The sequence below is a fragment of the Calliphora vicina genome, chromosome 5, assembly GCF_958450345.1.
Source record: "Calliphora vicina chromosome 5, idCalVici1.1, whole genome shotgun sequence".
In the NCBI taxonomy this organism is placed as follows: domain Eukaryota; kingdom Metazoa; phylum Arthropoda; class Insecta; order Diptera; family Calliphoridae; genus Calliphora; species Calliphora vicina.
In genome coordinates, this window is record NC_088784.1 from 49769947 (window position 1) to 49914125 (window position 144179).

Below are 144179 nucleotides of genomic sequence, written 5' to 3' on the forward strand. Positions count from 1 at the left end.
TGCCGCTTGACGCCAGACCAAAATCCTCGGCATATGCCACGAGTTCTTCCCTTCTCTGACTGTACACCCAGTTGATCTTCACCATCCTGCTCACTTGTTTCTGTCTTTGATACTCCTTGATATCTGTGTTTTCTTCTTGTTAGGTCCCTGCTCGGGCGCCAGTTGTAACGATTTTATTCCGGGGTATACTCAGCCTTTTCCTGGTCCGTTACAAAAAAAATATGACACGTTGTTTTGTATGTTTTCTTTCTGTAATAATTTTTATTTTATTCTCAAAATATTAGTTTTATTTGACATACATGAAATGTATGTGTTTATTTCTCGAGTTCTCCTTCGCCAGCAACTTCATTTCTTCTTATAGCTCCTACGGCTCGGCTCGGCTGTTGTTGTTTTCTCGCTCGGCTGTCGTTGTAACACTCGTTCCTCGATGATTTGTAACCTCCAATGACTCCTTAGCCCTTGCTTTACACTCGTTCTGGTCCCGCTGTCTTTGTTGACCTTCTCGTTAACAGCCTGTGTCGTGTTGGAGAACCACTAGCAGGATGCCAATAAGTGTTTCACGTCTAGCTATTGATGGATTACTAGCTACAGAAGAAATAACTAGCTACAGACACACACTGAAATACTCTCGATTGTGTTCGATAACCACTTCTGAGGTATTTCGTATTTACCCAGTCCAATGTTGTGTTAGATAACCACTAGTTGGAAATGTGTAGGTTCTATTCTACAACGTATAAAAATTCAAGTCGTGTTAGGTAACCACTAATGAATCTTTGTACTTCTCACTAATTTCACTCCGTGTTAGAAAACCACTCGGTGAAATGTCTACTTTATAATTTTAATTTGAATTTTAATTTTTACTTTTATTAATATTTATTATTGATCTTACCCTTTATGCCGATGAGCTCGAACTGACTTACTAGTCCTTGTTCTGTTGCCCTTTATATACAAAAATTGTAATCCTGATCCCCACTAACACCTACAGCTTCTTTTGTTTTTTTCTGTAATTTTAAATACATCTTCCAATGTATTTTGTTCCTAGTTGTTTACAATTTAAGTGATCATTGCTGTTATTGTAGCTGGTTACTTGTTTGTGACTCTGTGTTGTTGTTGGTTGTTTATTTCAACTTAAATTCATGTCCGTTATGTACAGTGCAGTACAAAAGTTTTCGACCATTATAGCATTTTTATGTATGATAAAAAAAAATTAAATATTTTTTTTCTTTGGACAGTGCAGTGTGTTACTCAGTTTACTTATATATTTTGGAATTTACAGTGCGCAACAAAAGTAATCATACAAAAACTAATAAAATTGTGTGGTGTTGTGTTTTTCAGTACAATTTTGAAACTAACAGGGTGGGACAAAGTTTGTCTCACAAGACTTGTCGTCACAGTATCTACCGAGGTATATATTTGGATATTCAGTTGTTAATAACTTACACAGTTTTTATCAACTTTGAAATTGCTTTCAAGAATCCAATGAATTGAAAAAAATCGCTACAGGCCAACGTATTGTTGCTCTTTTGGTTGGATATTGAGACTCATGTTTTTCCCGTATCAACACCTCCTTTAGTTTTATTGTAAAATTGGATGACTTCAGACTTCTGTTTTTTACCCGAAATATACGAATCGCGATGCATAGGTGGCTGTAAAATTACTTCTTATAATATGTATTAGATATTTTGATACAAAAAATTAGTATATAAATAAAAATTCTAACACAAATTGAATGTATAAAGTCATTATCTACCCAGGTAGATACCATGAGTTCACGTAAAAAACTGTCTTCATGAAAGCGAAGGTTAAATGACAGATAATTCTCGCAAAGTCAAGATACAGAAACACTTGTGCGAGAAAAAGCATACTTTGTTTCATTTAACACTGTGTTTGTTCAATCGTTTCATGCGGAAAGTTTTCCGATTCGAGAAATACAGAAACGGGCTACAGACTTACTTTACGACTGATTTGTTTTTTTAATTGTCTATAGCGGTGCCACCTGTCTATATTTTTTTGTATATTGTATGAAAACATTTTCTACATTTGAGGTGGCACCCAGTTAAAGTCGGTAAATAGGTTTCATAGTTGTATTTAATAGTTATTCAGTCTTTGTTTACTGTTATTGAGGTTATGTTTTCAGTTTGCCAGTTTTAAAAAAGAAACCGATTTTACAATAACAAATCTACACGTGATACACATACAACAACACAAAATTTCTCACCACACAAGAAAAAATTTTTGTTTTGATAAAACAGCTGTTACGGTTTGTCAGACGCCCGTGAACAAACAACCAGAGAAAACAAACCGAATACAGCTGACTATTTTTTGTTACTGTCGACACCTTGGCGCATATTCAGAAATCATAACTAAAGTCGGAACTAGTAAAACAGAAACTAAAAAATAGTCCATAGATAGTTGTAGATCTTATTCACAATTCATAACTAGCTTAGTTACTGCTTTGACATATAGAGAAAACAAAATATCGATAATATTTTGATCGATATATACTGTAATTAATTAAAAGACTTATAAAGCTATTAAGAGACTATTTTTGTTCTCTAAAAATACATAAAAAATTTATAGTTATAGGCCCATAATCATAGTCAAACACTAAACAAATTTAAAATAAAAACCCGCTTTATATTATTTCCCAACTATAGTCAAAATTAAAGTATGTTTTAAATTGAACCGACTTTAACTGGGTGTCACCTCAAATGTAGAAAATGTTTTCATACAATATACAACACAACGAAATACAGACAAGTGGCACCGCTGAACAGCTGACATAGAAAATTAAAACAAAAACCAAAAAAGGTAAGCAATAAAAGTAACCGGGACAATTAAAGAAAAAAAGTTTTTTGTGGTGGAAAAATGGAAAAGATAAGATTAATATCATAATTACGATATTTTGGTACTAATTTTATTGATAACTGTTCAATAATTGCAAAATCTCTACCAATATCTTGTAACTTAAACATTTTTTACTTTGTGACGAACTTTTTTACTCGGCGAAGAACAGCTGATGCTGTTGTTAAACGAGTTAAAAACAACTTCAGCTAGTTTTATATTGTTACGAAATTGTACTTGAATTCAAATATAACGATTTTAAGGGCTGATTTAAAAGTAGCATAATGCTTTCAAATTCGAATATTCAGTTAAAGAACATTGTAGAAAGTACACCACAGATGGCGTATGATCTAGAATATTCGAACTTTGACAGTTAAAGAGCTTTCTAGATGGTAATGCAGTGTTATAAATAGTGGCAGAGGTTGCAGTCGTGAGTGAGTTGATCAGAGACGCTTTTCGAAGAAACATCATCTAAGTGCCTTAAAGTGTGTTGTGTTTTTTTCAAATAAATTCGTGTACATTATAAATTGCGTCTGTAATTCTGAGAATTTATAAACGTGTATAAGAAAACATTGAGTGGCTATTTCATTCTGTTGTTGTTGTACATTTTTAATAAATAAAGAGTTGTTACAATTTTTAAACTACTAAACGGCTTTTATTTGCAATCAAAAGTATCCGGTTTATTTAAAGGAAATAAACCAGCGTTTTGAAAAGGTTAAAACGTAACAATATTTATACCATGTTCACAAGATGGCATTATTCGTCATTCACGTTTTTCGCCATACAAAATTTCAAGTGCGAATTACCTTGTTCGTACGTAATTCAGTTTGAATTACCTTATGAATTACGAACGAATGACTGTCATCTCTAATTTTTATCGATTATTTATGTATCAAAATCAGCTGTCCAAACAAAAATGTCAAAACAAAACAAAATAAAGAAAAAGATTTTTGTATTAAATAAATAAATTAAAAGAAATAAAAAGTCTGATTAAAGTTAAAGCCACGCAGCTCTGCCATTCTTTCTAATGAAAATAATAATTAAATTATATTTGTTTAATTAATAATGCTACAATTTTATGTTTTTACTTATCTTTTTTATCCATTGCCAAATTACAAATTTAAAATTCGCACCAAACAAACAAAATAAACAAAAAAAAAAAAACAAAACAAGAAGAAGAAATAAATAAATGTCAAACTGAATTACGAATGTTGTCGTGCAAACAGGTTGATTCGCAATCGTAATTCAAAACGCGAATTAAGTAATTCAGGCTGCAGTGGAAACATGACATTAGAGTCGACTTCAGCGTCAGAAGTATACTTTAACTTGTCTATGATAGACCTAAAGTCCACTCTTAAGTAAAGTCGAGTTTAATTCTCTTAAAATGTACTTTATTTTTGACTATGATTATGGGCCATAGTTTGTATTTAAATCAATTAAAATAAGGGTATGTAGAATGAAATTTTTCAATAGAATGTTGTTGGCAAAAAAAAAACACATCTCTAGATTATTTTCTTTTTGTATACATGTATTAAAATGAAATCAATCAGCTGTTTTTTTGAATGTTTAGTAGTTGGCATTTAGTTTATTTAGTGCTGAATGTAACCAATTGTGAATAACTTAAATAGGTACTTAAAAAGTCAACACTTGGTGATCGTTTATGAATATGCGCCCTTATTATTTGTTTTGTTGTGAATATAAAAAAAATAATTTGTTATTGTAATAGTTTGTTAAAATGTCTAAATGAAGTTTGTTGCATATGAACAAACCGCAACATAACCCTAAAATAAACTAATCATTAAAAAATTGCAATAATCTGATATATACAGAAAAAAAATTGCCAAATTTATACAAGACAATGGGCATTATATCGGGAAACAGAAATGATAAGTGGACACTCATAGCAATCGAATGGCATAGTAACTTATTTTAGAAAAACTTAAACGTAGGGGGTAGGCCCATTCAAACTTTGATGCCACAATTATATAAGGCATTGGGCATCATATCTGGGAACGGGAACGATAAGTGAACACTCATAGGAATCGAATGGTATAAAAACTTATTTTGGAAAAACTTGAACGTGGGGGCACAAAGTGTACAGAGGCGACACGGCAAAAAAAATATATTTGTCTCTTTCGCTCGAAACAATTCCAACTGGTTTGGTTTTGTGCTTATTATATAGTTGTTTGTTTTAACGCACTGTCTGTATTAAACCGCAAATTTGTTTTCTCTTTCTATCGAAACAAATTTTCAGAGTGAAGCCAGTTTTTGACACATCCCAGAGGAGTAAATTATTTAATTTTTGAAGGGAATTATTTCACTGGGAGCTATTTCACGGTACAGTTTACGTATGATAGAGTTGCTCATATGAGAACTCATAAACAACTCTCTCTATTTTGTTAGAGAATAAGATTTACAAAGAAAGAAAATAGAATTGGTGAATGTACTCAATGTGTATTACTCATCTACATACACACAACTAAACTTTTGTTTTCTTTTTATTATGCTATTATACAGTCAGCGTCTAAAGAAAGTGTACAACTTGTTTTTACATTTAAAACATTTTATTTACATATTAAAAAACTATTTTTTCTCCAGTTCTAGTATATTTAACAAAACATTTAATTGTTCTCTTCCAATATATAAACAAAAAACTAAACTAGTTCAACTGCAACAAAAACAGTAACAACAAAACCAAAAATACTCCATTTTTAACGCGTCAAAAGAAAGTGTACAGTTTAGGGAAATTAGAAGAAAAAACGTGTTTAGTATTTTATTTGACATCTTTTGGGTTTTAAAACAGTTTCAAGCCTCCTTGGCATTGTTTCTACCAATTTTGATGTCACCGATGTTGGGATGTTGAACCACTCTTCCTGCAGGATTTCGTGTAGAGAGTCATTGCTGGTAATATTTCATTTTCTGATCTGTCTGTCCAAATGCTACCACAGATGTTCAATGGGATTAATGTTCGGTGACTGTGGGAGTTGTTCCAGTTGTTTCGGTGTATGATACAACAACCATTCTTTAACAAGTTAAGAAGTATGCATCGGATAGTTGTCCTGTTGGAAGATCCAGGTTCGGTCTAGATTTAATTTTCTAATGATGGGTTCCATATTTTCTATAAGAATGTTTAGGTAATCGGTTTTGCTCATCAAACTATCAATAAATATGAGTTTTCCCATGCCACTTGCCGCCATACACCCCCACACCATCACCTAACCACCACCATGCTTTACGGTGGATAGTACATTTTTTGGTCGAACTCTTGATTTTTGCTTCTCCAAATTTAACTCCTTTTTTTACTTCCGAAAATCTCAAACTTGCTTTCGTCCGTAAACAGCACATTATTCCAAAACTATTTTCTTGGTTTTTATACCTGTTTGCGAATTCTCGAAGTCGCTCTTTATTTCGTTTGGAAATGTGGGGTTATTCTCTCGGAACTCCACCATATAGAACATTTGGGTGTAGCGCTCGGCGAACCGTACTGTTACTAACTCTCACTCCAGACGAATCTGTTAATTCTTCGCATAATTTTACTGCACTTACTGTGAATACTTTCTTCACTGCTCTCACAATCTATCGTATTTCAAGGTTGTTAAGGCGTTTTGGTGTTCCGGCACGTTGCTGATCTTCTAAAATTCAAAATTTTTTTGTTTGTCTATAATTTTTTTTTACAGTATTATGGCTTCTTCCTATTATAGAGGAGATTTCACGTGACGATTTGCCTTCATTTTTAAATTTTATGACTTACTTTCTTGTTTCAATTGCAGTTTGTTTTCCCATTTTGGTTTTAGAGTTCTCGCGATCAAACAAGAAAAGCTACTATCTTAAACTCTCATGAGACTAGCAGCAAGATCCACAAAAAATTATAATCTAGGCAAAAATAAAGAATAACAATATATTTTTTTATGTAGCTAGAAAAATCTTATTGCTATTCTAAATGTGTACACTTTTTTCTGGCGCGTTAAAAATGGAGTATTTTTGGTTTTGTTGCTACTGTTTTTGTTGCAGTTGAAATAGTTTAGTTTTTTGTTTATATATTGAAAGAGAACAATTAAGTGTTTTGTTAAATATACTAGAACTGGAGAAAAAATTGTAATAAAACGTTTTAAATGTAAAAAGAAGTTGTACACTTTCTTTTGACGCTGACTGTATATGTACATGATTTCATGAAACATTAACAAAATACATGGGTTTTTGCTTATATCTCGGCCATTTGTGAACCAATTTTCTCGATTTTAAATAGCAACCGAGCCGGAAGAATTCCGGAGATTTTGATGTATCAATCATGTTTGTAAGTTATTTAGGGGATTTGGAAAGTTGATTTACACACAGACGGACATGGCTATATCGACTCCGCTATCTATAAAGATCCAGAATATATATACTTTATGGGCTCGCAAATGAAATATGTAGAAATTGCAAACGGAATGACAAACTTATATATACCCTTGCCACTCATGGTGAAGAGTATAAAAATGAAATTTCAAAAAATTAAAGAAATAAAATGTACACATACGTTCAAAACAAAAAGCTTTTTTTTGAGCTTGCCACTTTTGGAGAAGGGTATAAAAATATTGCCACAATTATATAAGACCTTGGGCATCATATCTGGGAACGGGAACGATAAGTGGACACTCATAGGAATCGAATGGCATATATAGAATGTTTGGAAAAACTTGAACGTATGGAGTAACGTGAACAAAACAACGAGAACAAATCGGTGTAAACAAAACAACCTGTAGCCCGTTTCTGTATTTCTCGAATCGAAAAACTTTTCGTATGAAACGATTGAATTGCAACAAAAACAGTGTAAAATGAAACAAGATATGTTTTTTCTCGCACAAGTGTTTCTGTATCTTCAGTTTGCGAGAATTATCTGTCATTTAAATAATTTTCCAGCAATTATTGGAAGGATGTGAGAAAAACTGTTTCTGTAACAATATTTTACGAAAAGTTTCTCACAAGAACTGTCAAAACAAGTCATATTTGAAAATGGTGTGAGAAAAACAAAATTCTAAAAAATATAGATATTTTTAACTTCGTATGTATAAATATGGAACCCAAATCAGCCGAAAATGTAAGTAGCACAGAGTTTGAAGAGCCACACTTTACTTTTTGTTTTATATTTAAATGATGACAATAAATAAAACACAATTGTTATATTTTGGCATTTTAAATTTTTTTAGCCTTTCACTGTTTAGGGTTTACTATAATTTTTTCTTTCGTTGACGTTTGTCTTGCATTTGACACTTAATTACTGGAAATATTCCAGTAAGAACATAATTTGTGTTGTCTGTTTTCGCATTCAAATACAGAAACACTTTTTTCTCGCACATCGAGAAACGATGGAATTTTTTGTTTCACACTTCATGTGAGAAGTTTTCCGATGCGAGAAATACGAAAACGAGCTACTGGAAATAAAAGAAATAAACCTGAAAGAGCTGATTATACGTATGTTGTACAAAACAACTTAAATTGTTGTGGGGCTAATAAACACTCTTTATATTTGTTTTGTAAAAGTTTGTTGGTTTGTAACAAACCGCAGTGGTGACAATTTCTGTATATTTGTTATTGTAAAAGTTTGTTTGCTTGAAAGCTTTTAACAAACCGCAACATAACCTTGAAATAAACAAAAAAATTAACAAACAATGAATGACAAATAATAAATTTTAAATGCATTTACAAAAATTATGTCAAGAGATACGTACCACATAGTTAAATAGGAACGTAAATAGGATGTTCATGGGTAGAGTCTAGGGCTATGCAAATATTAATTTAGAAACAAATTGCCAAATTTATATAAGACAATGGGCATCGTACCGGGAAACAGAAACGGGATATACTCATTCGTAGGAATCGAATGCCATATTAACTTAATTTTGAAAAACTTTTAATTAAGAGGTAGGTCCATTCTAACTTTAATGTCCAAAACCATTTTTCATAAGTTTAATTCAGAAAAATATTTGCTAAAATTATATAAAGCAATGGGCATCATAACAACATACTCCATTCCCACGACAGCCGGTTCTACGCACCGGAATGACCCGAGCTCACTCGGCCAAGGGCTGTCAACCCAGCAACAACAACTTTACAATTTTTAATCACGGAGCTGCACCTTCCGGCATTGCTGCTCCGCATCCTACTGGTCCGTGCCGGAATTGAAGTAAATCCCGGACCATGGTTCTGCACGGTTTGCCAGAACCGACTGCACCACATGTCAACACAATTAAGGTGCAACTCTTGTTTGGGCTGGTGTCACCTTAGGAATTGTTCCGGACTAAATCATGAAAGGGAGTGGTCGGAGAATTACGTTGCCCCATGCTGCCAGCGACGTAGTTCATCGGCGTCTTCGGCATCATCGTCGTCATCCTACGCCACACCTCCACCCTCCCCACCGCAATCACAACAACAGCAGCAAATACAACAACAGCAGCAGCAACAACCATCGCCGCTCACACCATCGATTGCAGTCCGTAGACCTGGGGTGATATCCATATTGCAGTTCAACTGCAATGGCCTCCAAGGGAAAATATCTGAGATAACTAGATTTGTGCGCCAACACAACATCGTGGTCGCTGCGGTCCAGGAGACAAAACTTACGAGTAATTCCAGTCTGCAAAGTTGCAACGGATACAACGTTCTCCGAAAAGACCGCACCAGAGGCAACGGTGGAGGCATCGCGTTTATTATACACAATACCGTGCAGTATAGGGCTCTTTCTCTCGATCTGAATTCTAGAGACCAATATCTTGAAGTTCAGGGTATTGCGGTCAGATCGGGAGATACGGAGTTGGAGCTCTATAATGTCTACATTCCGCCAGTAGCCAGTTGTCCAACAGGCTACCATCCCGACATTAGGACCTTACTAGATGGTGATACTCGTTTGGTCCTAGGGGATTTTAACGCTCACCATCAGCTCTGGCACTCAAGTCTTGGGGAAGACCAGAGAGGAGCGTCACTGGCGGAACAGATTGACGAATCCACCTTGTGCGCAAACTACACGATCTTCCAGTCTCGGACACACCACAACTTTACACGCCAACTGAAGTTGCAGAAGCCATCAACACAGCTAAGCCTTCAAAAGCAATAGGACCTGATGGGATATCCATGCTGATGCTAAAACACCTAGGCGAGCGGGGAGTCGAGTACCTGACAATGGTTTTTAATCTGTCAGTGAGGAGCTTAACAATACCCGATGTCTGGAAAATGGGTCGAGTGATCCCATTGCTAAAACCTGGGAAAATCGCGAGTGAGGGACAATCGTACAGGCCGATTTCCCTCCTGTCACCTGTAGCGAAGACACTCGAAGCTCTTTTCCTCCCCCAGCTGACCCGTCAACTACCAGCTGCTCGTCACCAGCATGGATTCCGTAAAATGCACAGTACCACCACAGCATTATCCGCCATAGTCACTCAGATCTCACAGGGCTTAAACCAGCAGAGGCCTTGTGAACGAACTATCCTAGTGGCACTTGACCTGTCGAAAGCCTTCGACACTGTCAGTCACGCCACACTCTTCCAGGACATCCTGCAGTCCACAATGCCCAACAACACGAAGAGATGGATAGTGAACTATCTGAGTGGCAGGCAGTCGTTCGTGGAGTTTAGAGACAAATGCTCAAAACCCCGTAGAGTTAAACAAGGAGTCCCTCAGGGCGGGGTCCTGTCGCCGCTCCTGTTTAACTTCTACCTCTCTAAACTCCCAGTGCCCCCACAGGGCGTAGAGATAATCTCGTATGCGGACGACTGTACTATATTGGCAACAGGTCACAACGTTGATGAGCTTTGCGGTATGGTAAATGGTTATCTCAATGAAATCCACAATTTCTTCACTGCACGTAACCTGCAGTTATCACCAACGAAGTCATCAGCAACACTCTTCACCACCTGGACGAAGGAGGTAAAACTGAATTTAGGCATCATGGTCGACGGCGTACAAATTCCGACAGTGAACCACCCGAAAATCTTGGGTGTCACTTTTGATAGCCTTTTTACCTCCTCAGCACACGCCACTGCAATCACGCATAAACTGCGAAATAGGAACAAGGTCCTCAAAGCACTAGCCGGCAGTACTTGGGGTATGGACAAAGAAACCTTGATTGCTACCTACAAAACGATTGGCCGGTCAGTGGTCAACTATGCTGCTCCAGTGTGGTCGCCTTCGTTGAGTGATACCCAGTGGAGAAATATTCAAAGCTGTCAAAACGCAGCCTTAAGGACCGTCACAGGCTGCCTTCAAATAACCTCCGAACACCACCTTCACGAGGAAACCAAGGTTCTACCGGTCAAGGAACACAACGTCATGTTGACGCAACAGTTCCTTCTGGGATGTCATCGGAGGAGTCATCCAAACTTCAACATCACACAGTTGGAATCTCCCCCGAGGCATGTCAGACAGGACCTTCGGAAATACGAGGAGAACATACAGAGGTATGTGCAGGATCCATTTGATCGCCGCTCGTATATGACAGCTTTGAACGACATTCACAGAGACGCCATCAATTCCGCGGTAGCAGGATACCGTATGAATATTGGAGGTCGCCCACCACCAATAGCAGACGCCGAGAAGGTTCTGCCGCGTGGAACAAGAGTCGTTCTGGCACAACTTAGATCAGGATGGAGCAACAGGCTTAATGCCTTTTGGTCTCGCATAGACCGTGCCGTCCTTAACTTATGCCCAGCATGTGGTCAGGGTCCTCATGACACCCTCCACATATTTAACTGTTCAGCCAACCCTACTTCACTCAGTCCAATGGATTTATGGACTCATCCTGTTGAAGTAGCTCAATTTCTTGGACTTGAACAACATGCAGAACCACCAGAACATCCAGATTGATTATTGTAAATTGTTCATGCTGCTACTACAACAACATAACAACATACTCAGCTGTTTCCGGTTTATTTTTATTATTTCTAGATTGTTTTGTTCACGCCGAATAAATGTTCGGGTTGTTTTTTTTACGCGCGTATTATTTGTCACTAGGTGGGTTTATTACAAACCAACTAATTATTATTATTATATATATTATTATAACAAATATACAGTGTTATATTCTTCACACAACAAATAAACTTGTTGCGTATTACATCAACATTCATATAATTATCAGTTTCCGTCATATTTGCTTTTATTTCCACTTTGTATTGTTCCGCCGATAACAAATTTTATGTTTTATATTCACCACAACAATACAATTAATATAGCATAACATCTACAACGAAAAACAGTCAGCTGTTTATGGTTAAATTTCTCCTTTTTGTTTTGTTCACGCTCGTATAATTCCTTTAAATGGTAGTTTTTTATGTGATAATGACTTTTGATGTCAGACATAAATGTTTGATGAAATGTTCTGACAACTTTGTTCGCTACGTGTGGTACACATGCCATCACCAAGTAAAATTTATATGTAATTAATACTTCAACATAAGTTGACATGGTTGTTACTACGTTTATACACACGGCTTATTCGCAAATAAAAATATTGGAATTAGAACCAAGTAAGAGTGCTATATTCAGCTATGCCGAATCTTATATACCCTTCACCTTTGTTGTGGATGCATTATTTCAGCGTACAGCATCCTAAATTTATCAAGAACACAAAAAACAACAACAACGCCAAACGAAACAAACACCAATAGAAAAAACAAAATACGCAAGCCAATGAAACCAACACACATCCAAACATACGTTTAATTGTATAAAAAACAACAACGCCAAAAGAAACAAAATACGATTTGTTGCTTTTTTGTCAAAAAACCAACACACAACCAAACAAACGTTTAGTTGTATAAAAAACAACAACAACGCCAAAAGAAACAAAACACAAAAAAAAACAATATACGCAAAGCATGCACATCCAAAAACATACGTTTTGTTGCTTTTTTGTCAAAGCATGCAATACATTGTGTTTTTTGATGAAATTTTCAGAGGTTGTCTCGGATTTTTGCTCATATCTCCGTTATTTATGGACGGATTTTGCTGATTTTAAATAGCAAAATTCTCGAAAGTATGTCTGACAGAATTGTTGAAGATTTGGATCCCGGAGATATCTGGGGCCTTCAGAAAATTGATTTCAACAGACAGACGGACATGGCTTAATCGACTCCGCTATCTATAAGGATCCAGAATATATATACTTTATAGGGTCGGAAATGAAAAATGTAGAAATTACAAACGGAATGACAAACTTATATATACCCTTCTCACGAAGGTGAAGGGTATAAAAATTCCCGCATAAACAGTGACTTAATTTTTTATTTGCGAATAGCTAACTCACGAAAACAATTCCTGATTAACGACACTATCTATATATATAAAAGAGTAACGTTACTGACTGACTAATTCATCATCGCACATCACCCAAACGGCTGACAGGGCTGTCAGATGTGGCGATTTCTCGCCAAGCGTGGCGATTTTTCATTGCCTTTGGCGACCAAAATTTCCAATTGGCGACATGGCGATTTTTTGGCGATTTACAGACTAGTTGGCGATTTATTTGGCGATTTCTTAACAATTTATTTGATCATGTATGCTACCTGCATTCATGATCAAATAGTTTCAACAATATTAACTTGTTCTTCTAAAATGTTTATAATGGAAATATTGATAACTTAATATGATCATTAAAATTGGCTATTTGTTTGCCGAATTCTTTTCTGCCATTGGAATCTATCGAAATGTTTCGTAATTCAAAATTCATCAACAGTATTTTTCAATCCAAAGGTATCTGCAGGTAAAATATGAATTGCAATGGTCAAAGCTAGGATATATCAATTGGACTCAGATCTTTAAAGGTGAAATTCCAACAAAATTTGTTAGATTTTTGGCCACAAGTTTACAATTATTGAGATGCGTGCGGAACATTTCATTTTTAAGAACTTAGCATTGGCCGTTCTTAATATGTTAATTTTACCAACCAGCAACGCTTGCGTAGAAAGGGAATTTCAATATAAACTTATTTCCCACAGATAAAATGTTAAAAAAGTTTAATTCTAATACAATGTATACTTTTGATATCAATTTAATATACATAACGAATGCACTAAATTTAAACCGAAAAAATTAAGTTTATACTACACAGAGAAATCATATTCGTGATAGCAACCGAATTTGTTGCCAATCGAATGATTCGGTTGCCCACATAGAATTTTTCAGTTTTATCAACAGAAATTCAGTTCATAAAGAAGAATTTCGGTTGAGGCAACCAAACTTTAGTTATACCTTCCAACATTTTATAGGTACTACTGTATGATAGAATCATTCGATTGGCAACAAATTCGGTTGCTATCACGAATCTGTTTTCTCTGTGTACATACATAAAATTAGTATGTATGTATTTAACAATAAAGAACTCCAAAATTTTTTTTGGCGATATTTGGCGATTTTTCTTTTAGCTTTTGGCGATGGAGGTAAAAAAAATCTGCCAACCCTGACGGCTGAAGCTAGAATCTTGAAATTTTAACTGTGGCTTCCTCCCTCCCCAAAACGATCCGATAAGAAGGAATTTTTGGAAATTCGAACGTTTAGGGGGTAAAAACGGGTAAATTCGGTAACCTTATATCTTCAAAACTAATAAAGATACAAAAAAACTTAAAACCGAATGTTATACCATGTTCACACGACGGCATTATTCGTCATTCACGCTCTCATTCGTCATTCAACCACCAATTACGAACTGAATTACATGATTCGCCATACAAAATTTCAAGTGCGAATTACCTTGTTCGTACGTAATTCAGTTTGAAATACCTTATGAATTACGAACGAATGACTGTCATCTCTAATTTTTATCGATTATTTATGTATCAAAATCAGCTGTCCAAACAAAAATGTCAAAACAAAATAAAGAAAAAGATTTTTGTATTAAATAAATAAATTAAAAGAAATAAAAAGTCTGATTAAAGTTAAATTCATTTGTAGAAGTAGCAGCTCTGCCATTCTTTCAGCCCACACCTCTAATAAAGCCCGCTCGCTGCCCTGGTCCCACTTGCTTGCACTTTTCTTTTTTCTAATAATGAAAATAATAATTAAATTATATTTATCTAATTAATAATGCTACAATTTTATTTGCCAAATTACAAATTCGCACCAAACAAACAAAATAAACAAAAAAACAAAACGTGTAAACAGAAGAAAAAAACAAGAAGAAGAAATAAATAAATGTCAAACTGAATTACGAATGTTGTCGTGTAAACAGGTTGATTCGCAATCGTAATTCAAAACGCGAATTAAGTAATTCAGACTGCCGTGGAAACATGGCATTACTCCATTTAGAAAATAAGCTGACAGGTGTTTCGTACTTTTTCGAAATTCGAACCTTTTAGGGGAGAAAACGGGTAAAAACTATATTTTGGTACATTTTTGGCACCCTATGTATCTTTTAAACCAATAAACATACAAACAAAAAATATAAGTTTGGTACTTTTTGGAAATTCGAACCCTTAAGGGATAAAAATTGTGTTTATTTTTGGTACTTTTTCATAAAATATGTTTTTCTATAATAGACATACGAATATTTTGTTATGATCTCCCACCACGATACAGAAATTTATTTGAAAAAAATTTTACCAAAGCAATGGGGATGAAAAAAGTACCAAAAAGGGGATAAAATCAGGAAAATACATTTTATTTGAAATTATTAAGCCAATTTTGATAATTTTTTTAACATTGGTTCCTGGATTCATACAAAAATTAACTAACAGGGTGTTATTTGGTACTCGAGTGCCAGGGTGTATATTGGGTCAAATCCGGGTAAACAGTTTGGTACTTTTTTTAAAGCATATTTTTTCTTGGGCACATTAACACAGATTTTAATATTTTGAGACATGTCTATAGCATAAACAATTTTAGCAAAATGGAATATTTTTAAAATTCGAACTTGAGGGGTGTTCGAGGAAGAAAAGGGAAATTGGTACTTTTCTCCTAATGGTACTTTTTTTAATATTTTAAATTATTTCACTTATCGACATTAAAGTAAACTGATTTGTATCTGAGTGAAGTTTGTGTTATGCATAGGGTAGAATATTTAGGTACCAAAATGTGAGAACTGAACTATAGGTACTTTTTTATTCACCTAATGGTACTTTTTGAATTTTATATGACAATGGACTTAGAAACATGAAATTAAGCATATATGGTCCTAAGTGGGTGTGAATTTTAGGGGTAGACTTTTTGGTACTTTTTCTTTAATCCTTTTTGTAATTTCTTCACCAATGAACCTAGAAACATGAAATAAAGCTTACATGGGCCCGAGTGGGTTGGAATCCACACGTGGCTGCTTTTTGGTACTTTTTCTATATTATAATGGTACTTTTTTTAATTTTCTATAACAATGGACTTAGAAACATGAAGTTAAGCATACACGGTCCTAAGTCAGTGAGAAGTCTAGGGGGAGATTTTTGGTACTTTTTCTTTAATCGAATGGTACTTTTTGTAATTTCTTCACCAATGAACCTAGAAACATGAAATAAAGCTTACATGGGCCAGAGTGGGTGGGCTTTTACAAGTGACTGCTTTTTGGTACTTTTTCTATATTATAATGGTACTTTTTGAATTTTCTATAATAATGAACCTAGAACCATGATATTAAGCATATATGGTCCTAAGTGAGTGAGAATTCTAGGGATAGACTTTTTGGTACTTTTTCTTTATTCGAATGGTACTTTTTGTAATTTCTTCACCAATTAACCTAAAACCATGAAATTAGGCTTATATGGGAGTGAGTGGGAAACCACAAGTGGGGGCTTTTTGGTACTTTTTATATATTCTAATGGTACTTTTTGAATTTTCTGTAATAATGGACATAGAAATATGAAATTAGGCGTCTATGCTCCCAAGTGAGTGAAAATTCAAGGCCATACTTCTTGGTACTTTTTCTTTGTTCTCATATGTACTTTTGTGAATTTACTATAATAATGGATAATAATAGCGTTTCCAAAAAACAGAAGAATTTCAAAACCGCGGTTTGGTTTTTTTTGGGTTTTGTGATAATTTTTAAATATTAATTGTTATAGAAACAAAATTAGTTGATAATATAGGAAAGTTTAAAATTCAAACTTGACGGGTTATGGTTTAGTGAATGCGAATTCAAAAGTGATAATCAATGGTACTATTTGTTTATTGCAATGGTACTTTTTGAATATTTTATAATAATAAACCTAAAAATTTAAAATTAGGCACACATGATTCTGAATGAAAGGTGACTTTAGTGGTAACTTTCTTTTGCATTTTCTATAATAATGGACCCAAAAATATGAAATTAGATATTTACAATTAGATTCACAAAGGGAGACTTAGTCCCCATCCATACTGTGAAACATTTGCTGCAAAACATTTGAGTTTGTTGATGAAAGGGGAAAGAGGAATGGAAAAGGGTACTCTGTTTCATGTACATGAAGTTTTTGTTGAGTATGTCATTTATTCGTTCATATTCGTTCTGTACAGAAATGTCAAAAACTGAAAAGCAAAAACTTCACTGTGTGGACACGAATGTAGTTTCAAAGGAGAATTTAAAAATGTTTTGCAGCAAATGTTTCACAGTGTGGACCGGGACTTAATAGTACTATTTCATTTTCTAATTGGGGTGGCGAAGCGCACCGGGTCAGCTAGTTTGCAAATAAGATTTTAAACATTGCCATATGTTTTAATGTTGTTAGTTTATTAAGACGCTTTTTAACTATTTCATTGCATTTTTTATTAATTTCATTGCAAGACAAACAAGAACTTTTATTTTCATTTTTGTATTTAAAAAATGTATCATATTTTAATCAATAATAGAGCTTACTTTAATGACAACTGAACTGACAGCTTAAAGGGGGGTCAGACGGCATGTATTGCTTGTGTTTTGTGCCATGTATTGGGACATTTTTCCATATGTAAACATATACATACCGTGTGATCCATATGAAACTTTGTGTATGTAAAATACATGTGTATTACTCGTGACATTTTTGGCAATTAGAGCATGTTCTATTTTTGTGTGTATAACAGAGTTGTATTTTGAAATACAACACTGTGTGAGTGCAAAATAAAAAAAACAAAACAAAAAAGAGTAAAGAAAAATCATAACAAAATTAATTTCATTGCATTAAATATATATATTGTGATTTAAAAATGTTTTAAATAAATATATATATATTATTAAGTAGAAATTTATAACCGATTATGGCCAATAAGCTAGGTTGTTGAAAATAATAATTAAATAAAAAAAAAAAAAAAAATATATTGTTAAAAACAACAAACATATAAACTAATAGAGGTTATGTCACATGCAATTACATATGTACGTTTGAACGTGGAAATTATGAATCATATGTATAACGTGAATTTTGACATACACATGGAATTCCATATGTATCGAATACATGTCCCAATACACAAGCAATACATGTCGTCTGACCCCCCTATTATAGGGGGGTCAGACATATGTAATTGCATGTGACATAACCTTTATTAGTTTATATGTTTGTTGTTTTTAACAATATATATATATATATCCCTATGTCTCCACGTAGCAATATTTATTGCTGCAATTGTCAAATTTGATTGCGTCAATGAAATTTGCGAGTGTCAGTTCAGTTGTCATTAATGTAAAATTTCTTCTTTCTATGATTCGGTGCGATTAATTTATACATATTTAATTTATTTAAGTACCAAAAGTAAAAAATCAAAGAAATTAGTGAAAAAAATCATGCAATACAAAATATAAGCAAAATACACTAAAGTTTTTCATAGAACTTCTCGCGTTGAAAATTTTGTATTTGTGACGAACGTTTTCTCCACCTAAAGCAATCAGCAATCACTCTGCTGTTGTTCTGCCGACGTTATTGCTTGAGCTTAGCAATAAATATTGCTACGTGGAGACATGGGGTATGGTAATTTGCCGTCTACATTCGCAAATTTCATTGACGCAATCAAATTTGACAATTGCTGCAATAAATATTGCTAAGCGGAGACCACAAAGTATACAGAGGCGTCACGAGACAGAAAATAATATAATTCTATATTTGTTTCATTTTTAGTAACTGCCCTTTTCATTTTGTTTTAGTCTTAATTTTCTGCCGCAATAATTCAATTTCTTTCCGATTTAGTTTGATGCAATCATTTATTTTTGTAATATTTCACTTTTAATTGCCATTGTACATGTGGAGTTTTATTTTGCAAATGTAAAAAACAACCAAGAATTTTGTTTCATTTAAATTTACACGTAAACAATACACACATTTTTATAATTTTTCATTTTAAAAAATTTTGTGCCACAGACTACAATAAAATTGTCTAACAAATTTATTTGTTTGTTTTGTTCACATTTCTTTGTCTACCAAATTCGTGTTGTATATAGCGTTTTGCTTTAACACATCACTGATATTGTAGTACAAAATATATTGCTATCTCTTTTTATGAGAACTGCCCTAACATCTGATTTGGCGTTTTTTAAACGTCAAATTTGACACTTCTGTATATTCTGTGGCGGAGACATAGGGTAATATGTTAAACACGTTCAAACATCGCCAAAATTCCGATATTATGACAAATTATCTGGCAACCTTAGTTATGACTGAGGTTATGTATTTTCTGGAAAATTCAATCAAATCAATTTACTAAGTAGTACAAGTTACATTTTTATTAGCTTAAAACGTTTTTAATATTTTTATTTAAATGGCGAAGTGGGGTGAAGGTGATCCTCGTTGGATTGTTGAGGAGCGTCCAGATGCTACAAACGTTAATAACTGGCATTGGACAGAGAAAAATGCTACTCCATGGTCGAAGGATAGATTTCATCATCTATTTAAAAATTTAACGATAGGTACGATATACTTTTTATAATAAAAAAACTATAACTATATATTTTTTTTATGAAATAGATGATAAAAATATAAGTTGCACAATTGAATCGGTAGAGAAATGCTCTGGTGAAGCCACTGCAAATAATCGAAAAGGAAAGCTTATATTTTTCTACGAATGGGATCTTCTTCTTAAATGGAAAGGTTGTTTGTTAAACCCAAATTCATCTTTACATACAGGAAAAATTTCAATACCTAACTTGTCGGAGGAAAACGATTTAAATGATATTGAAATAACTGTTACTATTGATGAATCTAATGATACGTCGGAAAATTTAAAACAGTTTATGTACAATGTTGGAAGGGAAAAAATTCGACATATATTGGGCGTTTACATTACTGAGCTCAAAGAAGAATATTCTAAAAATTTAATTTTGCCTAAAAAAGATAATGTGGCTACAATTAAGTATAGAGAATTTGCAAATTTAAATCAATATGAACCACAAAAATCGGAAATAAGTTCAGTTTCATCATTAGGATGTAAATTAGATGTTTGCACAATATCAATTGAAGAAGATTTCCAGTGCTGTGCTAATGATTTATATAATGTACTAACAAAATCCTCAATGGTAGCAGCATTCACAAGATCAGATGCAAAAGTTGACGCAAGTAGAGGTGGCCAGTAAGTATATTTGTTGCATTTGCGTTTATTTTTTATTTATTTATAATGGGCCGATTATGGATGTCAACCGAACTTCAGTTCCTTTGTCAGTTGCCTAAATGGTCTCTCTCCAGTTGGTATACTGAACGAGAACCCAGACATCGATCCTGACCCACATATGCTGCCACAATTTTACTCCAAAATAATGCCTGGCTCCTATAGGGGCTAAAAGAAAAAATATATAATATCAAGATCTCAGCTCACTCCGTTTTGATTAATATAAGTTCAACAAATGTACCTGAACAACCGTATTATATCAAGTATTTTATATTGTAATCCTGTGATATCTACACTCATTGTCTAGTCGACATTTTGAATTCTGTAGCCAAACTTTATTTTTGTAACAGATTTTTGTTATCTCGTTTAAAGTGTTATATTTTTTATTTTGTTTTATTTATTTGTCAGACTCTTTTGCACTGTCTTCAAAAGTAAAAGGTGGCGAGCAAACTTTGTTCTCTTATACAGCCCAATTATGAATACAAAATTCCGCGGGAGTTTTTTCCCATTGAATTTGAATAGGAATAATGAATAATTTTTATTCATAATTGGGCTGATAATTTTATGTTACTAACATATTCCCTTAGGGCACTGCTACACGTTCATTATATATTGTGATATTTGGATCGCGATCCATTGTAATGGATCACGCAAAATTTGGTTATTCTGCGATTTGGATCGCGATCCATCAATACTGCATGCTACACGTTCGATAAATATCGCGATACTGGATCGCAGTCAATATATATTGAACGTGTAGCAGTGCCCTTAAAAAAAGAAAATTAGCAAGTAGCATTTTTTAATAAAACACCGTATAATAGAATAAGACAACAATAGTTCTATGTTATATATTCATATCATTTAGTTAAGTAAACACATGTTATCGAAAAAGAAAATGTCTCAATAAAAAAATTTACTTACTTGCCTAAATGGTATTACAGATGGCAACTGACAGCATCATTTTCTGTTGCCAAATGGCAACCAGAAATTTGTGGTTGCCTTCTGGCAACGCAACTGAAGTTCGGTTGCCATCCATAATCGACACATAAGTTATCTTAAATTTAAAAAATTAGGATAACTTATTACTTACTTTCATATACAAATAGTGAATATTTTTACAAATACAGCCTAATTATGAATAAAAAATTCCACGGGAGTTTGTTCCCCGGGATTTTTTTCCCATTGAATTTGAATAAGAAAAATGAGAAAAGGGAAAAAACTCCCGGGGAATTTTTATTCATAATTGGGCTGATAATAAATTTATAAATATAAAGTCATACTTATAAGAAGGATATACAAAATTCAATAGCCTTCATTTTAACACGGGCATGTCCTTGTCTCTTTTTGATTACAATGGGACTGTCTAATAGCTGGTCCAAAGTAGGCAACGCATTGCATTAGCTTCACATACTCAGTTACCTTACTAGCATTGTAACTGGAGGGTTACTCTCTATTGCGATGCGAAGGCAATTTCCATGCGAAAGGTAAATGCGTTAGTCCCCTTTTACAATGCAGAAATTGAATGGCAGACAGACGAAGTTTTTTGGCGAGGAGTTGAAGAGGTAGAGTGTGTTTTACACAGGTTTAGGTTAGTTCAAAAGAGAATGTGAAAAATGTCTGCCTTTCAATTTCTGCATTGTAAATGGGGACTTAAGAATACAATTTTGTACTAAGTATCGTCTACGCAAACGCTCTCGCAAAAAGAAGCAATACTGGCACCACAAAATAAACAATAGCGGAGAATGACAAAATGAAATGTCAAAACTTGTAAATAAAGACATTTTAAACTAATTTTTTGTGCGATGCGAAAACGCAATAAAGGGTACCAATTGTACCATTTTTCTTTCGCATCGCAATAGAGAGTAACCCCCCTGGTTACTTGATCAGCTACTTGACTAGTTATTTTAAACGTGCATGTCCTAAGCAGGTGGTCAATTGACCCTTTTGATTACAATGTGACTATCTGATAGCTGATCGGAAGTAGTCAATGCTTCTGGTTGGTAAAATAAAGTGCAATACAAAAAAGTTTCAAGTGTGTAATAAAACACGTCCATTGACTTTCGCTTTCAATTTTATATTTGGTCAATTCACAAGGGGTCTTATCATGTCATATTGTCATAATGTCCTAATATTTCACAATGGTTTTTATTGTTTTTCAAGCAAAAAATGTCCTAATATAATACTACTCTGTATGCTATGTTTATGGTGTTATCGTAACCTACCAGCGGAGACCTGCGCCGAATGCCTAAGAGTCGGTTAAGCCGAGCTGTCGAGTCGAGATATATTAGGACATTATTACAATATGACTGATAAGAGACCTTGTGAATTGACCAATTATTTCATCTTGTTACAATTTGGTAATTATCAACTTTGATATTCGTTAAGTTACATGTATAAACATAAAATAATCAAAATAACATTAACAATACATGAGTTAAAATGAGGCAGATATATTTACATAGAACAATCCAGAAAAACACATAAAAAATAAAAACCGTTATCCCAAATTTCTATAATAGGTACACTGCAAATAAGTTAATAGTGCAATACACCGTAACCATAGCACATCCTATACAAATATGTATAGACCATAATGTACAATACAATTTATAAACATTTTGCAAACGTTTGCGAAATGTGCTTGTTTGTTTTCATACTCTGAAATAAACTATTAATGTTATTAAGTTGGAAAGGAAAATAATTCCTAAACTCTTTACTTTGTAAAACATATGTAAATTCTATAAATATTATTTAAAATAAACAAAAAAAAAATTAATGTTATCTATATTTAGATTCAACCTTTATGGAGGGCAGGTACATGGATATTTCGAGGAACTCGTGCCAGAAAAAAAAATTAGGCTAAGATGGCGTTTAAAATCATGGCCCTCAGAACATTATTCAAATGTAGTGATAGAATTGGAAGAAATGGTGAGTATATTAATTATTATTTAAATTTATTACTAGTGTTTGTACGTGAAATAGAAAAGAAATAAAACTCAGTGTTTTTATTTTGTTTATATTAAATAATTTTCTTTATTAAATATTACCTTTGATGTGTGAAATGGGTTGTAGATACCTTAGCGATCAAGCTACGATTAGAATTTTTATATGCAAAACAAAGTGGCGAACAATGCTTAAGAAAGTACAGTTAACGGTTTTAATCGTTATAATTTAGGAAAAAATATCCCCACCCAAGTGTGAACAAAAGGGAAAATACCAGTGCATAGTGGTGGCAGTTATATAGAAGAGAGCGTCTTGAAACTTCTACAGTATATTCCTGCCGATAAGAAAATTAATTTGACAAAAAGTGTGCGTGGTCACTTTCACTTAACGCCCACTTTTTATCTATATATATAAAAGTGAATGTGTGTTTGCTGGTTTGAAGACTATAGACGGCTAACCGGCTGCCCGATTTGCTTGAAATTTGTACAGCAGAGAAACAAGCCGAAGTAAAATGATCGGCGGCGGCGGCGGAGTATATTATGGTCGGCGGCGGCGGCTTAAACAAGAAAGTAACGGCGGCGGCTTAAATGTCGGCTAAAATTTGCAAATAATATATATAATAGTAAATTTCTCATATATTTAGAAAATGATCTGATCATTATGGGTATCATTGAATAGGGCTTCAAAATACCTTTTATATGATTTATAATATGGTACTCTTTATTAACATTGTGAACCAAAAATTCCTTTTTGAATTTATATATATATTTCAGTACTTCAGAAAATTTTGATATACAGAAAAAGTGATTTTAGCGATGCCGGTGTTCGATACACCCCAGAATTATGAAGTCCATTCGCCCGGCAGAAGGACGGCAATACATAAAATATGAATATAAACAGAAAAAAAAAATTATGAAAATTTAAACTTTAACTGGGACCTTGATTTGTTCCAAATTTTCAATGTGTGATTATTCTAAAAATAATGCTTTAATGCATTTTAAAAGAAAATTATTATTTTTTTTTCTAAAACACTGGAAAAATATTTTTTCTAAAAACAAGTAAGATAGCTATATATTCGGCTGTGCCGAATCTTATATACTCTTCACCAAATTATACTTCAAAATAAAAATTTTAAATATTTTTAGGTAAACAAAATTTTGTTTACAAATTTTTTTTTAATTTTTTGGGAACAAATTTTTCTGATTGATATTAAAATTTTAAAAACTTTTTTTTTAAATTTTAAATTTTTTTTTTTTAAATTTAATTTTTTTTTTTCAATTTTTTATGGTGAAAAAAAATCGGGTTAAAAAATATTTTTTCCGATTTTCACGTCATTGCAATGGTCTTTGAAATATCTATCATTAGATATCCATATTGTCTATATTAATCTTAGTAATCCAGATATAGGTCAAAAATCGAGGTTTTTCTTGTTTTTTCCTCATATCTCAACCATTTGTGGACCGATTTTGCTGATTTTAAATAGGAAACTTCTTGAAAGCATGTCTGACAGAATTATTGAAGATTTGGATCCCTAAGATATCTGGGGTTTTCAGAAAATTTATTTCAATAGACAGACTGACGGACATGGCTTAATCGACTCCGATATCAATAAGGATCCAGAATATATATACTTTATAGGGTCGGAAAATTATATTGTAGAAATTACAAACGGAATGATAAACTTATGTATATATAACCTTCTCACGAACGTGAAGGGTATAAAAATACACATGTGTAAATAAAACATTGCTGCACACATAAATGGTTTCAGCGGCGCAGATGATAATCGGCGGCTTTCCTTGAGCCGGCTCAGCTTTTAAGCCGATTGAAGTCGGCGGCGGCGTGGTATTGAAAAATTTGCCAGCGGCGGCTAGCCGCCGATTTTCAGCCGATCGGCTTGGTTCTCTGTTGTACAGTATGTTCCTGTATGTCTGGAAGGAACTTCACTTCATGATATTAAGCTAATTTTTGTCATTCGGCTTCTGTAGCTGGTTTGAGATATTCGTCCCACTACACTTGATCTTGCCAAACCCGCTGAATTGCTTGAAATTTGTACAGTATGTTCCTGTATGTCTGGAAGGAACTATATGTTACGTTTTGTTTTGAAATGTCAATTGGGTGTGGTACTTCCAATACAAAGTTAATTTTAAAAATCAGATATCTAGGAAACTATAATAGCTATAGTCCTCAAATTTTATACGAGCAATTCCACCGTTTGAGGCAAAAATAGGAGTAGTAGCCACAGGGCTACTACTCCGTTTTAGGACAAGAATGGGCGGACTATAAATAGTGCGAGTGGCACCTCCCATACAAGCTAAATACTAAAATTCAGATCTATCTGTATAATTGTAATATGTAAAGAATTAAAACTTTGTGCGAATTACTTATTTAGGTCAAAAATGAGAAAAATAGTGGGCGTGGCACCTCCCATAGTTATTACAATTTATATATAGGGGAAGCTATAGCAGCTATCAATATTAATATTTAGGACATAAATTCTTTACGTTGCGTGTTCGCGAGTGGGAAACACCACATACTTATAGGTCTATGTATCAGATGGAAAAACCAAAAATATTGTATATCCTAAGGCATTAGAACAACAAATAATTAATACAAAATATTATATACTAAACATTAAATACAACATTAAATATTCACCCTTATTCTACTTGGCGTCGTCGACATCGTCGTCAATATTGAGTCAAAAAATGGTATGTGGTTCTCCGAAATCGATAACAATTGATAACTTCTGACAGAATTTTATACTTTTATAAGTCGGGTTAAAGTACAAAACGCTGTCGAAAGTTACCAATTGTTATTGATATCGGCGTAACATATACCATTTTTTGACTCAATATTGACGACGATGTCGACGACGCCAAGTAGAATAAGGGTGATTTTTTTGTTCTAAACTTTTCTATTTTATTGCTACTCACATTAAGATTAGAAAATATGAAATAAATAATGTATGTACTTTTTATTACTGTTTATGCGTGTAAAGAAAATAAAACAAGTAGAAGTCTTTTGTCTTTTATATTTCAAATAAATTTAATTTATTTATATTACCTTGTGTAGAATTTACAAATTTTTAGTGTGTCACAATGAAAGGGCAATCAACGATTAGATTTTAAACACTTAACATAAAAAGTGGCGAACAATGTTGCAAAAAGATACCGTTAACGGTTTTACTCGTTAGAATCTATAGAAATATCCCCACCCAAGGGTGTAAAATAGGGAGTATAATAGATCCTAACAAGTAATATGAACTCAAGTAAAAATACACGTATAAAAAAAAATCTAAATAAAACATTGCCGGCCACCTTGCAACAACAAAGTATGTTGCAACAGTTATATTAAACTTAAAGGTAATACTAATAAAATAAATTATAAATTAAATTAACATATGTATATAGGTTTTTATTTATTCAATTTTATTTTTATTTTTTCAAATACAAATTGGTCATAAGACCAGGCCAGACCAGCTGGTAAAAAGGTCCCATAGAGCAAGATCTATGGGATGTAGTTTTACGCAGACTACATACTGCACCCAAAGTGGATATGGTTTTGATCAGACCATGAACTGGTCCCCTTAAAGAGGAGATTGGCCAGAAATGACACATCCAAAAATGGTATATTGTGCCATTGGAAGTCCCGGGTTCGAATATATGCTGCCTTTCATAATTTGAGAAGCTACTTCGGGTCCTATTACAAGGGCGACCTTTCCAGAAACGTTAAAACTAGGATCTGCCAATTGCAGACCCTCAAAATGCATCTTCACCGTATCCGAAACCGATTCTACTGGCGTATTTATGCCGTTCATTTGTGTACTTTTACGGTCAAATCTATCGTTTGCGACGAATCGTGAATGGAACTAATCCGAATACGACACATTCTGTCTTTGTCGACTGTAGAAAGATTTTAGATTTGCAACTAAACTGGAGCAAATGTAGCTCATGTTACAGCTCAAATCCAAAGCTGCCCGTACAGGAATATTCCTGTTGGACAATTGCAAAATAACCTTTGCAGTTGGTGAAAAAGACACAATGTGTCGTATTGACAACGATGTAGATGTAGTGCTAGGTACGGAGGGAAGACGATTTTCTGTTCTAGTAACGTTTTTGTTGGCATTATTTGACGCATGAAGCATCGAATGGTGTTTGCCCTTGCACTTTTTACATCGACCCGAGCTCTTGCAATCACGTGAAATATGTTGCGCCGAAAGGCACCGCGAACAATAATGGTGAAGAAGAACCATTCTTATTCTATTCTCAAATGTCATGTGTTTAAAAGCACGATACGATGACAATTGATGTTTACGATTACAAATTTTGCAATTCGCGACTACCCGTTGGGTATTGCTAGTCGACGTATTCGAACCCGAGGCTTCAACGACACCTGACATTTCATTAGGATTTGACGGTGTTTGGACTTCAGGAGCCGTTACCACTGTAGAAACAGAGGTATTAAATATTGTAGTATTTTCAGGAGCCGATCCTCCAACAGGCGTTGAGGTATTTATATCCGTAGATATAGGGACTACAGGAGCCGGTACCACAACGGAAGTTCGGGTCTTTTCCATGTCGTCAGCAGTAGAGACGTCAGCCGTGGTTGTAGTTTGTTAGTCACTTTGGCATTAAGCACGGCTGCATCTACCTCCATTGCTTCCTCATAATCTTCAAGTAAAGCGTCCTCAAAGAAATTGTTTAAAGAGATCATGATTCTAGGAAACAATGAAAGTTAGCAAATTTCGAATTTAAAGGTTTAACTGGCCAGAACGACCAGCTTAGTAATTAGTCGCTTTACCACACCATTTTCAGTACGTATGTCCGCAACGCGTACATGACTATCACTTTCCGGATAAGTTTTAACGACTCGTCCTAATTTCCAAGAAGTCGGTGACAATTGTTCGTTTCTAATGACTACTAAGTCACCTATAGCGATCTCTTGTTCCGGCCATTTCCACTTATATCTTTTATGTAAGTTCTTTAAATATTCTTCCTTCCATCGTCGACAGAAGTGATGGGTTAGCGCTTTTACTTTTCGATATCGATTTACCAAACTTAGAGGGGATTCGTAGATAGAAGGTTCCGGGGGAGCTAAGATGGGCGAGCCAATCAAAAAATGGCCCGGAGTAAGAGCTACTGTCTCATTAGGATTGTCGCTCATGGGGCAAAGCGGCCTCGAATTGAGATAAGCTTCAATTCTCGCGAGGACCATCGATAATTCCTCAAATGTGTATTTTACAGACTGGGCTTCTTTTCGAAAATGATGTTTAAAACTTCGAACTCCAGCTTCCCATAAGCCTCCCATGTGAGGAGCTCCGGCTGGAATAAATCGCCATGACAGTCCATTAATACCAAAAGTGGAACACATCTGAGCGCGACTTTCTAATAAAAATGTATTAAAATCCCTTTCTAGCTCACGAGAAGCTCCAACAAAGTTTGTACCGTTATCGGAAAACATGGTAATTGGAGAACCTCGCCTCGATATAAATCGATTAAAAGCGGCTAAGAATTTATCCGTTGATAAATCTGAACTTACTTCCAAATGAATGGCTTTTGTTGAAAAACAAACAAAAAATTTGACCCGACCTACCACTTAAATTTTTCATGTCAAAAGGCCCTGCGAAGTCAACTCCAGTTGTCGCAAATGGTCGGCTTATCTGTATTTTACATACTAGGTTGGCGACAAAGGTTGCCCATGAGCAAGGGTCTTTTTTCAACCAAGCTAGGACGATTATAGAATCGGTCCAACAATAAATTTGACATAACGGGATATCAATTTCATATAATAATGATTTTAAAAGATCCACCGCAAGAACTGCACCACAAAGTTCAAGACGTGGTAGTGAAATCGACTTTATGGGAGCTACTTTTGTTTTACTTGTCAGCAAATGGGTAAAAATTTCGCCATCAGGTGCTTCAATTCGTGCGTAAATTACCGCTGCATATGCCTTTTCCGTACCTATTTTAGAATTAGGTACATAATGAACCCATCTAGGAATTTGAATTTGATTCACTACATGATATGAAGAAGCAAATTTTTGCCATTCGGCTTCTGTAACTGGTTTGAGAGATTCGTCCCACTACACTTGATCTTGCCAAACCCTCTGCATTACCATCTTAGCGACAATAATGACTGATCCTAACCAACCAACAGGGTCAAATAACCTCGCAATGATAGACAACATATTGACCATCAGAATCTCGACGAGTAGTTTTCCTAAAATTTTCCTCACTCATACGATCATGTGCGGACATAATTTTACGTTTTGGCGGTTCCTCTATTTCCCAAAACCTAAGAAAAATACGGTTTAAGTTATCCTCTTTGCGGAAATAAATCTGCTCCTAAAAGTAGATCAACTGGTCTGCAATCGAAGAATTGAGAATCTGCCAAACGTATATTAGGCAAATCTTTGCGAAGATCATTTGATATAATGAAAGAAGGTAAATTACCAGATATGGTTGGTAGAACAAGGGCTATTGTACTCAAAACAATTGAAGAATCCTAGGGCGTGCCAATATAAATGGAACTCGATTTCCTTGCTGTTACAGAAATCGCTTGGTTGATACCAGAAATTTTGGCATTCGTCAAATGCGCAGACATTTTCAAACGATTCTGTACCCGTTCGGAGATAAACGAAGTTTCCGAAGCAGGGTCAATAAGAGCACGAACTGGGTATGTCATACCCTGATGATGAATATTCACCATCGCAGTTCCTAACAATACTGTCTGGTTTTGTGATATGTGAAACGCCTGTCAATTATGAGGTGCAGAAGGGCTAAAACCGCTATTACTAGCTGTTTGGAAAGATTCTATAGGTCTAGAGTGAGTAGGTTGTGATATAGCACTAGTACCTACGCTCGAAGAAGAAGGTCTAGAACTTCCACTTGAATCTTCTGAAGGCTCATTTCTATGTAATAAAGTGTGGTGCCTCTTCTTGCAAATAGAACAACTATGAATACTTTTACACTCTTTCACTTGATGTGTTCGTGATAAACAATTAATACACCAATTATGTTTCTTTACTGTCGAAAATCTGTCCATTGCAGAAAGCTTTTTAAATCTTTTACAATCACGCAGAAAATGGCTTTGATTCTTGCAAAGACTACAAGAATGCGAACTTTTGAACTACTGATTTTTTCGTTTGTGGTACTTCCCTAATGTCGCGTAGACACTCTAAAGTCTGAATTCATTCCGTTAGAAATGCATCCAGATCTTTCCAAACAGACAACACGAATTTGTCTTTTATGCTCTGTTCATAAGGTAACAGTGCAATCGGGAAGTCGTTGAATACACATGAAAACAATCATCGGATCCCAATTTTCTGTTGACACTAGGGTATTCAAACGATTAACCGTTAATCGGTTAACCGATTAATTTTTGTCGGTTAACTGTTCGAATAATTCAAAAATGCCGATTTTCAAATAACAAATAAACCGATTAATTTGTGTCGGTTAACCGGTTAACCGATTAACCGAAATTTCTCATTTTTGCAGTTTAACATATTTTTTTTTGATTTATTTTTCCGTTTTAATTTAAATGCAAATGTCAAAGTAAAATTTCATATTTTTTCGAACATCCAAGAAACATGTTTAGAGAGTATAACAACTGACATATTTAATTTGCATGTATTTGACGGATGAGAACATGATAATAGACGAAACTGGAAACACTACTGAAACGAGTCATTTACCAGAACTTATCGAAATTAGTAAAAGTATTAAAAATCTAAAAAAATTCAAAAAGGACTCCAATGGTGAAATCAATTTTCTGAAGACCCCAGATATCTTCGGGATCCAAATACTCAATAATTCTGTCAGACATGCTTTCAAGAAGTTCCCTATTTAAAATCAGCAAAATCGGTCCACAAATGGCTGAGATATGAGGAAACAAATTAGGACAACCTCGATTTTTGACATATATCTGTATTACTAAGTCATTAATATAGACAATATGGATATCTAATGATAGATATCCCAAAGACCTTTGCAACGACGGATATAAGACCATAGTAAGTTGGATCTACAATGGGTCAAAATCGGTAAAAAATATTTTTTAACCCGAATTTTTTTTTCACCAAAAAATTTAAAAACAAAATTTTTTTTCTAAAATTTTAGAAAAAATTAAAAAACGACTTATATACACTACACCAAATTTTACTTCAAAATACAAATTTTAAATATTTTTAGGTAAACAAAATTTTTTTTTCCAAAGTCGTTTTTTTAATTTTTTTAAATTAATAAGATTCGGCACAGCCGAGTATAGCTCTTTTACTTGTTTTCTATGTTTTTGTTCGTTTTATACCGATAAATCTATACCCCGATTAATTATTTGCTCGATTAACCGATTAACCGATTAAAACAGAAACCCGATTAATTGAATACCCTAGTTGACACCTTATAAATCGATAATGCCGAAAGACAACTGTTTATGCCCCTTTGTATCGTCTTGAGACCTACAGAAGATTCCTTATCTAAAATAGGGAAATTGAAAAGTATCTTTAGTTGGTTGTTAATCAACAATCGAGGATTTTCATAAGCAGCCCTAAAGTTGCTCCATGCCATGTCAAAGCCTAGATTAGAGAGCGGATATTTAGAAACTATGTCCTTTGCATCGCCACTAGTCTTTCGTATAAGATTGCACATTTGTTCTATGTTGCTAAGACGTGAATTATTTACATACAAAGCGGTAAACAAATCCCTAAACGATGGCCAAGACAGATATTCACCATCAAACGTCTCAACATCACATGGCGGTACTACCAAATTGTGATGCGATTCAGAATTAGAATTCATTACCGGTGAGTCACTTGTCTTTTGAGTCTGTTCATAGTCATGTAAACGTTCCCTAATTTTCGATAAACAATTCACAAACGCAGTATAAGTCGACTGGTACTTCGCTGAAGTAACGTCAATATCATCGGGCTCTGCTGTGTCCGAAGTAGACAAAAAGTCTAAACATTTTTGATAAGTCAACTTAACTGTGTCCATTAAAGTTTTTAATTCATCATTATGAAGCTATAATGTGAAAACCGTATGAACGTCTTCTTTTATGTCATTGAAATAAGCCTGAAAGCTTATAAGAGCATCAGAAGCTCTAATAAATCTATCAAGTTCTGATACGGACATTATATTTTATTTAAAGTGGTTAAATGAAACAAATTTAATAAAACCGATTGATTAACAAATTTTTAACTTTTTTAAAATTGATGCGATTTAATAGTACAAAAATTTTCTAAATGCACAAAAAAAATTTAATTTTATTTATTTAAAGTTAAATTTGTTACGAATTTTATAAAAAATGCAGCGAAAAAGGGTTTAAATAGTGTAAACAAACGAAGTATTAGTCAAACTGACCGACCGTAGGGTGACAATTTGCAAACGAAGAAGAAGCAAATAATATATATGTATAAAGTATATATGTATATACAATGTACACCAAACACAATGTTATATTTCTTCTATATACATGTTTACACTATTTTGCACTTAACTTGTAAATTAAATTACACAACAAATTTTAATTATTATTTTCACTGCCCGATTTATTTATTAAATTTATTTTTAATCACTTTAACAAATTTTTATTTTATTTTTATTGTCCGTCTGCGTAAACAAAAGAACAGTCGATAAATTTTGCACTAAAGAAAAAGGGCACAAAACAAGTGCCAAAATTGTACTGTATAATAAACTGGTGTTGGTAATGCGATCAATCAAATTGATCAATTGAAGAAAAATAAAGTGAAGTTAATTTAAATTAACTTCACTTTATTTTTCTTCACACCTTTAGCACTTCTTTTTTTTAAATGTATTCATTTACGCACCTTGTTTTTTATTTTTCAAAAATTAAAAAATTGATGAAGACGTTGGTGGTGTCCAAAAAAATGGCGATCCTTTTAAGTAAAAGAAACAAATATAATTATTCCAAGTGCTCACAATGTTTTGCCAAGAAATCCGGCTCGAGTGGACCAAATGTTAATGCGTGTAAAGAAAATAAAACAAGTAGAAGTTTTTTGTCTTTTATATTTCTAATAAATTTAATTTATTTATATTACCTTGTGTAGAATTTAGAAATTTTTAGTGTGTCACACTGAAAGGGCAATCAACGATTAGATTTTAAAAACTTAACATAAAAAGTGGCGAACAATGTTGCAAAAAGATACCGTTAATGGTTTTACTCGTTAGAATTTATAGAAATATACCCACCCAAGGGTGTAAAATAGGGAGTATAATAGATCCTAACAAGTAATATTAACTCGAGTAAAAATACACGTATAAACAAATCTAAATTAAACAATTACATTAGAAACTAATTTTAGATAGTTGGACGTTTCCTTTATAATAAATTAAAAAGATATGTAATATGTAAATAAACAAATTAATAGAAATATAAATAATAAATGTTCAATAATAAAAAATTACACAGCACAGAACATAGTACTGAAACTTATAGAGTAACTTCGGGTAATGTGGACTACCGTTTTTTCTAAATTTTGGCCACAATATATATGGATATTAAAAAAGTTGTGAAGCAATAAATTAAAATAAATATAAATTTTTGCAGTTGAAAATTTGTTCCGTCAAAGGATAAAAAATGTATGTGAAAATGTTGTAAGGAACCCAAAAACCAGCATTAAAAAAATTGGAGGGTTATATGGACCACTATATGAGGGTAATGTGGACTCGTATTTAATACATAAAATTCATGAACCAGCTAATCATGAATGAATTTCATTTCAATATATTTTTATTAATACAAACTAAAAAGTCGCGTTCTTGGCTTAGATAGATTGCTTACAAAGTACATAGTTATTGTCGGGTAATATGGACCAGTAGTACATAATCAAGTAATTTAAGTGGTACACATTAAACGAACTTGGGTTACAGTGGTAAAAAAATTATTTTTACCTAATAATCTAAATGTGCTTAAATTCTTACCAAATATATGCAAAACTACGTGTCCACTTTAACTACATATATAAAACAACCAAACATTAAATTCTACCAAGTAACTGTACCAAATTTTGATTCTTACTTGAGCCGAAAAAAATGTTGAGCACGCGCATTAATTTCAATACAAGAATAAAAAGCCAACATATCAATTACTCATGAAAGCAAATGTGCAATTGTCGTTTCAAACAAATTGTAAAATGTACGACAACTCAGTTTTATCATACCTTCAATAGTTTCTGAAAAAAGACACTGGTCCACATTAGACGCATAGTCCACAATACCATAAGTTACTCTATTAATTCATTAATAACAGAAAAAACAAAATTATCCATAAAATAAGATAAAACATTTTTTAAGTAAATTCTGTAAATATTTATGATTAATCTGAATCACTAAGAGCTAGTTTCTTACTTGTCAGTTAAACTCAGCTTAACACGCTGTTATATTAATCCTGAAACATATTTTGCCGGAATTTAACCAATGATTGTGTTTCTCACTAGTGGATTAATTTTGTTAGCATTGCCATACTTTTCAGTCAAATCACATGTTTATTCTTCAAATTTTTTCATATAAATATGGCAATATTATACATTTTATAAGAAAAAGCAACCGCGTTACATAAATTTTTTTGTAAATTTTAACTTTCTAAAAGAAAAAGTATATAAAATGTATATTAAAAATTATATTGATGTTAATAAAGCAAATAAAAACAAAGAGCTGCTGTGCTGAATTGTTTATTTTATTTTCCATCTGTTTGTGCTTTGGCATTTTATACTTAGGTTTAACTCACCAATGATGCTCAGTTAAACCTAGATTATATAGCATATAAACAATAAGTGAGAAACACAATTTTTAGTTTAATTTAGGTTTAAGCGAAGAATGTAGATTATCTCTATCCCAGAAACTAGCTCTAAATAATTTAAATAATTTAAATGAATCAATAAAATAATTTAAAAATCGCATAAAACGAGACCGAGTGTATATCACATTAGAACGATAATTACATACAAATTTCGATACTTTCACATTAAAAATGCTAAAATAATTATTTAATGGCAACATTTTTGAGAAAACAGAAAAAGTGTTCTCCATGAAAACATTTATCGTAACTTTTCAACCAATTTTTGTAACTTCAGCCCTGCAGCAAAATAAAGTACAACGTGAAAATGAAGTACCAATTTTTTAGTACTTTAAATGCATTATGTGTAATTTATTACCACCTAAAAAATCCTAGATCCTTTTGAAATAGACTCTGGAAACGCGAAAGATGTAAGTATCCCAGCATAAACTTAACTTACTTAGTAAGCCAGCAAGTAATATTGGAGCAAAGGCATAACTACTTATTATTTGACTGAAACACTACTTACCTTTGTTCGAGATTTTTAAAAAATTCATGGGTCAAGCTTACAAATGCACTTACAATCAGTTAAGAAATATTTAGTAAATTCACAACAAGAATATGTAGCTAAAAAAAAACACAAAAAATATTGCCTTGTGTGGGAATCGAACAGTCACATTATTTGCTTGTGTTTGATAGTCAAGCTGCTAACTCACTGCTCCATGTACGAGTTATTTTATTGTAAGTTAACAATAGTTTTAACATCAACATATAAATGAATATTATATGAGCAAAAAAATTAATGTCTGACAGGTGGCGAACCACTAACCTCCCATTTTCCAGTCAAACACACTAGATAGCTGTGCTAAATGCAAAAGTTCATTACCAACCTGTATAAAAATAAGTACTTATTCTAGTAAATAAAATAATGTGCTGGGTAACCACCACTCATTACAAAATAATGCACGACAGCCGGTTATACGCACCGGAATGACCCGAGTTCACTCGGCCAAGGGCTGTCAACTCAGCAAACACTACTGCTACAACAACAAAAACAAAATAATGCATGAAATAACTAGTTGTCATTACCAGGGTTTAAAATTAGTTAAACGTTTTTTACAATTGACTACCGACTGCGCAATAAATATGAATCGTTTTCATATTAATGTGCACAAATACTGAAAATATACAAACTATAAACCAATGCCATATATGCACAAGCTTCATGGTAGAAATATTTGTCGCAGTTTTTCCAAAAATATTTTGCCTTACACAATATTTTACGTTGCAGCTAGAAGACAAAATGAAAAATTTTCATTTTTAAAACTTTTGCTGCCTAAATATATGTATATTTTTGGTTAGCAAAAACAAATGAAATTGCTTGTGTATAATATACAAAAAATTACTACAAAAACATCATACATGCAAACAAATTGCAGCGTGAAAACCATAAACTGCAAACGATATGCGCAGTGAAAAATTCAAACAATGAAAATATGGAAGATGCTAAAAGTAGACTGCCAAACCATACGAAGTTGAAAAATGTAAAATACGAAATTGTGCAAAGTTAAAAATGTTTAAAGCGAAAATGTTTATTTTTAAAATATTTCCGCCGCATATATGGTTTTGTTTTGCCGCATATAGTCATTGAGTAGAAAAATGTGAAAAAAACTATGAAGTTGATTTGGGTGTACAAAATAAAAAATTGTATTGAAATGTGTGTTAATAAAGAATTTTAGTGCAATAAAATAGAAGTTTTATTTTTTGAGGTATGTAATTGTATGTATTGTGAAAGACAAATTAAATTAAATAAGATTCTGGACAAAGGATAGCTAGCGGAGGATATTATTATTGAATTTTTTGATTGATTGGCTTTTTTAATACGAATTCAAATGTATTCATGCTGGTGGTAATAGGAGTCCAGAAAAATTAGTAAGAAAAAAAATAATTTTGTATGTAAAGCGGTTAAAAAAGGATATATAATGCAACAACAAGATGTGACAACAACAGCCAAATACCATAAATAACAGGATCATTCATTTTATGAATAAAATCTATCATAATAAAGTGTTGTACATTCAAATGTTTCCTTTCGTAAAATTTGTAACAGGAGAACAAACAAAAAAATAAGCAGCATAGAAAATAATTGTGGAAGAACAATTTTATGTGTAAGATATAATGCAAAAAAGGCACAGGTATAAGTACAACAGGAGCAAAAGGAAATTAACTGCAACAACATCAATTTATACACACAAGTAGGTAATTATGATATAAAATTGCTGTATGTGTGTACATACAACAACAATTTATGCAAAAATCATAAACAAATACATAAATAGGTTCAATCGTGATCGTGAGTGATTTTGTAGCAGGAGAAAAAAGGATAAAGAGGAATGATAGAAAATTTAAGCATCAACAAAAGAAAGGAAAAGAGTTAAAAAGGGATAGAAAATGCAACAACCAGATTATGGAAGGACACATGCATGAAAGCAAGAATAATTTATCACTACAAATGAATACAAAGAGGTTATAAATAACAGGAGATACGAAATTTAAGAAAGTTCCTGAAAATATAATTCTGCAATGAAGAAAATTTTACTGTATACAAATATCAAGTGAGAGCGTAAATGATCGACTTTGTTTGTATTTTTAAATGCTCATTCATATGTATCCATTCGTAGTATTTCTAACAGGAGAACAAAAAAACAAATAAGCAACAGAGAACAAATTATGCAACGAAGGCACAACACATTTTTTACGTAGGCACGAGTGCAGCAGGAGAAAAAGGAAATACAACAACAACTACTTAACTACTACCTCAAGTAATTTTGAAATGCTACTGTTGTATGTGTGTCCTCTAGCTGCATAAAGCAACAACAACACATTCAAAAAATAGGAACAAATACAAAGCAAAGGAATTTCTAGACATGTGGTGGAGTACCGTTGCAATTAATTGCATTTTGTTGTTTCTTTACTGTTAATGTAGAAAATTAAAAAGTCAACAACAACTTGTGCAACCTGAAATGCAAATGAGTATGATTGGCTGAGCGTTTGTAACAGGAGTAAAATAAAAAAAGTATAGAATGCTAAAAAAAATATGTATTGTGAAGGATAGGAATGCAGTGAAAGTACATTCAAGAAGGTTATGAGCAAAGGATAGCGGATGATATTATTATTGCATTGTTTGTGTAGAACTGATTATTGTTGAATACCGTTACAGATCATTTTTTATTACGCATTTTGGTTTATTTTTAGATCGAGGAATTTTTGTCATGTGCACTGAGTTGTTGTTTTTTGTAAAGGATTTTTGTGCGTATTTGTTTTTTATTATTTGTACACTTGTCATTGTGTCCGTTATTTTTTTCGCGAATATTTGTAATATTGATGTAATGAATAAATAATTGAGTAGGAGTATAAAAGGCAGCCTCGAGCATAGTTCGAGTATATTTGTGTAATAGATGTAGTGAAGTTCACATGTAAGAAGTTTTAGACATTGATTTTTTTACCAACAACGATAAAAGTATTTTTTTATTTAATAAACATTTTGACAAAGAAAAAACCGTAAAAATTATAAACTTTTAGTGAAACAATTATGGAAGATATGAACAATTATTTCGATATCAGTGCTGTGTCTGATAAAGTTTTATGTAAAATATGCAAGAAAACTTTAAGTAATGTCAGAAAATATAATTTAAAATCGCATTTAAAAAACATACATAAATTAGAAGTAGCAAAAAATGTGAATAAATCCAATAAAAAAAACAAGCTTGTTAAATCAAAAATTGAAATCAATAAAATTGAAATAATAAGATCATATATTGGTTTAGTTACTGAAAATGGTTTGCCGTTCGATGTATTAAATAGTGAAAACATGCGAAATATTCTTAAACCAATTTCCACAGTTTTAAAAAATAATGACGAAAAAATGTTTTCTTTAAACGCTGACAACGCAAAAAAATTATTGTCTGAAGTAGTTGAGAAACTTCGTCATCTTATAAAAAATGAATTATCGAACAAATTATTTTCAATAAAAATAGACAGTGCAACAAGATTAGACAGAAATATCTTCGGCATAAGTTTGCAATACTGCAAAGACGGAAACATCATTTCCATAATAATTGGAATGATTGAACTGAAAGGATTTGGCTCAACCAAATCCAAAAATTTGGCACTTGAAATAATAAAAACATTAAGCAAGTACAGTTTAAATTTGCAGCAAGTAATTGCTGTCACATCAGACAATGGAGCCAACATGCTAAAAACAACATCATTATTGTCTCAATGCCTTTCAAAATATGAAGATGACAGTTTGGATAATGACGACTACCAAAGGGTTTTGGATGAAATGGGAAATGATAATGACATAAATTTAGGAGAAATAACCGTATGCAGATGCGCCGCGCACTCAGCACAGTTGGTAGCAATAGATGTCATAAAAAATTCAAACATCAAAGACTTTGTACTGCAGTGCAGAAACTTCACAAAATTTTTAAGAAAATCAGCAAATGGATTTCGTTATTTATTTGATTTAAATCAAATACGTGTCCCCCAACTCGATTGTCCAACACGCTGGGGTTCTACGTTTAGGATGATAAACGATTTAAAAACTTCAAAACCATTTATTGAGAATCAAGAAATTGCAACAAATAATATGCCAGATGAATTTTTTGACGTCTCCGAACAATTTTGGAAAAAAGTAGATGACTTTTTAATAGTTTTTCGTCCAATTAATGACATATTAACAACATTTCAAAAGGAGAGTCTTAATTACAGCGATTTTTATGCTAATTGGCTTAAATGTAAATTGTTAATAAAACAAATTGTGGCAAAATCTACTGAAAATAGCTTTTCCAAAATGCTTGGAGATTTAACTATTCAATTTATAGAAAAACGATCTGATACCTTGCTTAAAAATGAAATATTAATATCATGTCTATATTTTGATCCTCGGTTCCAACATACCTTATGCCACGACAAAAAACAAATAGCCATAAATTACATTAAAAATTTATGGGATAGATTTGTTTCATTAAATAAAGATTTTATAAGCAATCAAACTAATGTTTTAGATGAAAGCAACGCCGTTGAAGAGGATGACATACTAACAGCATTTTTAAGGCAGGATACAATAGAAGAAAGTGAGATGAATATATATACCAAAATTGAAAGACTTACGTTACCATTTTTGAAAAGTAATTCATGTGTTTTAAAATATTGGAGGGAGAGAAGATCAATGGATGAAGAACTATATATATTATCGAATATTATTTTCGGTGTTCCTCCCACACAGGTAAATTTTAAAATTATATTATTTTCTTTATACTTACATGTAATATAAATACAGATACATAAATAAATAACTAAAATTTTTTTTAAAAATCTTTCGAAAAAGGATGAAATTATAAATGTACACACAATGTACATAACATCATTTTTTAATATATTTGTGTTACAGGTTACAATAGAAAGAGCTTTTTCATCATTAAGAGTTATACTAAGTGAATCCAGAAATCGACTAAGTCCCGAAACACTTGAAAATATATTGCTTGTAAAATTGAATCCAGCCCTTTTAGATGAATCGATAGAAGAATTAAATTGTCTTGAGTGAAGCTACATACAACATATCATGCGATGTTTTAGTCGTTTTCACATATTATAGACCTTATTCATTAACAAGTTTCAATCATATATTTATCAGATTTAAATTAGTTCTGATAATTTCTTAATTGAATCAAGTGTTCATGTGCTCAAAAACAATATTTTCTACTAAATTTTGAGTATTGAATTAGAATTTGGGTAATTGAATATTAAATTTTCGTTATTGGTTGAACTTTAATAAAAAAGGTTATTGAAAATACAGTTTTCGCAATTAAAATCACTTTTATGTGTTTTCAGATATGAAAAATTTATTTTGAATGTTTTTATTTATTAAGGCCCTAATTTTGTAAATCACGTCACCAAAGTGATTTAAAACAAATTTTTACAATTTTTGAAATTTTGTTTTTGCTTTCCACATAAATATAAATATCTCTTTGGTGACGTGATTTACAAAATTAGGGCCTAAAGCTCTACCAATAACGAAAACAATCAATTATTCAAATTATCAAATGCAATACTTAAAATTTTGTAGAAAATATTAGAAAATTTATTTTTTGTACACATGAATACTTGATTCAATTGGAAATTATTAGAACTAGTTGAATATATGATAAATATTTGAATTGAATTGTTTTTTCTGTATATTCATTTAATTTATTATTTAGTTTAATTTTTATTAAATGTAAATATAATCTTTAGAATTAAGATATTAAACCAAATATAATATTTTTTAGTTTTACTGAATTTATTAAAGAATATGTACATATTATGAATTAGAATAAATGAATTACTTTGAATTATGAATTATTGATTTTATCATATCGTTTTTATTTTATTTGTTAGTTAATGCTCCGATCACCAAACAATTTTTTTTGATTTTTTACTTTTTCTATGTTATAAATGTAATCAAATTTTATATAAATATCAAGGCGTTTTGGTTTTTTGAAATAAATTAAAAAAACAATTTATAAAATAATCATTAATTCTTATGATAGCACTTGTTTTAGGGGGGTGAGACGAAATAGGTTAATTTTCCTGCTTTATTATCCAAATATGAGCAAACATTGTTAATCTAAAGATATCTAAAGGAAATGTTTTTTTATAAGGAATCCGCATTTGAAGGTCCAAGGCTGCATTATTACTTTTAATATTATTTGTATTAATTTATTAATCTCAAATCAATAAATTGAAAGTTTTCAACAAAATCTACATACAGTGTATCACAAAACTATTTACTTAGGATTTTTTTGATAAATTAGTTTTTCATTCATACATAGAATTTAAAAAAAAGAACATATTATTTGTGTGTAATTGATAAAATAGGAAAAATTTAACAATATTCGCTTTTGTTTAGTTGTTCTTGCATTTTATCATTTCTGAGAAAATTGAAAAAAATACCCAAAAACTCAAATTAACTGGAATTTTAAAAAAGCCTGCAAAAAAAACATGCAAAGTAATAAAATGCAACAACAACTAAATAAAAATGTATATTGTTAAAATAGTTTTGGGATTTTCCAATTTTATATAACATCTATAACCCAGGTCAACAGCATAAAAAGGCTTGAATAACCCCTATATAAATTTGATGCACCATGGCTATGTATGTACAAAAATGGTAAAATTTTTCAATTCTATAAAGAGATTTTTTAAAACTATAAATTTTGTTAGACGTTTCTCCACATAGATAATGATAACTCAAAAAGGGTTAGTTATTATTATAATAAACTTTGAAAAGTTGAGATTTGCATAGCCTTTAATATCCGCTTATATATTGTGTTTCAATCGGCTCAGTAGTTTTGAAGTTATAATAATAAATTGAAGCAAAAAATATATTTTTTACGTGACAAGAGCTATTTTTTGGTTTTTAAACAAATTATGAAAAATCGAAAACGAATGAAATTGTTCAGATTTATTGCTTTATCGCAAAGCCTCATGTAATAGGAACAAAATGAGATATTGGTTATAAAAATTTGAGGATTCTTTCGAATTTATTTACAATTAAGTGAATTCATTTTCACAAAATGTTAGTTTTTTGTTTGATAAACATAAAATAGAGTAGTAGTTGTTCATCTTTTATTTTTTTATCAATTTTGATGCCTGGTGTTATCATTTGCAAAAAAAATGTAATGAATGAAAAACTAATTTCACCTAAAAATGCGTTTTTTGTTACACTGTACATAAACATACATATGTATAAAATAGCATTCTTTCTAGAAGCATTTATTTTTCTAGACCACAAGAATTTCAGTTCTTCAGTATACGAGTATCCTAAAACAATAGAATTTGGAACAAAATTTGTACAAGTGTACAAAAAAATACCGTTTATTTTAATAAAAAACAAATACGCACAAAAATCCTTTACAAAAAACAACAACTCAGTGCACATGACAAAAATTCCTCGATCTAAAAATAAACCAAAATGCGTAATAAAAAATGATCTGTAACGGTATTCAACAATAATCAGTTCTACACAAACAATGCAATAATAATATCATCCGCTATCCTTTGCTCATAACCTTCTTGAATGTACTTTCACTGCATTCCTATCCTTCACAATACATATTTTTTTTAGCATTCTATACTTTTTTTATTTTACTCCTGTTACAAACGCTCAGCCAATCATACTCATTTGCATTTCAGGTTGCACAAGTTGTTGTTGACTTTTTAATTTTCTACATTAACAGTAAAGAAACAACAAAATGCAATTAATTGCAACGGTACTCCACCACATGTCTAGAAATTCCTTTGCTTTGTATTTGTTCCTATTTTTTGAATGTGTTGTTGTTGCTTTATGCAGCTAGAGGACACACATACAACAGTAGCATTTCAAAATTACTTGAGGTAGTAGTTAAGTAGTTGTTGTTGTATTTCCTTTTTCTCCTGCTGCACTCGTGCCTACGTAAAAAATGTGTTGTGCCTTCGTTGCATAATTTGTTCTCTGTTGCTTATTTGTTTTTTTGTTCTCCTGTTAGAAATACTACGAATGGATACATATGAATGAGCATTTAAAAATACAAACAAAGTCGATCATTTACGCTCTCACTTGATATTTGTATACAGTAAAATTTTCTTCATTGCAGAATTATATTTTCAGGAACTTTCTTAAATTTCGTATCTCCTGTTATTTATAACCTCTTTGTATTCATTTGTAGTGATAAATTATTCTTGCTTTCATGCATGTGTCCTTCCATAATCTGGTTGTTGCATTTTCTATCCCTTTTTAACTCTTTTCCTTTCTTTTGTTGATGCTTAAATTTTCTATCATTCCTCTTTATCCTTTTTTCTCCTGCTACAAAATCACTCACGATCACGATTGAACCTATTTATGTATTTGTTTATGATTTTTGCATAAATTGTTGTTGTATGTACACACATACAGCAATTTTATATCATCCCAGCGGGAAAAAATGATAGGACTTCAGTTTGTAGGCCTTCTAAAAGGCATACTTACACATTCTAAAAGATCCGATACTCATTCCACACTGCCTGCTCTTAGAAGGTGTTCATGAAGGCCTATGAATCCCCTTCTAATAACAAGTGGTTAAATAAAAATAGTCTACATCAAAAAATAAAATACTCTGCATCTCTTTGATTAACTCTCTTTACAAAATTTACAACAATAAATTGCTTGATGTGGCTTCTTATTTACTTTTGTTGCTTTTAAGTATGTAATCAGAAATTATCATGTTTCAAAAAATTAAACAAACAACTTCATATTAATTCTTATTTTTATTTTAGATCTTCTAATAAGACTTTATAAATAGGTCTTCCATTGTAGACGTTCTATAAAACTTGAAAATGTACAACTTTTCATAGGCCGTCCTTTGATGCCTTATTCTAATGCTGTTTTTCTCTTTTAGGCACTTTATTAGGCCTCTCATGTAGCCCTTCCATAAGACTTTGCAGTAGTCCTACCTTTCTAGGCATTCCATATGACATTCCTCTACAGGCCTTTCATTATATCAGTAATAACAGGTTTTTGTACAGGCATAAGACCATATAGCAGCCCTTCGAATAGCCCTTCCAAAGTAGACCTACTAATAGCCCTTCCAAAGTAGACCTTCTAATAGCTCTTCCAAATTAGGCCTTCTAGAAGCCCTTGCAAAGTAGGCCTTCTAGTAGCCCTTCCTAAGTAGGCCTTCTCTCAGCCCTCTAACAGCAGCGAGTGTGCAAGGCCTTGGCTCGCAATGACACGCCGTGTAAAATTGAAATGATTTTGCAATGCGGCTAGAAGTCCTTGTGTCTGCAAAAGAAGGCCTTTAGGAAGGCCTCTTTACAGCATCTTTTTCCCGCTGGGATAATTACCTACTTGTGTGTATAAATTGATGTTGTTGCAGTTAATTTCCTTTTGCTCCTGTTGTACTTATACCTGTGCCTTTTTTGCATTATATCTTACACATAAAATTGTTCTTCCACAATTATTTTCTATGCTGCTTATTTTTTTGTTTGTTCTCCTGTTACAAATTTTACGAAAGGAAACATTTGAATGTACAACACTTTATTATGATAGATTTTATTCATAAAATGAATGATCCTGTTATTTATGGTATTTGGCTGTTGTTGTCACATCTTGTTGTTGCATTATATATCCTTTTTTAACCGCTTTACATACAAAATTATTTTTTTTCTTACTAATTTTTCTGGACTCCTATTACCACCAGCATGAATACATTTGAATTCGTATTAAAAAAGCCAATCAATCAAAAAATTCAATAATAATATCCTCCGCTAGCTATCCTTTGTCCAGAATCTTATTTAATTTAATTTGTCTTTCACAATACATACAATTACATACCTCAAAAAATAAAACTTCTATTTTATTGCACTAAAATTCTTTATTAACACACATTTCAATACAATTTTTTATTTTGTACACCCAAATCAACTTCATAGTTTTTTTCACATTTTTCTACTCAATGACTATATGCGGCAAAACAAAACCATATATGCGGCGGAAATATTTTAAAAATAAACATTTTCGCTTTAAACATTTTTAACTTTGCACAATTTCGTATTTTACATTTTTCAACTTCGTATGGTTTGGCAGTCTACTTTTAGCATCTTCCATATTTTCATTGTTTGAATTTTTCACTGCGCATATCGTTTGCAGTTTATGGTTTTCACGCTGCAATTTGTATGCATGTATGATGTTTTTGTAGTAATTTTTTGTATATTATACACAAGCAATTTCATTTGTTTTTGCTAACCAAAAATATACATATATTTAGGCAGCAAAAGTTTTAAAAATGAAAATTTTTCATTTTGTCTTCTAGCTGCAACGTAAAATATTGTGTAAGGCAAAATATTTTTGGAAAAACTGCGACAAATATTTCTACCATGAAGCTTGTGCATATATGGAATTCGTAAATAGTATTTATATTTTTAGTATGTATACAATGAAATATTATCTTGTTAAATATTTGTTGCAGTTTTCATGTAAAATTATGATTTTTTTTGCAATTTTTTGACTAATATAGTAGTAATTTTAAACTCTGGTCATTACAAAAATTCACAACATTTTTGCTGGGATGTTTGACTTTAAAATTCAATATTTTTCATAAATTTTTGGTGAAAAAAATATATCTGATTCCAGACATATAAAATATAGTTTTGGAATCTGCTAGTCCCAGGCTACTCCCACTCTGGTGGTGACCCGATTTATGTCTTCTCTAAATTACCGAAAAATTCTCTTGAAAATTCCATATTTTCCATAGATTTTTGGAGAAAAAAATTTAAAAAAAATATATAATCAATTTTTTTTTAATTATAATTCCATGTTTTTTTATTGATTTGTTTCCATAAAATTCCAAAAATTTATAATATTTATTGAAAAAACAAATTATTACCGATATAAAAAATAGGTTAGCAGTGTGTGGAACGTATTTAACATAAGTGTGGGACGAATTTATCCCTTTCCTTTCCAATTATTATGGTTTGCCGATAGGGTTGCCAGATTCAAATTCGCAAAAAGCTGGACATTGGGGTCTAAAAAGCTGGACAAATAAAAAAAAAACGATATTAAAAAAATACTGAGGAAATGTTAATTTTGGTTTTTGTGTAAATAATTTTTATTAAAATATATTTTTATCCATTGTAATCAATATATATTTGTATTACACGGTGCTACAGAGAGTTGTTGAGTACATTACAAATTGTGTCAACAACTTTTTCGAAAAAAACTTTTGCAAATTTAAACCGATTTTAACATGCAATAGGTGTGTTTGCGTACTTTCCAGTAAAAAATATCCAGTAACTTTATTTTAGAAAGCAAAAATAAATTGCTCTCAATCTGAAAAATTACAAAAAAAGTACGCGAACACCAATTTGTAAAAATAAGTTGTATTTTATTATTTATTTATTTATTATTATGTGTTTATTTTTAATATTTATTTGTTTACACTTTATCTTATTACTTAAAGAGGTTAGCAATAAATATATTCCTTTTCTACTTAAACATTTTGTTTTGTTGTAATATTGATAATAAGTTTATGTGTTAATTGTTTTGGAGGAAAAAATTTAAAAAACCTTTTGAATCAATTTCTATGTACTGGAATTCTGAGTGTTCACATCTTCTGATAAAGTTTTCTGTTAAATAATTCAATTTAACATTGATGGTAGGAAAATCAGCGAGTGTGTGGAGTCTACGCGTTGAATAGTGCCAAGGAAGTTTAAAAATCATTTTTAAAAGCTTGTTTTGTGCCACTTGGAGCTTTTTCCTGTGGCAATTTGCTGACGTAGACCAGACAGGTGTGCAATAAAACATTATGGGGTGGAAAATGGATTTAATTAAAATTTTTTTGTTTTCAATTGAAAGATCGGATTTTCTGTTTATTAATGGGTATAACATATGTGTGACCCTGTTAATTTTGTCCACAATATACGAAATGTGGTTTTTAAAATTGAATTTTGTATCAAGAATAACACCTAGATACTTAACATTTTCTTCCCAATTGATGTTGTGGTTTTGGAACTGCAATGGATTTTGGGGTGTAAAGCAGGGCTTACGTTTCCTCGTAAAGTATATGGCTTTTGTTTTTTCCGGATTTATTAAAATTTTCCATTTTGTAAAATATTTATTTATTTCAACTAAGGCTAGTTCCAGGTTGTGTTTTTTATTTACAGCATATAAGTCGGAGCTTAGGATAGAAGTATCATCTGCAAAAATTGTTGTTGTGCAATAGGGAAACGACGGTATATCGGCTATGTAAATGTTATATAAAACTGGCGATAAACAGGAACCTTGGGGGCATCCAGCATTTATATGAACCTCACGTGAATTTGTTTTTCCTATATAAACACGAAAAGATCTATTAGAAAACTTAATATGATTTTGATTATTTCGTGTGGGAAATTAAACGATTTTAACTTGTATATAAGGCCATTATGCCATACAGAGTCAAAGGCTGATTTAATGTCAAGAAGAACCATTCCTGTTGATTTTCCATTTTCGAAATCATTTTTAACTAGTTTTTTAATTTTAAGTAATGGTTGGGATGTATTGTGTTGTCTTCTAAAACCAAATTGGTTAGTAGGAAAAATATTATGTGAATCAACAAAGTTCAATATTTTCTCTTTAATTATCTTTTCCAATATTTTGCTGGTTGTTGGTAATAGACTAATAGGTCTGTAAGACCCCGGAGCTTCAGCAGGTTTGTTTGGTTTAGGTATTGCTATTGTTTTAGACTTTTTCCATTGTTTTGGAAAGTAGCATAGCTTTAAGCATGCATTAAATATATTTGTAATATATTTGATTCCTTTTTTTGGCAGATTTTTTAAACATCTGTTATTAATTTCATCTATACCAGGTGATTTTTTATTTTTCAACATTTTAATAAAATTGGAAGTATTTTCGGCAGATATATAATAACTCTGGGATATGTTATTTATTTCAGTGTGTCTTATACTATTTACGGCATTATTAACATCAAATATAGTTTCGTCATCACTAAGATGGTTTGAAAAATTGTTGTTTAAATAAAACGTGTCTGCTAATATATTGCATTTTTCCTCTAGTGTACTGTATATTCTAGAATTTTCTTTAAGCAAAGGAATATTTTTGTGTTTTCTTTTTAATATATTCCAGAACGGCGCAGAATATTTATCTAACGTAGAAAGCATGCTATTCCATGATTTGTTATTATATTTAATAATTTCATTTGTGATAACCTTGTTTAGCCGAGTCATTTATATCCCTATATCTTTTCCAATTTCTTCTATAGATGTTTCGATATTGGATTAAAATTTTTATATCGTTTGGCAATTTCTTGTCAGGTATAAATTTTTTACTTTTTGGTACACTATGATCTATTGCTGCAGATATTGTGTTGTTGAAATGCATGATATAATCATCAATTTCAGAAGTACTTAATACTTCTGTAAAGTTTGGTTGAAGAGGTAGATTTCTATTTATGTGTCGAGCATATTTAGTCCAATTTGCTTTATTAAAATTATATGTTGTATTTTCAATTAAATTAAGACTCAAATTTATATTTCTCACTACTGGGAGGTGGTCGGAGCTTAGGTCGTTTATCACCTTTATTGTGGATATTATTTGTGGGTTATTTGTTATGAAAAAGTCTAACGTAGATGGTCGCCTTCTTGGATCAGCTGGTATATATGTACTTTCATTGGGATAGACGATTTCCAGATGATTTGGTTGAATTTTTTCATAAAGGATATTACCCCAACAATTATTTTTATGACATCCCCAAAAACGATTTCTGCAATTAAGATCACCTCCAATAATATATTTACTGTTTACATTTGTTAACATACGCAGGTCAGAAATAAACATTTGTTTACTATTAGAGTTTACCCTTAAACCACCAGGGAAATAACATGAGTATAGATGTAAGAATTCATTTCCAAATAAGATTTTAACTCCTATATGCTCAATTAGTTTTGTGTTTTTAAGTGGTAATAACTCATGTGGTATATTTTTCTTTATCAGCAAAGCTACTCCGCCTCCTCTACCTTGTTTACGGTCATATCTGTAGCAGTTAAAGTTGTTGTGTCTAATAGATATTTTATCATTTAGCCAAGTTTCACAAAGAAGACAGATATCAATATTGTTTTTGTTTATGAACTGAAAAAGTTCAACCTTTTTTAAACGAACACCACGAGCATTCCATAGAGCCATTTTCAATACATTGTTGTTCATCGTGAGAGAAATTTGAATGCGAGACTAGTTATTACCTCAAATTGGTCAGCTCGAGACTTACATTTGCTCAAATTGTTAATGAGCTCAACAGTTAATGTTTTTAATTCCTCCAGAGAAAAAAGATTTTCATTATTATTCTGGGTTGATGGTAACGTATTTCCCCAGGGATTTGGGTTGGTCGTTACATTCTGATTTAATGTATTTGGGAAATTAGTAGTATATTCTGTGCTACTATTATTTAAATAATTACTTACAGGTCTGGAAACCCTTCTTGGCGGAGAGCGCTGCTTAACTCCAATATATGTTGCTCTGTTTGGACATTCTGGTGACATAGCCTTATGGGAACCTTTACAGTTTGCGCATTGAATGACATTTGATTTGCATTCCGTAGTCCTGTGGTTACCGGCACAATTTGCACAGTAGGTTTTGACGTTGCACCTGCTAGAACCGTGGCCAAACATCTGGCAATTGTAGCATTGTGTTATTTTAGATCTGTTTGGTTTCTGGTACTCCCACCTGACTTTTATATAATTAATTGAGCAATAATTTTGTCTCAATTCTTTCAATGAAATTGATTTCCTCTCAAAATAAACAATAAAAATTACAATTTCACCTCTATTTTCTTTTTCTCTGGTGACAATTTTGACATCTGTACATTTTAAGCCTTTAGCAAGGAGATAATTTTTAATTACAGCTGGGTCGCATTTATCCAATCCTAAAAGTACAGCTTTGAAAGGTTTCTCATTTTTATTAGCATACGTAAAGAATTCAAAATCACAATTTTGTTTCAAAGATTTACAAAAAATATCATAATCAGTTTTCTTTGAGCAGAAAACTTTCAATCGAATAATCGGTTATTTTTAATATTCTCATCAATTCGTGTACTTGCTCTATTTTACACTTCAATATGGTTAGAGGTGGTATTTTTTCTTTAGCAACATCATCGATAACAATATCATCATCGTCATCAATTGTTTGTAGGGGAGCATAATAATTTTGATTTCCAACTCTCTGAGAAGAGGTTGGTTTATTTGTTTTACTCATTTTGCTCAGCCTTAGGTAGGCAGTAACATCTTCATCACAACACGCTCGTTTAGTAATTTTGTATTAATTTGTTATTGTTTGAAACAATGCAAATGTAACTGTTTTTTTATAAAAATAAGAAAAACACTTTGTAAATTTGTAAACACAACTTAACACCACAAGTGCACAAGTGATAATGATATTTTATTATAAATCAATTCAAAACGTTTGTATTGTGTTATTTTACATCTTTACTTTGCAAACTTGTAAATTGTATTAATTTTCCACTCTTTAGTTTTGTTTATATTTGCAACCATATGTTTTAAACATATTTTTATGTTGAGATTTTTACTGGACAAAAAATGTCCAGTAAAAATATCATGTTCTCTATCTATGAACTGTCACTTTTAACACTCTCTTGCTCTCTCGTTACAAGTTTTTAAAAGTAAACGAACAGAATCCAGTAACTTCCAGTGATAATTTGTACAAATTATCAAGTACGCGAACACTACAAATGTCTCGTTTTTTTCTATATACAATTTTCTTAAAAGGTTTTCATAGAAAATACATTTTATTCATAATTTTTATGAAAGCTTAAGTCATTGCCTTTCCATAACCATAACTGTTTTTTTTTGTTCTAAAAATGTGTGAGTTAGAGGTACTAAAGAACTACGACCTATCGTAAAACAGTTTTTTCAAAATAACTCAAAATTTTGAGGGTGTTTCAAAATCTTTGAAAACGGGGGTCTACAACCCCCACTTTCAAGTTTTTACAAAAAGTGTTTTTTTTAGCAGTTATTTAAACATTTAGAATCACAATAAAATATTTAAATTTCATTCCTAAAAATTTATTGAACTATGCTTAAATTTGTTCGGTTCAGTCCGTTATATACATATTTATATTCGCCCTTATTCTACTTGGCGTCGTCGACATTGTCGTCAATATTGAGTCAAAAAATGGTATGTGTTTCTCCGAAAACGATAACAATTGGTAACTTTTGACAGAATTTTATACTTTTATAAGTCGGGTTAAAGTACAAAACGCTGTCAAAAGTTACCAATTGTTATCGATCATTCTTTCACTACCACTTGATGTGTAAAGACGTGATTTACTGTGTTTCTTTAAAATTCAATACTAACAAGTTTACGGTTACTTCTTCTGTGATTTAACAACAACTAAATTGAAATATAAAATTTTTAAAAAAAAAACAAAATTAAACGTAAAAGAGTTGATGATGTTGTTGCCTCTTCTAGGCAGAACATGAATAAAAAACAAATAACAAACGGTTCTCAGAGAACTGACAACCATAACTATTATACACCTCTACAAACAATCGATGATGGCGATATTGAGGATGAAGTTATCGTTGAAACAGCTGTTAAGGTTAAGGTACCACCAATAACAATATTAAAATGTAAAACTGAACAATTACATGAAATGTGTAGAATAATGGAAGTAAAAGAATATTCTATACGTAAAATATCTATTGGCCTCAAACTTTTTTGCGAAAATAAGAATGATTTTGATAAAGTTCGTGTGGCATTAACAAACAATTTCAAGTTAGAACATTTTACATATGCCTCTAAAAATGAAAAGCCGTATAAAGCGATTTTACTTGGTTTAGATAAAACCGATCCATCTATCATTAAAAATCGTCTCACTAGTCTGGGTCTAAAGTGTACTGACGTTAAAATTGTCACTAAAACCAGAGATAATAATGAACAAGTCATTTTTATAGTATATTTCGAAAGAAAATCAATAACTTTAAAGGAGTTGAGACAAAATTACTCCTCCATAAATTACATTAAAGTTAGATGGGAATACCAAAAACCCAATAAAGCTAAAGTAACACAATGCTATAACTGCCAAATGTTTGGACACGGTTCTAGCAGATGTATGGTCAAAACATTTTGTGCCCATTGCGCTGGTAATCATAAAACAGCCGATTGTAATGCATCTTTCGAGAAGTGTGCAAACTGTAATGGAGCCCATAAAGCTATGTCCCCCGATTGCCATAGTAGGGTATCTTATAATAAAATTAGACAAAGGTCTCAACCAAATCGCGCCAGACAAAATACTCAAAACCATAACAATAACACAAACTACAGTGCTAACTTTCCCAATTCATTAAATCAAAATGAATTGCCAAATTCATCTAATATGAGATATAGCCAAAATGTTAATCAAACTACAAATCATGAAAATCTTTTTTTCTTTTGAGGAATTAAAAAATCTAACATTGGAACTAATTTCTAATTTAAGAAAATGTAACTCGCGTGAACAACAGTTCGAAGTTGTAACAAGCCTCGCTTATAAATTTTTATATCCATCAACACAAATATTCGTATAATACAATGGAACGCACGTAGCATTCGAAATAAAAGAGATGAATTTTTCCAATTTCTGATTAAAACTAATGTCGACATCTGCCTTATTTGTGAAACCTGGCTAAATGATAAAATCTCAATAAAACAGCAAAATTAATACTGCTACAGAAATTATCGTCAAGAAGGCATTGGTGGAGGTTTAGCAATATTTATCAAAAAGAACATTCGTCACGAATTAATACACCCTATAAACACATCTTTAATTGAAAATATTGGTATTAGAGTGTATACTACCAACGATTTCATTGATATTTACTCGTGCTACTTTCCTGGCGGACCTACATACACTAGTGTCCATATGACTAGGAAGATCATTCACATACATTATAAAAAGAAGAGGCCCCAAAACAGAGCCCTGTGGAACTCCAGATATTAAGGGAAGTGAGTCAGAATAAACGCCATCAATATCAACAAATTGACTTCTGCCAGACAAGTATGAATAAATCAACACACAGGCAGATCTAGAAAAATTGAAGATGTCAATTAGTTTCCTAACCATAATATTATAACTGATAGAATTAAAAGCCTTCGCCAAATCAAGTGAAACCAAAGAAGACAAGTAATCCTTATTAAAGTTATCTCGTACAGAATCAGTCAAACTCAACAACAATGAGGTAGTATTATGCCCACTACGAAATGCATACTGAGAAGGAGAAAGATACGTATGAACATATGATAGAATCTGATTTTTGAGAATATGCTCAACGACCTTAGAAATGGCAGGTAGAATGGAAATAGGTCTCAAGTCGTCCAAACTTCTAACGATTCCGGACTTAGGAATCGGAACGACACGGGCAGATTTGCAATCAGAGGGAAAAACTGATGAAGTTAATATCGAATTTATGTGAAAAATGAAGAAGTCGGAAATATAAGGAAAAATAGTTTTAAGAAAGGTAATTGGAATTCCATCTGTACCAATAGATTTCGATCTTATCTTACAAATTGCCAACAAAAGTTCATCCTCTGTCACACACCTAAAGGAAAACGAGCCACAAGCATTATCAAAATCAACATTGCAATACAAGTCAGCACGAGCAACATTTACAAAATGGGCATTAATATCATCAACATCATATTCACACTGAAACTCATTATCACCAGTAAAACCATTTCCCTTCAAAAACTTCCACATAGCACGCGAGTCCAATCCAGAAAACAATTTAGTAAAATATTTTCTTCTCTCCTTCCGTATAACAGTTTTTGCTCTGTTACGATATCGGCAATATACTTTCCAGTCTCCATCAGACCTAGATCGCAAAAATGTTGAATAGGCTATATCCCTAAGAGACGTAGCTAAAACAATGTTATTAGACTTCATCCAATTGTCAACCTTTTGCGAACAATCGGAACAAACTCGAACAACGATCCAATAAGAGAACTTAAAAGAGACCACTGAAAATCCACATCACCGGAACCAAAAAAAGAAATAGTGTCAAACTCAAATAAAAATGAAAGCAAACCATCCCAATCAATATTGTTGTAATCCCTATATTCAAAATATTGTGAGAATGATCCTGACTTAATGCTAAACATAGCATAAATTAAAGCATGATGCGAAATAAAAGGGCATTGTATCTGGTTAGAAAAACTTATCATGGACCTATCACTTACCAACCAGAAATCTAATAAAGAAGTGGAACGATGAGCAATATCAAAAAAGTAGGTAAAGAATTATGAAATATAGACAAATTGCATCGTAAACACATTGATCTCAACTGACTAGCCCTCTAAACATTAAATAGATTACAATTAAAGTAACCAACAACAATGATATTGGAGTATTTGAGAAACAAATCAAAGTGAGATTCTTCAAAGGAAGCAAGGTCTCCATTCGGCAAGTAAACAACACCAAACAAGGTTTTAACACCAAAATTTATGAATTCGATAAAAAGAGACTCACAAAAACCAGGTTCAGAAACCTTTAGAATAATCTTATGTCCCAGAGTATTAGACACATAAATAGCTACACCACCTCCACGTGAATATAATCTATCATTCCTGACCAAAGAATACCTAGGTATACTAAGAGATCGACTAGTAATATGTGGTTTTAACCAGGTCTCCGAAATTGCAATCAACTCGAAGTTCCCATCGACAACATTCTTAAACTCATCAAACTTAGAAGAATTTGTGCAAGGGGTAACACTCTGACAATTTATATGTGCGACTTTCAATAGACCAGTAAACTTTTGCAACGACAATTTAATGGAAGAGCCACTACTTACAATTGGACCGATGTTATCATTACTTATAGGCAAAAGTAAAAATATGCAAAAATACGAATCAAAAACATTCAATATATTCTATATATACAGCTATCAAAAGCAATAAAATGAGATCAGAAAAATACACTTGCTTATTTTAAATAGGAACAAAATGAATCACAATGTTGAAGTACTAAAAAATATATGTATATGAAAGAAATAGTGTTAAAAAATAAGGCTTAACGACAAAAAAAAACTTGCCTAAATAGTTAGCAAAAATATTAGTGTTTATAAACCGGTTAACCGAAAAACCGGGTTTTCTTCCAAATCTCGGTTTTTTGCGAACCGGTTAATTTAAAATGTTGATTTTCGGTTAACCGGTTTATCCGGTTTTTATCACTCGGTTAACCGGTTTTTAAAATTTGGGACTAAAATTGATAAATCTCACGTTTTTGTGCATTTTTAATATTCATTGTATACACATTATTGGTCTGATTTGAAACCTAAACTGCTGATTTACAATACAAAACTCTTTAGATTAATATTTTTAAGAATTACAATGATTCTAAATAATAGAGGACGATGAGTTTACTTAAAAACTTTTTTGCACATAATGAAACTATTAAAAATTAAAATTAAATTCCGCATAATTCTATAAGTTTAGGCTAAATCTTACTAATGATTCATTAAAAACTTAGTGATGATCTTACCAAACGTTAAATTGAATTCGATGTACATACCTTCCTTCAATAAATTTGACTTCATTAGTGTATTTTGTTCTTAAAATTTTAATTTATTAATCACTTCGTTAGCTTTTCAGAAATATTACAGGAGAGACAAAAAACGTTCTAAAATTCATTATTTGAAATATTTATGAAATCTGATAATGGAGTTTTTTATAATAACAAATAATCACAGCTAAGTGGAAGTGCGTTTACATCTTATAGGTCCTCTTTTGGGACTTGGAACATTTTGTCTTTCATATCAGAAAGTAGAGGTGAAAATAAATTTCAAAGTTATCAAATATTAAATTAAAAAAGTGATTTACATTTTTTGGTTGAAATTTAATGAATAAACCAATAATTAAAACAAGTATTTTATATTTAGTAACATATTTATAATCATTTCCATTTGACTGAGATAATAATTTTGAAATTTTTACAAAATAAATGGACTTACCACTTTTGTATATTTATAGTTATTTAATATTAACCATTCCTGACTACTAAAAATTAAAAAATTTAAAGCTGTATATACTTTTTTGTACATTTTATGTTTTTTACACATATGACGGTTAACCGGTTTAACCGGTTTTTTCGATGTCGGTTAACCGAAAAACCGGTTTTTTTAAAAAGGCCATTTTTCGGTTAACCGACAAACCGGTTTTTTAAAAAGTCGGTTTTTTATAAACACTAAAAAATATTCAGAAAAATGTCATTAAGACTGATTTTTTATAAACACTAAAAAATATTCAGAAAAATGTCATTAAGACTGATTTTTAAACACAACAAAATAAAAATAGAAAATATTTATAAAGTTGAACTAAAGTTGTTGTTACACAAGGCCGCACATTCACTAATGTCGTGGATGACATCCTTACCATTACTCAATGTAAGTTTAGCTTTAACTTTATCAGTATTCAGTATTTTGTACTTGGTAATAGTTTTTTGTTTCTTCAATTTACGGCATAGGGCATTTAAATTTGATGCAGCAGGAGAATAATGGTCATTTAAATAAACTCTACTGCTAATATCTCCGCCCATAACATCAGAAAGTTTCAGCGATCTTGTCTTAAAATACTCCTCCCGCATTGAAACATTGAATTTCACCAAAATAAGTTTTTGATTGTTCATGTAGCAATCTTGGTAGACGTCTTGTATTGAGATATTGATACCAAAAAATGAGCAAAGCGATGTAACATTAGACATAAGGTCATCTAGGCCAGACGGCATTCCACTCAGAACAATGTCGCCACGATTGAGTCCGCGATGTAGGATGTCGTTTTCCATTTCCAGCTCAGCAATTTTTGTAGATGTCGAAGAATCGATAGAATTTATCTGTTTGCTACATGCAATGATGTCAGATTTCATTTCCTTGACACAAGTCGATACTTCATTCTTGAAATCTGCTAGAAGTTGGGCCATAGTAGTCTTGAATGAATCACGGTCCTCCTGGTTAGCCTTAACAAAATCATTGAAACTGTTGCTCAAAGCGCGAACTTCCTCTCTGATAGAGCCACCATCATTCGAACAACGCGAATCAGTGCAAGCAACACAAGTAAATGAAAACGATTCAGGTTTCTCACTAAACAATACAAGATGTTTTTCAGAAACCTTGGCACAAGTCAGATGAAGCCACAGATTGCATTGGCTGCACATAATACTGCCTTTGGATTTACCAACAGCAACATTGCAGACTCCACACTTAACACTTTTAGTGGCAGGCATCTTAAATTAATATCTGCAACAACTAATCAATAGGCAACCAACAGAAAATAATAAAATGGCAGAATTTTATTCAGCCACACAGCAAAGAGCACCAACAGCAACAGTTCAATACATTTTTGGATGGTGTAAAATTTAATAACAGAAGGGTAAATCAGGAATACTCCAATGTTTTGGTGATCAGGTTAGTTTAAAAAATCAAAACACCACAAAAGTAATTTTAATTAGTTAGTAGTTAAGTGTAAATTTAATAAAAAAAATGACAGCTGATTTAGAAACTCGTTTACACAGGCATAGCGTTGCCAGATTCATCATTGCCATTACTATAACATCTTTTTTAATTATCGCCACTAATTCTCTAAAACTTCAAAATCGTAGGGTGTATTTAGACTTTTTTCCTTGACTGTATTTCTTAACATTGAATATGCAATAAATATTTTTTTTCATTTCCATTTATTTATTGTGTCTTCATTAATTAATGTACTAACAATAAGTATTTCTGTGGTCGTTTGGAAAAACTAGGTAACTCCAATTTTTGGGAAAATTGAGATAACACCAAAAATAGAAAGTACGTTTCATTTACCATCACTCTGTCAGATCGAAATTTTGATATAGTCTCTCATTTAAAAGTTATTTTTATGTAAAAATTTGCTAACACCATGCTTTTTTTGCAAAAACAAGGCAACTCCATATTTTCTTAAAAAACTGAAAAATTAGAAGTTTAAAACGACGTACTGTGGCTCATATCTCAATTTCATCGGCCAAAAGTCCAACTTTTTGTTAACTCCATTTCAAAAATTTTAATGCCATTCAATAGTAAACGCATTGAAACTAAGGTATCCAAAAACTTAGATAAAAAGTCAAATATTTTATGTCATTTTATAAAAAATGTGATTTTTGTAAATTTGATCACAAGTAAATTATCATTACTCGCATACTATTATTGATAATTGGATGATTTTTTTTGTTATATTGGTAGGATAATAGTCTTTAAGAACTGGTATGATTTGTCACTGTACCATTTATACCTGATGTGTTATTAATTTTTTTCTCAGGTGCTATATTTTAGTCAAATTTTAATTTCAGTGGAATAAAAATGCTTAGGGTCAAAAGGGGTTAAACAAGTTTTACTACCAAGAGAAAGGCATATACATATATACTTGTTGACCTGTTTGTTGAACACTTTTTTCATTTGAATGAAATTACTCCCAATTGCGCAAAGTACAAGTCGCAATTTTGAAGATATTGCGATTTAATTCGGTACATACATGTTTTTCGGCCCGAGGACGAAGCCTATTGAAAATGACTGAAATCGGTCCATTTTTTCACCTAGCACACATACAAATGTTCTCCTGAAATTATACTTTATCGGTCGTAAGTGGTTAAGTTATATAGTTAAGTCAGCGTCTAAAGAAAGTGTACAACTTGTTTTTACATTTAAAACATTTTGTTTACATATTAAAAAACTATTTGTTCTCCAGTTCTAGTATATTTAACAAAACATTTAATTGTTCTCTTGCAATATATAAACAAAAAACTAAACTAGTTCAACTGCAACAAAAACAGTAACAACAAAACCAAAAATACTCCATTTTTAACGCGTCAAAAGAAAGTGTACAGTTTAGGGAAATTAGAAGAAAAAACGTTTAGTATTTTATTTGACATCTTTTGGGTTTTAAAACAGTTTCAAGCCTCCTTGGCATTGTTTCTACCAATTTTGATGTCACCGATGTTGGGATGTTGAACCACTCTTCCTGCAGGATTTCGAGTACAGAGTCATTGCTGGTAATATTTCATTTTCTGATCTGTCTGTCCAAATGCTACCACAGATGTTCAATGGGATTAATGTTCGGTGACTGTGGGGGTTGTTCTAGTTGTTTCGGTGTATGATACAACAACCATTCTTTAACAAGTTAAGAAGTATGCTTCGGATAGTTGTCCTGTTGGAAGATCCAGGTTCGGTCTAGATTTAATTTTCTAATGATGGGTTCCATATTTTCTATAAGAATGTTTAGGTAATCGGTTTTGCTCATCAAACTATCAATAAATATGAGTTTTCCCATGCCACTTGCCGCCATACACCCCTACACCATCACCTAACCACCACCATGCTTTACATTTTTTGGTCGAACTCTTGATTTTTGCTTCTCCAAATTTTACTCCTTTTTTTACTTCCGAAAATCTCAAACTTGCTTTCGTCCGTAAACAGCACATTATTCCAAAACAATTTTCTTGGTTTTTATACCTGTTTGCGAATTCTCGAAGTCGCTCTTTATTTCGTTTGGAAATGTGGGGTTATTCTCTCGGAACTCCACCATATAGAGCATTTGGGTGTAGCGCTCGGCGAACCGTACTGTTACTAACTCTCACTCCAGACGAATCTGTTAATTCTTCGCATAATTTTACTGCACTTACTGTGAATACTTTCTTCACTGCTCTCACAATCGATCGTATTTCAAGGTTGTTAAGGCGTTTTGGTGTTCCGGCACGTTGCTGATCTTCTAAAATTCAAAATTTTTTGTTTGTCTATAATTTTTTTTACAGTATTATGGCTTCTTCCTATTATAGAGAAGATTTCACGTGACGATTTGCCTTCATTTTTAAATTTTATGACTTACTTTCTTGTTTCAATTGCAGTTTGTTTTCCCATTTTGGTTTTAAAGTTCTCGCGATCAAACAAGAAAAGCTACTATCTTAAAATCTCATGAGACTAGCAGCAAGATCCACAAAAAATTATAATCTAGGCAAAAATAAAGAATAACAATATATTTTTTTATGTAGCTAGAAAAATCTTATTGCAATTCTAAATGTGTACACTTTTTTCTGACGCGTTAAAAATGGAGTATTTTTGGTTTTGTTGTTACTGTTTTTGTTGCAGTTGAAATAGTTTAGTTTTTTGTTTATATATTGCAAGAGAACAATTAAGTGTTTTGTTAAATATATTAGAACTGGAGAAAACATTGTTTTTTAATATGTAAATAAAACGTTTTAAATGTAAAATCAAGTTGTACACTTTCTTTTGACGCTGACTGTATGTATCTACACAAATTTGTCTCCTAAATAGTTTTATATAAACTGAATTAATGTCACCTAATTTTATGATGATCGGTCCATAATTAGTCATAGCGTTTCCAAAAATCACTTAAACGTGCATAAATCTCTTAAAAATGTTGGTATAAACCTAAAATTCAACACAAATAACACTCAAATAGACTTAAATCACACGACCTAATTTCATGGCGAACCGTCCATTACACAGTGCTACAGTTGAAAAACTCACGATCATGACTATATAGGTTCGACTCTACTACCAAAGGGTAGTGAAACCCTATACTCAGTTTGTCCATTTTGGTGACCGATTTTTTTCTATGGGCCCGCAAAGTTTCTGAAAATCAGTGGGGCCTCTAAAAAAGGTGTCATCAGTTTTTGGTTAACAGCTAATTCAGACTTTGTGATACGGCTTAACTTTATATGGCAATAATATAGCTAAGAGTACGCCAAATAAATTTTGTTAGCATTTTTTTTTTCCAAAAAATAGCTTTTTCGTGCACTTTTGTTGAAAAAATATAGGAAGAAAAAAATTTTTTTTTACTTTTTTTAACTTTTTTTATAATAACTTCCAGGGTCTCCTAATTTTTCACTAACAATATTTAGCAAAGAATGCATTGATATGTCTTGAGAACATGTCAATGCATTCTGAATGTGTCTAGTCACTCTAAATAGCACATAAAGATCATTTTGTACCTTAACAATTTTCGTTTTTACTATTTTTTTAATGCTTAAATCCTAAATTAATTGTGAGAAATAAATAATATTAAAACTTATATACTAATTAAAAGATCTAAAATTAAAATATATCACAGACTACAATACTTACGCTATTAAAAACATCAATAGGTATAACTTTTATATTTCGGGTTATACATTCTACTGTACAAATCATCCTGATGATAAGGCACATGGCGGCACTGGTATTTTAATTAGAAATCGTTTAAAACATTATCCCCTAGATGAATTCTCAAAAGACTATATGCAGGCAACATCCATTCATTTGGAAAGCTTTGCTGGAGATTTAAATATAAGCGCGATCTATTGCCCACCACGCTTTTCAATGACCAAGGAGAAGTTTGAAGAATTCTTTAGCACGCTAGGAGGTCGCTTTCTGGCATGTGGCGACTATAATGCCAAACACACTTACTGGGGCTCTCGACTAATGAATCCCAGAGGTAGACAGCTTTATAAAGCATTAGTTGATCGCAACAATGGCCTGGATATTGTGTCCCCTGGACAACCAACATACTGGCCTGCTGATCCTAAAAAAATTCCTGATCTCATAGACTTTGCCATAACAAAAAATATTAATCGAAATTCAATATCTACAGAAATGTCATATGATTTATCTTCTGATCATTCCCCAATTATAGTTTCTTATTACGGGAGGACTAACATTTCAAAATTTCATACTGAAACATATTACTTTAAAACAAATTGGCTTAAATATAAGAAATATATAAGCAGTCATATCCACACAGATCTTTGTATTCAGTGTGAGGAAGATGTAGATAAAAGTGTCAATGACTTTACGTCATTAATTGTATCGGCTCTAAATCATTCAAAGAGTCAAATATTTCCTAAAACTGATATGCACATTTCCAACTCAGATATTGAACGACTTCTTTTAGAAAAGAGAAAACTCAGAAGAGAATGGCAACAAAGTAGATCACCTGCTGCAAAGCAGAGGCTGTCTGCTGCTAGTAAAAATCTGAAAAAAGCCCTTCAATTAGAGGAGGATCGCAGAAATAGAAATTACATTCAAAGTTTAACAAATACCAAACACACAAATTTTTCCCTTTGGAAGGCAACGAAAAATATCAAGCCACCGGCAGAGGGGCAAAGCCCTTTAAGGAAAGCTGACGGCACCTGGGCTCGCAGCACGGAGGAAAAGGCTAAAATATTTGCCGATCACTTAAGTACAGTCTTTCAACCAAACTCGCCAACTACTGTTTTTGAACTTGTAGAGCCACCTGTGTCAACATTATCTAATGATGACATATTAGATATAAGCCCAGAAGACATTAACGAAGTAATCAAGGATAATATAATATTAAAAAAATCACCTGGAAATGATTCTGTTACACCTACTATGATTAAAAACCTACCGAGTGTGGCAATAATTGTGCTGTCTACAATATTTAATGCGATCTTTAAACATGGAGTTTTTCCGACAAATTGGAAAACTTCTCAGATAATAATGATACCAAAGCCAGGTAAGGACTTGACCGTACCATCCTCCTATAGACCAATAAGCTTGCTTCCTTGCTTATCGAAACTGTTCGAAAAAGTGTTCCAAAAGAAAATCATACCATTATTACATGAGAAAAATATAATCCCAGTTCATCAATTTGGTTTCCGGGAACGCCACGGAACAATAGAACAAGTTAATCGTATAACCGGAGAGATAAGAAAATCCTTTGAATTAAAGAAATATTGTTCAGCTATATTTTTGGATGTCGCTAAAGCCTTCGACAAAGTATGGCACAAAGGACTGGTATATAAAATAAAATGTTTGCTGCCACCATCTACTCATAAACTATTGGAATCTTATCTATCGGACCGTATATTTACAGTTAAGTACAATGATTACGTGACAAGAGAATATAGGATTGGAGCAGGAGTACCACAAGGAAGTGTTCTTGGACCTACCCTCTATTTGATTTACACCTCTGATTTGCCTACGAGCGATGAATTCACTATTTCTACATTTGCTGATGACACCGCAATTATTAGCTCGCATGAAAACCCATATATAGCATCTATACTAGATGGCTACTTAAGATGTGTTGAAACATGGTTAAACAAATGGAGAATACGTGTAAATGAGTTAAAAAGCAAACATGTTACGTTCACACTGAGGAGGGGATGCTGTCCACCTGTCACACTTAACAATGTTAATATACCTCAGTCCGATTATGTTACATACCTTGGTATTCACTTAGATAGAAGACTTACATGGCGCCGTCATATAGAAACCAAGAGACTTCACATGAAGTTAAAAGCATCTAGCCTTCACTGGTTAATAAGTGACCAATCAAAGTTAAGCCTGGACTATAAAGTCACCCTATATAAAATCATTTTAAAACCAATTTGGACATATGGAATCCAATTGTGGGGAACGGCCAGTAATTCCAGTATTGAGCTTATACATAGGGCCCAGTCGAAAATTCTTAGGACCATGACGGGTGCACCATGGTACATAAGAAATGAAAACATCCACAGGGACTTGGAAGTGCCACTAGTGAAGGATGAGTTTAAGAAAGCCCGCGATAAATATATACTGAAACTGCAATCACACCCAAATCCGCTTGCTCGGCTTCTCGCACAGAGCCAAACCAGATCAAGGCTTTGTAGAGGAGATCTACCACCCCGCTAAGATGTGGTCCATCCATCAAACAATGCTCTCTTTAGAGAGCAATTAGTTTTAATTTTAGTTATAAGATTTAATCACTTATTGTTAGGCCTAATGATATAGGCAGATTCAATAAATAAATAAAAAGTTAAAAAAAAAAAAAAACAAACCAATATTTATTGTGTGCATAACAAAACCCTAAAATACTTACCTATGTAAACCCTTATATACTCAAAAGAATTCAATAAACATACTGTTTCGGCGTATATCCGTTCCAAATCAATAAAAATAAAAACACAAGAATTATTAAATGGTTAAAAATTCAAAATAAAATAGCAGAATCTCTTTCCTTTATTAATAATCAAATTTTACCTTTTTTCAATATATAAAGCATGAAGTGCAATAAAAGGCTTCCAAAAGACGAGTGAAGCATAAACTTATTTCTAAGTAGTTGGTGACAAACAAAGTTTAAATACCGTTAACGGTTTACTCGTTGAAAATAGTTTTCCAACAATGATGTAAACTAAAGTAGTAAACCACTAGGATTTACACTTAGCAAAAAAATAACGAAAATAATAGCTTTGTACTTAATCATTGCCGGCCACCTTGCAACACTTAAGAGTGTTGTAATTAAATAATAACTAATTTGAGCCATTAAGGACTCCTGAGGATTGTAATAAAATATATATGTATATATATTTTTTTTTTCAAATAAATGTGAGGACTCCTGTTGTGATAAAAGCGATCGTTACATAAATTAATATGGGGATAATCCCGAAATAATCCATCCAAAAATGGTGTATTGAGCAGGTGGAAGCCCAGGGCTCGTATGTATTTTCCCTTTTAAAATAAGCGGAACAACTTCAGGTTCCAAGACTAACGCTACATTGCCCGAGTGATTAAATGTTGGATCAGCTAATTGAAACCCTTGGAACGATTCCAATATCGAATCCGGCACTGATACTGGAGGAGTCTTGATGCGGTTCATTTTCTGAACTTTAGCCGTTTTATAGAGGCGTTGAGATGAGTCATGAAGTGACTCGATTTCCATCCTACAGTACTCATTATCATCAATCTTAATCACTGGTAAGTGAAGTTTGGCTATCATTTCAGCACATATGTAGCTGTTTTGACAACATAAGTCTAAAACAGAATGTGATACAACTTTAGATTTTTCCAAACATAGCATGACTTGCAAAGTCGGCAAAAATGAAACGGCCTGACGTATTGGGATCTGATTTAAATTGGAAATCGGTCGCATTTGAGTCTTCGAGGTGGTATGAGTATGGAGTAAATAGTTATGATTCTTTTTGCAATATTTGCAGGAGGCAATACTCTTGCAATTTTGAATTGTATGTCCACTTGACAAACAGCGTGAACAAAGTCTATGAAACGCTACAGTGCGTAGCTTGCGTTCCATACTCATATCCCTGAATTTGTAGCAATATCGAAGAGGATGGTTCTTATTGCAAATGGGACATTTGCGATTTATTCGATTGTTCAAAGAACCTTGACCGGTCGAATTCGAGCCCGAAGCTTCCACCTGTTCAACAGCGGAATGGTTTGGAGGTGGAACAATGGATGGTTCCACTTCAACTATTGTAGTTAGCGTATTTCTATCAATCACAGGTGTGACGTTTGCTTTCGAAATGGACGGAGCTGGCACTGGCTTTGTGTTATCGTACTCCAAAAGACCATCATCAAACAAATCGGTAGCAAAGGTTAGTAAAAGAAAATTGATATAAATGTAATAAGTGAATTAAGCATACACAACAACAAGTTCAGTTATAGGTAGATAAACGACACCATTTGATGTGCGAACATCCGCGGCGCGAACGCGACCATCAGTACCAGTATAAACATTCACAACAATGCCTAACTTCCTCGCAGTTGCCAGTAATTGCTCATTTCTGATTACGACAGATCATTTATAGCAATATCTTTTTGTGGATCTTGCCACTTAAATCCTTTATGCAAATTCACGAATGCCTTATCTTTACGATAACGTAAAGATAAGATTGTTGTTGAAAAAACATTAACAGACTTTTTTTTCGCGAAACATCAATAGGTTCCGTCAGAACCCAACCAAATACAGTCTTCTGAGCCATTAAATTTCCAATTATATTTTTCTGAACTTCGCTAAGTATTAGATGCGGGTATAAATAAGCTCCTAGTAGAATATCAACTGCCCTGCTTTGATAAAATTTACTATCTGCTAATTGCAAATTAGGTAATTCACTTATATCCGAAGGACAATTAAAAGAAGGCAAATTACCAGATATTGAAGGTAAGACGATAACAGATCAATATCCAAATCAATACTTTTATCTAAAGGAGAACCAACACGAATAGTACAAATCTTTCTCGAAGTTGTAGAAGCTTCCTCATGAACACCGGAAATCGTTACATTCGTAGAATGTGACGGAAGTCGCAGTTGATTTCGCAAATGTTCCGAAATGAAAGATGCTTCTGAAGCTGGGTCGATTAAGGCCCTTGCCGGATACATGGTATCATTGCAAATAATGGAGACCATAGCAGTTCCCAATAACACAGACGAATTCTGTGATATATGAAAGACTTGGCGATTTACATTAGATAGAGCGGATGCAGAAGTAGTTGACCCCTGTGATGTCAATTCAGTCGATCGAACAACTGGTATCGATGTAGTATTATTAGCTGGGAACGATGGTGCAGAATTATTAGCTGGGGACGATGGTGCAGAATTATTAGCTGCCGACGATGGTGCAAAATTATTATCTACCGTTTCACGATGAAGTAGGGAATGGTGTCTCCTAAATCTCTCAGAAACAGACATTCTTTTAAACTGACGACAAAAACGTAATAAATGACCCTGGATATTACATAAAACACAAGTATTCGATGTACTTGTATTTGAAACATGAGCCTTTACCTTCCGTTCATTGCCTTTCCTGTCAGTTTCGGAACATGTCAGATCGCGAATGCAATCTAAAGTTTGAATTCTTTCGGTTAAAAACATGTCCAAATCTTTCCATAAAGATAAGACAGTCTTATCCTTAATACTTTGTTCCCAAAGCATAACTGTCTGAGAGGGTAGTCGCTGTATACAAATAAAAACTATTATCGGATCCCAATTATGAGTGGAAATCTCATAAACTGACATAGCAGTTAAGAAGCCATTTATTCCGCGCTGTAACTTTTTGAATGATGAACATCACTGATGCCACGACCTGCAAACTTTTGCAACATATAACTTAATGATGCATTGGTTGCACAAATTTGCGGCATCACTGCCAACAATTTGCATTAAAAAACGTTTGACGTAAAGCAATAATCGCAAATATGCTTTTTCGAACGCTAAACTTTTAATTTGCTGCAGTGATGCAATCATACTGAATTTACGAACACACCCACAATCTCTCTTGCCTCATCATCAGTTCTTTTTACCAAATAACATAATCTCTCAATATTACTGAGGCGGCTGTTGTTAATATACAAAGCAGTAAAAAGATCCCTAAATGTAGGCCATGAAAGATAATCACCACTGAAGATGTCCGTATCACACGGCGGAAGCGATAAATTATGACAGACGTTATCGAATTTTAATTCACTAATTTCGGCAGACGAATCTTTGGGTTTCGACTTAGCCTCTAACTCAATTTTGATCTTCATTGTCTCTGAACACCGCGCAAAAATATTAAGGGTACTCTGATTTTCACTTTCAGCCGCTTGAATATCCTCTGGCTCTGCGGCATCAGATGATTCAAGATCATCCCAACACTTTTCGAAAGTAATCTTCACTTTTCCCCATAGTAATTTCAATTCACTATATAAAACTTCTATATAGTAGACGTGATGTTCCTCTTCGCGAATTGTACTAAAATTTGCCTCAAATTTAATAACAGCGTCTGATGCGCGTATAAAATGTACAAGAGGTGTCAATGGCATTTTTAAATTCTGAAAATATAATATCAGTAAAAGAGTGAACAAACCCACAAACGATGAAGCGAAGTTTAAAATTTACAAAAAAATGCAAATTTATATTAATTTTATAATAAAAAATCGTAATAGTCAAATCGACCGACCGTAGAGTGACTATTGTTTTATAAGCAAAGTTAGGAAGAAGAAGAAATGAATCTAACAAGCAAAATTTTAATCAAAATGGTTTATGTTTATTCCCGTACACTAATTTAAAACTTAAGACTAATATTTCATTAAAAATAACAAAAAATATTTAAAATTTTTATTTTTCGAATTTGGATTCAACAATTTCATGACTACTCATTTTTGAAAATTTAGTGATAGTATGTTTAATGCAGCCTTTTTTTGATTGCAGGTTAAAATTTTGCACTAATTAATTTTAGTGAAGATTTTTGCACTAAATCTTCGTTTAGTGATAGTTAAAAAATTATCACTATTTTTTTTAGTGCTAGTTAAGAAATAAGCATTATCACTAAAGCTGATAAAAAATAGTGTAAACTAAATTTTTGGCAATTTTAGTGAGTGATAGTGCAATGCTGATTTCAATCAACATTTAGTGCACTACCCCTAACTATGTTTGTAATAAATAATAAGTAGCACAATAATACAAATCATGTGCATATAAACACTTGCCGTAATAGCAGTCACTGTTCCAAACACAATTAGTTTTTTATTGTAGAATATTTTCTATATATATTTTGTTTGTTTAAACTGCGGAAAGTTTTATTTCTTTATTTCGTAAAAGCACGAAAATTTTTAATTATTAATTATGGCTGTCCTTCCATGTAAACCAACTCAGCCTTGATTAAATGGTACCGATCACTAATGTCTAAAAAGTACTGTATAAATATAATTCATACAGGGATGTATTTAATACACTTTAGGATGAAATCAATGCACAATAATGTAATTAATTCACAGTAATATTAAATTCCCTTTTTTTATTTTGACAATAACTTGTTTTTTGTTTATATTATTTTTGGCAAACACACACACACAAATTTATGTATGCTTATATTGTTTCTTTATTTTGATCACTATCACTTTATTTATATCAATTTACTAACCTTTATTTTTCAAAAGCTGGTTTTATAAATTCCAAATAAAATCCAAATAAAGGGCACAAAAATTCCTTGGCAAGGAGACTTCCTTTTTTTTGGTTGGAGGATGAAATTCTTTTGTGTTTTATCCGTGGGAGAAGCAGCAAGTTTCGGCGTATATCCGTTCTAAATCAATAAAAATAAAAACACAAGAATTATTAAATGGTTAAAAATTCAAAATAAAAGAGCAGAATCTCTTTCCTTTATTAATAATCAAATTTTACCATTTTTCAATATATAAAGCACGAATTGCAATAAAAGGCTTCCAAAAGACGAGTGAAGCGTAAACTTATTTCTAAGTAGTTGGTGACAAAGTTTAAATACCGTTAACGGTTTACTCGTTGAAAATAGTTTTCCACCAATGATGTAAACTAAAGTAGTAAACCACTAGGATTTACACTTAGCAAAAAAATAACGAAAATAATAGCTTTGTACTTAAACACATACATATATTTTACATATTATAACGTTACCCGAAAATATATATGTAAGTTCTTTTTATGTAGGTAGTATGTATGTTCAGAATGTACTCAAAAACGACTGGACCGATTTCGATGAAATTTTCAAGGAATCTTCAGAATCGCCTAGCGAGTAACAATGTAAAGTCAGATTTTTGATTTTCGGTCTGTGGGTGGAGGGGCGTGGCAAAATCAAATTTTTTACATTATACAGCTAATGCCATGTATATATCTGTGGAGTTTGGACATCTTAAGTCGAGATAAGAAAATATCTTAGTTTTTTATACCCTTCACCATGAGTGGAAAGGGTATATATAAGTTTGTCATTCCGTTTGTAATTTCCACATTTTTCATTTGCGACCCCATAAAGTATATATATTCTGGATCGTTATAGATAGCGGAATCGATATAGCCATGTCCGTCTGTGTGTTGAAATTAACTTTCCGAAGCCCCTAAATAACTTATAAACATTATTGATACATCAATATCTCCAGAATTCTTCCAGCTCCGTTGCTATTTGAAATCGAGAAAATCGGCCCACAAATGGCTGAGATATAAGCAAAAAACAAAATAGACCATGTATTTTGTTAGTGTTTCATGAAATCATGTACATATCTATATAATCACATAAAAAGAAAACACAAGAGAGAGTTGTTTATAATGACCCAGCAGTTAAGCAAGTAGTCAATGTATCCCTTAAAGACAGTAATTGCCACAAATGTCTTATCACTTGGCTGACTCCATTTTATATATTTTGCACATTTGACACGTGTGTGCACTTTGTAGTGCAGAGAGAAGACAATTGGTTACTTTATGCATCCCAAGTAATCTAGCGTGAAGACAATTGTCACTTAAGTGTCTCTAAGTAATCTAGAGTGTAGTCACTTTAAATGTTTTGTGAGTAATTCGTACAAACTGGTTTTGTTACAAATTGTGTTAATATAATTCTCATACAGTTTATTTTTATTTTTGCTTAAGTATACTGATATCCCATGTAAAATAGCATGAACTCAATAGTCACTTTACTGCCTCTTAGTAACCTATGGTGAAGTCTCTTCAAACTTTTTTTTGTACTGCACTTTATTTTAACTGGTTACTTGATCAGCTACTTGACTAGTTATTTTAACACGTGTATATCCTAAGCAGGGGGTCAATTGACCCTTTTGATTACAATGTGACTATCGGATAGCTGATCGAAAGTAGTCAACGCTTCTGGTGGGTAAAATAAAGTGCAGTACAAAAAAAAGTTTGAAGTGACTTCACCATAGGTTACTAAGAGACACTAAAGTGACTATTGACTTCTGTTACATGGGATATCAGTATACTTATGCAAAAATAAAAATAAACTGTATGAGAATTATATTAACACAATTTGTAAAAAAACAGTTTGTACGAATTACTCACAAAACGTTTAAAGTGACTACACTCTAGATTACTTAGAGACACTTAAGTGACAATTGTCTTCACGCTAGATTACTTGGGATGCATAAAGTAACCAATTGTCTTCTCTCTGCACTACAAAGTGCACACACGTGTCAAATGACCAAAATATATAAAATGGTGTCAGCCAAGAGATAAGACATTTGTGACAATTACTGTCTTTAAGGGATACATTGACTACTTGCTTAACTGCTGGGTTATTTTTGTTGTTATTTTTTTTCAACATTCAATTGGGCATGTTGTTGGTATATAAAGTGTTTTGCATGAGTAAAAACGTACATATATATTTATAAATGCATTTGTTTGTTGTTTTTTTTTAATACACAAACCTTCATCACTGTAGGTCTTGTATTTAGTATTTATATTAAGGTATACTTTGGTGAAGGGTATATAAGATTCGGCACAGACGAATATAGCTCTGTTACTTGTTTTATAATAAAACTAACTTTTCAAAACGCTCCGTTTACACTAATCTGCTTCTTTTTACGAATATTAGCTTCTGAGATATCATAAAAAAACAAATCGACTTATTTGGAGTTGTTGATTTTTTTTTTGACAAAACAACTTAATTCGCAAAAACTGTTGAATTTATCGATAATTATTTTATTATTTATCCTTTGTATAATTCTTTGAGACAAAAGTTCTTCAAGGACAAATAAAAAGTTCTTCAAGGACAAATAATGCACACATCTGTTTTTATATATATGTATATGGCATTAGCGGTATAATGCAAAAAATTAGATTTTTACACACTCCGCCCACGTACTGAATATCAAAAATCTGTCTTTACATTGTTAGCCGCTGGGCTATTCTGAAGATTCCCTGAAAATTTCATCAAAATCGTTCCAGACATTTTTTATATATGTGTGAACTTTTGACAAAACAACTTAAGTGGAATTTTCAAAATTTTCAGGAGATCACAAAAAGCTTCTAGTATTTCGATTTAAATTTAAAGTTGTCGACATTTTATTACAATAAGTATGATTACTACAGGAATTTACTGCAAACCCTTCTGCCGAAACATTCTCAAAACAATTGTTGAACAAAGGAAATGGAAAAATTCCAATTGATCCCGCCACAAATGAGATTTCGTTCCCGAACTTCTGCCAAATGCAAATGAATATTCAAGCCGTTGTCGACAAGGTATTTCCAAATCTTACAACCATCTACAAAAATTCAGATTGGCTGTGGGAACGTGCAATTTTGGCACCAACAAATAATGATGTTAACAAGCTCAATGAGCAAATACAATTGAAACTACATGGCGAAACAATAATATACAAATCGATTGACACAGTAATGAACGAAGAACAAGCCGTCGATTATCCTACTGAATTTTTGAATACAAATCAATCAAGTAAAAAAATGTTTTCTAGGGGCCAGCAACGCGGACCGGGTTCAGCTAGTTTTTTCGTAAAAAATAACGGATAAATTAACTTACTGAGTCAAATAGTCAGTGTTTTACCACAAATGATTATTAAAGTTGCCTTAATTCCGTAAAATATAAAAATAAATTAAAAAAATTGTTTTTTGAAAAAACTAGAAAACTCCAAAAACAAGGTAACTGGTGATTTTCGGTTCTAATGTCCAAAAACGAGTTCAAGGAACCAAAAATCTTCAACATTATTTAATACTAGCTAAAACCCGGTGTGCTTCGCTACCCGTATCTTAAAGATTTACAATATATTTAGTCTATCTAAAATTAGTTCCTGTTCATGTGATGAACATGGATTTTCTAAATTTAGTCCACAAACTTGCAAAGACTGACCTTGAGCTTTATCAATTGTCATTGCAAATACTAAGCAAATAGGAAACTGCAATCGATTAAAATCAAATGGTATTTCCGAAGTTATAATTTCCAGTTATAAAGGTCGATTAGATTGTTCATTAATTGCCTTACTGTAAGTCGAGTGTCACACACATTGACTTTTATATATATATAAGGGTTTCAAATGTATACAAATCTTAACATTTTCTTAATATTTTTGGTAGTACGCGCATTTCTGTATTAAATATTAATATTGATAGCTGCTATAGCTTTCCCTATATATAATTTTTCATCACATCTATGGGAGGTGCCACGACCACTATTGCTATTTTGACCATTTTTGGACTAAATAAGAAGTTCATACAAAGTTTGAAGGCTACAATTATACAGATAGATATGAATTTTAGTATTTAGATTGTTTGGGAGGTGCCACGCCCACTATTTTAGTCCGCCCATTTTTGTCCTAAATATTATTGATGGTAGAATAAACGTACAAAATATATGGATTCTCTCTTATTGTATCCCATATATTAGATTTTCTAAAATAATCATCATATGGGAATTGCCACGCCCACTGTGGCTACTACTCCCATTTTGCCTCAAATATTTATACAAACGGAATTGCTGAAGATAAATTTTTGGACTATAGGTATTATAGTTTCCTAAATATTTGATTTTTAAAATTAACTTTGTATGGGAGGTACCATGCCCACTTAAATTTTCAAAACAAAAAGTAGCCTATAGCTCCTTCCAGACATACAGAAATATACTGTAAAAATTTCAAGCAAATCGGTTCGGCCGTTTAGCCGTCTATAGATCCCAAACTAATAATAATAAACAGGCATACATACACACATGCACTTTTATATATGTATATAGATTATGTTTTGTTTAATAACATAAATTCAAATTAAATAACACTGTCCAACAGCATTTTTGGAACAGACTAGCGACCCTATAATTCTGAAAGGGGGTGTTGAGTAGATAATTTTTGTAGAATATACTTATAGTCCAGCTGGTCTGAATTTTTTTTACAGTGGGTCAAAGTTTTAATTTTTTGATCGAAGGTAGCATTATACTTACTGAAAAAAATGTTGTAAGTTAATATCTGAGAGAATTCTTAATTTTTGTGGCTGATCTTAACCCTCTATCTCTTCTCTTTAGGGGTCAATTTGACCCTTATTTCGAGAAAATCAAAAAAAGTAATTTCGAAAAGGACATTTAAGGATTAAAGTATTCTACGAAATTTTTTGCCGTAAAATTTCAGTGGGGGTCACCAAAGATACAAAAGTTGTAAATAAAGCGCTCGGTTTATTTATTTTTTAGATATGGCGGGCCTACGGATATTCGAAATTTTTTTTAAAATATCATCTATATTTGCAATAAAATTTCCAATACAATAAAAGTAACATGCTAACAGTTATCTCATGCCTATAAAAAGCTAATTTGGAACATGAAAAAATGGTTGTATTTTTTACATTTTACCCCAAAAAAGTCCCTATATTTTATCTTCTGTAGAACAAAATTTTCTTCTGGACTGTATAATGCAAAAGCGTGTAAAGTAAATCTTGGCTCACTTAAGTGGACATAGTCGTCTCCAGACTTATCCAAACTTTTACAATATAAAAAAAATATTGGTTTCAGTAAAAAATTCTAAAAAGGCAAAGCACCGATTCTCGAAAAGACATCATGCTTGTATAGTCCTATATCTTATTTAAATACATACAAAGTTATTTTGCTATCACACGGTAAATTACGTCGCAGTAGGATATTTTTTAAATAAACTCAGTTTTTGGAACACATTTTCTCCGTTTTAGGAATTTTGATATCTACCCTGCAGTTCATTGCACTAGTTCCGCTACGTCGAATTCGTTGGCCACTAAGAACTACTACTAGTGAATTTTCAACCCACTGGCAACGTTATTGACTGGTGAATTTAACACGGGGATGTCATTGCAAGTGGCCGATTTGCACACTCTGCATAACACTTCACTATTAAATTCAATAGTGAAAATACTCCAGCATTTGAGAAAAAAAGAAAAAAGAAATTTTTCTGAGAGCGGGGTTGAACACATAACCTCTCGTTTTCTAGTCAAATGCTCTAACCACTAAACCACAGAGCTCTTATTTGTACTGCTCTCTAATTGTTATTAAGAATAACATGTGAGTCAAAGTAAATTAATAAAGTAGCGACAGTACTATAACAAATACAACATTTACAAAAACCACAAGCAATTTTGTTTTTGGTTTAAGGTCTGAGCTGTCAAAGTTGCCTGTTGTTGTTTTTGCTTTTGGGCTTGTTGTATTTTTCGCCACAACAACCACAAGTGAATTGACAGTTCAGACCAAAGTAAAAAAAATAGTCAGCTGTTCTACTGAGTCTACTTTATTAATTTACTTTGATGTGAGTCTACTCTCTATTTTTGCATTTTCTATATTTTAGAAGATTTTATTTTTCTTGAATTTATTTTCAAAAACTAAAGACAAATATCTGACTATTGTTTATTACTGAATATGCTGGTGGAATGTAGTGCAAATGATAACCATTTAACTACCACTTTAGCAGCCACATCGAACTAGTTAGTTGTAAAAGTAGTAATATAGCTAGTGCAAGGTTTCCAATTGGCACTTATCAAACTGCTGGGTATATATATAAAAATGGATGTTTGTATGTGTGTATGTTCCGAATGAACTCAAAAACGGCTGAACCGATTTTGATGAAATTTTTAGGGATTCTTCAGAATAGCCCAACGAGTAACACTGTAAAGTTAGATTTTTATATTCGGTCTGTAGGCAGAGGGGTGTGTAAAAATCCAATTTTTACATTATACCGCTAATGCTCTATATTTCATAAAAATGGATGTGTGTATGGACTCAAAAATGTTTGATGAAATTGTCACGGAATCTTCAGAAAAGCCTTTTGGGTAACAGTGTAGTCAGATTTTTGATTTTTAGACTGATAAACAATTTTGTTTACTCTTGCATATTAGGTGCATGAATAAGAAATGTTCATACTGAATTTTTGAATTCATTGGAACCAGCTGTAATGCCACTACATGTATTAACATTGAAGGTTGGTTCACCGACTTTGTCCGACACTGTATATTGAAATCGAGATGCAATTTAAAACAGATGTTTTCTAAAGGCCAGCAGCGCGGACCGGATTCAGCTAGTTCTGAATAAAAAAGTTTGGAAAAAGTCATGTTCGATTAATAATATTTATTAAAAAATTCATTCCAATTATGACTTTCTTTTTTCTGTGTTACACTTTATTATTTATGTACGTATATTTTTTAAAAAATCCTTATATTATTTGTTCTAAATATTTAAAGAAAAATATATTGCTAAATAATAATAGTTCTCAAATTTTCACTCAGCAGTTGTGTACAATTTCATACTGCTTTGCAATTTTATTCTGCCTAACAATGCGACAATGTTAACATCATTAAAACGGCATATTTTTGAAAATATAAATTTATTTTGGTAAAAAAAAATATTTTTTTTAGCAAAATTTCGAACTTTTTGTTTTTAAAAACGGCATAAAAATTGGAGCTAGGCAGTATTTTGTTTATAAAATCAAATATTATGAACATATTTTATTTTACAAATGATACAATTGTATAAACTCGTGCCATAATGATGGGTTCAGTAAATGGGCAGCAAACTAGTTAAATGTAATAATTTAATTTATCGCTTTTACAGAAATGGATGCGATATACTGCATCAGAATTTGGTATTCCAAAATTAGATGAAATAGATACATTTATCAAGGAGTTAATTGTCATTTTTGTACTAGATATAATTTTTTAAATGTTTTAGAACTAATATTCATATTATCATTCAGATGGTTACGCAACAAGAAGTTGATAGACAAATTATCGATCAGTGGGAGCCTCTTAATTAAACTGTGCTAATGAAAAAACTATCAAGCGGGGCACCCGGCGGGTCAACCTAATTCGAGTACGCTGAACTGTTTTCTTAGGTTAGCTCTTGTTTTCGAGATATACAGTTATTTCAAAAATGGAGGTTGCACAACATATGTATATTCGCTTAACTCAAAAACGGGTTTGCTTATTGAATAAATTAAAAAAACAAATTTCCGATTTTTTTTCCAAAAATTTATAAAATTTTTAATAATTAAATATCTTTGCTGATTTTTTTTAAAAAATTTTTGTTTATGAATAGTTTTTGATGAAATTTTAAACTTATTCAGACATTTTTTATCAAAATTGAAAAAGAAATTAGTGAATTGTTTTTAATAATCCCACAATTCCCATATCCCAAAAATGGTATTTTTTAGAAAAAAGCGTAAATATGTACAACTTTTTAATTTTTTTTAAATTTAAATGTACATAACTTTTAACTCAGTTGAGGTTTTTAAACAATTCTTTTTAAAAAATATTAACAAAATACAAGAAAATTGTGGGTAAACAAACTAGTAGATTCTAGTAGATTCTATATACATTAGAGTTCGTTTGTGACCAGGTCACTTCATTTGTTTTTCGGGTATCATAATTTTTCTGAAGGTTTTTGCATAAATAAAAATAATGGCGTCCTTTTTTTGGACGCGGATCTGATTTCACCAGTCGATTCTACATCAAAAATTAATACAATTGATGTTTTTGGAATCCTTAAATTTCTTCCAAAAACCCACAACAGAGGGCGCAAATCTCATTAAATTTTAGTTTTTGCACGATGAAAAGGCATTTTAAGCTTATCAAAAAGGGTCCAATATTTCCTTTCTATCGTAACCCGTTAAAATGTTATGTGGCTTTAAAAATGTTTTGTTAAGGCAAACTAATAAAAAAAATTATAAACTTTTTACCAATTATTATTTTCTTGTTAAATAAATAACTTTGAAGCCTCATTACTTTTTAATGGTTAGTGATAGAAATTAAATATTGGTGCCGTTTTGCTAAGCTTAAAATGCCTTTTCATCGTGCATGTTTAAAAAAACTAAAATTCTTTTTTTTGAGATTTAGAAATTAAATATTGGTGCCGTTTTGCTAAGCTTAAAATGCCTTTTCATCGTGCATGTTTAAAAAAACTAAAATTATTTTTTTTTATAAGATTTGCGCCCCCTGTTGTGGGTTTTTGGAACTATTTTTAAGGATTTAATAAACATCAATTGTATTAATTTTTGATGCAGAATCGACTAGTGAAATCATATATGCAATATATTCAACCATTTTTGCTCTACAGATGTGCTCAGTTAGTTCCGTGAAAATAGTATAAGTCTCCTAGTTTGACCAAGTCAGTCACCGGATCTAAATCCAATTGAAAACCTTTAGGGGGAGTTGAAACACAGAATAAGTAAGCAAACATTTCAAAACAAAAATCAATAAAGGTCAATTTTGTGATTTTGTTAAAAAAAACGTGGTATGAAATCCCTTTGGATACCTGCCGTAAACTAATTAGCAGTATGCCAAGAAGAGTCCACTAAATTATTAAAAATAATAAAGGATACACTAGATATTAATAAAACAAATAATATTCAACTATAACTTTTAATTTAAGGATTTATACAATGTACATATTATTTTGTCCACCAATTTTATGAAGTTTTTTTATTTTTCATTTAATAAAAAATTTAGTTTATGCAATTAGGGGATAAGTGATTGTGTTTTATGTTAAACATAACATAAACTAACTAAATATATAAATAATATTTCATTAAAAATAAATATAAATTTTTAATTCATCAAAAGATGCGGAAAAATCTCATGTACTTATTATTTTGGCCATATGTGTATATCTATATATTGTATGTGGGTATGTATGTATGTTCCGAATGAACTCAAAAACGGCTCCACCGATTTTGATGAAAGTCAGATTTTTGATTTTCGGTCTGTGGGCGGAGGGGCGTGGCATTATCAAATTTTTACATTATACCGCTAATATCATCTATATATATAAAAAACTACTGGACCGATATTGATGAAATTTTCAGGGAATCTTCAGAATAACCCAGCGGGTCACACTGTAAAGTCAGATTTTTGATATTCGGTCTGTGGGCGGAGAGGTGTGTAAAAATCAAATTTTTACATTACACCGCTAATGCCATTATATATAAAAACAGATGTGTGTATATATGTTCCATATGGACTCAAAAACGGCTGGACCGATTTTGATAAAATTTTCACGGAATCTTCAGAAAAGCAAAGCGGGTAACACTGTAAAGTCATATACATAAATACTTTTTTTTATTTCCAACGTTCAAACAATGACAATTTTCATTTTGTTACTTAACATCGTTCTATTGTTGCTTAACATCATTCTAAAAATTAATGATTTGGTGTAAGCGAAATCATTATACTATAGAAGTTCTTTTATATTATCAATCGATGATAAACAAATTTGTTTACTCTTGCATGATTAAAAAATTTCCATATGAAATCTATTAAAAAAATAATATTTTGAATAACTCTCCGCATATCACTTTTAATAAAAAATAACGGTTTTATTCAAATAAAATTTGTTTTCGAAAGGGCATCTACGTCTAGAGTCGCAGAAACGGGAAGTGAACGAGAATCACGGCTTCAGCAAATGCGTCGCAGTGCATCTTCATCGAGTGCTGCAGAAACACCGCAACAGCATATAGTTATTCGCTCCCGAATGGCTCGATCAAGAGAAAGAATCGATTTAAAGTTGCCCGGATTTTAATACAATAAGTATGATGACTACAGGAATCACAAGGATGTACTAATTGGCGCACTGAATAAACATTACTTACATTGCAGCATTTTTAAGTTCTCTTAGGAATCCCCGGGAATGTGCTGTTCGAACGGTAAAGTTATTCTGCCACCAGTTATTGAGCCGTCTGAGCTGCTACTAAGTTACATTTCCGGCGCCAATCCTATTTCCAAACACTTCCTTCAAAATATCCAAAAGTACAACACATGCTTTCAAATGACGTCGGCTTCATGCTCACCTTTAAAGTTCAAGGTCAAATGTACCACAGATTTGGATCATTGCTCACGCTTCCCAATGACGATACGAATAATTCCAATTGATCCCTCCACAAATGAGATTTCATTTCCGGACTTGTGCCAAATGCAAATGAGTATTTCCAAGTCTTACAACGAACTACAACAATTCGGATTGTCTGTGGGAACATGCAATTTTGGCACCAACAAATTATGATGTTAACAAGGTCAATAAGCAAATACAATTGAAACTGCCTGGAAAAAAAAATAAAAATAGATTGACACAGTAATGAACGAAGAACAAGCCGTCGATTATGCTACTGAATTTTTGAATTCGTTGGATCACCGACTTTGTCCGAAACTGTATATTAAAATCGAGATGCAATATAAAACAGATGTTTTCTAAGGGCCAGCAACGCGAACCGGGTTCAGCTAGACCTTTATACAAATTATACAAAATATAATATATTCATGATATTGTTACGAAATTGTACTTGAATTCAAATATAACGAGGGCTGATTTAAAAGTAGCATAATGCTTTCAAATAACAGTGCTGTAATAGCAAAGCACTATTAATAGCATTATTAAATAAAAGCTTTCAGTTGACCATTGATCGTAAGTTGGCAACGCTGTTTGAATTCGAATATTCAGTTAAAGAACATTGTAGAAAGTACACCACAGATGGCGTATGTATTAGTAAGATCTAGAATATTCGAACTTTGACAGTTAAAGAGCAATCTAGAGTGCAGATGGCAGTGTTATAAATGGTGGCAGAGGTTGCAGTCGTTAGTCAGTTTATCAGAGACGCTTTTCGAATAAACATCAACTGAGTGCCTTAAAGTGTGTTGTGTTTTTCAAGTAAATTCGTGTACATTATAAATTGTGTCTGTATTTCTGCGAATTTACAAACGTGTATAAAAAACATTGAGTGACTATTTAATTCTGTTGTTGTACATTTGAATAAATAAAGAGTTGTTACCATTTTCAAACTACTAAACTGCTTTTATTTGCAATCAAAAGTATCCGGTTTATTTAAAGGAAATAAACTAACGTTTTGAAGAGGTTAAAACGTAACAATATATTCATTAAATTCACAAAATACATATGTTTCGCCTTAGAAAGATTCTTAAATTACCTTTGCCAAATTAGATTCAAACCTTAAAATCTCCTTGTTCCTGGGACTATCGTCGCATGATACTGCCTCGATGAAGCTTTGTGGAATAAAATCATTACATAAATGACTCACCAAATTCCGCACCTTTCGTGGTCTACCAGGTTCACCACTTCTTATAATTCGAGGTCTACCAGGACCCGCCTTAAACCCAAGAAAATCATTTTCCGAGTCTTCATCAGCTGTATCGAATGTGTCTGCATTATCATCGTTACCTTCCGAATTCTCATCTTGCACACTGCAGCTAACCTGTCGGGCCCCATGGACACCGACAACTTCGTGCTCATTTCCATGTTGAAAATCAAAAAATACAAAATCATTTCCATTCTCAATATTCCGTGGAAATTTTGCTTCATCAAATTCGACATCACGACGTTCAACAATGCTATGCGTTGTTATATCAATCCGCATAGCATTGTGCACATCCGTGTGCACCAGTTCCAATAACTCATTCGATGTTGACGTAGATTGTTGAGGAAAAGGGCTAACATGAACTTTGCTCAACATACATGTTTTACACTTCCCTGTTGTATCATTCCCCTTAGACTCCATGCCAATAACCATCTTATTTCTCGATAATAAGTCCAAACTTTTGTCATTCAAATGACCATATCGATCATGCCATTTAAAATTCGTAGCGCACTACTGCTCACCTACATCACACTCAACGACAAATAAATTATTATGTTTCACAGCCTTAATCACCATGTTACCATTCCTGTCATTTATACAAGCAGCATTCTTGCTAAACATAGCCACGCTCAACAGCCTTCCTTATCGAAACAAAACATGCCTGCAATTCCGATGAATACAACACATCCCTCAAAACAACATCAGTGTTACACGATCTTATCTTGACATCACCCTTGCCTGTGATAATCTCATCATGTTGCTCAAAATTCATAAACATGTTGCGACTATTACATATATGCACCGCTGTCGACATACCACCGTTCTTTCTGCAACGTATCAGCTACTGCTAAAATAGAAAACGATTGTTGTTCCGTTTGTTGTCTCTTCATCTCACACTTATTCGCATAGTGACCGGCTTTACCACACACAAAACATTTCCCCTTCAATTTCGGTTTGTTGCTACCTCGTGATTCTCTCTCACATCGTCGTTCATCTTTCGTACGAGTACCAAACGCCTGTTGATTTGTAACGTCTATTTTCTCGTTCTTTCTCCTCTCACCTTCTAGAAGTTTGTGCTTCAGAGAAATCAAACTGGGCAAACTGTCTCTGGTCTCCATTGCTATGACAATAAAATTATACACAATAGCTCTTCCTGCAGAGAAATACCTATTTCCTCCAACTTGTCAGCAATTTCCGTAAACAAATTGATGTGCTTCACCATGTCCCCGTCTGCAACCACAGATAAATTTAGCAATTACTTGTAGAGCGTCACCTTCTGTATAGGTCCCCGTGGTCTGTACACCTGTAACTTCTGCCACCAGCACACTACGCATTTGGATAGACCAGGAGTCAAAGTTGTTGCCGTCCAGCTTCCCAATTTGATACAACGATGAACTCATCCTATTTGGTCCTTCTCAACTAGCCTTAAATTATTTTTCATAAAAAACGATTTTAAATTTTCCGCGAACACTGCGATCCATAACCTGTTGAAGTTTATTATCAGAGTTTTATATTAAGACTAAAATAAAAAGTTGAAAGTAATACAATGGCCCATAATCATAGTCAGAAATAAAGTATATTTTATTTGAAATAAAGTCGTCTTTACTTAAGAGTGGACATTAGGTCTACCATAGACAAGTTAAAGTATATTTTTGTAAATATAAAACAAGCTGAAGCTGTTATTAACTCATTTAACAACAGCATCAGCTGTTCTTCGCCATGTAAAAAAGTTCGGCAAAAAGTAAAAAAATAAGTTACAAGAATTTGGGAGAGATTTTGCAATTATTGAACAGTTATCAATTAAAATATTCTAAATATGATATTACTCTTATCTTTTCCATTTTTCCACCACAAAAAACTTTTTTTCTTTAGTTGTCCCGGTTACTTTTATTGTTTACCTTTTTTGGTTTTTGTTTTAATTTTCTATGTCAGCTGTTCTGCGGTGCCACTTGCCTGTATTTCGTTGTATATTGTATGAAAACATTTTCTACATTTGAGGTGACACCCAGTTAAAGTCGGTTCAATTTAAAACATACTTCAATTTTGACTATAATTGGGAAATAATATAAAGCGGGTTTTTAATTTAAAGTTGTTTTTAAAAAGAACCGACTTTAGTGTTTGACTATGATTATGGGTCAATGTTACTACAATATAAGAATGAACATGTAAAAAGAAAATAGAGAACGTACATGTTGCAATATAAAAGGGTTGCCATATTTCAACAGATGATACCCGCAAATCAAATTTTTGAAATTAACTCTAATATACATACACAAAATGAATTTGATTATAATTCGAAAAATACTTACCCGATTCGAATAAAGTAAATGTTTTTTAAAGGTCCAACAAGTGATTATATAATATATATTTTATATATTTATAGAAAACAAAAAAAGGTTCAAATTTATTTTTAACAACAAAATTAAAAATAGTTCAAAATACTAACTCAAAAAATTGTCAGTACTCTTTAAATTAATTTATAAAATGCATATTATGATGATGTATGATGTCCTTAATATTGAATGTGATGTCCATTAGCAGCAATTACGTCTCTTAAGAGATTTTTCATCGATAAAACCAGTTTTTTTGTACGTCTTCTATCCGACTCAAAAATATTAAATTTACTTTCATCAGTAAAAATATTTGTTTTTCAGAAGTCGTCTGAATTATTTATATATTTTTTGGTATAATCTGAACGTTGTTTTATATTCGGTGGTGGCTTGGTAATGGTGTGGGGTGCAACGGCAGCTGGTGGTGTGGGAAATCTCATGTTTGGGGAAAGGACGATGGACAAATTTAGTTATTTTAATATTTTAAAAGAAAAATTGAAAGCTATAAATTGACATATCGTCATATGAAATCAAAAACCTAAGAAAACACTTCTATCTTCAAAGAGCACGATCCAATAAAAAAAACAAGACAAGTTATTGCAGAAGGTGGATAAAAGGGTGAATTCCAAAACGTCTGTATGCAATGCAGTCATATCTTTATCAATACAAAGCAAGCAAACGCATAGTTAAAATTAAAAAAAAACGTAGCATACTGCCTGTTTTTACTTTTTCATACATTTTGCTATATGAAACATTATCAAAGTTCATTATCGCTCGACTTTTTAAGTTTGCATTGCATACAGACGTTTTGGAATTCACCCAAACTGAGGTTGATTTGTTCAATGCCGGTCGTAATTAAAAGGTGATTGATATTGAGCAAAATTGTGGGCATGTATTCTGCTCACCTGGAATAAAACTTCCGATTTATACAGCTGTTGCTGAGTTCACAATTGTCATGCTGGTGTTGTGTAGTTATATGGACTATCCAATGTTATATGGACTATAGCGAGTGGGAATCTACAAATAGTGACATTATGGAAATTTTTATTTATTCTAAAGGTACTTTTTGAATTTTCTACAATAACGGAATTAGATATATGAAATTAATTAAAAAAAGTTATACTTGTATTAAGTTAAATAAAACTTAAACCGTTCAATATAAAAATTCTTAAAAGTACGTACATTTTTTCAAATATTGTACAAATTCATTGCACATTAAAATATTGGCATATTACTCGGTATTTTTTTTTACATGAGCCCAATAAATTTCCTCAGGTCGAATTTCTTGACAAAATTGACATTATTGTTTGAATACCAACCAATATCTTTTTTTCCATAATAGCATGATGTCAATTCGGGCCAGAAATTTGAAGGTGCTCTGTGCTGTTTCAAGAAATGTAAAAGCTGTTTTTATATATATTTTTGTGTTTTTCTTAACTGATGTTACAAATGATTGGCTTATATTGCCACAACTGCAAATGTCATAAGAAACTTCTTGGGGAAGTTTTTTTTTGTCCGGTATTGTTCTTTAATTGTTATTCTTTATAAAATTTTACCTCAATTTTGTCACTTCAAGTTCTTTACCACATTGTGATCTGGAACTTTATATGACTTCAACCCAGCATCTTTGGCCTTGCTCTCAAAAGAATCAGAATATTTAACTTTACTAGCTGGTTTTCTGATAGAAGTTTTCGGTGATCGACTTCTTTTGCCTTACCAATAGCTGTTAGACCTTTTAAATAGTGTGACGATGCTATTTTTTTTTTGAAAGGTTTGAAAGGTTTTTTTTCGATTTTTTTTAAAGTTTTAAATATTTCTTCACGTACTTTTTTTCGGTGACCATTTTGATCGTAATAACCATTGTAATTTAATAATTTAGAAAAGATAATATCTGACATATTTTTAAAAGCTATTGTGATTAAAAAACCAATAATTTGTTCCACCAAGGATAAGTTTTGGCTGGAATAGTGTGTTTTGACTCACTCTTTAAATACGCAACATATTCCTTCTACGGGATAATATTTATTTACAAAAAAGTGATTGTTTTTTTTAGCTAATGTACATTTCTTTATTATTTGTTAATTATATATATTTTTTTTTTCAGAAAAACTACACTCAAATGAAACTTATACAAACTGGAGTTCCAGCTTCTGAGCACGATGTAATGAAAGCTAACTGGTATCGATACTACTGGCATAGTATTAAACAAACATTTGGTTTCGGGGTTCCCTTGGCAGATGTCTTATAAACATTTCCTATCTTACAAATATGTATACATAATTCTGATTCACAATAATATGAAAATTGGAATAGGAAACAATAGTTGATTTGGATCATACTTATTTAATAAAATTAATTACATATAAAAAAAATCAATTGTTTTGTACTTCAGAATAGGGTTGCAATAAAGAATTCGGTAGTGCCAACATTTTAAAAATTCTACGCTTTTGCTATATTCTATGTATGCAGGGTGATGGGTAATATTAAAGGAAACGGATCTGGTCGTTCTCAACCCTCGTCATCAAAGAGACCAGGTAATAACAAGGCTGCGGTAAATGTTGGTGCAACTCCACTCTTAAGGGTCCCCAGAAGGAGACCATTAAGAGGGCTAGATCTGGAGATGACCAGCTCAACTCGTCAACGATGATGGTGAAGAAGTCCTTGAGTCAGGATGTATACCTTCAGGCGGCTATAATTGATCGGAAAGATCCGGATGGGAAGATCAGTACCGATCAATGGCAGCTGCATGAAGGTGGACTCTTGGACGAGATCGCCACATATAGTGGTAGCTCGGAGGATGTATCCTTCAAAGGTGCTGACTGGGCTAAGAGTGTAAAGGTCATAAACTGCGGCAATAAAAAGTCTTTCGAATTTTTAAGAACAGCAGTTGGGAAACTTGGCGACCTTAATCCAGCCTTAAAACTGGAAGTGATACGCGCCTCGGAGTTACCATTAAGGTCAATAGTGCCAGTATGGATTCCTCCACCCGTAATACCGGTGGAAACCATACTGGCAAGATTGAAAAAGCAAAATGTTAATCTCTCTATAGCCTCGATGGTGTGTAAGGAGAATAACGGGAGGGATTTTCGGTTCGCAGTGGATCGTAAATCCCTCGAAACTTTGGATAAGGTGAAAGGGGTGGTCAATTTAGAATTTGGCACTGTCCGGTTTCGGTACTCGGTGTCATCACTGTTGTCAACAGAGAAACCAGGGGTGAGCGGACGCTAACATTTTCTTCGGTGTATATGCCGTATGTGGGCAGCACTGCCCCATATAAATAAAATAGGTGAGTGCGTCTTTGGTTTTATAACTGTCAATAATCTAGTAATTTGTAACAAAAGCTTATGCCCATGTTCAGGAAAAATTATAGGCAGGCGGTTATAGATATGACATTGACGAACCATAGTGATAATTTCGTTAGAGATTGGAGGGTATACGCGGATTGTTCCTTTTATGACAAGGTTCGTATTGGGATGGAACAGTCAACTTCACGTGGACTGCTACAATCCAATTTGGAATATACGGTAAACAATTTCACTCGTTTACTCAATGAGATCTATGAATCATCATGCCCAATAAAATTTCCAGGAAGGCGTAAACAGCCTAAATGGTGGACTAAGGAACTTTGAGTTCAGAGGTCGACGCACAGTGCTTTGTTCAATGGGCAAAAATCAAAAACAAGATCATGTCTTTGATGTTAATGAAATTTATATTTTTCAATAGACAACTTAATAATTCATTCGTGTAAAAAAGACTTTTGTATAAATATCTCTTTTTGTCGTCACTAGAGGTCGCTAAAGTTAGTACATTTTCAACATAAATTTTATGGAGACAAATATATTTTTTTTATGGTTAACCAAAATCATTGTTAAAAGTTCGTTTTAAAAGATGTAAACTCGCGATTGGCTGAAAATGAAAGAATATGAATGTGGAATTATGGAAAATTACTGCTTTTGTTAAAAAAGGTTTAACAGTTTAATCTGCGCAATATCATATCATAAAAATCAATTGTCGTTTGTAGGTAATTCCATCAGTGGAGAACGGCCGGACCGATTTAGACAATTTTTGTTTTTAAATGTTGCGTGGTCAATTGAACACGCCCACTTTTACGCCCACTGTTTTCGATTTATCTAAAATCTGAATACGGCTACACCGATTTTGCTAATTTTTTGCTTAAATGTTCGTAGTTATCCAATTTATGTTTTTACTGAAGGAAAAATTGACCACGCCCACTTTTACGCCCACTGTTTTCGATTTATCTAAAATCTGCTAATTTATTTTTAAATATTCATAGTAAAATTCGTAAGAAAAATTTACCACGACCACTTTTTTTCGATATATCTAAAATTGCAGAACGCCTGGACCGTTTTGGCTATTTTTTTAAATGTTCGCAATAGTCCACAAAAGTTTTTTACGCCCACTATACGACCACTTATCAAATGTTTTAAATATGTGACCAAAGGTAGTGACATGGCATCTCGAAAATGGTTGATCGACCGCCATCTACAACATTGACCAGATTTTTTGATATGTGCCGGAATGATAAATTTGCCCGAACCTGCTATACTCCGAAATGCTAATATCTTGGCATATACTTGGAATCAATCGTCAAAGAAATTTCAACGGCGGAAACAAGGAATTCCAGTTCCAGGTTTTCCTCATTTATTTTCCAACGACGCATTAGGTCCATCCGAGAAACGATGAGTGCTTCAAACAAAATTTGTCTACGTCCACTTATTAAAAACATCTGCAAAATACATCGATCTGTGATCACTCATATTTCTGAACAAAAATCGATTATATAAAAACTCAAAATATCTAAATTCGCTATTAACTTGGCCAATAAGCGTTTAATCAAGAAAAAGAACACGATCTGTGATCACTCATATTTCTGAACAAAAATAGATTTTTTATATAAAAACCCAAAATATCTAAATTCGTTAATAACTTGCCCAATAAGCGTTTAATCAAGAAATTGAGTTTGATCTGTGATCACTCATATTTCAGAACAAAAGTGTATTTATTATATAAAAACTCCAAATATCTAAATTTGCTATTAACTTGGCCAATAAGCGTTTAATCAAGAAAAGGAACTCGATCTGTGATCACTCATATTTCTGAACAAAAATCGATTATATAAAAACTCAAAAAATCACAAAAATGGATTTTTTTATATAAAAACTCTGAATATCTGAAATCGTTAGTAACTTGGCCAATAAGCGTTTAATCAAGAAAAGCTGCTCGATCTGTGATCACTCATATTTCAGAACAAAAATGGATTTTTTTATATAAAAACTCAAAATATCTATTTCGCTAATAACTTGGCCAATAAGCGTTTAATCAAGAAATGGAGGTCGATATGTGATCACTCATATTTCTGAACAAAAATCGATTATATAAAAACTCAAAATATCAAATTTTGCTAATAACTTGGCCAATAAACGTATAATCAAGAAAATCAGCTCTGTGAGTTTTTATATCAAAAATCGATTTTTATTCTGAAATATGATGATCACCAGGGCAACCAAAAATATGCGCTAAAAAAAGTGTTTTATGCGCATAATATATGCACTTATTAACCAAAAATATGCTCTTAAAATATAAAAAATATGCACTTAAAAATAGTTGGTTACTGTTTGAATTCAACGTTTTATTAAAAAAAATATATAAGAAGTAGATAAAATATTGAGCTGATTAATTAAAATTGTTTATTATAGGATTAAAATTCGATTGTACTGTCTTTTGTAGTTTGATTCAATTCATTTTATTATATTTAGCAATAATGGTTGGGACTCAAAATACCGTGACATTTCCTATTTTTCTTCCTTTGTCATCCATTGTTTCGTCTATCGATATCCATGTATATTTTTCTTTTTTTCTGATTTCTTAATTGCCCAATTCACAATTGGTGTCGTAGGGTTGTATCGTTGTATGTCGTAATTTTTTTTATTAATGTTTTGTTTCGAAAAATTTGTTTGAAAAATATTTATGACATACAATGCTACAACACTACGACATCAATTGTGAATTGGGCAAATATCTTTGTTACAATTTGTCTAAATCTATCAACGTGCATTGAACGCAAGATTTTCGATGGATCTTAATATTCTGAAGTTTTGTTTAATTTTATATTAGTGGTAAACTGTTAATGCCCAACCATAACTGTTAATGCTCAACCTTAAGTTTCTTTTTTTAAATGCATCCAAAATTTTGTTAAGTTACCCATAATAACACAATTTAGAAATTTACATTTAATTTTTTACGTATTTTTAATAATTGTGTGAAACTAAGCTCATTTAAGTCAACGAAAATTCATTTAAGATAAGTCGATTATGGGTACTCTCATTTTTTCTTTAAGTAGCCTAGGCCAATTATCATTGGATCATAAGAATAAAAACTAATGGAAAAAAAAGAAAATATGCAACAAAAATATGCAGTTATGAGTCAAATATGCAAAAATATGATATAAAACGCAAAATATGCTAAAATATGCATAAAGGGTAAAATATGAAAAAATATGCACTAACAAATCGATGCCAAAATTCTTAAAATTTTCTGAAACGGATAAATAACTAACTCATATGTTTATACGACGCACAGCAAAAAATATGATATTTCATATTTTTGGTTGCCCTTGTGATCACAGATCGAGTTCCTTTTCTTGATTAAATGCTTATTGGCCAAGTTAATGGCGAATTTAGATATTTTGAGTTTTTATATAAAAAATACATTTTTGTTCTGCAATATGAGTGATCATAGATCGAGCTCAATTTCTTGTTTAAACGCTTATTAACGAATTTAGATATTTTGGGTTTTTATATAAAAAATCAATTTTTGTTCAGAAATATGTGTGATCACAGATTGAGCAGCTTTTCTGGATTAAACGCTTATTGGCCATGTTACTAACGATTTTAGATATAGGGAGTTTTTATATAAAAAATCGATTTTTGTTCAGAAATGTGAGTTACTAACGACTTTAGATATTGTGAGTTTTTATATAAAAAAAAGGATTTTTGGCCAGAAATGAGTCATTACATATCGAGCTCCTTTTCTTGATTAAAAGCTTATTGGCCAAGTTACTAACGATTTTAGATATATTGAGTTTTTATATAAAAAATCGATTTTTGTTCAGAAATATGAGTGAGTACAGATCGAACTCCTTTTCTTGATTAAACGCTTATTGGCCAAGTTATTATCGAGTTCAGATATTTTGAGTTTTTATATAAAAAATAGATTTTTGTTCAGAAATATGACTGATCACAGATCGAGTTGCTTTTCTTGATTAAACGCTTATTGACCAAGTTAATAGCGAATTTAGATATTTTGAGTTTTTATATAATCGATTTTTGTTCAGAAATATGAGTGATCACAGATCGATGTATTTTGCAGATGTTTTTAATAAGTGGACGTAGACAATTTTGGATATATCGAAAAAAAACTTACTATGAACATTTAAACAAAAAATTTTCCGATTTTGGATAAATCGAAAAAAGTGGGCGTGGTCCATAAAAACCTATGTTGAACTATGAACAACATTTAAAAAAAAACGAACGACATTTGATTTTTATTTATATAGATAGATTTCAGATATTGTGAGTTTTAATATAAAAAATCGATTTTTGGAAAGAAATATGAGTGATCACCAGGGAAACCGGAAATATGCTCTAAAATAGCGTTTTAAGCGCTTTAAATATGCAGGAAAAACTTTAAAATATGCTCTTAAAATTTAAAAAATATGCTCTTAAAAAAACAAAATAGGTAAAGTAACATAAAATAAACAAAAATAACATGAACTAAAACATGTATAACAAAAAATAAATACATCATAAAAACAATAAGCTATGAAAAGGCCTCGAGAGGTATTTTTTGATGATATTTTATATAAATATAAAGTCACTTCTTCAATTAAGGTTATTATTGCAATAAATTACAAAATATTGACTTAAGTTTTCAAATAAAAATCGTTGTCTATTGGATCTGAAAACATTTTTATACATAGAAAATGTTCTTTCGACATAAACTGATGTTATAGGAGCAAATTTAAAAGACAATATTTCTTTAACCCATTTCGCTCCGACATAAAATTTTTATTTATTTTTTTAAGAAAAAAAATTTTTAAGGCTAATTATGACCCCTGATTGCAAATATCTGGTCAAAAAAATTTTGCGATTTTTGTTTTCCCAGAAAATCCAGTTCAAAATTTCGAACAGTTAAGTTTGCACATATCGCACACCCAGTTCAAAAGTGTTTATTATTTTAATTTAAGTTTTTTTACTATTTTGACTTAACATTCATACCAAAATTTTTCAGAAATTCCACCTTTTTCATATATAAACATTTTTTTGAAAAATTTTATTTCCAAAAATCGAACAGCGGAGCGAAATGGGTTAACACTTAGAACGGTTAAGTTTGAATTAGAACTAAAATTTGATATTTAGATGGCGCTATTATTAAAATAGTGCTTATTTTATATTAAAAACAAGTAGGAGTGCTATATTCGGCTATGCCGAATCTTATATACCCTTCACCTTTGTTGTGGATGCATTATTATTTTTTATAATAATTAGTATGTATGTACATTGCCCACTTTTAAAAATTGTAGAACGAACAAACGAAACAAAAAACCAAAAAACACAGCAATAAAACCAACACACATCCAAACATACGTTTTATTGTATAAAAAACAACAACAACGTCAAACGAAACAAAACACCAAAAGAAAAAACAAAAACAAAATACGCAAGGCAATGAAACCAATACACATCCAAACATACCGTTTGTTGCTTTTTTGTCAAAATAAAACCAACATACGCAAAGCAATAAAACCAATCATACGTTTAGTTGTATAAAAAACAACAACAACGCCAAAAAAACAAAACACAAAAAAAAACAAAAGCAAAATACGCAAAGCAACATCCAAACATACGGTTTGTTGCTTTTTTGTCAAAGCATGCAATAAATTGTGTTTTTTTGATGAAATTTTCAGAGGTTGTCTCGGATTTTTGCTCATATCTCCGTTATTTATGAACGGATTTTGCTGATTTTAAATAGCAAAATTCTTGAAAGCATGTCTGACAGAATTGTTGAAGATTTGGATCCCGGAGATATCTGGGGCCTTCAGAAAATTGATTTCAACAGACAGACAGACGGACATGGCTTAATCGACTTCGCTATCTATAAGGATCCAGAATATATATACTTTATAGGGTCGGAAAATTATATTGTGGAAATTACAAACGGAATGACAAACTTACAGTCAAGGAAAAAAGTCTACATACACCCTATGATTTAGGGGTTTTAGAGAATTCGCGAAGAAATTTAAAAAAAATGTTTATGTCAGTATTTAACGCATTAATAAATAACTTTATTTATAAAATAAAAAATTAAATAATTTACTATTATAAACCATAATAGCAAAAACATTAAAAATTCATAGGAAAAAAGTCTACATATAGCAACCAACAAATAATTATTATTTCAAAATTTTATATAAAATTAAAAAAAAAATAACTCTTTATATTTGGTTGGTACACCTTGGGCATCAATAAGACGACGGTGCATTCATTTCACCAAATTCTCTGTAATAGAGGGTGTTTTTCGGCTTATGCTCGAGTAAGAGCGGTTTTTAATGTTTCAAGGCTACTGATGTCATATTTTCGCACAAAATTTTACAAAACGTCCCATATGTGCTCTATTGGGTTTAAGTCTGGTGACTGGGGTGGTGAATATAGCTGTCTTGGGGCATAATAAAGAAGCCAGCCACGAACAATGTGAGCAGTATGCTTAGGGTCGTTATCTTGCTGGAAAATCCATTGATTTCCCAGGCCCAAACTATCAACAAATGCCTTAATATTTTGTTTCAATATGTTTTTATATTGATAGCGGTCCATGTTACCCACGGCAAAAACCAAACGACCCACTCCAGATGACGCCATGGCACCCCAAACCATAACTTTGCCTCCACCATGTTTGACTATAAGTACAATATTCTTTGGATCAAGAGCAGTTTTTCTCCAAACTTTGGATCGGAAATCACTTACGAAAATATAATACTTACTTTCGTCGGCAAATACAATACGATTCCAAAAATCCATACCCTTGTCCATATGAGCTTCAGCAAACTCAAGCCAAAGTTTACGTTTCTTCGCTGAAATGAGTGGTTTTTGCGATATGTTCTGCTATTAAATCCATTGTCATGTAAAATGTTTATAATTTTTCGTGGAGTAACAATGTTATTGGAACATTTTTCGATCTGTTCCGCCAATTTTGGGGCGCTTATTTTCGAATCCTGGTTCACTAATTTCAAAATATTGGTAACATCACGTCTCGAAAGCTTCTTAGGTCTGCCAGATCTTGGCTTATTTTCGGTTCTATTGGTGTTATTATAATGTTTTATGATCGTCTGTAGAGTAGCTGAATTAATTTTGTTGTCTTAGCAATTTCTCCATAAAATTTATTTTCCTTTTGGAGATTTACGACCATAACGTATGGTGAAAAAAATACGAACAAACATAAAATTAACGAAAACAGTTAAAAAAAATTTATTAAAATTCAAATTGTAATTAATATTTAAGCTTACATACATTAAATTTATTTACAAAAAAAAATTAGCTCCTTCGCGATTTGCTTTTCTTATTTTTTTGGGAAGATTACTCATTGAAGCCTGAATTCCTTCTGTATTTATACTTTTCAGCTCCTTTTTTATTTTCAGAATTAGGGAATCAACATTTTTGGCTCTGTATCCTCTTTCATAAACTTTTCGTTTCAAATTAGCCCAAAAGGTTTCAATAGGTCGCAATTGTGGAACATTTGGAGGGTTCATTTCCTTTGGGACAAATTCTATTTTTTTATTTTTCAAGTTTCCTATTGTGGATTTCGCATAGTGAGAGGACGCCAAATCTGGCCAAAAAATAATTTTTTGTTTTCGATGATATTTTTCGATAAAATTTTTAAGTGCTGGCACACATTTTTCATTGTAAACTTGGGCATTCACAGCTAATCCACCTTTAAAAAAAACTGGTTCACTGATACCACTTTCACTTATGGCTAACCATAACAAAACTTTTCCTGGGAACTTTGTCTTACGAATAAATTTAACTTTTTCGGTGGCGGCGTGACTAGAAGACTCAAAATAATGTTTTGGTTGCCATTCATTTCCTTCAACGGTAAAATATGTCTCGTCGTCCATTACACATTTGTACTCTGATGAGCAAGAAAAGTAATTTCTGGAAAGCTCCCGTAGTCTATGTTTAATTACCTTTTGTTGAGCTTCGGTGGTAAATGGTGCTGTTCTTTTCTTCCTTTTCTGTACTCCCATGGATTCTAAATATTTCTTAATTGTGTTTTTGTCACAATTATATTTCCTACCCAATTGACGATATGATTTTGCACTGGCACCTAATACTTCATTTTTTAATTTAGAGCGTAGTTTGGAGTCTTGTAAACTGCATTTTCGACCAGATCCACTTTTTCTTTCAATTGGCATATTGTTCTCATATAGGTTTACTGTCTTGTAGATAAAGGTTTTTTGGAATCCCATGTCCTTAAAGTGCCAAAAAATTTCATTTTTGGTTTTATTTGGGTTTTCTTCACAAAATTTAACAATTAATTTTCGACGGTTCAGTTCGTTTAGTGCCATTTTCGAAACAAATATTAAATTGATCCGAACAATTTTATGTTTGATAAATAAAAAGACAGTACTCTTGAATTTACCGTATGTAATTTTTTTGTTAATGTCATGTGTCATTTTTAAATAGAGTGTTTTACTTGTTCGTATTTTATTCACCATACGTTATTCCGAACTGGAATATGAACCCTTTTTCAATTTGTCATTTTCAAGGATAAAAATTTAAAGGTAAAGGGTATAACAAGTAAGAAAGTATGGTCGGTCAAGCCCGACTATATAATACCCTACACCAAGTAAATGAGCAAGAAGATTTTTCTTTTAAAATATCAATAATTTATATTCGTGAGTGATTTTCGAAATGGGCCTTATATGGGAGCTATGACCAATTATGGGCCGATCACCATGAAGTTAGGTCGTGTGATTTATGTCTGTATGAAAGTTATTTATGTTGAATTTGGTGTATATACCGACATTTTTATGATATTTATGCACGTTAAATTGATTTTCCGAAGCGGGTCTATATGGGAGCTATGACTAATTATGGACCGATCGTAACAAAATTTGGTGACATGAATTTTGTATATATAAAACTTATTTGGAGTGAAATTTGTGTAGATACACATATATTAAACACCGATAAAGTCCAATTTCGAGAGGACATTTGTATGGGGGCTAGGTGAAATAATGGACCGATTTCAGCCAGTTTCAATAGGTATGGTCCTTTGGACGAAAAATAATATGTACCAAATTTGATCGAAATATCTTCAAAATTGCGACCTGTACTCTGCACACAAGGTTTATATGGACAGTCAGCCAGCCATCCAGACGGACGGACATCGTTTAATCGACTCAGAAAGTGATTCTACTTTAAGGTGGTTGTTAGACCAATATTTTTGGGCGTTACAAACATCTGCAGAAACACATTATACCCTTCCCACTATGGTGGTGTAGGGTATAAAAAGCAATCTATTTTTCAATTTTGAAATTTAAACAAAGGAAGTAAAAACCTGTAATACAACAGCGAAAAATATGTAAGACAAAATTTGTTTTTGATAAAGTCAAAATAAGCTATTAAACAGTAAAATATGCTCCAAAAACTCCAAAATATGACATAAATATGCTCTTAAAACAAATATATGCAAAAAAATGCATTTAAGGGTAAAATATGCAAAAATATGCACTAACAATTCGATGCCAAAATTCTTAAATAGTTCTGAAACGTGTAAATATCTTATCCATGTGATCATTAGACTCACCAGAAAAAATATGCATTTGCATATTTTGCTTTCCCTGGTGATCACAGATCGAGCTGCTTTTCATGATTAAACGCTTATTGGCGAAGTTATTAGCGATTTTAGATATTTTGAGTTTTTATATAAAAAAATCGATTTTTGTTCAGAAATATGAGTGATCACAGATCGAGCTGCTTTTCTTCATTAAACGTTTATTGGCCAAGTTATTCGCGATTTTAGATATTGTGAGTTTTTATATAAAAAATCGATTTTTGGCCAACGCAAATACTTAGAAGCCTAATGCGTTGGAAAATAAATGGGGGAAACCTGGAACTGGAATTCCTTGTTTCCGCCGTTGAAATTTCTTTGACGATTGATTCCAAGTATATGCCAAGATATTAGCATTTCGGAGTATAGCAGGTTCGGGCAAATTTATCATTCCGGCACATATCAAAAAATCTGGTCAATATTGTAGATGGCGGTCGATCAACCATTTTCCAAATGCCATGTCACTACCTTTGGTCACATATTTAAAACATTTGATAAGTGGTCGTATTAGTGAGCGAATTATTGGGCGTAATGTAGAAGATATTTTTTTTTTAAACTTTTTATTTATATATATCATTATCATTAGGCCTAACAATAAGTGATTAAATCTTATAACTAAAATTAAAACTAATTGCTCTCTAAAGAGAGATATAAAAACTCAAAATATGTTCATTGATTTACATGTATGCTGTTGTTGCTTGGACAGGACAATGTCTGTCGGGTCAGCTAGTTTTTAATAATTAACATTTTTTTATTGTAAGCCTGAAATTCTAAAACTTTGTTGGAATATTAGTAAAATATATGTTAATCTATTTTGATTATGTTTTACTATAGAATAGCCTTAAGTATTATCTATAAGAAAATGTAATCATTAGTTGTCCTGTCGTGTGAAAACTATTAAAATTTTGTTTTTGTTTAAATGTATAAATAGGGTTTTTAATTTCCCGACCTTTTTTGATTCCCGGGAATCGGGAAATTTTTTTCTACATTCCCGGGAAATTTTTTTCTACATTTTTTTCTACATTCCCGGCTATTTCCGAAAAATATAATGATACTGTAAATTAGGAATAGTATAGCCAAATTTTGTGTAAAAACTTAGTGTTATTATATATCAGAGCTTTGAATTAATTAATACAATTTGAGCTTAATTCACTAAAATCTTAATACGTAATTAAAAAATGTCCGCATTTCATTCCATAAATCCATTCCCAATATTTATTTTTTTAGATTCATTCAAAAGCCTTTGTTTAAACTAAATTAACTTTGAAGTTAATTAATAACAGAATTTATTCAAACTTTGAATGATTAAGTTTTTGTTAATTCAAATTGAGTTAACATTATTTTCTTGATTCAGTTTTGTTTTTATCATTTACAAAATTAATTGAAAAAATTTACTTAAGCCTTTTTGTAATAGATTTGAATTGAAGAAAAATTCAATTTTGTTACGGATTTGAAAAAGAAATTTGTAGAAATTAGAATGATCCAATAAGAAATAAATTCTATAAATAATCAATTCTGTTTTTAAATTTTCATACGAAAAACTAGAGTTGGGTTGTTCATGAACGAACAAGTTCAATAGAACAATACAGTCAAATGAACAATGATAAGTTGTTCAATCATTTTGTTCTTTTTATTCACTTTATTCTTTTTGGTCGTCTGACATTACTGTAGATGTAGTGAACAACTGAACAAAAAAACGAACTTGTTTATTTATTTGTTCTGAACAAAAACGACCAATCAGTAAAAAGAACTATTATGCCCAACTCTACGAAAAATCCCATATAAATAATACATAATCATAAGCGGTCTATTATTGCCGAGATATGAACAAAAAACTGTAAAAAACATTTCATAGTTATTTGGTGAAAAAATCTGTTTTAAATTCTCGGGATTCCCGACTAAAAATCCCGGGAATCGGGTATTGAAAAATTGGCAAAATTCCCGGGAAATTTGTACCGGGAGTTCCCGGGATAAAAACCCTATGTATAAATTACCATTTCGTAAATTTTCAATTTGATGGTTTGGGGAAATAGCTCCAGATTTTTGGTTTTTTATAAAATAATGTTTTTTCTTTTAAATAACTAAGAAATATTGCGTTATTTAACAAAAGTAGTTTAATGGCATAAAGTGTATTAATAGGTCTTTATTTGGTTCTTGATGTTATATGTTTTTTTGCTGAAATCAAAAAAAAAATCCAAAGTTTGATTTAATTTTGAAAAAAAAACATGTTAATCAATTTTAATTTTTCTTTAATTTTATCTAATGCCTATCTCTTATTTATTATAATGTGAAATCATTATTTGTCCGTTTTGACTAAAACTTTAAAAAATACATTTTTACCGTAAATGTAAGTAACTCAATAATTGAATATACAGGTATGTTCGGCATATCACATTTTATAAAAGTGGTTTGAAATCACATAAAAGATGTTCTGAGCACATAATTTTGTGATTTTAAAACGTTCAGAAAAGTCAGTAATGTTTTCAAATCACTTGGTTATTTCTGCTGCTATTACATGGAAAATATTAAAATAAATTATTTAAAGAAATTAAACAAATAGGTCTTTTATTAATTTTCTTATAGAATTACTTGTTTTATTAAATAACACTTAAAATTTAATAAAAATCTAGAGACACGTTTTCTGCTGTAAAAAGTTTATTTGCTTTTGTGATTTCTTTTCTGGTTTCAGGTTTGTTTTCAGTTGTCAGCTGTTTATGATTTTCGAAAATACATGGATTGCTCTTTAACTGTCAAAGTTCGAATATTCTAGATCTTACTAATACATACGCCATCTGTGGTGTACTTTCTACAATGTTCTTTAACTGAATATTCGAATTCAAACAGCGTTGCCAACTTACGATCAATTGTCAACTGAAAGCTTTTATTTAATAATGCCCACAGTTATGTTACAGTTTGCTATTACAGCAATGTTATTTGATAGCATTATGCTACTTTTAAATCAGCCCTTATATTTGAATTCAAGTACAATTTCGTAACACTGCCCCCCGCTTAAGCCTGTTCGTCCCGAATAGGCATAGATTCACTTCTCCTATAGGCGGCTAGTCGTTCTATATGTACGACCTTCATTTTAGATCTCGGGCTCTTTTCTTTCTGTATTCTGTACACCACGTCGTTTAATTTCTTAATCACCCTGTATGGTCCATCCCAATGGGTTTGTAGTTTGGGAGACAGTCCTTTCTTTCGTGGGTTATACAGCAGTGCAAGTTGGCCTTCATTAAATCCCTCAGAATTCGCTGCTCGATCATATCTGGCTTTCATTTTGTCGCTGGTCATTTTTATTCGTCTGCGTACGAATTCGTGAATTTAGTTAAGGTCATCTTGCTCTTTGGAAGTGTTTTCATTATTTGATGAGTGCTTAATACCGAATTCTAAATCAGCATGCAACTTGAGTTCTGTCCCGAAGACAATTTTTGCAGGTGTTTGAGAGGTCGAGTCATGAACAGCTGACCTGTATGAAAATAGAAATTTTGGTATGTGTTCATCCCAGTCCTTCTGGTGTGCACTGACCACTTTTCTTAAATATTCCTCCAGGGTGCGATTGAATCTTTCGACCATGCCATCAGATTGAGGATGCAGTCGCACATTTCCTTGAATACGGCGGATTCAAAATTTCTACCCTGATCCGAGTGCAACTCCAGTGGAACACCATAGCGACACACCCAGTTGTTCACAAATACGCTTATAACCGTTTTAGCTTCCTGATTGGGTATTGCATATACCTCTGGCCATTTGCTGAAATAATCCATAACCACTAAAACATAACGGTTTCCAGCATCACTGACAGGGAAAGGGCCTGCTACATCCATTGCAATCCGCTCGAATGGCGCACCTGAGTTATACTGCTGAAGTTGTCCACGACTTCTTCTTACTGGGCCCTTCGCTGCTATGCATTGTGGACAATTGGCTACCCAATCGGCTACTGCTTGCTGACAACCCACCCAATAAAAACGTTGTTTTAGCTTCTCTAAGGTTTTTGTCACACCAAGATGACCACCACTGGTACCTTCATGAAACTCTTTCATTACTTCGTTTATTTTAGAGGATTGTACAACAATTAGATTTGTCACTGTTTTACCGTCAGCACTTTCCCATATGCGGTATAAGCAGCCATTTAACAATTGTAGACTATTCCATAGGGCCCAATATGATTTCATCAGTGGACTTTCGGCCGATATTTCATTGCGGGCTGGCCTTCTGCCTTCTTCTTTTGCCGATATTATTTTTGACAGTATGGGGTCATTTCTCTGCGATACAGACCAATCTGCACTGGATTCTATATGCATTAGTCGAACGTCAATGACACATTCCTTTCTCTCGGCTTTTGCGCAATGCTTGCAGTCCACGTTGCAAGGCCGTCTTGAGAGCGCGTCCGCATTGTCGTGTTTCAAACCCTTCCGGTGCTCGATGCTAAAGTCATAGCTCTGAAGCCGCTCAATCCAACGAGCCAGTTGTCCTTCAGGTTGTTTAAATTGCAACAACCACCTGAGGGCAGAATGATCAGTTCTCAGTTGCAAGTGCTGACCATACAAATACTTGTGGAAATGTTTCACACACTCTAATACTGCCAGGAGTTCACGTCGCGTTACGCAGTAATTTCTCTCAAGCTTGGAAAGTATTCGGCTGTAGTAGCCTATGACCTTTTCCGTCCCGTTGATCACCTTCGAAAGCACACCGCCTATTCCGTATCCACTCGCATCGCTGTCTAGCACAAACTTCGCCCCTGGGATGGGATATGCCAAAATTGGTGCTGTACACAACAATTCCTTTAACTGAAGGAATGCTTGTTCTTGAGATTCACTCCACAGGAACGCTCGCGACTTCTGCGTTAGCTCATGTAGGCTTGCGGCAACACTGGAAAAATTCGGTACAAATCGTCGGTAGTACGTGCAAAGGCCTAGAAAACTGCGCAATTCGTGAAGATTTCTCGGACGAGGCCAGTCCTTTACGGCTCGTATTTTATCCTCATCTGTTGATATGCCGTCTGCTGTTACGCGATGCCCTAAATACTTAACTTCTTTCTGGAACAATGCACATTTCTTTACGCTAAGTTTTAGTCCAGCCGCAGCTATTCGTTTAAGGACTTCTTCAAGGTTTTTCAAGTGTTCATCGAAAGACTTCCCCATGACAATTATGTCATCGTGGTACACCAAGCATGTCTTCCAGTGAAGTCCTTTCAACACATGTTCCATTAAACGCTCGAATGTGGCTGGAGCATTGCAGAGTCCAAAGGGCATCACATTAAACTGCCATAATCCATCACTAGCACTAAACGCAGTTTTCTCTTTGTCTTTTTCTGCAATCTCTACTTGCCAATAACCAGCTTTCTATAATCGACGCAAAACCTAGTGCTGCCGTCTTTCTTTTTAACTAACACAACAGGCAAGCTCCAAGGACTTGAAGATGGTTCGATTACTCCATCCCGCTCCATTTCATTAACCAGCTCCTTCACCTCACTTCGTTTTGCTAGAGGAATACTTCTGGGCGCCTGCTTTATGGGCCTCGCTTCGCCAGTATTTATTTGATGCTTTACAATTGCCGTTCTACCTTGGCTTTGACTTTTTAAGGCGAAGACCGTGGTATGTTTCTTCAGAAGCTGTTTGGCCTGGTTCTACCACCCACAAACTGTTGTTCTCACAATCTCCCTCCATACAGGCCCATACTAAAGTTTCTGACTGTGGTGGTAGTCTCTGATGCTCGACGGTAACTAGCTTTCTTACTTGAGTCCTATTTTCATATTCGACGTCAAGGGGTATTTCCACATTTCGCCAAATCATAACTTTTTGTCCCATATCCAAAGTAATGCCGTGAGTAATCATGAAATCAGCACCAACGATTACTTCGTCCATAATATCGGCAACAATAAATACATGAATGACGCTAACATTGGCAATGGTTAATTTCACATTTACTTTACCATGGACAGTGGCTGGCTCCCCAGTAGCTGTGCGCAGACTTACCCCACGTAATGGTTCAATTGAGTTCTTCACTAAATCTGTTCTGATGATAGACTGCGACGCTCCCGTGTCCATAGTAAGGATGTGCTTCCGGCCGTTGATGTACCCACTAGCAGTAAGATTGTCATTTTCCTGCTGCAGTACTGATATGGAGATGGTAGGGCCATAAGGTGTGGGTGTCAGATCCTGTCCCTCAGTGCAAGCTCGGTTTAAAGGTGGCTCCTGTAATGCTTGATGATTCGCCATCTGGTTATTTCTTGATGCTGAAACATATATGATTCGCTTTATTGGTGCTCTGCAGTTTCGCTGAATATGACCAGATTTACCGCAATTCTTGCGCCAGTGCAAATGAGACTGTTTCAGAAAATGATGGTTTAGGTGTAGCACAAACCGCATGTTTTATTTCAGGATCGCGAATGCCATTAACGAATGCCTCTATCTTGATATGGTCCAAAAATGGATTGTCTCATTAGCCTCAGTACTCTGCCATGCAATTCCATTCGGTATAATTCTTTTTTATGTTCGCCACCGTGCTTACGTTGTAGCGCATCCATTATGTCACCATAACAATTTCTGTTGCTTGCTGGCAGGCTTTCAAGAACTACTGCTGCATTCCCTTTTAAGGCCAATATCAATTCTATAGCTTTTTCTTCATTGTTCCACATGTTTCTAATGGCAACTGTATCAAACTGGAACTTGAAAACATTAAATGGTGTGCTGCAATCAAAACTAGGGGCCTTTATTCTACTCGATGTTTCTGAAATAACTCGCACCGGTAAATCTTAGCATAGAAGATTATTAACCTTTGTTTCTAGGTCATGAAGTTTTTGATCAACACAATTTTCTAAATCTGACACCTTGTCAATACCATCCACTCTGCTGTTAAAATCTTCAGACATTTCCTGAATTTTCTCGTCTGTAGCTCTAGAGGATTCTTGAAGTTTCGCTTCCATTTCAGCTAAGTGTTTGATAGTTTCTTTGACTTCAGTTTTAACCTCAGCACGAAGTTTCTCATTGTCGCACACTGTGGTAAATCACAAATCTAGCTGGACAAAATTAAAAAATAAATGTCTGGCAACATTCCTTCAGATCATTTAATGAGCTTCTCAATACAATAGGAAACTGTAATTCATGTTTTGTTTTTTAGCTCCGATTAGGAAAAACTAAGCTTTAAAGTCAGTTGTTGTCAACAGGTACATTAAGATTTCAAAGAGAAGTGTATTTTTTGTGTGACTTTGGTTTATGATTAAAAAGGCTACGGTGATTTTATTGTCATAATTTTATGACCTACACAAAGAAAAAATAAAATATTTCCGTTTTTCAAGTAGAGTTAAAGCTGTTTATTCCGCATAGTTCCGGTGTAAAACTATATTTGAGCTAATCTTTCAAGTGTTCACTTCAAGGTAAATCAAAAACATCTTGCGCATTCTTGCGACCGCCATAAATTTTTTCACTTTTCCAGTATGACTTCTACTTTTTCACGAAAGAAAATTTTTGAAGAATGGGTAAAAACTCCCAAAATACATTGTGAAAAAAAAGTTGGTTTTTTATAATCGTTTATATATTTGAACTCATTTTTTATATGATTCATAAGTGAGAAGTGAACCCAACGTGATTTATTAATTTTGTCCAGTTAGATTTGCGATTTATCATTATTTTCTTCTTTAACTTCAGCAAGAAGTTTCTCGTTGTTTACTTTAGAATTTTCTTGAAATTCTTCTTTGACTTCTTTAAATTGTGCCATCATAGCAGCAGACATTGTGCTTAAATCCATGCTGCTTGTTGTTGCACGGGTAGAAACTTCCATTTCTTCCTTATACTCGAATTCGTAAGCACCGATGTCAATATCACGGCGCTTAAATTCATCTATGAGCCTCTTCTGCAATTCCGCCTTATTATCTGCTGTTGGTAACTCCAACTTACTCAATTCTTTCTTGAGTTGTTCAACTTTCAGTTCTTCAAACTTCATGCTTATTAATTTGCAATCCCACTTCTGACACCAATTGTTACGTTTTAACCTTTTCAAAACGTTAGTTTATTTCCTTTAAATAAACCGGATACTTTTGATTGCAAATAAAAGCCGTTTAGTAGTTTAAAAATTGTAACAACTCTTTATTTATTTAAAATGTACAACAACCACAGAATTAAATAGCCACTCAATGTTTTTTTTTATACAGGTTTATAAATTCTCAGAATTACAGACACAATTTATAATGTATACGAATTTACTTGAAAAACACAACACACTTTAAGGCACTCAGATAATGTTTATTCAAATAGCGTCTCTGATAAACTGACTAACGACTGCAACCTCTGCCACTATTTATTGCTCTTTAACTGTCAAAGTTCGAATATTCTAGATCGTACGCCATCTGTGGTGTACTTTCTACAATGTTCTTTAACTGAATATTCGAATTCAAACAGCGTTGCCAACTTACGATCAATGGTCAACTGAAAGCTTTTATTTAATAATGCCCACAGTTATGTTACAGTTTGCTATTACAGCAATGTTATTTGAAAGCATTATGCTACTTTTAAATCAGCCCTTAAAATCGTTATATTTGAATTCAAGTACAATTTGGTAACAATATCTTTAAATTAATTATAGAATTCGTCATAAAATTTATAATATTTGTTAGATTATATTATAAGTTATCAATATGCGTTAAGTTTTTTGCGCTAAATGAAAAAAAAAACTGCAACAAAATTGAAGCAAGTGGTAACCAAAAGCAATTGTGAACTGTGGCAGCTTTGCTGTTTTGTTTTCTTTTTGACATAGTGGTTGAGCTTGCGCCATAGTTTTTGCAAAATTTTTATAAAATGTAATTCCATTGTTTTTAATTCCATTATTATTTTCACTTTAATATTTCTACAAAGTTATTTGCAAAACAAAACATTTAAAATAAACGAATCAGCTGTGATTTACAGAACAGGCACAAATCACACGTGTGATTTTAAAACGGCATGTGATTTGAAATCACGTGGATTACAGAACAGGCCTGATAACCTACATATCCTTAGGTTGAGATAGTAATATGAGCTTCTGCTGATATTAGGAACACTTAAAGTATAATCCAACATCCAGTTTCTAATATTACAGCTGAACCATAAGGCTATCAACATTTGAAAATGTCCGTCCATCCTCCCTCTGAATTTAGAAAATATATACAATATTTCAGTATTTTTTTAAAAAGAGGACATATGGCAGTTATGTAAATGTCCTTTGAAAAATGTATCCTTTTATATCCTTGAGAATTTCCAATATATTTTTCTAAAAAAAAAATATGTTGAAACCATGCATATACTTTAACACATGCTTAAATTTCGTTCTTATAGCTTTATAAGTTAAGCCTAAACAGAAAAAAACATATTATTAAGTTCATTAAAAAAAATACTTTTATCGATACAGCAATTAAGATTACAAAAATATTAGATAGTACATTTTGGACTTGAACAAGTCCACATACACATGAAACTGGAGATCGTATATAGTAAATCTGCGTTCTCAGTTTATAATTTTCTGATCCTTTCTTCTTTTTAAAGGACTTAAAAGTTTCAAGGATGTACAAATTTATAAAAAATTAAATAAATATTTTTATAAATGTTTGTCAAATAAAAGAAGACGGTCACCAGAAATGGAAACAATATTTTTTTAATTTTTCAGGACAACAAATTTCAAGGAAAATCCTTTAAACATTTTTTCTTTCATGTCCCAGATAATTTTCCTACTAATTTTAAAAAAGGGTTGAGTCTATTAAAAGTTAATTCGTTTTTATTTATCAGGATACATTGTATATAGAAAGTTAAATATCTTATGTAACATCAAGCATCTAGTAGTTTTGAATTGACACGTCAAAATTCTTATAAATAATTTTTAATAAGTGGTAATTTTTAAAAAGTAATATGGAATGTCCTAATAAAAACAAATTTTGTGTTGTTTGTGGTTTATTTGTACCTTTTAATAAAGGAAAAAATGTAACAAAGGCTTTTGTGGATAAGTATGAACAATATTTTTTAATAAACATGGTTCCGAAGGCATGGTATATACCAGAAGTTGTGTGTAATTATTTTTACAAGGGGTTACTACGATCTAAGCAGTTCCCAATAAAATATGTGTACCCAGTAATTTGGTTGAAGCGGAGTGAGCATTCGCGCGATTTGTGTTACTTTTGCCGAAATCAGCCGAATACCATCAGGCTGAAGAATCAAGATAGGGAGAAAATCGTTTACCATAAATGTGATTCAGTGCAGCCCGCGGTACTACGTTCAACATCAAATCCAAAGGCTCCATCGGAAGAGGTTCGCACAATTCCATGTGATGATTTAGAATTACTGAGTATCGGCTCTAGATCAGAACTTTATTCGGAATTTTTACCAATAGGAAATATGCTAGCCGATCCATCGCCGCATTTTATAACCCTAGAGGATTTTGATGATCTCGTGCGTGACACAAATATTTCGCAAAGAAGTGCTGAAGTATTAGGTTCCCGATTACAACAGTGGAAATTGGTTTCTGAAGATTTTCGGGTAACATCAGTCCCAAAGCGTTCAAACGAGCAATCATTTGACGCGTGTTTCAAAGTGGATGACCAAACTGGCATCACTTACGCAGATGATGTTGAAAAAGTTTTCGAAACTATTGGCCATTCCTATGACCCAAATGAATGGCGCCTCTTTATAGATGGATCAACGAAGAACCTCAAATTATCAGTGCCAATTATTTATGGTACAGATGTTAAAGAAAATTATGAAAATATAAGCGCTATTCTAAAATTAATAAATTATGACCGACATTGTTTAATGATTTGTTCTGACCTGAAAATAGTTGCCATTTTAATGGGTTTAAAAAAGGGGTTGCCAAACACCAATGTTTTTTGTGTCTTTGGGAAGGTCGGCGCAAAGATCTTCATTACACCGACCACAAATGGCAGCCTCGTATTGTTCATCAGCTTGGACAGGATAGCACTGAGAATATTCCGCTCGTGCCGTCATCAAAAATAATACTTCCAACGCTACACATTAAATTGGGACTTATAAGAAATTTTGTTCGTGCACTCGACGTTGACAGTGCTGCTATGGTGCACTTGAAAAAAATGTTTCCCAAATTAAGCGAAGCAAAGATTGACGCCGGTAGGTTCGATTGCTAAATACTTATATTATTGTATTACCCTAAGTAATCTTTTATACTTTAAGGTGTTTTTAATAGACCCCAACTAAAAAAATTGTTAAATTGCAAGGAATTTCCAAACCTTCTATCACCTATTGAGAAAAATAGTTGGAGGAGTTTAGATGCCATAATAGAAAATTTCTTAGGTAATAGAAAATCTGAAAACTACGAAGAAATCGTCCGCAATCTCGTTCGCAACTTCGGTGAAATGGGTGTGAATATGTCACTGAAAATACACTTCTTAGATAGGCACCTAGATTTTTCCCTGATAATTTGGGTCATTTTAGTGACGAACATGGGGAACGATTCCACCAGGACCTAGCAATTATTGAAAATCGCTTTAGAGGAAAGAGCACTTGTCGCATGCTCGCTAAATACTGTTGGTCGATATGTCGAGATTCACATACTCCATACAAGCGGCAGAGTAAACGTATTCATTTTTCTCCATAATATATTTTTATATTTCTTCTTTCTTTTAAATCTTTATTTAGTATTTAGTATAGCTTAAATATTTTTTTATTATATAAATTTAATTTTTTTATAATAATTGTTCCTGTTGGTACTAATTGGGAATTTGTGAGAATTATACTAAAATATGAAAGAATAAAATTTAAGTAACTCTTTTGTTTCATTTACAATGATTGTCTTTTTATACCCTTCAGCTTCGTGAGAAGGGTATATATAAGTTTGTCATTCCGTTTGTAATTTCTACATTTTTCATTTCCGACCCTATAAAGTATATATATTCTGGATCCTTATAGATAGCGGAGTCGATTAAGCCATGTCCGTCTGTCTGTCTGTCTGTCTGTCTGTCTGTCCGTCTGTCTGTCTGTCTGTCTGTTGAAATCAATTTTCTGAAGGCCCCAGATATCTCCGGGATCCAAATCTTCAACAATTCTGTCAGACATACTTTCGAGAATTTTGCTATTTAAAATCAGCAAAATCCGTCCATAAATAACGGAGATATGAGCAAAAATCCGAGACAACCTCTGAAAATTTCATCAAAAAACACAATGTATTGCATGCTTTGACAAAAAAACAACAAAACGTATGCTTGGGTGTGCAAGCTTTGTGTATTTGTTTTTTTTTTGTTTTTTGTTTCTTTTGGCGTTGTTGTTGTTTTTTATACAACTAAACGTTTGTTTGGTTGTGTGTTGGTTTTTTTGACAAAAAAGCAACAAAACGTATGTTTTTGGATGTGTATTCTTTGCGTATTTTGTTTTTTTTTGTGTTTTGTTTCTTTTGGCGTTGTTGTTGTTTTTTATACAACTAAACGTTTGTTTGGTTGTGTGTTGGTTTTTTTGACAAAAAATCAACAAATCGTATGTTTTAATGTGCATGCTTTGCGTATTTTGTTTCTTTTGGCGTTGTTGTTGTTTTTTATACAATTAAACGTATGTTTGGATGTGTGTTGGTTTCATTGCCTTGCGTATTTTGTTTTTTCTTTTGGTGTTTTGTTTCGTTTGGCGTTGTTGTTGTTTTTTGTGTTCTTGATAAATTTAGGATGCTGTACGCTGAAAGTGGGCAATGTACATACATATATACTAATTATAAAAAATAATAATGCATCCACAACAAAGGTGAAGGGTATATAAGATTCGGCATAGCCGAATATAGCACTCTTACTTGTTTTATTTGATACACATATTGACAAACATTTATAAAAATATTTACTTAATTTTTTATAAATTTGTACATCCTTGAAACTTTGAAGTCCTTTAAAAAGAAGAAATGATCAGAAAATTAAAAACTGAGAACGCAGATTTACTATATACGATCTCCAGTTTCATGTGTATGTGGACTTGTTCAAGTCCAAAAAGTACTATCTAATATTTTTGTAATCTTAATTGCTGTATCGATAAAAGTATTTTTTTTTAATGAACTTAATAATATGTTTTTTTCTGTTTAGGCTTAACTTATAAAGCTATAAGAACGAAATTTAAGCATGTGTTAAAGTATATGCATGGTTTCAACATATACAGTGACGGACATTACAATATAATCACTACCAATATTTCATTTAAAACCAGGAGCAATCATAAGGATTGGTGTGGGCCAGAAAATATAAAAAAGTGGCAAAATGTGTTGTGGACGGACGAAACGACCATTAATTTAATTGGTAGTGATGATAAGACATGGGTTAGACGTCCAAAAAATGGCAAAAACCAAAAACGTTTAAACATGGTTGGGGAAATATTATTATATGGGGATGCTTTTCTTGGTATTGCGTTAGTCCAATTTATTGGATTAAAGAAAATATGGATAAGCACTTGTATGTAAATATTTTGGAGAATGTTATAAAGCCACATGCAGAATGGAATATGCCCTTAAAATGGCTCTTCCAGCAAGATAATGACCCAAAGCACACGTCAGGTCTTGCTTTTTGGTTTTTATATAACAAAATTCATGTTATGGAATGGCCGTCTCAATAACCAGACTTAAATCCTATGGAAAATAGTAAAAGACAAACTCGGACCTGAAAAATTGAAAAACAAGGAAGAACTTTCAGGAAGAAAATTCAGGCAATATGGTATGCAATTTCCCGATCTACATGCGAAAGTTTGTTAAATTCAATCCCCAAAAGATTTGATGCTGTTATTAGAAATAATTGATATGCACCAAAATATTAAGAAAACAACGAATTCTTATGATGATTTTTTATTTTTAATCATTTTAAGACTGATTGATTCTATTTGAATGTCGTATATTTTATTTAGTCTTTTAGATTTGACATCGTTTTTAACATAAGAATGTGTTATTTTTTTATTTTGTTATTTTCTATTTATTGTTTACGTTATGAGCATTAATATATAATGAACACATTTTAAATTTTGAAATTAAATTTTGTAGTTTTACCGCTTTAATCGAATTCATATGTAGTGATTCTATTGTATTGTGCGTCACTGTATTTTTTTTAGAAAAATATATTGGAAATTCTCAAGGATATAAAAGGATACATTTTCAAAGTACATTTTTTACAACTTTTCGTCCTGAAAAGTAAAAATAAAAAAAAATTATCTACTTCTAGAAATTGTCCCCTTTCATTTGATATCCATATTTAAAGAAAAACTAATGAGCAGAACTATTTAAATAAATTTTAAGAAATTTATATATCCGTAAAACTTTGAAGTCCTTTAAAAGGGAGAAAAGATCACAAAATGAAAAACTAAAAACGCAGTTCTACTATATATGACATAAGGTTTCATATGTATATGGTCCCGTTCAAGTCCAATAATTGCTGTCGCACGGTGTAACAGTTAAATTCTCAATATTTTATTGCACTCATTTCTTAATTTTGTCTTTTACTAAATTTGATTATAAGAACAGATCAATGTAAAAATATGATCATTCCATGTAATGCTGTCACAAAATAAACACCTAAATCGGAAAAATAAACTGTTTTACTAAAATTAATATAAATATATGAGGGCGAATAAAACGCATTAAGCAGTTTGTTCAAGCCCCATATTTATAAATAAAACATACATATTGTTACGAAATTGTACTTGAATTCAAATATAACGATTTTAACGGCTGATTTAAAAGTAGCACAATGCATTCAAGTAACAGTGCTGTAAAACTGTAAAATATCTGTGGGCATTGTTAAATAAAAGCTTTCAGTTGATTTGATTGTAAGTTGGCAACGCTGTATTCGAGTTCGAATAATCAGTTAAAGTACATTGTAGAAAGTAAACCACAGATGGCGTATGATCTAGAATATTCGAACTTTGACAGTTAAAGAGCTTTCTAGATGGTAATGCAGTGTTATAAATAGTGGCAGAGGTTGCAGTCGTTAGTGAGTTTATCAGAGACGCTTTTCGAATAAACATCATCTAAGTGCCTTAAAGTGTGTTGTGTTTTTTTTCAAGTAAATTCGTGTACAGTATAAATTGTGTCTGTAATTCTGAGAATTTATAAACGTGTATAAAAAACATTGAGTGGCTATTTAATTCTGTTGTTGTTGTACATTTTAAAGAAATAAAGAGTTGTTACAATTTTCAAACTACTAAACGGCTTTTATTTGCAATCAAAAGTATCCGGTTTATTTAAAGGAAATAAACCAGCGTTTTAAAAAGGTTAAAACGTAACAATATTTTAAAATATTTGAGGTCAACTTTGACATGTCCGTCTGGTTTAGACCCTTTATTTTAATAATATAAATACGGAGTCTCATCCCTTACATTGGCGCCCAACTCAAAAACCTACAAATGATTAAACTTGAAGAATATTTTGCCTAACCAGAAGAATCCAGCATACACATTCCATCGATCCAGTTTTTGTTGTTGTTTTGGAAACAATCAGATCAACAGTTTTTCATAGATTTTGCTACTGTGTTGTTGTTCTTGGTGATTTTAAAACATTTCTTCGTTGTTTTTGTTTTTGTAAACTAACTGTACTTCGATTTTGCATTTATTGATTTTGAGTGATTATCATCATTGCTGTTGTTGTTTACAAAAACAAAATAAAATTGTTTTGTATAATTGCAATTATCTTAACAGCAACACATTTTAAGAGAAAATCACTTTGTACAAAATTACGTACATACATACATATTAATTTCAAAAATAAATACAGGTTGATAAGAGGAATTTGACACAATACAAATAAATTATATAAAATATTTTACGAAAATTAATTTATTTAAATAATTAAATTTCATAATGCGAAGAAGCCCACGTAATAATCCGCAAAACTCTTCCGGACCACAAAATCAAAGTCCGCTAGGTCCACAAACGTCGACAGGATTACCAAATGTTAATGACCTTTTAAAAAATCAATCCACTGTTATTGCACAAAATTCAACTGATTTCTCTCAAAATGCTTCACAAAATGCTAGTAATAGTTCTTCCAATATTATATTGACCCAAGGACAATTTATGGAGTTACTAGGTGGTTTAAATATTAGGCAAAAATCTAAAGCAACCTTCGTAAACTGTAGTGCACGTTTTAGTGGTGGTAGAAGTGCCACTAATGTAGAAGACTTCATAGCCACAATTTTGGTTTTTAAAGACTCAGAAAATGTCTCTGATACAATGGCTTGAACAAGTTTGCCTTTACTTTTGGAAGGATATGCCTCCACTTGGTGGCAAGGCGTCAAAAACGAAGCAAAAACCTTTGAAATGGCAATTGATTTGTTACGAAAAGCATTTTCTCCACCGAAGCCAGATTAGCGCATATTTTCAGAAATCAATCAAGAAAAACAAAAATCCTTTGAATCCATCGATAATTTCATATGTAAAAAACGAAGACTTTTTGCCCAAATATCTGAACGTTTATCAGAAAACACTATGATCAATATCATTTTTTTCACAATTGCTCCTTTCAATAAGAGAGAAAATTTCCAGGGAAAGCATAAGTTCTTTCCAAGAATTATTATAAAAGGCTAGAGATGTTGAAATGCTCATAGAAGAGAACAAAGAACCAAAGCCAAAAACAACCGATGTTGTTGATAAACCAGTACGTTGCTTCTATTGTAGAAAAAAGAATCATACATCAGAATCATGCTATAAAAGAATTGAAGCTGATCGAAAGGGAAACCCTAAAACTAAAGAAACCACTTTGAATTGTTATGGATGTGGTTTAGCCGGATACTACCGCTCGAATTGCCCACACTGCAATAAGAAAAATCCTATAAATAGCCCAGAAAAACTAGATTTTAATGCAGTCCATACAACTATAGTTGGAAGTGATGTTCCCACGGTCGATATATCTGTTAATGGTCTAAATGGTGAAGCATATTTTGACACTGCTGCTCACACGAGTGTTGCTGGTTACCGCCTATTTGAAAAATTAAAAGAGAAAAAGGTAGATTTTCAACAAGTTTCAGCAGAAATTATTCTTGATGACGGAATACCACGCGAAGAAATTGTTTACTCAACAATTGTAAATATTTTGATTGGCAAGCGTCTTAAACGAATTCGATTCATCTGTTTGCCTAAGGCAGGAGCAAATCGCAATATAATTGGTATTGATTTTCTTGAACAAGCGGGAATAGTGCTAGATTTATCTCAAAGAATTTGGCATTTCAAAGATGATCCTAATACACAATTTCAATTTAAAATGTTTAAACTAAATCTTGTAAAATCTATACCATTAACTCAAACAAACATTATTCAACATAACATGGTCGATAATTTTTTAACTTGGTTTGAAAATTCAATTCCAACCGATGCACAGTGGTATGAGAATAAAAAAAGATGGAAATAAATCTGTAACTTCTAAACCCTTACGCCGATTTGAATAAAATTTAACATGCGCAAAGAGGAAGTGTAGTCGAGTTTAAGTTTTGAATTTGGACCTCATGAGCCCACCAGGAGCGGGACCAGGGGTTCCGAAAGTAGGACACCTCGGGTATGTTCAATTTTTAAAATTAGCCTATTTCTTCGTTTGTGTTCCGATTTATTTTGAAAAATATGACAGAAAATGATTTTTATTGAATTTTGCATAGATACAAATTTTTCAAATTGAAATAAAAATTTTATTTATGAATATTTTTTAATGAAATTTCACAGTTGTATAGATTTTTCTATTTAAAATGGAAAAATAGAAACATATTTTGAAATTTGTTATCATCAGGGAAACCAAAATATGCAAATGCATGTTTTTTCTGGTGAGTCTAATGAGCACATTCATAAGATATTTACACGTTTCAGAACTATTTAAGAATTTTGGCATCGATTTGTTAGTGCATGTTTTTGCATATTTTACCCTTAAATGCATATTTTTGCATATATTTGTTTTAAGAGCATATTTATGTCATATTTTTGCGTTTTTAGAGCATATTTTACTGTTTAATAGCATATTTTGACTTTATCAAAAACTAATTTTGTCTTACTTATTTTTCGTTGTTCTGTTAAGTTTTCACTTCCTTTGTTTGAAATTCAAAATTGAAAAATATATGTTTTTTTTTTAATATAAAATAAGCACTATTTAATAATAGCGCCATCTAAATATCTAATTTTAGTTCTAATTCAAACTTAACCGTTCAAAGTGTTAAAGAAATATTGTCTTTTAAATTTGCTCCTATACATCAGTTGATGTCGAAAGAACATTTTCTATGTATAAAAATGTTTTCTGATCCAATAGACAACGTTTTTTATTTGAAAATTTAATTCAAATTTAATTTTAAATTTAATATTTTGTAATTTATTGCAATAATAACCTTATTTGAAGAAGTGATTTTATATTTATATAAAATATCATAAAAAAAATACCTCTGGAGGCCTTTTCATAGCTTATTGTTTTTATGTTGTATTTATTTTTTGTTATACTTGTTTTAGTTCATGTTATTTTTGTTTATTTTATGTTACTTTACCTTTTTAGAAATGAATTGTATTGATTTTTTTTAAATAAAAGTATATTTTTTGGTTACAAATTTATGTAAAAGTTTGTTTTTTTAAGAGCATATTTTTTAAATTTTAAGAGCATATTTTAAAGTTTTTACTGCATATTTAAAGCGCTTAAAACGCTTTTTTTAGAGCATATTTCCGGTTTCCCTGGTTATCATGTATCCCGCAATTCCTAAAAAAATCTTGAAAAATCCCAAAAATGGGATTTTTTTGTTTTTTGGCTATAATATCCATACCAGGGCGGGGTTATCGGAACCCTTTACAAAATAATTAAGAACTTATTGGGCCATCTAAAATAGTTTACTATATTTTGATATCGAGTATGCGATTTGAGAATTTGTGCCCTAAAGTTGAATTTTATAAAAAAATAGGCATTTTTTGAATGGACCTGATCCCGTCGGTATCAAAAATTATAAATGTTTTTTTTGCATTTAAAATATTTGGCGTAAAGTTAGCTTTTCAAAAAGTACAAATTAGAAATTTTTAGATAACTTAAAAAGAATAAAAGTACTTTTTTCCCAAAAAAATTGCGAAAAATCGCCTTTTTTAATTTTTTTTATATTCAAATGCATGTAACTTTGGACTCTGTCATGACTTTTAAACACTTCTTTCTTTATTTGATATATAGATCTATTGTTAATCCTATAAAAGAAAAATGTATGTAGTGCTCGACGAGGAGATTCTATATGTGTAATTTTTTTTAAATCGGAACACAAACGAAGAAATAGGATCATTTTAAATATTGAACATACCCGAGATGTCCTACTTTAGCCCTGGTCCCGCTCCTGGTGGGATCATGAGGTCCAACTTCAAAATTTAAATTCAACTACACTTTCTCTTTGCGCACTTCAAATCGGCGCAAGGGTTTAGAAGTTACAGATTTATTTCCCTCTTTTTTATTCTCATACCACTGTGCGATGGTAAATCCACCCCTAAAAGTTCTGATAATTCATCAACATATGATTATTCACCTGGTGGCATTAATAAAATCTTTGAAGGAAGTATTCCTGATGGTTTAGAAACCGACGTATATAATTGGGATCTCTTCCCATCACTAAAAAGAACAAAAACTGAGAGCTCACATATTGAAATTAACTCATTTGATGTAAAACTTTAAAACACTGAAGGATCAAATAGCCAAAAAAGTGTTTTAGAAAACTTATTGCAAGAGTTTCAGTCTGTTTTTGAAAATACCACGGAAACTATCCCACACGTCAAACATTTTATTAACACTGGCACACATGCATCTATATCATGTCCTCCATACCGCATTTCACCGGTGATGAGAGAAAAACTCAGAGTTGAAATAGTTGATATGCTAAAGAATGGAATAATTAAGGATGATGAATCTCCCTGGGCGTTTCCGGTTGTGCTTATTCCAAAGAAAACTGGTGCCATTACCGTAACCGATAAATATCCACTTCCAAGAATGAATGATTTATTACATGCTGCAAAAGTATCGTCTTTCATGTCTACCATAGATTTAAAATCAGGATATTGGCAAATTAACACCTTTTGGAATTTATGTCTTTAACAGAATGCCTTTTGGACTAATGAATGCACCGGCAACATTCCAAAGACTTGTCGACAAATTTCGAAATGGTTTGCCACAAATAGTAATATTAGCATATTTAGATGACATAATTATTTGCTCTAAAGATTTTGAATCCCACATTAATGATTTACGGAATACATTAGAAAGAATAAAAATATTCAAACTCCAACTTAATCGCGATAAATGCTATTTTTGTAGAGCAGAGGTCAAATATTTGGGACACGTATTAACTGTGAATGGTTTGAAACCCGATCCTGAGAAAACAGCAGCTATTTTACAGCGACCACATCCTAAGAATTTAAAACAATTAATTTCATTCTTACAAACATGTTCGTGGTATCGACGATTCATACCCAATTTTGCAGAAATTTCAAAGCCTATGTCAAATCTAACTAAGAAAAATATTAAATGGAATGATGAAGAACAGAAATCGTTTAATAAATTAAAAAGCTGCTTAGTATCTCCACCAATTTTGCAACAAATAGATGAAAACAAACCATACTATCTGAAAACAGACGCAAGTAATTATGCACTCGGAACTGTTCTACTCAAGGGGGTGAAAGAAAATGAACACACCATAGAGTATGCAAGTCGTCTACTTCTTTCCGCCGAAAGAAACTACTCTACAACGGAGAGAGAAGCTTTAGCTGTCGTTTGGGCTGTTAAAAAATTTCGAGGCTATATTGAAGGTTCAGAAATCTCAGTTTTAACAGACCACCAACCCTTAAAGTGGCTTTTCAGTTTGAAATCTCCCACTGGCCGTTTAGCAAGATGGGCTCTGCAATTGCAACCTTATAATATACAATTTGGATATACACCCGGAAGGCAAAACGCTGTGGCAGACACATATCATAGACAGAAATAAAGAATACTTTAAGAGAATTAAACTCGACTTTACTCAAAAGTGGACTTTAGGTTTATCATAGACAAGTTAAAGTATACTTCTGACGTTGAAGTCGACTTTAAATATAAAACTAGCTGAAGCTGTTATTAACTCGTTTAACAACAGCATCAGCTGTTCTTCACCAAGTAAAAAAGTTCAGCAGAAAGCAGAGATTTTGCAATTATCAATAAAATTAGTACCAAAATATTCTAATTATGATATTCAGCTTATATATTTCATTTTTCCACAACAAAAAACTTTTTTTCTTTAGTTGTCCCGGTTACTTTTATTGTTTACCTTTTTTTTTTTTTTTTTTTTAATTTTGTATGTCAGCTGTTCAGCGTTGCCACTTGTCTGTATATTGTATGAAAACATTTTCTACATTTGCGGTGGCACCCAGTTAAAGTCGGTTCGATTTAAAACATACTTTAATTTTGACTATAGTTGCAAAATAATTAAAAGCAGGTTTTTATTTTAAAGTTGTTTCTAAAAAGAACCGACTTTAGTGTTTGACTATGATTAAGGGCCATTGTCTCGACCACCTTGCCACATAGAAAACCATACAGATATCACATGTGAATGTTATTCCATATCTATAGATTTTCCACGAGAAGGTTCAGCAGATATAAGAAAAGCTCAACTAGAAGATGCTGCTATTAAAACAATTATAACATCATTTGAAGCTGATGATGAAAACATGTATAAATATACAAGCCGCGGATACATAATGATAGATGGTGTATTGTATCGTTATTGCTCGGATCAAGATTCCGAAAACGGGCAACTGGTAGTACCAAAATCAATGCGAAACACAATTCTTCGGAGATTTCCCGATGATCCATCTACAGGACATTATGGCATCGATAGGACTATTGCTCGCATTGTCCCACACTATTACTGCAAGGAATGAGAGCAGATATAACATCATATGTGAAAAAGTGTACTGAATGCCAAAAATATAAAGCAACAAATTTGAAACCGGCGGGCTTACTACGTACTGTTGCAAGTAATCAATGTTTTGAAGTAATCGCCATTGATCTTGTTAGTCCGTTACCACGCACAAACAGAGGTCACCAGTGAATTTTGGTTATAGAAGATATTTGTAGCCGTTGGGTCGAGTTGTTTGCGTTGAAAGAAGCTACGGCGGAAAATTGCTCAATTATTGTTCTAAATGAAATAGTTTTGCGTTATGGAGTTCCAAGGCGATTATGCAACAAATGACTTTTTGTTTGGGTATTGATCAATCTTTTACTCCTGTTTACCACCCTGAATCGAACCCTGTTGAGAGAAAGAACCGTGATCTAAAAACACAATTAGCTATTTGTGTTGGAAAAGAACACACAACATAGCATTTAAAGCTACCGATGATACGTTTTGCGATGAACACTTCAAAATGTGAGATCACTGGCTATTCAGCTATTCATACCTAACGTTTGGTAGAGAATTGAGAAGTCCTTTGGAAGCACATTATGACTTAAGATAAATTATTGTATCCGAAAATTTTATTCCTCAGATAACTCCACGCTTGATAAGGCTTGCTGATACACTCAAAATTGCAAATGAAGATGTCGAAAAACAGCAAGACCGAAACCAAGTATATGTTAATTCGAGACGTAGATCGCAAACTGATTTTAATAGTGGCGATAAAGTTCTAGTGGCAAACAAAATGCTAAGCAATTCTTCAAAAAATATAGCAGCAAAATTCATACCTTGTCGAGATGGCCCTTATAAAATAATAAACAAAAGAGGAACTTGTTATACCATAGCTACATAAGAATCCCCTGAGATACCACTAGCAACTTATCATGCAACAGATCTCACGCCATACGAAACATCCTCGGATGAACCCATTTATCCCATACGGCGACGCACAATGCACAGTGGGGGATCTGAAAAAAAAGTGGAAATAAATCTGTAACTTCTAAACGAATAGCCCGATTTTAATAAAATTTCCCATGGCTATAGAGGAGGTGTCGATAAGTTCAAGTTTTGAATTTGGGCTTAAACAACCAGGGGGGGCCGAGCCACAATGCCCCAAAGTGGGGCACCTCGGGTATATCAAAAATTAAAAATGATGCCAAATTTTTGTTTGCGATCCGATTTAAAATTTTTATATATATGGAATGTACTGGACGAGATCTACAAAACATTGCTTTAGCCATATATTATCTCTTATAGTTTACGAGTTATTCGCATTTGAAAAGTAAAATTTTATTTTTTTTGCCTACCTTGGTCTGCCATTTTGCTAATAACGGATCCAATTCTTTATTAATAATCTTAAGAAAGAATTGTTAAAAAATATCTACTGAGTCAAAAGTTATGTGCATTCAAACTTAAAAAAAATAAAAAATTCGTTTTTTCGTCATTTTTTTTCGAAAAAAGTACCTACATTAATTTTAAATTATACAGAAAATGAGAAAAAAATAAATAATGTGTTTATATTTTTATGAAAGACAACATTTCGGGAAATATTATAAAAGCAAAATAATATCAAAATTCGTATTATTGCGTGGTCCAGAGCCTTCCGAAGTAGACCTATTTTTTATGTAAATTTCAACTTTAGACAACATATTCTAAAATCGCATAGCTGCTTTCAAAAAATTAAGACCAGTTTTGTATGTCACAATCTGTTCTTCAATATCATGCAAAGGGATTTCATAGCCCCGAGCTTGGTACCTTCAATAGATCCAAAAATCAAAAAAATCGCAATTTTGGGATTTTTGGAAAGTTTTTTGGGAATTGTGGGATTGTCATTAACAATTCACAAATATCTTTTTCACTTTTGGATTTGCATCGAACGTTTCTATATAAGTGTAAAATATCATTAAAAACGATTCATAAACAAAACTTTTATTGCATTTTAAAATTTTAAATTTTCCAAAAAAATCAGCTATAATTTTTTATTCGCATATTTTTGAAAAAAGACTTCAATAATTTTTTTAATTCTTAAAAATTTTGTACATTTTTGGAAAGAGGACATAATTTCCTACACGCTGATATATAATATGTATATCTTTTCTTTTCCGCTAGTCAAATTTATGGATTCAAAATCAACAACAAACAGAAAATTATAAAATCTTGCCGTTTTGTAATACAATTTATTGTACTGCCTTGCCGACTGCTGCATAACCAACTACCGGTGAACACTACAAGATGAAGCTAATTACTGTGAGTTATCTATTTTGAAGCCATTAATGAGACTAGCGGAAAAGAAAAAATATAAATATATAAATTATGTCCTCTTTTCAAAAATGTACAAAATTTTTAAGAATTAAAAAAATTATTGAAGACTTTTTTCAAAAATATGCGAATAAAAAATTATAGCTGATTATTTTGGAAAATTTAAAATTTTAAAATGCAATAAAAGTTTTGTTTAGCAAAATGGCAGACCAAGGTAGGCAAAAAAAATAAAATTTTACTTTTCAAATGCGAATAACTCGTAAACTATAAGAGATAATATATGGCTAAAGCAATGCTTTTTGTAGATCTCGTCTAGTACATTCCATATATATGTATAAAAATCTTTCAAATCGGATCGCAAACCAAAATTTGGCATCATTTTTAATTTTTGATATACCCGAGGTGCCCCACTTTGGGGCATTGTGGCTCGGCCCCCCTTGGTTGTTTAAGCCCAAATTGAAAACTTAAACTTATCGACACCTCCTCTATAGCCATCGGAAATTTTATTAAAATCGGGCTATTCGTTTAGAAGTTACAGATTTATTTCCGGAAAAGAAAAAATATACATATTATATATCAGCGTATAGGAAATTATGTCCTCTTTTCAAAAATGTACAAAATTTTTAAGAATTAAAAAAATTATTGAAGACTTTTTTCAAAAATATGCGAATAAAAAATTATAGCTGATTTTTTTGGAAAATTTAAAATTTTAAAATGCAATAAAAGTTTTGTTTAGCAAAATGGCAGACCAAGGTAGGCAAAAAAAATAAAATTTTACTTTTCAAATGCGAATAACTCGTAAACTATAAGAGATAATATATGGCTAAAGCAATGCTTTTTGTAGATCTCGTCTAGTACATTCCATATATATAAAAATCTTTCAAATCGGATCGCAAACCAAAATTTGGCATCATTTTTAATTTTTGATATACCCGAGGTGCCCCACTTTGGGGCATTGTGGCTCGGCCCCCCTTGGTTGTTTAAGCCCAAATTGAAAACTTAAACTTATCGACACCTCCTCTATAGCCATCGGAAATTTTATTAAAATCGGGCTATTCGTTTAGAAGTTACAGATTTATTTCCACTTTTTTTTCAGATCCCCCACTGTGCGGCATACGCCAACACAAAAACGAACGAATATTTTTTAAGAAACCAACAAATTATGTAATGCTGGTTTCTGAAACTCATTTGACGTCCAGAAGTTCATTTCGAATAAATAGATATGTAATATATGACACCAAAGATCCCAGAGGTAGAGCATGCGGAGGCTCGTCAATTTTAATAAAAGTTCGAATCAAACACTACTTAATGTGTGATTTTTGCGAAGATTATCTTCAAGCTACTACAATCTGTCTTGAAGATTTTCATCGAAACTTAGTGATTTCATCGATATACTCACCCCCTAGATTTTCCATTACAGAAAGTCAAGTCCTGGCTACTGGCAATTATAATGCTAAACACACATTCTGGGGATCACGACTGATTACCCCTAAAGGTCGTGTTTTGTTCAATACAATTTCTAAAATGGATTTGAATGTGCTTTCGAGCGGCCATCCTACTTACTGGCCTACTGACCCACGAAAAATACCGGATGTTATTGATTTTAGCGTATCCCTAGAGAAATGATTCAAATTTAATCCTCGCTGGAACTATCTTCAGATCACTCACTCACTATTGTTACTTTATTGAGCCCCCTAGAAATTGTATCCCCGATTGGTAATTTAGCGATGGCAGGCACAAGAATAAATTGGCTCAAATATAAAAAATACCTCAGTACACATTGCTCGGAAAACATACCGCTAAGAACACCAGAAAACATCGATCACTATCTTATCAATTTCGATAAAAATCTCAAAATGGCTGCTCAACATGCTACCCAAACCCCGCGACAAATCAGATATAATAGAATTAATTCAGCAGATGTCGAACGGCTCTTAAATGGAAAAAGAAGATTTCGCAGAGAGTGGCAATTGCACAGATCCCCCCAACTAAAATCGAAGCTTAAAGATTGTATAAAAAGACTTAAAAAGCTCTTGGAATTTCGAAAAATGGAATCATTGAATAAATATTTAGAAAGCCTGAACGCAACCCCGCAATCGGATTACTCATTATGGCGAGCAACAAAAAGTCTTAAAAGACCCGTTATATGTAAGTCCCCTTCCGAAATTCAAGTGGTGGTTGGGCAAGAAATGATACTGAACAAGTAAGAGTGCTATATTCGGCTATGCCGAATCTTATATACCCTTCACCTTTGTTGTGGATGCATTATTATTTTTTATAATTAGTATATATGTATGTACATTGCCCACTTTCAGCGTACAGCATCCTAAATTTATCAAGAACACTTTTAAAAATTGTAGAAGTTACAAACGAATCAAAACACCAAAAACCAAAGCAGTAAAACATACGTTTTGTTGTATAAAAAACAACAACAACGCCAAACGAAACAAAACACCAAAAGAAAAAACAAAATACGCAAGGCAATGAAACCAACACACATCCAAACATACGTTTTGTTGCTTTTTTGTCAAAACAATAAAACCAACACACAACCAAACATACTGTTACGAAATTGTACTTGAATTCAAATATAACGATATATAAATTGTACTTGAATTCAAATATAACGATTTTAAGGGCTGATTTAAAAGTAGCATAATGCTTTCAAGTAGCAGTGCTGTGGTGGCAGACTGTAACATATCTGTGGGCATTATTAAATAATGCGATTTGATCGTAGGTTGTCAACGCTGTATTCGAATTTTGACAGTTAAAGAGCAATCTAGAATGCAGATGGCAGTGTTATAAATAGTGGCAGAGGTAGCAGTCGTGAGTGAGTTTATCAGAGACGCTTTTCGAATAAACATCAACTAGTGCCTTAAAGCGTGTTGTGTTTTTCAAGTAAATTTGTGTACATTATAAATTGTGTCTGTGTTTCGGCGAATTTGCAAACGTGTATAAAAAACATTGAGTGACTATTTAATTCTGTTGTTGTTGTACATTTGAATAAATAAAGAGTTGTTACCATTTTCAAACTACTAAACGGCTTTTATTTGCAATCGAAAAGTATCCGGTTTATTTAAAGGAAATAAACCAAACGTTTTGAAAAGGTTAAAACGTAACAATACGTTTAGTTGTATAAAAAACAACAATACCGCCAAAAGAAACAAAACACAAAAAAAAACAAAATACGCAAAACAATGAAGCCAATACACATCCAAACATACGTTTTGTTGTTTTTTGTCAAAGCATGTAATAAATTGTTGTTTTTTTGATGAAATTTTCAGAGGTTGTCTCGGATTTTTGCTCATATCTCCGTTATTTATGGACGGATTTTGCTGATTTTAAATAGCAAAATTCTCGAAAGCATGTCTGACAGAATTGTTGAAGATTTGGATCCCGGAGATATCTGGGTCCTTCAGAAAATTGATTTCAACAGACAGACAGACGGACATGGCTTAATCGACTCCGCTATCTATAAGGATCCAGAATATATATACTTTATAGGGTCGCAAAATTATATTGTGGAAATTACAAACGGAATGACAAACTTATATATACCCTTCTCACGAAGGTGAAGGGTATAAAAAGGGAATCTGTTTGTTAATCATTTAAAAGAAGAATTTACACCGAACACATCAAACGAAACAATTGAGTTGCCACCTGTTGCACCCCATTTTGGAGCAGCCGTACCCCTACGTTTTGAGATTCGAGAGATCGAAAATGCTATTGTTGATTTAAATTCCAAGAAAGCGCCTGATATGGACAAGATCAGCAACAAGATGCTTATGGAGCTACCCCGGATAGCAATAAAAATAATTCTTTTTATTTTTAATGATATATTACGACTTGAATATTATCCTCCAGAATGGAAGGTTTCACTGGTTACCATGATACCCAAGCCGGGAAAAGATCACACAAAAGTAGAATCATACAGACCCATCAGCCTATTGTCTAATATATCAAAGCTATTTGAGAAGATACTTATGAACAAGTTGTACCCGATGTTAACTGAAAACAATTGTATTCCGAATCATCAATTTGGATTTAGAAAAAAACACAGTACTATCGAACAAACCCATAAACTTATAAATATGGTGAGAAAAGCATTTGAAGAAAAGAAATAGTGTTCCGCACTCTTCATCGACATCTCTCAAGCGTTTGATAAGGTATGGCATGATGGATTAATATACAAACTGAGTCAAAATTTACCCGCAAACACACATACGCTGTTGAAAAGCTATTTAACTGGTCGAACATTTAAGGTTAAAGAGGGAAACTTTTTAAGTACTGCACAACCCATTGAAGCTGGAGTCCACCAAGGCAGTATCCTGGGACTGTACTCTCGGGAATTTTGGCACAAAAATTATGCTTGGGAAAAGTGCATTAATCCGGATTCCCGGACCCTTTCCCGATGGCCTAAATGAAATAATTTCCAAATAATTTCCAGAAAAACTACTATTATATAATTAATTGTACTACCTACCCTTGTTGGGTAGGATATTTCGTTCCTTAGTGATCCTCTGAGGTTTTGTTAAGTCTTTTGTTGGATTTTGACTCAATGGATAATTTTAAGGAATCTCAGTTTCCTTATTTGTTTGTAAAATTCGGTTTAAAATAAACACAAAAAAACTGCACTTTTCACTTATATAAGTAATTGGCTTCAGACACGATTTTTGTTTCTTTTAATCAAAATTGAATACCGCTTTGTACTATATCGGTAGCACACCAAAATTAGAAAGAACGCCTTAATTAAAACCTGACTGACATATTACTTTTTTTTTGACCGCTTATTGCATTCTATATCTCTCACTTTTCGAACATTAAAAGCTTTGTTCTTTAAGAACAAGAAGGATAGAGCGATATATTTCTCTCACTCATCATGTATAGCATATACATGAAATATACATGATATATATATGATCGTTATTGAAACTGGACGTGTTTTATGTTTACTCCGACTTAATTCGTTATTTTAATGTATCTATCGGAAAATAAATACTTGAAAGAAAATAATTCAAACTCACTGGTTCAGAGCCTGATCGCATTAATATGTGAGAACTCGTTTTACGTTATCCCAATCAAGAAAGGCACGATTCATGAAACTAAAATACAGGTCAATAGTGAAAACGATTATAGAAAGGTTGTAACAGATTTTGAAACTCAGCTGAAAGTTGTAATAATACTGACTGTAATGTTGAACCACTCGAAATAAAGCAAAGCTTAGAAGATAAAGGTTTTAAGACAAAAAATGTGATAAACATTAGAAATCGCGAAAAAAAACCCCAACCACTCTTCCGTGTTGAACTTGAACCCGGTGTCATAAATCTGAAAAAAAATGAAGCACATCCCATATATAACCTGAAGTATTTATTGCATCGTAAAATTACGGTAGAAGAACCACATAAACGATTTGGCCCCGTCCAATGTATGAATTGCCAAGAATATGGACATACCAAGGCATATTGCAAATTGCCACCCGTATGTGTTTTTTGCGGGGAGTTGCATAACACATCCCAATGTAACAACTCCAAAGATGATCCTAAAATAAAAAAAATGCAGCAATTGCGGAGATAACCACACAGCAAACTACAGGGGTTGTCCTGTCTACTCAATTGTTAAAAAATCACAAAGCCAATAACCAAAGATTTTCCCCGCTCAGCCATTAAATAACAACAATTTTAACTACCCCCCGTTGCAGCAGACATATGACAACAAAGTAACATATGCAAATGTACTTAGAAATAACCAAACTCAGACGCAAGTCCGTCAACTCCCAAACGAAAATGTGAACCCAGAGGTAAGAGAGCAAACGCCAATTTTCAATTTTACCCGACTAGACTCTACAATAGAAACTCTTGTGCAATCGGTAAATAACTTTACGAACTCAATGAGTAACATGATGCAAGAAATGCTTAAGATGCAATCGATGTTATTGCAGGCTGTGCTTAATAGACCATGAACTGCCTAAGAATATGTTTTTGGAATGCAAACGGCATACGCCAACACAAAAACGAACGAATATTTTTTAAGAAACCAACAAATTATGTAATGCTGGTTTCTGAAACTCATTTGACGTCCAGAAGTTCATTTCGAATAAATAGATATGTAATATATGACACCAAAGATCCCAGAGGTAGAGCATGCGGAGGCTCGTCAATTTTAATAAAAGTTCGAATCAAACACTACTTAATGTGTGATTTTTGCGAAGATTATCTTCATGCTACTACAATCTGTCTTGAAGATTTTCATCGAAACTTAGTGATTTCATCGATATACTCACCCCCTAGATTTTCCATTACAGAAAGTCAATATAATAGATTTTTTAAATCACTAAGCCCCCGTTTCCTGGCTGCTGGCAATTATAAACACACATTCTGGGGATCACGACTGATTACCCCTAAAGGTCGTGTTTTGTTCAATACAATTTCTAAAATGGATTTGAGTGTGCTTTCGAGCGGCCATCCTACTTACTGGCCTACTGACCCACGAAAAATACCGGATGTTATTGATTTTAGCGTATCCCTAGAGAAATGATTCAAATTTAATCCTCGCTGGAACTATCTTCAGATCACTCACCCACTATTGTTACTTTATTGAGCCTCTAGCCCCTAGAAATTGTATCCCCGATTAGTAATTTAGCGATGGCAGGCACAAGAATAAATTGGCTCAAATATAAAAAATACCTCAGTACACATTGCTCGGAAAACATACCGCTAAGAACACCAGAAAACATCGATCACTATCTTATCAATTTCGATAAAAATCTCAAACTGGCTGCTCAACATGCTACCCAAACCCCCCGACAAATCAGATATAATAGAATTAATTCAGCAGATGTCGAACGGCTCTTAAATGGAAAAAGAAGATTTCGCAGAGAGTGGCAATTGCACAGATCCCCCCAACTAAAATCGAAGCTTAAAGATTGTATAAAAAGACTTAAAAAGCTCTTGGAATTTCGAAAAATGGAATCATTGAATAAATATTTAGAAAGCCTGAACGCAACCCCGCAATCGGATTACTCATTATGGCGAGCAACAAAAAGTCTTAAAAGACCCGTTATATGTAAGTCCCCTTCCGAAATTCAAGTGGTGGTTGGGCAAGAAATGATACTGAACAAGTAAGAGTGCTATATTCGGCTATGCCGAATCTTATATACCCTTCACCTTTGTTGTGGATGCATTATTATTTTTTATAATTAGTATATATGTATGTACATTGCCCACTTTCAGCGTACAGCATCCTAAATTTATCAAGAACACTTTTAAAAATTGTAGAAGTTACAAACGAATCAAAACAACAAAAAACAAAGCAGTAAAACCAACACACATCCAAACATACGTTTTGTTGTATAAAAAACAACAACAACGCCAAACGAAACAAAACACCAAAAGAAAAAACAAAACACGCAAGGCAATGAAACCAACACACATCCAAACATACGTTTTGTTGCTTTTTTGTCAAAACAATAAAACCAACACACAACCAAACATACTGTTACGAAATTGTACTTGAATTCAAATATAACGATTTTAAGGGCTGATTTAAAAGTAGCATAATGCTTTCAAGTAGCAGTGCTGTGGTGGCAGACTGTAACATATCTGTGGGCATTATTAAATAAAAGCTTTCAGTTGATTTGATCGTAGGTTGGCAACGCTGTATTCGAATTTTGACAGTTAAAGAGCAAACTAGAATGCAGATGGCAGTGTTATAAATAGTGGCAGAGGTAGCAGTCGTGAGTGAGTTTATCAGAGACGCTTTTCGAATAAACATCAACTAGTGCCTTAAAGTGTGTTGTGTTTTTCAAGTAAATTTGTGTACATTATAAATTGTGTCTGTGTTTCGGCGAATTTGCAAACGTGTATAAAAAACATTGAGTGACTATTTAATTCTGTTGTTGTTGTACATTTGAATAAATAAAGAGTTGTTACCATTTTCAAACTACTAAACGGCTTTTATTTGCAATCAAAAGTATCCGGTTTATTTAAAGGAAATAAACCAAACGTTTTGAAAAGGTTAAAACGTAACAATTAATGTCAGAAGTGGGATTGCAAAATAATAAGCATGAAGTTTAAACAACTCAAGAAAGAATTGTGTAAGTTGGAGCTACCAACAGCAGGTAATAAGGCAGAATTGCAGAAGAGACTGATAGACGAATTCAAGCAGCGTGATATTGACATCGGTGCTTACGAATTCGAGTATAAGGAAGAAATGGAATTTTCTACACGTTCAACAACGAGCAGCATGGATTTAAGCACAATGTTTGCTGCTATGATGGCACAATTTAAAGAAGTTCGAGAAATTTTTAAAGTAAATAACGAGAAGCTTCTAGCTGAACTTCGAGTAAACAACGAGAAGCTGTTAGCTGAAGTTAAAGAAACTTTCAGAGTAAACAACGATAAACTTCTAACAAAACTTCAAGAATCTTCTAGAGCCACAGATGCGAGGATTCAGAAAGTGTCTAATGTTATTGGCACCAGAGTGGATGACATTGATAAAAAGGTGTCGGACTTGAATAATGTTCAATGTCAAGAAGAGGCAGTTGTAGAGGCTTTAAATGAGAAACAATGTCAAACCAAAATTAAATGTTATAACTGTGGTAAAATTGGTCATATTCAGCGAAACTGTAGAGCACCAAGAAAGCGAACCAGATATGTTTCACCATCAAGAAATAACCAGCTGGCGAATCATCAAGCATTACAGGAGCCACCTTTAAAAAAAGCTAGCACTGAGGCAGAGGATTTGGTATGGGCCCGTGAGGAAGTGGAGGATTGTATAGACAATGGTTTGTTGGTGTTGGAACCAGCGGATGTGAGAAGTGGCCATGTAACAATGGAGGCCCTCGTTGAACAGTGCAACGACAGAATGGTTCCCGTTGGAGTGCTTGGTCTGTCCCGCAGAGAAAAGATCATCAGGCCGGGTTCCAAGATGGGTGAAGGTGCTTCAGCAGAAAAAGAAATGCATGAACTCGTTCGGAGATGAATTAAAATAACAAATGACCAAATAAAAAGCCGATATAGCTCACAACGTAATAAGGGTTTGTCATCCAAATTAAGGAATCACTGCAAAGGACCACATAGGATGGTTAAGAAATTGGACGACATGGTTTATAGAATACGGAAATGTGGAAGACCGATATTGGGAATTAAGGTTGAACATCTAAAACGACTAGCTGCCTATGAGAGAAGTGAATCTATGCCTATTCGGGACGAACAGGCTTAAGCGGGGGGCAGTGTTACGAAATTGTACTTGAATTCAAATATAACGATTTTAAGGGCTGATTTAAAAGTAGCATAATGCTTTCAAGTAGCAGTGCTGTGGTGGCAGACTGTAACATATCTGTGGGCATTATTAAATAAAAGCTTTCATTTGATTTGATCGGTTCGCAACGCTGTATTCGAATATTCAGTTAAAGAACATTGTAGAAAGTACACCACAGATGGCGTATGTATTAGTAAGATCTAGAATATTCGAATTTTGACAGTTAAAGAGCAATCTAGAATGCAGATGGCAGTGTTATAAATAGTGGCAGAGGTTGCAGTCGTGAGTGAGTTTATCAGAGACGCTTTTCGAATAAACATCAACTAGTGCCTTAAAGTGTGTTGTGTTTTTCAAGTAAATTCGTGTACATTATAAATTGTGTCTGTATTTCTGCGAATTTGCAAACGTGTATAAAAAACATTGAGTGACTATTTAATTCTGTTGTTGTTGTACATTTGAATAAATAAAGAGTTGTTACCATTTTCAAACTACTAAACGGCTTTTATTTGCAATCAAAAGTGTCCGGTTTATTTAAAGGGAATAAACCAAACGTTTTGAAAAGGTTAAAACGTAACAATACGTTTAGTTGTATAAAAAACAACAACACCGCCAAAAGAAACAAAACACAAAAAAAAAAACAAAATACGCAAAACAATGAAACCAATACACATCCAAACATACGTTTTGTTGTTTTTTTGTCAAAGCATGTAATAAATTGTTTTTTTTTTTGATGAAATTTTCAGAGGTTGTCTCGGATTTTTGCTCATATCTCCGTTATTTATGGACGGATTTTGCTGATTTTAAATAGCAAAATTCTCGAAAGCATGTCTGACAGAATTGTTGAAGATTTGGATCCCGGAGATATCTGGGTCCTTCAGAAATCTATAAGGATCCAGAATATATATACTTTATAGGGTCGCAAAATTATATTGTGGAAATTACAAACGGAATGACAAACTTATATATACCCTTCTCACGAAGGTGAAGGGTATAAAAAGGGAATCTGTTTGTTAATCATTTAAAAGAAGAATTTACACCGAACACATCAAACGAAACAATTGAGTTGCCACCTGTTGCACCCCATTTTGGAGCAGCCGTACCCCTACGTTTTGAGATTCGAGAGATCGAAAATGCTATTGTTGATTTAAATCCCAAGAAAGCGCCTGATATGGACAAGATCAGCAACAAGATGCTTATGGAGCTACCCCGGATAGCAATAAAAATAATTCTTTTTATTTTTAATGATATATTACGACTTGAATATTATCCTCCAGAATGGAAGGTTTCACTGGTTACCATGATACCCAAGCCGGGAAAAGATCACACAAAAGTAGAATCATACAGACCCATCAGCCTATTGTCTAATATATCAAAGCTATTTGAGAAGATACTTATGAACAAGTTGTACCCGATGTTAACTGAAAACAATTGTATTCCGAATCATCAATTTGGATTTAGAAAAAAACACAGTACTATCGAACAAACCCATAAACTTGTAAATATGGTGAGAAAAGCATTTGAAGAAAAGAAATAGTGTTCCGCACTCTTCATCGACATCTCTCAAGCGTTTGATAAGGTATGGCATGATGGATTAATATACAAACTGAGTCAAAATTTACCCGCAAACACACATACGCTGTTGAAAAGCTATTTAACTGGTCGAACATTTAAGGTTAAAGAGGGAAACTTTTTAAGTACTGCACAACCCATTGAAGCTGGAGTCCCCCAAGGCAGTATCCTGGGACTGTACTCTCGGGAATTTTGGCACAAAAATTATGCTTGGGAAAAGTGCATTAATCCGGATTCCCGGACCCTTTCCCGATGGCCTAAATCAAATAATTTCCAGAAAAACTACTATTATATAATTAATTGTACTACCTACCCTTGTTGGGTAGGATATTTCGTTCCTTAGTGATCCTCTGAGGTTTTGTTAAGTCTTTTGTTGGATTTTGACTCAATGGATTATTTTAAGGAATCTCAGTTTCCTTATTTGTTTGTAAAATTCGGTTTAAAATAAACACAAAAAAACTGCACTTTTCACTTATATAAGTAATTGGCTTCAGACACGATTTTTGTTTCTTTTAATCAAAATTGAATACCGCTTTGTACTATATCGGTAGCACACCAAAATTAGAAAGAACGCCTTAATTAAAACCTGACTGACATATCACTTTTTCTTTGACCGCTTATTGCATTCTATATTTTCTATATCTCTCACTTTTCGAACATTAAAAGCTTTGTTCTTTAAGAACAAGAAGGATAGAGCGATATATTTCTCTCACTCATCATGTATAGCATATACATGAAATATACATGATATATATATGATCGTGATTGAAACTGGACGTGTTTTATGTTTACTCCGAGTTAATTCGTTATTTTAATGTATCTATCGGAAAATAAATACTTGAAAGAAAATAATTCAAACTCACTGGTTCAGAGCCTGATCGCATTAATATGTGAGAACTCGTTTTACGTTATCCCAATCAAGAAAGGCACGATTCATGAAACTAAAATACAGGTCAATAGTGAAAACGATTATAGAAAGGTTGTAACAGATTTTGAAACTCAGCTGAAAGTTGTAATAATACTGACTGTAATGTTGAACCACTCGAAATAAAGCAAAGCTTAGAAGATAAAGGTTTTAAGACAAAAAATGTGATAAACATTAGAAATCGCGAAAAAAAACCCCAACCACTCTTCCGTGTTGAACTTGAACCCGGTGTCATAAATCTGAAAAAAATGAAGCACATCCCATATATAACCTGAAGTATTTATTGCATCGTAAAATTACGGTAGAAGAACCACATAAACGATTTGGCCCCGTCCAATGTATGAATTGCCAAGAATATGGACATAGCAAGGCATATTGCAAATTGCCACCCGTATGTGTTTTTTGCGGGGAGTTGCATAACACATCCCAATGTAACAACTCCAAAGATGATCCTAAAATAAAAAAAATGCAGCAATTGCGGAGATAACCACACAGCAAACTACAGGGGTTGTCCTGTCTACTCAATTGTTAAAAAATCACAAAGCCAATAACCAAAGATTTTCCCCGCTCAGCCATTAAATAACAACAATTTTAACTACCCCCCGTTGCAGCAGACATATGACAACAAAGTAACATATGCAAATGTACTTAGAAATAACCAAACTCAGACGCAAGTCCGTCAACTCCCAAACGAAAATGTGAACCCAGAGGTAAGAGAGCAAACGCCAATTTTACCCGACTAGAATCTACAATAGAAACTCTTGTGCAATCGGTAAATAACTTTACGAACTCAATGAGTAACATGATGCAAGAAATGCTTAAGATGCAATCAATGTTATTGCAGGCTGTGCTTAATAGACCATGAACTGCCTAAGAATATGTTTTTGGAATGCAAACGGCATACGCCAACACAAAAACGAACGAATATTTTTTAAGAAACCAACAAATTATGTAATGCTGGTTTCTGAAACTCATTTGACGTCCAGAAGTTCATTTCGAATAAATAGATATGTAATATATGACACCAAAGATCCCAGAGGTAGAGCATGCGGAGGCTCGTCAATTTTAATAAAAGTTCGAATCAAACACTACTTAATGTGTGATTTTTGCGAAGATTATCTTCATGCTACTACAATCTGTCTTGAAGATTTTCATCGAAACTTAGTGATTTCATCGATATACTCACCCCCTAGATTTTCCATTACAGAAAGTCAATATAATAGATTTTTTAAATCACTAAGCCCCCGTTTCCTGGCTGCTGGCAATTATAAACACACATTCTGGGGATCACGACTGATTACCCCTAAAGGTCGTGTTTTGTTCAATACAATTTCTAAAATGGATTTGAGTGTGCTTTCGAGCGGCCATCCTACTTACTGGCCTACTGACCCACGAAAAATACCGGATGTTATTGATTTTAGCGTATCCCTAGAGAAATGATTCAAATTTAATCCTCGCTGGAACTATCTTCAGATCACTCACCCACTATTGTTACTTTATTGAGCCCCTAGCCCCTAGAAATTGTATCCCCGATTAGTAATTTAGCGATGGCAGGCACAAGAATAAATTGGCTCAAATATAAAAAATACCTCAGTACACATTGCTCGGAAAACATACCGCTAAGAACACCAGAAAACATCGATCACTATCTTATCAATTTCGATAAAAATCTCAAACTGGCTGCTCAACATGCTACCCAAACCCCCCGACAAATCAGATATAATAGAATTAATTCAGCAGATGTCGAACGGCTCTTAAATGGAAAAAGAAGATTTCGCAGAGAGTGGCAATTGCACAGATCCCCCCAACTAAAATCGAAGCTTAAAGATTGTATAAAAAGACTTAAAAAGCTCTTGGAATTTCGAAAAATGGAATCATTGAATAAATATTTAGAAAGCCTGAACGCAACCCCGCAATCGGATTACTCATTATGGCGAGCAACAAAAAGTCTTAAAAGACCCGTTATATGTAAGTCCCCTTCCGAAATTCAAGTGGTGGTTGGGCAAGAAATGATACTGAACAAGTAAGAGTGCTATATTCGGCTATGCCGAATCTTATATACCCTTCACCTTTGTTGTGGATGCATTATTATTTTTTATAATTAGTATATGGGGCATTTCATGTCAAGTGAACCAACTTTTGAAATCGATGTCTTCCGATCGGGATGAAATTTGCACCAAGGTTAGCTCTATTGGATAGTAACTCAGACACAATTTTTCAACAACATCGGTCGAGAACTCTCTGAGTTATAGGGGGTAAAATTTTGACAATTTGGTCAAACAGGGGTTTTTTCTTATCCATGTAACTTATTACCTATTGTTCTTAGCAAAATGTGTCCCAAATAGTATGGATAGCTATTTCTTCGATCTTTCGAAAAAAAATATTTAAAAAAAAAAATAAAAAATTTGTAATATTTTTTTTCCGAAATCAAAAACTTTTTTGACTTTTTTTTAAAATGGGTCCTTTTTTTTTTTTTTTTTTTCTTAAAATAAAGTTTAGATATTTTCCTTGAACACCTACTTGGTCGCTTAGTGGGATATCTATCAAAATAAATATTTTGTAACTCAAAACATAAAATTTTTGACTTTTTTTGCAAAATCAAAAACTTTGTTGACTTTTTTTTTTCAAAATGGACCCTTTTTTAATCTTTTTTTTTAGGTCAAACAAAAGCTTAGAATCAAAATTTTTTTCCAATATGGGCCCTTTTTTAATTTTTTTTTTTGCTCAAAAGAAAGCCTAGGTCCATTCCTTTAAGATATTTTTAGTCCCTTAGTGGGATGCGAGTGGGATATCTATCAAAATATTTTGTAACAATTTTTTAATTTTTTTTTGCAAAATCGAAATTTTTTTCCAATATGGGACTTTTTTTTAAAAATTTTTTTTTGCTCAAAAGAAAGCTTAGGTCTTTTCCTTTAAGACCTATTTTGTCACTTAGGAAGATGTGAGTAGGATATCTATTAAAATAAAAATGTTGTAACTCAAGACATTCAATTATTGACTTTTTTTTTTGCAAATTCGAATTTTTTTCAAAATGGGCCCTTTTTTAAAAATTTTTTTTTAGTCAAAAGAAAGCTTAGGTCCATTCCTTTAAGATATTTTAGGTCCCTCAGTGGGATACGAGTGGGATATCTATAAAAATAAATATTTTGTAACTCAAGATATACAATTTTTGATTTTTTGGCAAAATCAAAAACTTTTTTGACTTTTTTTTAAAATGGGCCCTTTTTGTAATTTTTTTTTTTGCTATAAAGAAAGCTTAGGCCTATTCCTTTAAGATGGTTTTGATCGCTTAGTGGGATGCGAGTGGGATATATATCAAAATAAATGTTTTGTAACTCAAGACATACAATTTTTGTGTTAAAACATTTATTTTGATAGATATCCCACTCGCATCCCACTAAGGGACTAAAAATATCTTAAAGGAATGGACCTAGGCTTTCTTTTGAGCAAAAAAAAAAAATTTTAAAAAAAGGGCCCATTTGGAAAAAAATCGTATTTGCAAAAAAAAAAGTCAAAAATTGTAAGTCTTGAGTTAAAAAATATTTATTTTGATAGATATCCCACTCGCATCCCACTAAGCGACCAAAAGGGTCTTCAAGGATAATATCTAAGCTTTTGTTTGACCTAAAAAAAAAGATTAAAAAAGGGTCCATTTTGAAAAAAAAAGTCAACAAAGTTTTTGATTTTGGAAAAAAAGTCAAAAATTTTATGTTTTGAGTTACAAAATATTTATTTTGATAGATATCCCACTCGCATCCCACTAAGCGACCAAGTAGGTGTTCAAGGAAAATATCTAAACTTTATTTTAAGAAAAAAAAAAAAAAAAAAGGACCCATTTTAAAAAAAGGTAAAAAATGTTGTTGATTTCGGAAAAAAATATTAAAAATTTTTTATTTTTTTTTTTAAATATTTTTTTCGAAAGATCGAAGAAAAAGCTATCTATACTATTTGGGACACATTTTGCTAAGAACAATAGGTAATAAGTTACATGGATAAGAAAAAACCCCTGTTTGACCAAATTGTCAAAATTTTACCCCCTATAATTCAGAGAGTTCTCGACCGATGTTGTTGAAAAATTGTGTCTGAGTTACTATCCAATAGAGCTAACCTTGGTGCAAATTTCATCCCGATCGGAAGACATCGATTTCAAAAGTTGGTTCACTTGACATGAAATGCCCCATATATATATGTACATTGCCCACTTTCTGCGTACAGCATCCTAAATTTATCAAGAACACTTTTAAAAATTGTAGAAGTTACAAACGAATCAAAACAACAAAAAACAAAGCAGTAAAACCAACACACATCCAAACATACGTTTTGTTGTATAAAAAACAACAACAACGCCAAACGAAACAAAACACCAAAAGAAAAAACAAAACACGCAAGGCAATGACACCAATACACATCCAAACATACGTTTTGTTGCTTTTTTGTCAAAACAATAAAACCAACACACAACCAAACATACTGTTACGAAATTGTACTTGAATTCAAATATAACGATTTTAAGGACTGATTTAAAAGTAGCATAATGCTTTCAAGTAGCAGTGCTGTGGTGGCAGTGTAGCATATAACACGATATAAGTATTATGAAATATAAAATATTTTTAGTTTTTGTTTTGAATGTTAGTAACGTAGCATGCATCTGAATCTCCGGCTTAAGTCTCGTCGGCTAATGGTGAGGTTCGGCGTTACTAGAACTCAATTTTGACGGAAGTACCTACAGATTTAACTATTTTAGTTGTGCATGCTTGTTGGTTATACTTCTCAAAAATAAAAAAAAAGAAAGGAAAAACATCGATATGAGGGACCTTAATTAAAAATCTACCTTGGTATATTGACCGTGAGCATGCATAGGTGACAACATGCGTAAGCCCCACCCAACCATGATCATGCTGTACAAGGCAATGATATTATGCATGATCCCAGACATCTTATCAATCTACTTCTTGCAGATAGGCAGAAATCAGTTTAAAAAGAATTTAGTTTTTCATTTTAAAAATATGTACTTCATTTATTAAAAAAAATGTTGTTCCTTAATAATAAGTTTACAAAATCTCAACTTATTAAATTATAATTTATAATTAAAAACTCTTCGAAAATAAGAATCATAAAAAAAAAAAAAATTAATCGCGGTTGGGCAAAAATCAGATATAAATAAATGGTGTGAACAAAATGCAGTGTTAATATCCAGTTCGGATATACATTTAAATAAATGATTAAAATTACCTAATATGTTTGATATAAATAAAAATAATATAATACAATTGTATTCATATTTTCCAAAATTAAAATGAACAAATACCTTATTCAACTGAAGGCACAAAAAAAAATTAAAATTTGGATTAAATTCATAAATGTTCAATTAAAAAAAATATTTATTAAGTAAATGGCAAGTTTCAAGGAAAATTTGAATACATTATGTATATATACATATATATATAGTTTTTCTTGTTTGTGTATCTAAATTCGATAATTTTAATTGAGTTAAAATTTCATGACAACAAAATTATATACATTCATTATTTTCTATTAACATACGACAATTTATCATAAAAATATTTTGTTAACAGTGTTTCAAAATGTTATTATTATTACTTTCTATTTTTTTTATCATTCACAATGAATGTATAAACTTTTGTCTCACATAAATAAATTTAACTGAAATCAATAATCAAAAAAAATCACTTACATACAAATTGTGCAGGACTCCGGGGGAAAGATCTTTCTCCTTGTTCCTCGTGTTGGTAGTTAGCTGGTAAATGTTATTAGTTTGATAAAAATTATAATAATTGTTCACTTGTTTCATTTATGTTAAGCATTTTTAATGACCGACCGAATTCACTTATGTATATATGTATGCATTTGTTTTTTTTTTTTAAATTAATGCATAATTTTAGGATGTAATTAATAATTGTGAATTGACAATTTATTTACACGATCTTTTAAATTACAAATTAATTTAAAAGATAAATTTCAATAACATTTTTTTCTTCTTTTTCTTATTTAACTTAAGTATTCATTTAATTTGTATTCTTCTTTTTTCTTTTTAACTTAAGTATTCATTTAATTTGTTTTGCTAGTTATTTTCAATATTTTTGCACATGTTCACACTTTTGACATTCAAATTAATAAGAATAGTAGATTTTTGCCCACGAACTAAATTTTAAAAGAAAAGGGTAACTAAGAAAAAAAATACATATGTGACTATAATTAATTAAATTGTTGAAATCACTTCAAAACTGATAATAATGTGACGTTCAGTGGCAAAACCTTTGGTAAATAATTACTTTAAGATATGTTTATTCATTAAACTCAAAGTTTTTTTCTGTTTTTAGATTTATTTCTGATGTGATAAACTTCGGTTTTATAGATTTGTACCTTTAAGCAAAATAAGCTGTCTAGATGTCTCAAATTCGGACACACGTTTTTACATTTATTTTATGATCTTCATCACTTTAGTTTTAAGTTTGTTATTTATATTTAATATATGTAATTCTTTTTAAGACATGTGTACTGTGATATATATTTATTAATTTATTTTAAACTGTGATATATATTTAATTATTTATTTCAAACTGTGATATATTTATAAAATTTGTTTTTTTGTTCACTTTTTAGCGTGTTTGATTAATATTCAAATGAATTTAAAGTTATTTTTGTTTCTGGTTTAATTTTTAGATATTTTAATTGTTTGATTTTAGTTAATATTTTTTTCTTTTGATTGGTTTTGCCACTATTCACTTTCACTATTTCAACTCTCACTATTTCTGCACACTGAATTTAACATTTTCCTTGATTTTTCTACGCCTGACGGGTTTTTCGCAAGGGTTTCCCGTGCCCTTAGAAGATGATAAAATAGCTTTTCGTTCAGAAATTTTACAGGAACTAACTCCTTTTTCTCCTTTTGGCTCAACAGAAATATGGTTCAAGATATTAACGTTTCCACTTATTCGCATAGGTTAATTTAAAAAAAAATGTTTACAGACTTGTTTTAACTTAATTTCCCAATGTTAGAGAACTATTGATAAAAATAAAAAAAAGGAATTTATGAAGTTGGGTCTATTTTTTTCTAAGAAGTGTAAAATACCTTACTTGTCTGTTTTCTTTCTGATATTATAAAAAAATCCTTCTATTTCTTTAGCCTGGTTATAGATCTCTGCAATCAAAAGAATGTTTCTCATGCCATTGGTGGTATATATACCCACATTTTTGCTGGAATAGATACGCTATTTCAGCACATATTTTCCTCCAACTAATACATTGGTAAATCGAGATTATAAAAAAAACCTACACACAACTGTTATACTTGTAAAATTTTGCACCAACACATATAAAATCGATCTTTACCAAAATGATCAACCCTTTGATAACAGCGTAGCATATTATGTCGAATGAGCAGGTTATCATTAAGATGTTTGTTATATTTGAACTTGAAATGAAAATTTATTTAATTTGGAGTTTTCATGAAACAAACTAGTGGTACGTGTGAATCATATTTGTCAGATATAATTGGGGAAAAGTAACATTACTAATTATAGTAAATAAAAACATCTGTTAGTACAAGCGCCCTACAAATGCCTCCCCCCAAAATCAGGTTTGGGGCTGTGACACAAAGCTGATCCCGCTTGAACTGTACAGAAAATAAAATCACCAGATAGAATTACTGTTGTTAGGGTCTAATATCTTTTTCATGGTATACACCCAGCAACTTTCCATTAAGATCCTCAAGTTGATAGTAACAATAACCCGTTTTCTTTCTTATCCGAGCCTTTTCCAAATTACTTTGCCTAAAGTTTCTCCTGAAAACCTCTTGGCCTACTTCATAACTAACTTCTCGCGATCGAAGATTATATGATTTCTCATTTCTGGTCCGCTGACGTTCCATATTCACCCTGGCACGATTTCTAATGATTGAAAATGAATCATCCCTATTGAACCTTACGCCCCTATCTTCTAACATCCCTAATTCACGCAATAAGGCATATGACCTACCGTTGTTGATCATATGTTGTCCGAACGCTAGGTAATAGGGTGAAGTACCTATGGAAGCATGAACAGATGAGCGCAAAGCACAACTAATACTGCTGAGGTATTCATCCCAATTACTTTGGTCGTTTTTTATATATGCTCTCATTGCCGAAAGAACTGAACGATTGACGCGTTCAGATGCACTGGCTTGGGGCGAGTACACTGCGGTATAAATATGATTAACACCTGAATTGCGAACCATTATCTGAAACAATGGACTCGGGCGTACCGTATGTGTGAAAAAGTTCTTCCAAGTATTGAACAACTACATCGGCCGTAAACTTTTTAATGGGCTTGAGAAAACAAAATTTAGAAAGATGATCAAGAATAATACAAATGCCTATATTTCCGGATTTCGATCTTGGATAGGGTCCGAGGAAATCTATATATAGCTTTTGAAAAAATCGCATTGTTGGTAAAATTGTACCCATTGGTGGTCTCATTACAAAATTAACAAATTTCACAGGAGTTAACGTAATCTCTCACATCACTGACTAAGTTTGGCCAAAAATAAAAACGTCTAAGTCTCTCGAGGGTTTTATTAATACCTCCATGCGCAGACAAGTGACTATCATGGGCCTTTTCCAAAATTTCAGAAATCATTTCTCGGGGTATCCATAATTTCCACGATAGGTCGTCCTGCAACTGCTCTCCAGAACAATGTTCAGTTCGTCTGTATAGAAATCCATCTATTACCTTAAGGTCAGGTGTTTTACTTATATTTCGTCTAACTTTATCAAGTAGTTCTCTATACTCTCTACTTTTCAAATGTTCTGATTCTAGATCCACAAAAACCCCTGAATCATGTGTAATTGCCGAATTAAATCCAATTAATGCAGACAAATCATCCATGTTTGTACGCGAAAGCGCATCAGGAACTATGTTTTTGCTGCCCTTTCGATGCTCTATTTTAAAATCGAAGCCCTGAAGCTTTAAAGCCCATCTTGCTAATCGTGAATTGAGGTCTGTTTGAGACATGAGCCACTTTAGTGATGCATCATCTGTGATCACAGTAAACTCATGTCCTTCCACATAGGCTCTAAATTTTTTTATGCTTAGCATTGCAGCCAAACACTCCTGTTCGGTAACTGAGTAATTGCGTTGGGCTTTATTGAGTTTCTTTGACATAAATGCTATAGGAAACTCTTCGCCTTCCGCAGTTCTCTGAACCAATACACTTCCTATACCGGTATTGCTGGCATCACAGTGAATAAAAAACGGCTGTGAAAAGTCAGGGCTATGCAATACGGGGGCTGTAGTCAAGATGGTCTTTAATTCATCAAAAGCTTGTTGAGCATCGTCATTCCAAATGAATTTCCTATTAGTCTTTAACAAATCTGTTAAAGGGGCACTAACCGACGCATAGTTCCTAATAAACTTCCGGTACCAACCGGACATCCCTAGGAACCGTCTGAGTTGACGTACAGATCTCGGTACGGGGAATTCTTCTATGGCCGATACTTTTTCCGGGTCTGTTCTGATTACCCCCTTTCCTACCAAATGACCAAGATAACGAATTTCCTCAACACAAAATTTGGATTTTTCTACGTTTATAGTCAATCCTGCATTACGAATTTGTTTAGAAACTTCCCGAAGTACTTCTAAATGACGTTGAAACGTATCTGACACAATCAATAAATCGTCCAGGTAGACGAACACTTCTGTCCTTAGATTTGCTGGAACCACCTTGTCCATTAGCCTAGACATTGTCTGAGGCGCATTGCATAAGCCAAAAGGCATGACTTTGAAATGGTACAAGGGGCGACCAGGAACAGTAAATGCTGTCTTATCCTTTGACGATTTATCTAAAGGAATTTGCCAGAACGCATCCTTTAAGTCAAGACTAGTAATGAACTCTGCTTTGGGTAGCCGACTAAGAATGCCATCAATATTGGGTAACGGATATGCATCCTTAATGGTGACAGAGTTCAATTTCCGACTGTCGAGACATAACCGTACTTTCCCTGGTTTTTGGACAAGGACTATTGGAGATGACCAGGCGCTATCAGATTCCTCGATAACATCATTCTCTAACATCCTGTCTACCTCAGAGTAAATCAACTTTTCAATTGCGGGGGATACCGGAAAATGCCTTTGCTTCATTGGAGTGGCATTCCCGACATCTATCGCATGGGAAATTACCGAAGTCCGGCCCAAACCATCTTTAGCGAAAGAGGGAAAAGTATTTTTAACCTGTTGCAACTGTAACATTTGTATTTCAGATAGAGCACGCTGGTCAGATAATTCAGAAATATTATCTATATCAAAATTAGGGTTAAGCTCGGAAATTAATCCAGTCGGTAATAAATCAAAAGACCGCCAAAAGTCTATTCCTAAATATAAAGGTTGTGATAAATTTGGTACAATATACAGTTTAATTTGTTTCGCTTCTTTTCTAAAAGTAACTTCGGTTGTCACATATCCTAAAACGTTTTGCGATTTTCCATCAGCTGTCTTAATTGAAGAATGAATTTTTTTATAAGCAGCGTTTGAATTCAGAAAATCTGTAGCAGCCTAGTACCCTAGACAGCTAACTGAGGCACCTGTATCCAAAAGGCCTACAAAGTTTTTATCGAAAATAATAACATTTGCATATGGTCGAATATCATTTGGATTATCAACCATTGTACATAACAGACTACGTCGCGTATGATTCACATTCTTCCAAAAATTTCTCATACGCTTCGTAGAACGTTCTTGTTTTTTAGTGGAAAAAGACTCGTTAAAGATTTTCTTACGTTTAGCATTGTATTCAGCGAGTCTAATGTGGAATGGTTTCATATACGTTGGTGGAGTATTAGAAGTATTTTGGGAAACTATTGAGTTAGAAATATCTGGTTTATCTAGGCAATCGCTTTCAATGTAATTATCTTTTGGTACAGAATTAATGGCAATTGTTTTTAATGAATAGTTAGAGTTTGTTGAATCGTTGGGTGGTACATTATCAGAATTTCCGGTATATTGTTTAGGTAAAATTGTTTTTATAGAATTTTCACTTTCATGGTCTATCAAGTTTTTCAAAATTAATCGGTAGTTGTTCCTGTTGTTCTCGTCAGTTTGGTTGCACTTTTCAGTGCACTGTGTTTCGAGTTTTTTGAGTTGTTACACTTGGCGCAATTGGGTTTGTACATGTTGGGAGTTCCGCATCCGTAGCAAAAAATTTGTCGATCCCCTACACAATCTTGGTACCTATGTCCAGTCTTTTGGCAATTCCAGCAGGTCAAGGCGATCGCAGAAATCTCATTTTCATCTGTATCTGCTGTATCTTCCACAAGTTCATTCACCTGTCTTTTTGAAATAAAGGGTTTCGGCATCGCTTGTTTTTTTCCAATGTCCATCATAAAAATTTCCCTACGGCGACAAATATCTCTTAAATGCGAGACAGAGTAAATAGGAATGTTTAGAAGTTCATGCTGAATTTCTGGCAATAAGTTTCTTCGCAGTATTTCGATTAAAATGTTTTCAGCAAGTGGGGTAGATAGTCGATCCGAAATGTCGATAATAGCTTCGTAGAAAGTATCAAAGCTTTCATTCTGTCGCTGTTTCCGATCGCTGTTTTCACGTAGGTCAATATCTGTTCTAGAATCCTTGTATTGGTGGCGCAAGGCAGTACACAAGTCAGGCCAACGAATCTCGGTCACTGAACGATGGTACCTCCAGAACCAGTCTTTTGCCTTTGAGTCAAAAAGAGTCGATATGTGCCTACACAGAATTTCAAAATTTCCATTCAATGTTTGTGTAGTAAGAGCTTCTACGCGATAGATAAAGTTATCCACAGACATTCCCT

The 144179-nt window shown here is 32.6% G+C and overlaps 2 protein-coding genes across 2 annotated transcripts; both read left to right on the forward strand.

The window, feature by feature from the left end:
- Positions 1-7900: 7900 nt before the first annotated feature.
- LOC135961236 (uncharacterized) lies at positions 7901-9937 on the forward strand. The gene is made up of 2 exons (XM_065512729.1): positions 7901-7924; positions 8957-9937. Exons 1-2 carry the CDS (start codon positions 7901-7903, stop codon positions 9935-9937), a joined length of 1005 nt encoding a protein of 334 aa, XP_065368801.1.
- A 9482-nt stretch (positions 9938-19419) lies between these two features.
- Positions 19420-85963, forward strand: LOC135962516 (activator of 90 kDa heat shock protein ATPase homolog 1). The gene is made up of 4 exons (XM_065514491.1): positions 19420-19651; positions 19710-20310; positions 23139-23274; positions 85696-85963. Exons 1-4 carry the CDS (start codon positions 19504-19506, stop codon positions 85837-85839), a joined length of 1029 nt encoding a protein of 342 aa, XP_065370563.1. The 5' UTR covers positions 19420-19503; the 3' UTR covers positions 85840-85963.
- Positions 85964-144179: the final 58216 nt, after the last annotated feature.

What these genes read in the sequence shown, in the direction of transcription:
- LOC135962516 (XM_065514491.1), top strand. Translation starts at nt 19,504, where the DNA reads ATGGCGAAGTGGGGTGAAGGTGATCCTCGTTGGATTGTTGAGGAGCGT. An exon ending in ATTTAAAAATTTAACGATAG is followed by an intron (nt 19,652 to 19,709) that starts GTACGATATACT and finishes TTTATGAAATAG; the next exon opens with ATGATAAAAATATAAGTTGC. An exon ending in GACGCAAGTAGAGGTGGCCA is followed by an intron (nt 20,311 to 23,138) that starts GTAAGTATATTT and finishes ATCTATATTTAG; the next exon opens with ATTCAACCTTTATGGAGGGC.
- LOC135961236 (XM_065512729.1), top strand. Translation starts at nt 7,901, where the DNA reads ATGGAACCCAAATCAGCCGAAAAT. An exon ending in AACCCAAATCAGCCGAAAAT is followed by an intron (nt 7,925 to 8,956) that starts GTAAGTAGCACA and finishes TTAATCACGGAG; the next exon opens with CTGCACCTTCCGGCATTGCT.